Consider the following 144,179-nt stretch of genomic DNA (forward strand, 5'->3'; position numbering starts at 1 on the left):
GTTATACTTCTAGTGTAAATGCCCAAGTTACTTTGGTCCTAAAGTATCTTAGTGTTCTATTAGAGAACACTAACAACATATTCTAGACTACTAATTTATATAAATTTTATTTATAACCTATAGTTGTGTGGCATTTATACGTGCAAAACACTATTATGTTTGTCATTATATCATTGGATTCTCACTCAGATCAATAGAAGTGACTTTATTCCCCATTTAGACATGGAGGAAATTAGAGTCCACATTTTTAATTTGTCTAAGGAATGTGAGCTAGAAACTTCTAAGATGGGGATTTGGAAGCTGATATTCCAATTCCAGTTGTGATCCTTCTTCCCCATCCTCCATTCCTTTCTGCATGCGGTGATACAGTACATTGAAAGAATTAAAAGATGGATTTTTTAGAGTCAAACAGAACTGGGTTCAACTCCTGCTTCTGGCACTGCCTGGCCCTGTGCCCATGGGCAAACTATTTTCTTCTTTGAGACCCATTTGTGAATTAAGCTAAAAATAGTTACACCCTCCCACCCCCCCAACAACACACACCATGGGACTGTGGGAAGGATTAGATGGAATAATGCATGAAAAACGGATAGCAGAATGTTCCATAAATGTTAGCCATAGTTATGTTATTACGTAATCTAGAAAATGTTTGGTTACACTGCGTGAAATACTTTCCATTTTTCAAAAGCACAACTGATACATGTGAAATCAAATCCTGAAAAATATTTTCCTTTTAACAGTAAAGGCATATGCCAGATGCGAAGGATAGTATTTCATGGCAAAGACCCTAGTTTGAAGATTTGGTCTGACTTTTTTTTAAGAGAAATTATCTTTTGCTTTCTGTGGTTTCAAAACATTCTTAATGTTAACACGTTCTTAATAATCTGAGCCATATGAAATTGCCATTTTTTTAAAGTCAGACACAACAGAACAGTGACAATTTCATATGGCTCAGCCCAACAGATCAACCAACTACCCAGCAGATGATTTTTCTAGTTGCAAAGGGATTACTGAGGAAGTTGAACTTGAAAGGAAAATAATCTCATTTTCAACGCATTTTCATTTTAACAGATAATGGAGTGATGCCACACTCCCTAGAATTAAAAATTAAAGCATACAACTTTCCGTCCCCATGCACATACGTGTATACCCCAGCTCCGAATGAAATCCCAAGTGTAAAATTATGTCTCAATGCCTGCAAATTCCCAAGGAGGGCACCAAAAGTACTTGACGGCAAGCGTGCTGAGGAAATCGGCTGCTGTTGAAGTCACCTCCTGTGGTCTTGCCAAATGTTTGAAAGGGAATATGCCGCGTGCCCCCGTGTTGGGGAAGAGGGAGTGGATGTCCGGGATGCAGGGTTGAGGAGTTTGGAGTACCTGGATGGGAAGTCCTTAGCTGTGGAGCACTGCTTGCCTCCAAGTGGGTGTCTGCATGTTGTTTACATACTTCTTTTTGTGTGTGTGCCCATGTCTTTGTGCTTCTGGGTGCTCCTGGTTTGCCCCCGGCCGTGTCTCTGTGTTGGGACAGGGGTGACTTTGTGCCGGTCGGCTTCTGTGCCTGCGCGCGCACTTGTCGGTGCGCTGGACGGGTGTATGAATGTCTGTGGCTCTAGTTCCGTGTAAGTCTGTGCATGACTGTCGGGGTACACTGCCTGTCCGGTGCGTGTCTCGGTGGGCGCTCTCATCTATCTCCGAACGGGAAGGAAGGCCTGCCTACCGCCCTCTGCTCCGAGATCTCAGGCCGCACAGCCGCCCCGCGCAGACAGGTAGCAGCCACGCAAGAACCAGCACCTCCTGGGTTGGCTGGTAAGCACGCCAGCCCCAGCTTCAGCCCTCGGCGCCAGCCAAGGGAGCCGGGAGGGAGCGGTGGCCGGCTCGCCCGCCCGCCGAGAGCGGCGGGGCCGTGGGGGGCGGGGGGGGGGTGCCTCGCCCGGGCCACCCCCAGGAGGAGGCGGGAGAAAGGAGGGAAGGGGCGGAGGGCCTCGCCCCTTCGGGGCTTCCCGCACACGCTATTGGTCAAAAGTTCCAGCACGTCACGGGGAGGGCAGTTCCCCTAAAGCCCTGTGCCCATAACGGGCAGCGCGCACTCCGAGGCTGTTTCTCCAGAGCGCAGGCTGGGACTGACTGGCACCGCGAGCCCAGAGCACCCCCGGAGCTGAGAACACCACGCGCCCCCACCACATCCACCCCACGGCCGCTGAATGAAGCTTCCAGGTGCCCGCTTGCTGCCCGCAGCGCCCCGCCGGAGGTCCGCTCGCTGAGGGGCGGCTGGTGCGCTGGCCGCCCGTGCGCTCACCTGCCAGCTTGCGCGCCATGGGGCAGCCCGGGAACCGCAGCGTCTTTTTGCTGGCGCCCAACGGAAGCCACGCACCGGACCAAGACGTCACACAGGAACGGGACGAGGCGTGGGTGGTAGGCATGGGCATCGTCATGTCGCTTATCGTCCTGGCCATCGTGTTTGGAAACGTGCTGGTCATCACAGCCATCGCCAAGTTCGAGCGTCTGCAGACGGTCACCAACTACTTCATCACCTCCCTGGCCTGTGCTGACCTGCTCATGGGCCTGGCGGTGGTGCCCTTTGGGGCCTGCCACATCCTCATGAAAATGTGGGCTTTTGGCAACTTCTGGTGTGAGTTTTGGACTTCCATTGACGTGTTGTGCGTCACAGCCAGCATTGAGACCCTGTGCGTGATCGCCGTGGATCGCTACCTTGCCATCACATCACCCTTCAAGTATCAGTGCCTGCTGACCAAGAATAAGGCGCGGGTGGTCGTTTTGATGGTGTGGGTCGTGTCCGGCCTTACCTCCTTCTTGCCCATTCAGATGCACTGGTACCGGGCCACCCACCAGGAAGCCATCAACTGCTATGCCAAGGAGACCTGCTGTGACTTCTTCACGAACCAAGCCTATGCCATTGCCTCCTCCATTGTGTCCTTCTACTTGCCCCTGGTGGTCATGGTCTTCGTCTACTCCAAGGTCTTCCAGGTAGCCAAAAGGCAGCTCCAGAAGATCGACAAATCTGAGGGCCGCTTCCATACCCAGAACATCAGCCAAATGGAGCAGGATGGGCGGAGCGGGCCCGGACAACGCAGGGCCTCCAAGTTCTGCTTGAAGGAACACAAAGCCCTCAAGACTTTAGGCATTATCATGGGCACTTTCACCCTGTGCTGGCTGCCCTTCTTCATTGTCAACATTGTGCACGTGATCCAGGATAACCTCATCCCTAAGGAAGTTTACATCCTTCTAAACTGGGTGGGCTATGTCAACTCTGCTTTCAATCCCCTTATCTACTGCCGGAGCCCAGATTTCAGGATTGCCTTCCAGGAGCTCCTGTGCCAGCGCAAGTCTTCCTTGAAGGCCTCTGGGGATGGCTACTCCAGCAACAGCAATGGCAGAACTGACTACCCAGGGGAACAGAGTGGATATCACCTGGGGGAGGAGAAAGACAATGAACTGCTGTGTGAGGATCTCCCAGGCACGGAAGACTTTGTGAACCGGCAAGGTACTGTGCCCAATGATAACACTGATTCGCAAGGGAGGAACTGTAGTACAAATGACTCACTGCTGTAATGCGCTTTTTCTACTTTTTAAGACCCCTTCTCCCCCCACCCAACAAAACACTAAACAGACTATTTAACTTGAGTGTAATAAATTTAGAATAAACTTGTATAGAGATGTGCAGGAGGAAGGATATCCTTCTGCCTTTTTATTTTTTTAAGTTGTAAAAAAGAGAAAACGTATTTGAGTGACTGTTTCTTGTACAGTTCAGTTCCTCTTTCCATGGAACTCGTAAGTTTATGTCTGAAGGGCTTCAGTCTCAGAGGACCTGGGGCTGCTATGTTTTAATGACTTTTCCCGCATATCTACCTCATTGATCAAGTATTAGGGGTAATATATTGCTGCTGGTAATTTGTATCTGAAGGAGACTTTCCTTCCTGCACCCTTGGACTGGACAAACTCGAGTCTCTCGGACCTTTTGCTGTGAACATGGACTCTCCCCGCCCCTCTTATTTGCTCAAACGGGGTGTTGTAGGCAGGGATTTGAGGGGCAGCTTTGGTTGTTTTCCTGAGCAAAGTCTAAAGTTTACAGTAAATAAATTGTTTGACCATGACTTAATTGCACCTGTTTCTCCAAAACCCCTTGACTGGAGTGTGGCTGCCTCCCCCACTGAAAACCGCAGGTAACTATTTGCAATAACTTCCCAGTGACTTAATGTGGAATGACACGCACTGATTGCTTAACCTGTTCATTTGCCTTTGAATCTGCTGTTGTAAACCTGTATCTCTCCTGACGCTGGTGCCCCCACATCAGTTCTGCCCGCCCTGAGCACAGCTCATCTTGCTCTTCCTACGGGTATTATTCTTGTGTTGTAACATCAGAAACACTGACTCATGGAAACAGAGTTAAGGGCATCTGTTGTATCCCTTCATGTGCCCCCACCGCCCACCTTCCAGTTCTACTTGTTTTGTAGCTGCTTATATTTTTATCTTTGCCGTGTCTTACAGTAGAGATCTTTGTACTGCATCAGGGCTTGGCATTTTAAGGATAAGAAAGTTCTTGTGAAAAAGCTACTCAAACATAGCCCGGTAATTCCAAGGGAAATGAAAAGGTCGTGGGTTATAGGGAGAAAAGCTGGGAAACACTTAACTGGTGAATACCTCATGACCTAGAAACACGGTTTGACCCCTCCTCCTCTGAACTGCTGTCCCTTTTTTCCCCTCTCCCTGTGACTCTAGTCACTTCTGTACAAATCGAAATTTCTCAACCTCGCACTATTAACATTTTTAACCAGATAATTCTCCATTGTGAAGGGCTGTCCTACACATTGTCAGATGTTCAGCAGCATCCCTGGTCTCTACCCACTAGATGCCAGTGCATCCCCTGAGTTGTGACAACCAAAAATGTCTCCAGTCATTGCCAAGTACCCTTCCCTTGAGGAATGAAATTACCCCTGGCTGAGAACTACAGTTAGAAACTTCAAAAATCTAAACAGATTTTTAGATTCTGCCTAATGTAACCACTTCATTGTGCAGAGCATCAGAGAGGAATTTCTCACGGTTCACCCAGTTAGTGACAGACCCCGGGCCAATGCTCTTTCTACTCCATCACGCTGCCTGCCAAGCTGATTCTCCAGCTGCCCACATACTGCCTGTGAGACATGAATTGTTTTGGAGGGTTTATCAATGAAGGCGAGGACTGTGAGCCGTTACTGCCTGTTTGTGGAGAGATTATAATAGTGTTAAGAGGCACGTAAAGGAAAAATCACAAAAGTAAACACATTTCTTCTACCACCCCCTTTCTATTTTTGCCTGTGTGTCTGAGCCACAGCTTGGCCCAGGTTTGACCAAGTGGATCATCCTCCTTGGCAACGGCAGCCTGGAGAGGATCAGCCTGCAGGGTTCATTGCCATTTCACTCGCTCATGAAGCTGACTCCACTCCTTTCTTCCCTCTGTCCCAGCCATGGTCCCCAACCAGAAAAGCATTAGTCTCCTCTGCTTCCTGTCAGCTCAGCGATGGGGTGTTTCTGGGTGAGTCCTGAGCTCTCAAGAGAAAGTTAGCTGCCCCTGTTTCTAGAATGTGCCATCGAGCCTTGGAGAGCGTGTGCCCTTTAGCGCTTTGCTTTTTCTCCAAGGGCTTTCATACCTATTATCACATTCTTCTCCTGCTCTGGGCCCTGCACTCAGAGATGCAGGCAGCTTCTCCAGGTAATCTTCACACTCCTCATAGCCTCATGGGATATCAGACTTGCAAGAGAAAGCATAGAAAGCATTTGACATCCAAAGAGACCAAAAGCCTGTGAGGGGGGATGACCTGCCCAAAGTAAGAAGCCAAGGATGTCAGAGATGGGGCTAAAGCCAGCGAACCTGGCTGTCATACCAGGAATTGGTGTATGCTCTCCACCACATTGTCATTGAATTCTTCCCTCACCCTCAATTGCGGAAGCTTTTCCCTGGGGTTGTCACATTAACAAATTCATTTCAGCAGATATTTTTAGTTCTTTCACATCCTTAATACAAAACGCAGGCAATAAACAAATAATCTGCGATAGGGACAAAAGAAAGAATTATTCCTTTTTCTCGGCAAGAGTTCACTAGGATATCCTCAGCATTTAGAGAAATTGGGAGATTCCTTAACTCTTTATGACCTGAAGGGATTTCAAGCCACTCCAGGTAGAAATTCCCCACAGTCTTATTTAAAAGAAAAAAAAGTTGGAAACTTTTCCGTCATCATTTGTTAAGTCCCATGGACAATAAATATTATTAATAAACAATGTATATATACTCTTTTGGTTAGAGATGCATTTTAATGTAATTTCAGTTTAGAACTCTGCTATGAATGTTAGTTCACAGACTCTCAGCTAAAAGGCAGTTTAGCCTAATTCATGTTCATTTGGGAATACTTTAAATATAAGAACATTGACCAGTTTTAAGGGTTTTGACAAGCAAGAGCATTTTAGGCCTATCTCAACTCCTTGCTTTCTCTCTCCTTTTGCTCTGCTTTCTTTCTTTTGGGGGTGGGCATTTGTCAGTGTCTCCCTGTCCCTCTGTTTGCTGACAGGTTGCTTACATAAGGTTTGTGTTGGATTCATCACCATAAAGTTGTCTTTGCCTGGACAGCAAGTTCTCAGAGTCTGTCAAATGAGAACCTTATGCTGAGATGCAAGCTGACAGGTGTGCAAAGTGGCAGGACAGGGTGGGCCTCCCCACTGAGATCATTATTGAGAGAGGGAATCTGGGGAAAAGGGAGCTGGGAAATAGGAACTGTCATTACACGATGCTTAGAATGTTTCCGATGTATCTACTGCCAAAAGAAGACTAGACCAGGATCAATTGGGGTATTTACAACTACTGAGTGCAGCAGGAGAAAAATACAGGTTTCTGTCTCTGAATTCTGGAGCATAATATTAATAATACTACATAGATATCTTTTCTAAAATCTTACTAAATGTTAGGAACTGTGCTAGGCACCTTTTAGGCATTATGTGACCTTGACAGTCTTATGAGGTAGGTAGCAAAACTGTCCTCATCTAACAAATGAGGGAACTGAGTTTCAGAAAGGTTGTCACCTTCCAAAGCCACACTGCCAGCTAGTTGCAGAGTTAGGACTGGAACCCAGGTGCAGTGATTCCTGCACACATGGAAACCAGGGAGCAGCATGGGGCAATTTATAATCCATGCCAGAACAAGTGTAAAAACTGGAAATGCAATACCTTGTTGAGAGAAGAGGGAGACTGCTGTGGATTGGGGCAGGGAGGAATGTTCCCCTGGAAGCATGTGACTGCAGAGTTTGCTGTGGACTGGGAAAGGAAACCAATCACTGAAGTGTCTAGTTTGCTTCTCTGAGTCTTTGCTTTGCCTTTTCATCAGAGAATCAGTCCAGACTGAAAAGAGGATACGAAACTTTAAAACAAGCACAGGGTAAAGCAGAAACACAGCCTGCTTCACGTCCTGGCAAATTCATTTTCTGGTTCCAGAGTTGGGAAGGTCTCCTACATTGAGCAGGTATCTGGACCTTATGGAAAATTTGGCAGGCCTAGGTGGCCCTATACATGTGCTGGCCATTTTGAGCTAGCATTTAGGGCAATGGAGATGAACTTCTGACAGCAGAGAGCAATGAGAGTTAATACACTTTGAAGGATGCTTTCCATTGACAGTATAACCTCCACTAAATTCAGCCCTATGCTAATCCCTATTTCACTAACAGTGCAAATATAATTTTAAGGAGGAATTTTTGAAATACCTAAGAGAACAAACTTCCCAGCCACTTTCAAGAACTTGAGAAATTCTTGCGTCTCACGAATAACGCAAAGCCGGGTGAGGCGAAAAGAGGCCTGCACTGGGATTCATGCAACTAGATTTCAGGTCTCAACTCTGCCTCTCCTCTCTCTCTGTCTCTCTCTCTCTAGTTGGGTAAGGCAGTTTTCCTGTTTTCTCAGTGGACCTCAGTTTGCTCATCTGTAGAATAATGAGGCTAGTGCAGGTGGTCTCTAAGCTCTGCTTAGCTCTGAATTTATATAGCTGTTAATTAAGAGGCTAATTAGAGACAACAGTTTGTTTCTAATTAGAGTTGATGACATTTGTCATATAAATAACGGTTTAAGGTACTGGGGGTGGTCAGCTTGCAGAAGAGAATGCTGTGAAGGACTATTTGGTACATGATAACTGCCTTCAAATATTTAAGGACCATCTGGGAAAAAGGAGCATACCTGTTTTAGATGAATACCAGAAGGCAAGTAGAACACTACAGGAAGATAGATTCCAGCTCAGGGGAAAGAAAAATTTTCTGAGAGTGAAACAGGTTCTCTATCAGAGTAGTGAGTCTCCTTTCATTGGAAGCATTCAAGAGAAGTCCAAATAAAGCTCTGTGTGGGATGAAGCACAAGGGGTTCCTACACTGAGCAGGGCCTGGACTAACCTTCCAAATCTGTGATTCTATGTCCTTGAAAACAACAGACCTAAATGTTCTTAAAAAGTATTCAGACCATTCCCTAACTCCAGCTGGCCTTCTCCCCAATTCCTTGGGATTTCAGAGGTTTCACTACATTCCTAACCAGGAAACCTCTGGGGAAAATCAGGATCTCAACAGTCCTTGCCCATGGGGGGAAATCCAGAAATAGAGCAATACGGTTAAGCAGTTTTCCAAACTATTAAACCTTTTCATCAGCTGCTCTTCCCATGCCTTTTGAAAATGACCTACTAACTCCCAGAGAGAAAATAATGAGAGCGGAAAAGTCCTCTCTGCAAAGTCTATTACATCCTTCTCCACACTCAGAATCACTGCACTTCCTGTGGTCTTTCCGTCACCCTCACAGGACGGAAAGGAAGGGAGGCAGGTCCCTGCTCAGCACAGGGAGCACTTCAAAGCCCTCTGGCCTAAGGTCCTGAAGACTTGGGAACTGTATAGCCTACCCCTAATCACTGGGCAACCTCAGGCAGGTCACTTCCCTTCTCTAGACCTGTTTAATCATCTCTGAGCAGAGATGGTTTGGTTTACATAAGTCCTGCATTTCCTTCTTTCTCCAAAACTCTGTAAGATTTCAGGAAGTCTTCAGTGCTGCACATTTGGCTGGATGGCTCTTATTTTAAAAGCACATTTTTACCTTGTTCAAAAGGTAATAGAGGGCTTCCCTGGTGGCACAGTGGTTGAGAGTCCACCTGCCGATGCAGGGGACACGGGTTTATGCCCCGGTCCAGGAAGATCCCACATGCCGCGGAGCGGCTGGGCCCGTGAGCCGTGGCCGCTGAGCCTGCGCGTCCGGAGCCTGTGCTCCACAACGGGAGAGGCCACAACAGTGAGAGGCCCGCATACCACAGGAAAAAAAAAAAAAAAAGGTAATAGAACTCATTGTAAAACACTTAAAAATATACGAAAGCACAAAATGAGATAAATCACATACAACATTACCACCTAGAGACAGCCATTGTTAAATGTGATGTATATACTTTTAGCCTTTGTCCTAAGCATGGCTATGGGTAGAAATTTTTTTTTAAATAAAAACAGAATTAGATTATTCATACATGATTATTATTCATACACTTCTGTACCCACTGATAACACTTTAACAAATGCCTCCTTGAATATGTTTTATATATAATATGATCCAGATATCATAATTGCTACTAGCCTGGCAGAGTATTTAGCAGTTTTTAGACTTTAGGAGTACAAAAGAATCATCATTTCCAGAGCATCTGGATTGGGAAATCTGAGCTGAGGCCTAAGAATCTGCATTTTAGCATGTTCCCATGGATTTTTTCCAAGGACCACGTTTTGAGGAACAAGGTTACAGAGATAAATTTTGTAAATTAAACAGAATGCTCCCTCTCCTGTTACTGGTGGTTGAAAAAGATGTTTCTATGCTGTACTTGTCTCTTTGAAAGCTCCTTTCACGGGCTCTGATCTGCTTTCAGAGCATGAGAAACTAACCACCAAACTTCCAGGGGAGGGTTCTTTCTGCATTGTTAAGTGCCTCTGACCCAGCCTGTCGACTTGTGTTAAAATAAGTCTAATCAAGTTTTATAGTGACCAATATCTACCATTTGAAAAGTGCAACAGCAGGTTTCCATTCCATAGAGCACTTGCTGTGATCATGATGGCTAATAAACACAGTGTACTTACCATGAACTAGGCCTTGTACTTGGCAATTCTCATGCATGATCTCATTTAGTACTCACAGCAACCCTACAAAATAGGTACTATTATGTTTGTCCCTATCTTAGAAATCAAGAAACTGAGACTCGAAGGGATCAACTAAGTTGCTGAAGATTACAGACCATACTGCAGTAAAACCCATGTATTCTGAGCCAGAGCCCGTGTGCTTTACCATTAAGATAGGCAATATTTCCTCCTGTTGGGGATCAGGTAAGAAAGAAGGAGGGAGACAATGATGAGAGGAGATTTTTAATGGGTGCATTTTATTTTATTCTCCAGGGACTCTTTTCAGAGAGGTCCGATGGATTTCTGAGCCTTGGAGCTAAGGGGCAAGCCTATGCCCTCTAGGTAGGCGGTGGCTAAGTATCAGCTAGGAAACCAGACTGAGAGTTGGGAGAATCTGCATTTAGAATCTGTGCTGAGAGTTGGGAGCACACTCTTTCACCATTATTCAGGCACAGTTTGAGTGATCTCCCCCCACCAAGGCCAGGAAGGAGGCAGAGGGAGGCGCCTGCTAACAGCACATGGGTTTGTGCTGAGTCAAGTCACTGCTTTAGGGTCAGGAAGCTCCTGACAGCTGGAAATGGGGTGCTCTTTCCATTTCTCTGCCCAGGTCTGTGTCTGCATCTGAGTCTCCACAATAGAGAATATCAGGGTAGGAGGGGCATTGAGAGAGTGCATACGCCCTTAGTGTACTAAGAGACCCCAGATTCCAAGAGGCAACGTCAGTGGCAAGGTAACACAGGGACCTGGAGATGACCATCTCTCGTGGCTTGTTTTATTATTATTTTTCTAGTGCTATGAGGGAAAGACTGGAGTGTCTGCATGTATTCATTTCTCCAGGAAGGGAAAACAGTTTTTGAAATCATAACGGCAACACCCATGACAAAGCAGAATTGGAGTCCTAGGTAATCCCTGCTTGCTTTCTTTTCTACCACACCATATTGGCGTTGCAGCCTCAGGCCTTGTGCCCAGAAGCCACAACTGCTGTTGGGGAGATTCCTTCATTTTTAGACAATTCTGTCTCTATGCGACTGCCTAGTGTTTCTCTTTATAAAAATTCTACTAGATGTCTCTAAATACTACAGTCAGCCCTGACAATCTGCTGGGTTTTTATTGTTTTGTTTGAGAGAGATTCACAGTTCTCACAATATGTATTGCAACAATAAGCCTGTCAGACTTCCTTTCTTGTTTTAGTTCCCACAGTGTCTTTCTATAAATCCAGATGCTCACCTAGCCTCCTCAACCTAAGAGAACCAAGCAAGGGTCAATCTCGAGGGCCTGAGGTGGGCAGCCTTAGAAATTTCTTTCTATAAAATTGTGTTGTTGGTTTAGGTAGTGAGTCTTTTGACATTATGTTGTTATTGCAGTGGGTCCCAAACCTTACAGAGGCCAAAAATGATCTGCACTGAGAAAATACACATTCCTGACCCCCTTCCCTGAGATTCTAACAGGACTGTGGTTGGGGGCCAGCAATCTGCATTTTGTCACTACTTCCCCCAGAGGACTGTGATGCAGGTGCTCCTAGGATGGCAATTTGGGTACCTAGGGATCTCACTGTCTTCCCCTGCCCACTCTTCCTGCTCAAGAACACAAAATGTAGGCTTGTAAAAATTGATCCTGTACATCTGCATACATTCACAAAAATAACCATTCTGTCAAATAAACAGAATCCTAATTTCCCTGTGTTATCAAATAAAACAATGTAGATGAATATAATTTATAAATGATAAAAAGTTACTATGAAAGATGAAGGTGATAATAAAGTGCATTGAGCAATTAGGCACTTGATTTAAAATGTGTTTTGTGACAACATGGCATCTACACAGTTGTACCTCCACAACAGCATCATTGTCTCATTGTCCTGAACCCTCTGCATGTAGACCAAGAAATAGCAGCACAGGAAGAAAAAAGGATTCTGCTGCAGGGATGGACTCTTAGTCCAGTGCTCCTTCCTCCTGGACACTCTGCTATGATTAAGTCAAATCATACTAAAGTCTATCTGAATCAATTTACCTAATTTACATAAACCCTCCTACTTAGAAATCTGAAGGAGGACCCACCCAGCTGCAGGATGATTCATACATATACATACACTTCCATATATGCACATACCCAAATAAACACACATAACACACACAGACTTTTACATTGATGCCTACATCTATATCAACACAAGTATATACACATACATTTTCACTTAGATGTACGGACACATCTATGTTCTTTTGTGTATACTCCCATATGAATATGTTCACACGTACAGGACACAGGTGTACTCAACCTAAACATTCTCCCTTAGATAAATACACATGGGTATTCCTAAGCACACTTTCGTGTGCTCCAAATGAGAAAATATGCCATGTCACGTAATCATGGTCCCACCGCTATCTAAGTACACACAGGCACACAAGTTCCTATACTGGCCCTTCTTCCTAGGTAAATGTATACACCCGATTCAATACATGTCTGTTGAGTTCTTATTAAGTGGCAGGAATTGTTACGTGCTGAAGATCAGTGAGTGAACAAAAACAGTTTATCTCTGCCCTTATTGAGTTTGTGTAATGGGAGGGATAAGTTTCTTTTTTAATGAAGACAGATTTTTAACTGTGGCAATTTCTATGTAGAGATTCAGAGTGTTTTGAGGGAATCTGACTAATTCTGAAAGGTTTGTAAAGGTTCCCCCATAGAAGTAAGGCTTCAACTGAGAGCTGAAGGATGACTAGGTAATTTCTAGAAAAGGAGAGAAGGGAAGAACTTACCATTCAGGGAGAAAAGCATGTATAAAGGTCCTGTGGTGAAAGGAAACCTCATGCATAAGAAGGACTAAGCAAAGATCAGTGTAGAGGTGTGCAGAGAGAGGGAGCATAGCAGGGCCACACATAAAGGGCCTTATAAGCTGCATTAGGTTTTGGTTCTTTATCCTAAAAGCATTTAAAAGCCATTGATATGTTTACAGCAGAGATCAGATGTATATTTTGAAAGACTCTCTGAAGATATGCTTGTCCATACAAAAGCATTCTCACATAGGTAAGTGCACACATATGTGTTCCTATGTACACTTGTGTATATTTTCCTAAAATGCACACTTACATATAAGTATTCACTTGCAAACTCTGCCTCTGTGAACATACTCTTATGTGTTTATATTCATGGTACATATAAATCCAGTGGGCATCAGGAGGCAGGGAAACACCTTCCTTGCCAGGTACCATCAGGCCTATCAAAGCCAGTACACGGTGCAGGGACAAGGCAAATGGTGTATCAGATCTGAACCCTCTGACTTTGGAGCTTTGGGCTTTGTGGCTTGGCCTCATGCCTGTGCCTCCAGCTCTGCTCCCCCTTCTCTTGGCTCAAAGCACTCAGTGGCAAGGTGGGGTTTCTTCCAGAACAGGATCGTTCACGATTCTTGGCCCAGGCAAGGAGGTGAGGGTGGGCAGGTCAGGTTGCATAAAGATTGCCTTGTGCCCCCCCAGAACTTTATAAGCAGAGCCTCTGCCCAGCTCCAGGCCTGAAGTAATTTTTGCACAGAGTCAGCTATACCAAGATATTAACATAAGGATCCACAATCAGAGGTCTGTGGGTCCTTATGGGGATTGCAATGGGACTCCAAGTAATGTGCTCCATAACTAACCACTGTGTGAAACGTGACACTGGAGGAAGAAAAAGAGAAAGCCAGGAAAGAAAGCCTTTTCAAGGCAAGATGTCTGACGAGGTGTCCCTTACTGCCCTGGCACAGAAAACACATGTACATACATATCTACACATACAAATTTTCCCCCAGTGGGTGTACCATCTCACAGCAGAGGAAGTAGCAAGTAATTATCAGCCACAATACCCTGCATTATTTTCCCTCAAATGAACTAGAACGATACTTGTAGTTTTGCTCCTGTTTACCAGCAAAGGCCTTGACCAGAGGCAATGACAGGCTCCAGGGAGATCAACAGAAACATTCATGCAGAATTAAAGGCTCACCTAGAGCCTTACATCTTAGGGTCTTAAGGATGTTCCCAAGTGATTTTTTTATGTATATATTCTAAAGACTCCTACCCACTGATATTTTATGTTTTCAAATATGTGCTTGCAAAATGTTTTCCTCCATAATTAAAAGGAATTATATAATGTAATTTGAAGCTCTTTTTATTTTGCTTCAGGCTGTGTAAGGAACATCCTTCTTTTCTTTCAGTTGGGTGGTTCTTTTATGCTGTCACAGCAGCAAAGTACCAGATGCATCAAGGACTGAAGGCCACAGCACTATGCTCATGGGGCTACTGTTGTAGCAAATCCCTCACATTGATCCAGCACTTAGCAGTTTACAAAGGGCTTTTTTATATGCCATCTTCTCTAATCCTCATAACTCTGAGGTCAACATGGTTGTTCACATTTCACAGATAAAAAGACTGACGTTCAAAATCTGCTTAAGGGCATGGCACTAAGACATGGCAGGGCTGGGACTTAAACTTAGGTCTTCATACTCATATGAAATATGAAGGAAAAAAAAGAAGTTTTTTCACACTCTGCTACCCTCCTAGGACCCAGGACTCTTCTCACTATATTTTCCTGCTTTCTGCTGCATTTTAACTTAAAATTTTATGGTTAACACTCCCCAGCACAGAAGCCACAGCTGCCAAGCAGCAGATAAGTGACTGCCAGCTCCAGGGACAGTCCCCAGGATGCTTTCAATACTGACAAGCCCCGAGATTGTGTGAGCTCAAGCTCAGAGTAGGCAGGGCCCAGCTCTATCAACTATGGCTTAGAGCAGAAGCTCCAAGCCTTCTGGGCTCCTCATGACAGTCACCAGATGCACTTTCACCAAGTCAGAGCTATGGAATCACATGTCCAGCTTCCCATACATGCCCTGCTGGCAACTTAGGGCTCCACTGAGGCTGTCCTTGTTCACTCTGCCCAATTCCTCTGGGATCAGGATGTTCCTGTGGGAAGACCCAGTGGGATTTGCTGCCCCAATCCCACACACATTGGGCCACAGCCCAGCCTTCTTTTAAGGGCCAAGTTCCACACCTCGATAAAAATTGCAGGCTCCAGGAAGTATTTCAATTTCTTGAAAATGGCTTGTGTTGGGTTGAAATTATTTTAGTCAGAGCAATTAGGTGTTCTTGTTTTACACACATATCTTCCAATAGAGGTGCCTTCAGCACAGGTTAACTGTATTTAATGGATCTGGGAAAGCTTGGAGTGGATGACAAATCCAACCACAAGGAAAGCTCCTGTTGGCCATCTCTTCTCCTCAGAGTGTAAGCTTATCTGGTTTACTTAGCTTTCTAAGCAATGTGTGACTAATTTGCTCATTCATTCATTCAAAAGATGTTTGAAGACTTCTATATGCCAGAACCTGTACTAACTACCAGGGATACAGCCATGACTGAGGTAGACATGGTTGGTCACTGTTGTTTTAGTTTCTTACGGTCTAATGGAGAAGACAGACCATGAAAAGGGAATTATAAATGGTATTTGGATCGAGTTCCCTAATACTCACACCAGAGAAACTTAAGTATACTTATGAACAGGAGTGAGGGATGGGAAATCGGCTTCTGCATTTTGCCAGTAGATCCAGAAAGATATCTGGATCAGTCTCAGATTGGCCTCTAATCATCTACAAAAAATATTTCTATCATCCCTTTAAAAATGTCTCTGGGAAAATCGGAGTTGATGGTGGCTCACAAAGTTATCAATTGTCTCTGTCTTGGTCCACATCTGAAATAATGTGCCCAGCTCTGAGGGCCACATTTTTCAAGGGAAGAAGGGCATTCAGGGCCCTTCTAGGTTTGCCAGATTCAGCTGATAAAAATACAGGACATCCAGTTTCAGATAAGCAACAAATTCTTTTTCATATAAGTATGTCCCAAATTTTGCATAGAACATGCTCATACCAAAAAATTATTCATTGTTTACCTGAAATTCAAGTTTAACTGGGCATCCTGTATTTTAAACTGACAGCCCTAGTAGAGAACCAGAGGGAAGACTGTGAGGAAACCCAACACTTTGTCTGAAAATGAATAGTTGAAGGAACCTGGCTTTTTAGCTTGGAGAAAAGAGTAAGAACCTAGACTTGTGTAGGGAAGCATTTTCCAAACAGAGTTTCTAAAAGTATATATGGAAAATAGTAAAAGGTATACTGGGGGAAAAAAAGGGTTTTGAGATTAAAAAATCTGCGAGGTTGAAAGTTTGGGAAACACTGCATGCCCAGTATTTCCACTTTGGAATCCATACTCTGCATCAGCGTAGTAAACGTCCTGAGCAGCCTTGCAGGAAACGTATCTGGTTGACCTGATTTAACCTAGCATGCCCACAGAGTGCTATTTATGGGCTTTTGTCTGTTTGTTTTGATATGTTTGTTTTATAGAGGACACCTATTAACACTGTGAAAACTTACTACTCTGCTCAGCGCACTTTGGGGAATGCTGATATAAAAAATAAATGTTGTCTTCAAATATCCAAAGTCTTGCTGAGTAGGAAGGAAGCAGATTTAGTCTTTGTAAACCGAAGAGCAGATCTGGACCCAATGCATGAACACATCTGGGAGACAGATTTTTGATCTAATTTGAAGACTAGAACTTTCTAACAATTACAAGAGTCTGAAAGGTAATGAGCTCCCTGTTCCTGGAGACATTAAAGCAGAAACAAAAATGCCATCAGGGACGTTAGAGGAAATTCTTGTTATGTGTAGGAAATTCTCCGGGTCTGTTATGAAAGTTTTATTTACATAAAACACAGAACAGCAAACCTTTCTTTAAAACTTTGTCCCAAAGGGCTTCTCTGGTAGCACAGTGGTTGAGAATCTGCCTGCTAATGCAGGGGACATGGGTTCGAGCCCTGGTCTGGGAAGATCCCACATGCCGCGGAGCAACTAGGCCCGTGAGCCACAACTACTGAGCCTGCGCGTCTGGAGCTTGGGCTCCGCAACAAGGGAGGCTGCGACAGTGAGAGGCCCACGCACCGCGATGAAGAGTGGCCCCCGCTCGCCGCAACTAGAGAAAGCCTACGTACAGAAACGAAGACCCAACACACCCAAAAATAAATAAATAAATAAAACTTTTTTTTTAAAAAAAACAACTTTGTCCCATGATCTATATGCTTTCTGCCGTCTGAGTCCATCCATCCTGGAGTCACTGTTACTATGTTCCTTTCACATCTATAAGCCAAATCCTTCTAGGAGATTAGTCCTCACAAGTTAATGATCTTTGCTCTGGTCTGGGCCTCTTCATAGCCCAGCCCAGCTACCTTGGGTCCTGGTTGTTGGAAACCCCACTCTGAGCCTCTGGGAGTGGCTTATAAACCTGAGATGTAGCATAGAGCTCACAGCTGAACTTAGCAGCCCAGAAAAACATGGGATCTGGAGAAACCCAGCCTCATACACCTCTAGAACTATGAGACTGCCCCATGCAGTATCCGTGGTGTAGTACAGATCACTTCATATCTAAGGTGCTCAGCATAATAAAAGACAACAGAGGGTCAAATCCCAGCTCTGCGCTTCCTGAGTCTATGACCTGGACAAAATGTTTAAACTTTCCAAACTGTATTCCCCACTGTGGGGGGAAGAAAAAACAAAACAGGAATGATGACACCTGTATCATAGTACTATGAAAATTAAGAAATTAAAAGTACATAAATGACCCAGCAGAGTGACTGGTACATAGTGGACATTCAATAAATGTTTATTTAATGGAAGACTGTGATTGTTATCATCATGGTAAAAACTTCTAAAGAAGTTAAAAGCCTTCTCCTGAAATTCACTAATCAGTGTGCCAAGATTTCAGGCCCCAGTCAAAGTAATACACTGGAAATTGTCTCCAACACCTTCCCTTTGAGAATCCATGCTGAAGAACATAAAGTAATGCATGTGTATTAAAGGTTATAATTTTCCTGCCTGTGGTGCTAGGGCCAGGGCTAGAAAGAGCACTGAACTCAGGGGCAGGGTGCCCTGGTTCTTGGTTTAAGTGACTGCAACTTCATCCATTCTGGATTCCAGTTCTTGTCTATAAAATAAAAAGGCTGGACTAGGATAGCTTCTAGGTCCCATGAGCTGTGCCTCTGATTTGGGGCAGTGAATGCAGATATTTAATTAGTCCATAGTACTTAATTAAAGAAAGATTTCGCCAAACTAAAGCTCTGTGCGTGTGTGTGTGTGCGCATGGCCACACTGAGTATACACAGGGTGCTTTGAAATCACTTTAACTGCCTCCTGCTCTTTTGCCTATCAGTAGGTTTGGCAAATAAAACGTTAGACCCATAATTAGTTTTGAAGGAGTGATGTGAGCTCTGATCTCAGAATGGAGAGAGCTGGGTTCGAGTCCCAGTCCTGGCTCTGCCAGCAAAGTTTGCCTCCTTCTCCAGGGTGTGATGCTAACCTCCCTTCCCTCCTTTGCCTCCCCATCTTTCACGTGATGGGTTTGTTTCCAGGATCTCCAAGTTCTGCGTCTCTTGGGAAAATGTCTCTGATCTATTTTCGCTTGGATTTGCATGCTCACCACAAGGATTATCATCCGGCTGACTCAAGTTTTGCTTATTTCTTTTGTTTGACCTGCTCTGGTTTCGTAACACAAGCTCTACAGCCAATTTTAGCCCTTCTTGGATTATGGGAGTGTCAAAATGAAGGTATTGGAACATTTGTCACCACTTCTGCCCAGGATTCGTGTCTTCCCCCTTCCCTACCCTGCCCCAGCCCCTGATGCTCCCTTCTGTTCTGGCACAAGCAAAAGTCCTCCCGCCCCATGACATGCTAAGTGCAGCCTGGCTTCACATTAGCTGAGTAGAGGCCCTGAAGCCAGAAATCCTTGGCATATGAGCCACTTGTCTCTTTGTGCCTCATTTCCCCCCAACTATAAATAGGCGGAATCTCGCACTTTCTCCCAGTGTGTGAGGGCCCCCTGTCGAGGTGGTTTTGTGCAGGTGAGGTGTCCTTTTCCCACTGGCAGGTCTCAGTATCACAGCCCAGGGGGATTCTCAAGGAAGCAACGTGTCTGTCTCTGTCTCTGTGCTTCTTCTGCTTGTGTACCACTCCAGTCCCCCTTCATCACTGTCAGTGTGAATTTTCTAACACACAGAAGTCAACCTTTGCTGAAAAGCCTTCAGTGGCTCCCTGTTACTTTCAGGATAAAGGCTTCAGCAGGTGAGCCCACAGAAGCACAGTGGAAACTCAGGCTGGGAAGTAATGATGCACCTCAAGTGATACCAGCCCACAGCATGTCCCTTCATTCAGTCCTGTGAGGTGCAAGGCAGCATGCAGGGAATCAAACGAGGAGTAGAGTAAGACTTAGGCCCTGGGTTTAAGAAGCTTACACACTTTTTTAAAAGGTGTGCAAAATAATAATGCTTTTATTTTTTAAGTACTGAAGGGCTCTTAGAAATCACTGACCTTGCCCTACTGCCTTATTTTACAGTAGTGGAAACTGATGTCACAGAATTGGCAAATTATAAGAAAACATGTCTCGTAGTAGGTCTCTTTGCTTTATTCTGCCTCTATCAGCAGGAGCCTCTCTCCACTCTGCAGCCAGAGTCATCTGTCTGAGGGGCGTGCAACCTTGTTACTCCCCATGGGAAAGCTCTCTGTGGCCCCCGCTGCAGCTAAAGTAGGAAGTCAAACTTCTTCCCAAGCCTATGTGTGGACAGGTCCCTGCAACCTTGCTGTTCCCTCTGACTGGAATGCTCTTCTCCCAGATCAGACTTCTTTGTGCTGTTCAGTCTCAAGTTTAAAGACACCACCTCAGGGTTGCCTTCCCTGACCAAGGCTGATGCAGGACCCCACGCATTCTCCTTCCCATCCCCTTGGTTGGAGGCACTGACAGCATGGACCACCATCTGCATCATCTTGCACGTTTACTTATTTTTCTTTATTATCTGTGTCCACTCACTAGAGGGTATGCTGCGGGAGAGCTGAGATTTGCTTCTGTCTTTAGTCTCGACAACACAACTGGCTCATAGTTGATACATAAGAAATATTTGCTGAATATTTCTAAATATTCAGCAAACTAAACAAACAAATAAGTACATACTGAAGGAAATTTGAATATGCAGAATAGTATAAAGAAGCAAATAAAAATCACTCATACTTCCCCCTTCTGGATTTTACTTCTGTTAATATTTTGGATTATTTCTTTTTTCAGGTTTTTTTTTTCTGTGTGTATACATATATATGATATATAGTATATATTTAAAAATTAAGATTATTCTAAGTTATGGTTTATATCCTGCTTTTTAATTTATCTCTATACTGTATTTCCACATGTTATAAAACAATCTTTTTTTAAGATTTTTAGAAATTTCATGTAATGTCTGAAACATTTATGTTAACATATTTCCATAAAAATTAAAACAATCTTTTTAAACACTATTTTCTGTGCTGCATAAAGTTTCATATGGATGTATCAAAAGTAGTTTAAGCAACTCCCTATTGTTGGACAATGACAATTTAATTTTTTTCTAATTGATCTATTTTCTGTGCAAACCATTCTGATAGAACCTGGCTTTTAAGGTACCTGGAGTAACTGTTTCTCACTGCAAGTAGTTGGAAAAAAGACATTACTTCCTCTCCACGAAATATCTATAGACCAACCCTTAGTTTTGTATGTTTTTTGTGACCTCTTTCAGTGCGGATTGACTTAGTTGATGATCTATTTATTAAGATTTGTGGTTAGTAAAGAGTTGTGTTTCTAAAACTTCCTGTTTGAAAGATAAGCCAATGTAAGTGTTCACAACTGAATGGAGTGCACAGGGAAACAGAGGCCATCAGGGTTACCTTCAATGCACACTCTTAACCCAAGGGTGTTTTCCTGTTGAAATTAATGTTCAGGGAAGATTCAAGAATTCCAAATACTCACAGACTTATAAAATCTTCATGAACTGAAAGGAATATTAAACGTAAATAACTTCCTCACTTTAAGAAAAAGGAAACTGAGGTTCAGATCAGGGGCAACCTCTTGCCCAGGGTCCCGTAGCAAATAATGGTGGAGCTTCTTTCCGCTTCTCCCTCCCCCATCCCTGCCTCCCTCTGTCCTTTCCTTCCTCTTTTCAGTACTAGTCTTATATGAACTAGATTTCAGAAAAGATTTCACAGAGCTGGAAGGGATCTTAGAGATGAACTACTCCAGCCCAGCCTCATCATTGCTGAAGATGAGGAAACGGAGGTCTAGACAAGGGCACTGTAGTAGGTCCCCACACCACCAGCTTGTGGCAGGGCTGAGATGAGAACAACTTCCTCGTTCTTCTCATCCATCAGCCCTTCTACTGCCCCAGCTTCGTGGGGCCCTATAAACTGTCACACTTGGCAGCATCTGCCTGTGGGCTCTCTTTCCTTGAGTGCTAAAAATTCTAGTTATTCCACGTAGAGAATTGAGACATTGTAGCCTTCAACAAAAGCCAACTAAGATTTACAGTTATCAGCTGTGAGCACAGCACTGCAGCAACTGTGCTGAGGATAAAACAGTACATTCAACTAAACAGCCCTCTCTTACCATCCCCCACCCCCATCCAGCATCATGCACCCTCAGAGCACAGCAACCTCTCCCTCATTCTTACCACACTACTCATGTGATCTTTTGATTGCCCATCTCTCCCACTAGGCTATAAGTTTCCTGAGAGCAGAAGCTCTTTTTCTTTCCTTGTTTTCTCAGCACTCTATACCCTATTTCACAGATCAATGCCTGGCACGTAATAGATGCTCCATAAATATGTTGAATGAATGAATAAAAACATAGTCTCTGTATTAGTTTTCTAGGGCTGCCATCACAAATACCACAGACTAGGTGCTTTAAACAACAGATATTTTCTCACAGTTTTAGAAACTGGCCATCCATGATCAAGGTGCCGGCAGAGTTGACTTCCTCTAAGGACACCTTCCTGCTTCGCCACATGATATTTCCTCTGTATACCCACATCCCTGGTGTCTATCTGTGTGTCCTAATCTCTTCTTAGAAGGACACCAGTCAGACTGGATTAGGTTCTACCCTAATGGACTAATTTTAACTTAATTACCTCATCAAAGGCTTCACCTCCAAACATAGCCACATTCTGAGATAGTGAGGGTTTAGACTTCAGCATATCAATTTGGGGGGTACACAATGCATATGAATTTGGGGGGTACACAATTCAGTCAATAACAGTCTTGACTAGCTCACAGTTTAATGAAAGGGATGGACGTGCCCAAAAATGGAATGATAATAACTGCTGTAACACAGGAAAGTAAAAACCTTGTGGAGAACAGATAGTGGTTAATATTCATAATAGCTGTATCACCAAGCATCTCTGTGTGCCACATACACTGCCAAGCACAGAATGTATTATCTAATTTAATCCCTGTCAGGATTAAATTCAGCAAACCTTCATTAGTGCCTGCCATGTCAATGACTATGCTTAAGCCCAGAGGTCCAAAAATATATAAGCTTAGATCAGAGTGGAAATACTTGTTCTGCCTAATAAGGAAATGCACACACTCATATATCTAATATACTGTCTTAGTCCATTTTTGCCATGTTTATGGCTCCCATCCTGGTTATTATTCCCCAGCCAGGTAATTTAGTCTGTGCCCAACCAGGAAGATGGGAATCACCTTAGGTCTTTCCACATAAGAAATGAAAGGGATGGACGTGCCCAAAAATGGAATGATAATAAGCATATGAAAACTAACATAATTAGAAAAAACTATTTTCCTGTTTTCCCATGGTTTTCATCCACTTTCTTTTTTGGTGAATTGTATATTTTTCCAAGTTTCAACTCATTAATATCTTCCCATCTGAAATAACTACTATGGTTCAAAGTCAGAAATATCCCATAGAAATTGCAAATGATGCAGTTCCCTGTGTGGCTTTGTAGAGCGTGGCCGAATGGTTCACTGGGGTACACTGTATAGACTGGAAGGACCTGTATTCTTATGTCTAAATAGACACGCAGAGATATAAACTAAACAGCCACTCTGGCTGGGTTTGTTTTACCAAACAAATATATAAAGTCAACAAACATTTACTGTACTGGTGTCTGCTGAGTGCCAGGCGCTGTGCTAGAACCTCAAGACCTAAAGCTGTATAAACTCGGTTCCTGGGTGAAAAGGCTCTCACCATTTAATAATGAAATGCACACACATACACTAGTATGATATGCTATCTCAAGCTATTTCTGCCATGCTTATAGCTCCTCATAGTAGTGACTACCCAGTCAGGGGATTTGGACTGGGTCCAACCAGGAAATGGAAAGCACTCTAGATCTTTCAAAATAAGAAATTTAATATAAGGAATTGGATGCACAGGTGATAGAAGAGCTGCAAAGCCAAACAGGGGATGGTGAAGAACCAGAGATTAGCAACAGCAGGAAGATGCTGCTGCTCCTGGGTCTGGAGGGACAGAGGAGAAGGTGGTGTTACAAGATCCCAGAAGCCAGGGCGCTTATTTGGCAGGAGCCTGAGGCACAGAACACACGAAGCCATTTGCCGAAGATACCACAAGAGACAGAAAGAGAGGAGAAACAGCCACTTCTCCCCTCCTCACCTCCAGTCTTCTATCATAGATTCCCATTAGCCAAACTTTCCCTGAAGCAACAGGGTGGGGAACCTGCAGGGTGGAGGTCCCCATGATGCAGAGCAGAGCAGAGGAAGTATGCAGAAAGGAGAAGAAAACAAACACAGGCTGATGGGCACCCCAGGCGACCTTCGGCAAATCACTTCATCCCTCAGAGTCTTAGTTTCCTCATTGGCAATTTGAGAAGAATAATAACTCTCACATTTGTTTGTTAGACTTACATGAAATAAAATCAGAAAAAGCACTTTATAAGCTTCAAAAGGCATATATACAAATGTAAGGGCTTTTATTATTGGTTTTTTAATCCAAAGTGTTTTGGACTTTAGGCTCTGGTGGAAAAAAAAAATGGGATGGTGTTCAGGTGTCATCGGGAACTTTATATGCAGAGCTAACTGCCTAAGTAAAAAGAAGCAGCTCTGCTTTTTACTGGTTGTTATTTCAGTCTGTCACTCTGGGCCATCAGGCTTCGAAATCCCCAATTGATTTTGAATAAACTGGCACATAACTGAAAGGATGTCAGAGCCCGCTCTCAGCTCTATTTGGGGATCTGTCTGTGGTTTTGAATCAAAAAGCGACAAATAAACAGGACTCTAGAAATTACTTCAAGACCATTTGCTCCACCGTTTTCATTTTACAGAGGACCAGACAGAGGATGGAGTTTGCACGTTGTCACATACCAAATTCTTGGCAGAGAGAGGCATGGAGCCCAAGAGGAAACTCTCTCTTCCTTGGACCTTGGGATTTCAAATTAATCTCAGATAGTAGCTTGTACTTTCAACTTTTCCTTCTTCCTTTTCTGTTAGTCTTTTATCTCTTCTTCCTAATAATCTTTGACAACTCAGTTTCACAGACTTTTTCCTCTATACTCTGCTGATGGACAACGAAAACTGAGCACTAAGCCATATCTATTTTGAGTGGGTGTAAACTTTTCTAAATAACTCAGTTTCCCTTTGCTATCAGGTGTAAGACAGTATCATCAAAAATTCTTTGAGATCAGCCTTTCTGCCAACCTCAAGGCTTCCGGTGAAAATCATAAGGTATGATCCCTTCCCTTCTACTTCTTTTGTACCAGAAAGTACAGGTCATGGCCAGAACATTTGACCAAGCGTCAGGGCACTCACACCAGGCCCACGAGAAAGGCAATATTTTTTACCAGTGGAAAAAGGTGGTTTGACTCTCTCAGCAAGAATGGTCCTGTGTTCTGTAACTTTTAATGTATCTCAGTAGCAAGGGACAGTGGTCAGTGGATGATAAAATTTAAGAGTTTATATCTTACTTGACAAATGAAGAGACTGTGCTTTCATTGTCTGTAAGTTCCTTTCTGGCACTGACATTTAAGAAATCAGTGTCCCTCTACCAAAGAAGGTCTATTATGGTCCCAGAGGCACTAAGACAGTAATAATCCCCTGACTCATGTCATTCCCAGTGGTCCACTGTGAATTGACATTTTAATGGTGCAGAGTCTGTGGCATCTTAAAATGTCAGAGCTGGAAGGGCATCTGTCATCATCATCCACTATGGGTACACTGAGGAGTCTGGGACCTGAAGATTATGGGTATCCATTCGCTGGTTCCTTCAGCAGAAATTTACTGTGCCTGTGCCACGTGCCAAGCACTGTGCTAGGGCCTGGGATACAGACATCAATAAGACAGATGAGATGTCTGCCCTCACGTACGTTAGTGGGGCAAGATACGTAATAACAGGAAACTAAGAAACAAGCAAGATAATTACAGTCTGTAATAACTGCTTGAAAGGTAATAAAAAATATATAATGGATTAATTCACTTTACTGAATGGATATTGACTAACTTGGGATGGGGGAGTGACTCTTTGCAGTAGCAGCACTTAAGGCGAAATCTGAAACTTGAGAAGGAAGCAGCTGTGGACACCAGGATGTAAAGAAGTTACAGGTAGAGGGAATAGTGTGTGCAAAGACCCTTAGGCAGGAAAGCATTTGGTAGATTTAAGGAGTGGAAAGGGGACCAGTATGGCTTGGAATGTAATAAGGGAAAAGTAGCATGAGAAGTGGCTGGAGGAGTAGGATGGGACCAGATTGGCCTCATGGGCCCTAGTAAGGAGTTTGGGTTTTATTTGAAGAATGGGAAGCCACTGAAGGCTCTTAAGCAGGTAAGCAACTAGATCTACAGTTTATATTTCTTAAAGACCCCTCTGACTGCAGGAAGGAGAATGGATTGTAGAAGACAGAATGATGCCATTGAAATAGCCCTGACCAAAAAAAAAAAAAAAAAAAAAAAGATAGACAAAATTAGTAACAATGGAGATGGAAAGAAGTGGAAGGATTTGGGATATGTCTAAACATAGATCCTATTAAGAGTTGTTGATGGTGACTTCCCTGGTGGCACAGTGGTTGAGAATCTGCCTGCCAATGCAGGGGACACGGGTTTGATCCCTGGTCCGGGAAGATCCCACATGCCACAGAGCAACTAAGCCCGTGCACCACAACTACTGAGCCTGCGCTCTAGAGCCCACAAGCCACAACTACTGAAGCACGCATGCCTAGAGCCTGTGCTCCGCAACAAGAGAAGCCACCACAATGAGAAGCCTGTGCACCGCAACGAAGAGTAGCCCCCTCTCGCCACAACTAGAGAAAGCCCGCGCACGGCAACGAAGACCCAACACCGCCAAAAATAAAATAAACAAATTTATTAAAAACAGATTTGCTAAAAAAAACAGATTTGCTGATGGCCTGGTTATGGAAACTGAGAATCAGAGGACTCAAAGAAAACTTTTAGGCTTTTGAGCAGCAGGGTGAATTGATGTGCTATTATTGAAGTGGTAAAGGAACATTAGAGGTGGATGGGACTAGAGAGAACTATTTACTATAAAGGGAAACGTGGTTCTAGGGGGCACGGGCTGGAGAGTGTACAGGTAAGTAGATGGCATAAGAAGTGGAATATTAGCAAATATTACCTACGCCTTAAGAGAAAGTGAGAACTTGAATTACTTTACAGCAGTGGTATTCAATGGATGTGATCTTTGCCCCTAAGGGACATTTAGTAATGTCTGGAGACTCTTTGTTTTCATGACTTGCAGGGGCAGGGGGAGCAGGGGATTGAGGTCCTTCTGGCATCTAGTGGGTAGAGGCCAGGCATACTACTAAACACCCTTCAATGCACAAAGACAGCCCCCATAACAAAGATTTATCTGGCCCAAAATATCAAAATGCTGAGGCTGAGAACCCTGCTTTACAAGTTGCTTTTCTGTGTTTATGCAAATGAAGGCCCAGAGAAGAGGGTCCTGTAGGTGTGAGGCCAGAAGGACTAGTATTAGGAAGGAGCCTGGACTTGCTTCTGTGGTAGAGGCTGACAGGAGCTGGTGAGTTATGAGGCTTGCAGAGTTTCCCTGGATGGGGGGGAGGGGCTGGGGCCTCAAGAAAGGGCACTGAGCCCGGGGGCCTTGGTAAGAACAGAGCAATGACTGGATCCAACTGGAAAGCACTCAACCCAGGGGAGGCCAGGTGGACAATCTGCCAAGTGAGAACCCACTAATCAAGCAAGGAGATTGATGGGCTGAGTCTGGGGCAGATCAAGGGTTTCCAGAGGAAGAGTAGGAAGCTGGGGAGCCTAAGGGGTAGAAAGGTAGGGATCAGGAGCCCTGCCATGAATCTGGACTTCTTGGAGCTGGTTTCCAAACTAGAGATCCTCTAGAGTCTGCTGGCTCTCATGACTGCCTGGACAGTAAAATCACCTCATACCTAGGCCCCTCGCCCAGAGACAGTTATTAAATTAGTTTGGCTTAGGGTCCTAGTACTGGAATTTTAAAAGCTCCTCCAGGTATTCTGGGTTGAGAACCACGGATCTAATCCAAACATTGCACATCAAGCTGCCTCCGAGGCTAGGCAAGTAGAGGAAATGAAGACAGGACAGACTCCACTTCAGCGGGCAGCCTGTGCTCGGCTGTAGCCCACCGTTGCTTGTAGAAATCTGGGCTTAGTGTTGCCAAATCTTCCTGTTTTCTTTTTTGCTTGTTTTTTTTTTTTGAGAAGCCTAAAATCCAGATTTTTTTTCAACATTGATTCCAAATATCTTAAAATCCCATGTCAAACAAAACATGTATGCAGAGCACATTGGACCCTTGGGCTGTCAGTTGGCAACCTCTGATCCAGTTCAGTGGTTTTCACACTTTTTTTTTTAGCCACAGAAGGTTTTCTCCAAACAAGTTATTTTGTGGAACCGCTATAGATTAAATAAATCCAAGCAGAGCTTTGGTCAGATCAGGGCAGAGACACAGCTTTTCCTTCCAGCCCCAGGCAGTTCCTGTAGCTGCTCCTGAGTGAGGCCCCTCTGGTTCTGGGGAGTCTCTCTTGTTCATTTACCAGATGAGGAAACTGAGGCCCTTCAGAACACAGTCCCTGAGCAGAAGCAGCCCCACAGGCCCATTTGAAAATGTGTGAGGATGCTTAAAGTTGTCACTGTTGACAAAACAGACACTACTGGCATTTAGTTCTGGGGGCCAGGAATGCTAAACTCCCTGCAATTTCCGGGACAATAAAGAATCATCCCACACAAAATGCCAACAGCTCCCTTGTGGGAAACACCAAAGGAGGAAGGGAGACCCTGAGAAGGAACACCAGCTGGCACAATCGTAGCAAGTGCACACTAAAATGTTGGCCCTTGCCCCACAGGCTTGGGGACTTGAGCTGTACCCAAGAATAGGAGAGGTCACTGGCTAGGGTCAGGTTGGCTTTACTGCAAAACACAGGGGAGAAAGGGATATATAAAAAATTAAAACTGAGTAGCCTCCTGAGGTGAGGTAGCTACTACATAAAAAGCTAAGTGTCAGATTTTAAAAAGCAACCCTGGGAAAGGAGATGGAGCTGCTGGGTGTCTTCAACCCGGGCTGGAGGCCAGTGATTGGCACTGGGAGGAGGCAGGTCAGCTGCTGCAAGGAGCAGAGGGGCTGGGAAATGCAGGGGCAGGGCAGTCACGCAGGTTTGCTCTCCCCAGTGGTCATTTAATCCCTCGGCCAAAATATGCCAGGTTCAAAAATAGGGTGTGGGAACAGAAGGTGAAAAAGGGTGTTCCCCAGCACTCCAAGGAAAGTAGAGCCAAAGGAGAACTCATCCTCTATTTTTATCATCACAGTGCCACATGTCATACAGAGTTTTCCCACTTATAAAAACATTACTACAGTATTACCTTCTCTATAACCAATGGGCAAGGGCAGAATTATCCACATTTTATAGTCAAGGAGATGGGGCCTCAGTGGCACTTATATGATGCTTTCTTTCCTTTTTAAGTGTTGATTTTGTTTGTTTATACTTCCAGTAATCATTCTTGTGAGGAAGGTCAAGGGAGGGATTCCTATTCACAGTCTGTACTATAGACCAGCAGTTTTCAAACTGTAATGGGTATCAGAATCACGGAGGAATGTGGTAAAAACACAGTAAGCCCTACCCTATTTCAAGGAAACTGGGTCTCTGTTCTCTCTCTTAGCATGCCAGGTAATTCTGATACTCACCGACACCCAACCAGTCTAACCCAGCTCAATGAGACAAGTTCACTTTTCATGTACTTGAATATCACAGCAACACCACATTTACTATCTGGGTTTCTAAATGCTTAGTGTCTCAGGTGTTGATGGAGATAAGACAACATCCAATGGTGTGTTAGTAAGCCAGCTCTTGGTGGGGGCAAGCCCTTGATTTGCAGTGTGCCTGTTTCCATACTCCTCCCATGGCCAGTTTCAAGCCACCAACATGACGTCACTGAATGTGGAGTTGAGAAAGAGATGCGCACAACTGACTCTTTTAAAACAGTGTAAGCCAGCTCCAGCACACACTTCTCTGTCCCATCTCCAAAGCTAGAGATCTTTCCCCTAAAATATCCAGAACTAGGACATGGCACAGGCCCATGAGGGAAACAAGGGATGCATGTTCAATGACGCCATCATTCTCAGGGGCGAGAGTATTGCTCCCGCTATTTTACCGTGGTCTTTGAAGGGCAACAGACATGACTTTGAATCCCAACTTTGTGATTATTGGCTGTGTGACCTTGGATGAGTCTGAAACCTCTGCAGGCCTCAGATTCCTCATATCTAAACTAGGAACAATAACACAGTAACACAGTCCTCAAAGGGAAACCTTAAAGGGTATACTTTAATGTGTGTATGTGTATATATATATATATATAATTTATATATATTATATATATTATTGTTTTATATATTATATATATTGTGTATATATATATATATAAATATAAAATATGTAAGCTAGTACTCCTCAGCAACTAGGGATACTTAATAAATGTCCATGCTTTCCCCTTCTTCTCCCACATGCCTCACATTTTTAGGCCTAGAAAGGACCCCATAACTCTTCCCATCCAGATGTCTTGCTGAGGAATAATAGACTCAAGCAGGGCAGATAGATACTTTGTTCAGCAAACCACAGCCAATTGATGTGGAAGCCCACCTGCATCCTTGCCTCTTGACTCAGAAAGTCAGGAAATGTGTCACTAAACTACAGTCTCCCCATTCCCACTCCATTCCTCAAAGTACACACAAGTTGGTTTCCATGGACCAACCTGGAAGCCAAGCTGTGGAAATTCTGCACATTTATATTGCAGTGATTTTGTCATTGTCACTTTACGTGCAAAACTTTTGACAGAGAAGTCTAAAGGCATTTTGCTTAAGCAGCCTGGGCTTTGGACTGGGGCTGGCCCTGCAGAAAGTCACCTTCACCTTTCTGCCATAGATGATGGAAACACTGAAGGTGTGGATAACGTCTCTGCATCCTCTTCCCTTCACACCAGCTAAGGTGTTTTTCATTTCTCTTGGCGGGCTCAATTTCCCCCATGTTCTCCAAGCTCTTCCTCTCGGCTCCCCAGGGCTTCCCACAACCAACCTGTGTGCTTGGGCGGCGGCAAAGGCTGGGGCTGCTGAAATGTGCAGCAGATATGACTTTGGCTGTGTTTATCAGACCCAGCCTGGCTCCTGTGGCTGAAGCAAAGGACCTGGCTGTTCAGATGACCCTGGCCTGCCTGCAACCTGCCCATCTGGCCTGAAGAGATGGAACCTTCCTCTCAGCTCTGCCTTTCATTTACTGCTCTGGGCCCAGGCAAAGACCTTGCCTGTTATGCTTCAGTTTCCTCATCTCTGGGGAATGGTATCTTTGTTTCACACGGGACACTGTGCATTTTACAGCAGTCCCTTTACCTGTGGTTTCCGGTTTAATACCATCACAACCTGTGATGTAGAGCAGCGGTCCCCAAACGTTTTGGCACCAGGGACCAGTTCTGTGGAAGTTTTTCCAAGGACGCGGGTGTGTGGGGGTGTGGGAGGACAGTTCAGGTGGTAACACGAGCGATGGGGAGCGATGGGGAGAGGCAGATGAAGCTTCACTTGCTCACCCGCCACTCACCTCCTGCCGTGCGGCCTGGGGGTTGGGGACCACTGCCATAGAGGATAACACAACTAGTAAGGTGGGACTTCAGCCCAGGTCTGGGCCCCAAGTCCAGAATTTTTGCCCTTCCCCCAGCTGGCTTTTTTAAAATAAAACTTTATTATATATCTATGTGTACAATATTATATTTCAATTTCTATACACTACAGTGTGCTCACTACCAAAAGTTTATTTTCCTCTCATCACCATACAAGTGACAGCCTTTACCCATTTTTGCCCTCCCCCCAACCCTTCTCCTCTGGTAACCAATACTCTGTTCTCTGTATTTATATGCTTATTCTCATGTGGTTTGGCCTGTTCATTTATTTTTTATTTTTTTATATTCCACATATGAGGGAAATTGATAGGCGCTGAGACACCAAGTCTAGGGTTCTGTTCCACTGTGCAGGACTTGCCTCATTGCCTTGGCCTCACCCTCACTCCTCGCTGCCCCTCTCTTCCGGTGGAAGTTGCTTTGCTACCTGAGAGCAAAGTGTGCTGGCTGGGAATGCACAGCTTGTGTGATGTGAGCCTCACAGAGCAACCAAAGAGTTAAGTGGAAGATAGTCACTCTTTTTTTTGGGGGGCCGGGGGGGTACCCACACTGTGTAGCATGTGGGATCTTAGTTCCCTGACCAGGGATTGAACCCATGCCCCCTGCATTGGGAGCGCAGAGTCTTATCCACTGGGAAGGAAGCCCCAACAGTCACTCTTTACACTCCCCATCTGAGCTCCTGGTTAGAAGAGCCAACACAAATTTTCCTGCTCTTTTTTTCCCTTTGTGCACTTGTGTCCTGCCACCAAATACTCTTTTGGGACACAGAATGTATTTTTTTCCCCTTTCTTCCCAGGTCCTTTTGGCAGAAGGGTCGGGAAGAACATATAATATTTGTGGAACCCATCAGTTCCACAGACACCTGGGCTGAATGTGGACCAAAGAGAGAACTTGTTTGTCCCATGTGACTGCTGCTTAGGAGAGTAAAGATGAGGGTGCTTAGAATCCACAAAACATCTTAGGTGAGGGAATTTCCCAACATATCCTGAAACATTCCCAGCCTCTATCCTGCCTTTTCCACTAAACAAAGATTTCTCTGACCTTTCCAGCTGGGATGAATTTCTTCATCCCAAATGCAAACCCCACTTCGAATCTCAGTGGCCATGCTTCTACTTAGCAATTCATCATTCTCTGTATCACTTATCTGGTTCTCTTGGTAGATTGTAACTTCTTCCAGTAGAAAGACCACTTCTTAATCACACTACCACCAGCACCATCACCCAATACCTAATAATAATATTGATAATGATAATAGCAACTTCTATTTATCAAATGCTTATTGTGTCATAGACTAGTCAAACAATATCTTACTTCATCTTGCATCAGCCTACTGAGGTAAGTAGTAGTATTATTCTCATTTAAGAAAATTTCCAAGGGTTACGTAGAAGTAAGAGAAGGACCTACGATTTTCAACACAGGTTTGTCTGATTCTCTAATTCTCAAGCTGTTGTTCCCAACTTCTATGGTCTCCTGCCTACCAGAGTGGCTGGGAAAATAGGCCTTCAACAAGGGAATTCCAACCTTGCCTCACTAAGAATCAGCACTGTCCGAACAGAAAGAAGACACAGTGTCGTTTTATCCCACACTCTCATCTCACCGATGAGGGAATTAAAGCCAAAGAGGGGAAAATGAGTCAACCAAGGTGGCCCTGCCAGCCGGTAGCACAGCACAACCGCCAGCCCCCGCCATTTCCCCTGCTGCCTGCCACCTCTCTGCCTCTCACCTTCCTAAAGAGTTTCCCAGGGCTTCCCTGGTGGCGCAGTGGTTGAGAGTCCGCCTGCTGATGCAGGGGACACGGGTTCGTGTCCCAGTCCGGGAAGATCCCACATGCCACGGAGCAGCTGGGGCCCGTGAGCCACGGCCGCTGAGCCCGCGTGTCCAGAGCCTGTGCTCCGCAACGGGAGAAGTCACAACAGTGAGAGGCCAGGGACAGGAATTGTTCGGTATTGGGAGAGATTAAGCAGGAAGAGGGTGTGGGCACAAATGTATGTCATGTTCCCTGATCATGCTGCATAGAAAACCAGGGACATCTCAGCCTCCCCGAAGGTTTACTTTCCTGAAAAGTTGTGCATAGATCAAATGCTGACTTTCCCATTCCGGTAAGTCAGCCTCCAGAGTGTCAGTCTGGTGTGTGGCTGGGAGTCTGTGCACTGGCTCTGTATTTGTGCTGGCTGTCAGTTGACGGTATGTGTATGGACTTTAGAACATACAAGATTATATATACGTATACATATAGTATATGGTCCATATACAGATGGCATATACGGAGACATAATGTGTGTATATATATATGTATGTATGCGTATTATATACATATGTATATACACACACATATATAAAACCTCATGAAATTATTTTTCCATTGTAGTCTGTGTCCCTGGGTTATTGTTTAGCCCGCTATTGGCATTTTATACCAGATAACTCTTCGTTGTGGGAGCTGCCCTGTACACTACAGGATGTTTAGCAGCATCCCTGGCCTGTACCCACTAGATGCCAATAGCATCTTCCTGCCCTACATTGTGACAATCAGAAATATTCCCAGACATTGCAAAATGTTCCCTGGAGGAAAAATGTGCCCTGGTTGAGAAGCACTGATTTGGCCTCCTATCTTTCTTAGTCCTTTGGTGGAGAGTGGGATGCTAATTGGTGAAGAGAGCAAATATCCAAAACTTCAGCCAGGATTTATACCGTAAGGATACTCTAACCTGCAATTTGAAAATATTCTTATGGTTTCCATGTGTTGCATGCTTGCTTTGTGCCCAATAGGAGACTAAGGGATTTAGCTCACTTACTCCTCACAAGAACCCTGTGGGGCAGCTATTTTTTCCACATTGCAGAAGAAGAAACGGAGGCTCAGAGTGGCTTGTCTAAAAAGCCACACAGTTAACAAGCAGCAGGGAAAATGTTAAGACCAGGTTTGTGTTCTTTACCTCCGTATGAGTGTTTCTGTCCAATGGGCCCAGTTCATGCTGGGTGTGTACTGTAATCTCTTAGGTGCATGGGGCAGAAATAAAGCTTGAGAACCACTGCTCTGTGCTCTGTCCCTTGTTGGCTGGTAATTCCAGAATCATTGAATATCAGGGTTGGAAGAGACCATCAGGATAATCTATCCAAGGAGATATTAACCTGATAACCATACAAATAAATGAGTAGGAGAACTATAGGGAGTACTCTGATGGAAAGGTGCATGTAACTGGGGAATAGACCTGGCCTGGGGTCAGGAGAAGCTTGCCCAGAGAGTGGATAAGTAGGAATTACTGGGCACAGTGAAAAGGAAGACATTATAAGCAGAAGAGAGATCCCTAAGGTGACAGGACAGGGCAAACTGACCCAGGCTGGATATGCAGAGGGATTTCCTAGGGTTGGCAGAAACCCACTGAAGAAAGGGACACAGGATACAGGGACTTGGAAGTCCTACAGGGGTGGGGATGAGGGTGAGGAGGAGTGACTGTCTTAAAAATCACAGAACCCCATCCAATACCATCTCCCATTTTCAGTGGAAGAAACAGACCCAGAGAAGTCACTTGTTCCAGGACACACAACTAGGGGATCACACAGGTGGTATGAGAACTCAGATATCCTGCCTCTGATTCAATGATATTTCTAGGTACAATGCTACCTCCTTCAGGTTCCCTGGCATTGCCTGTCCCTCCCTTCACCCCAGAAGGAGTACCCCAGCCCTTGGAGCTTCCCACTTTACCCAGAGTGTGGTGAAGATGCTGTTCTAAGACCATGTGTACCCTGAACACTGCTCATAGGACCATGACACAGGAATTGCCACCCAAAAAAGGGGGAGTCCATGCTTGGGCTCAAGTACTGGATCAGGAACCGGGAACACCTAAATAACTCATGAACACAGAGGCTGAAGATACAAAATAGTGGTCCACAGCTGGGATCTGACTCGGGTGTGTTTTGTTTGGCCAAGCAATGTTTTCAAATGTTTTTGAAATGTATTGCCACCATTTAAAAATAAGATTTCATATAAAATTCAGATTTCTAGCCTGCATGACAACCTGGAGCTGCTGTGCACCCCTCCTCTCTTTTCCCAGGTGCCCACTCACCCATTCTGTTCCACCTGCCCACCCCGTTCCACAGACCTGCGCTGCCAACAGGAGCACAGCAGACCTGCAGCACTGTGTGCCTGCCCTGCCCGGTCCCACAGCAGCCCTTTAAAGATCTGCAGTGACCTTGGAATGGCTCCTCGAGTCTTCTGCCTGCAACTGGAACTCTCAACACGGGTTCCTTCAGTCGTCCCTCCTCTGATTTAGGCAGCAGTCTCCTCCCTGTCCTGTTATCCTCTCCTCTCACCACACTCCTTAAAGGGATGCATTCAGAAGCCAGAACAATGCTCCCCAGGGGGGCTGACCCAGGCAGAGGATTTAAAGAAAGTCTTTATATTACATACCATTAGTTTTCAACCTGGCAAGGAGACCAGAGAGCACAATGTCAACCCAAATTGAAAGAAGCCTCACAACAAACAAAGTTGATTCTCTCTTATGACTCCAGCTAAACAGAATAACCCCCAGGGGAGAACATCAAATCATTTCCTGAGACTCTACACAGGCAAACCTGGAACAGTGTGGGAAGAATGACAAGCATCTTGAAACATTTTTTCATTTGTAAGTATAAGCAGTGAGAAGAATCTAAGGAAAATACTTGTAAAAGCCCTTGTAAAATGACAGTGATCTAACTGGCTGTTTGAGGTTACTGCTGGTTCTCTCTGCTCCCAGAGTGAACCTGGGTAGACTCCTTTTGCCCTCTGAGGTTAAAACTGCACGGAAGAAAGCAAGAAAACTAATGGTGCTTATAGGAAAAACACTGGCCTGGGAATGTGCTACTCTGGGGACTTTCCTCCAATCTGCTTCTGACTATTGAGAGCTCTCAGGTAGGTCACTTAACTCTGCGCCTCAGTTGCCTCATTTGTGCAACGAGGTCGTTGAATCAGACTGGAGTTTCCACAAACCAGGGCAGCACATCCATGACACGGGTCATAATGTGTGTAGTGCTTCCCAGCTTTTTCTCCAGACACAGGTTCCATGGAATGGTGATCATTTACTTAATGCTCCCTTTAAAACTGACTTCAATTCTAGTCATAATTTTTTAGCTTATCCTCATCCTAGAACATTTACAATATCACAGGCGTGATGCGTTAACTATGATTCCAAGGCATATTAAAATAAATACTCAGGAGTGAAAACTTAAAACAGTATTTGTCCACATACCACCTAAAATCATCTTATTTGCATACAACACTTTGGGGACACCAAACTTTGGGTTCATGGGTAGACTTCAGGAATCGCTTGAATACCCTAAAACTGTATATACTTGGTTGTATGTGGGAGAGGGGGGGATTTTTGTGGGGAGAGAGTACAAAAATTTGGTGTGATTCTCAAAGTTCTGTCTGTTTTATAAAAAAGCTGAGAACCACTGCCTCCAGCTGGGTCCCTAAGAACCCGTTGGTTCTAGAGAAGGGACTGGGCAAAAGGACAGAAGTTTCTAAATAGCCTGCCTAGAGCTCTTTCCAGCAAGTTTCCTCCTATCCTCCTTTTTAAAGGTCTTCTAATTGACTGAGGAAATACCATTCAGTTACTTGGTGGGGTGGAAGTGGGAGGGCTTCTCTTGGACCTGAGCCTGGGAATTCCACAGGGCACAGCCTAATCCTGGCTCCTTCTAAGTTCTGGGTAGGTTAGTCTTGGAGGTGCTGGAGTGATAGCACCCTGGAGAAAGGAGCAGGGCTTTGCTTAAAGTGACTTCATAAACACTTGGTAAAAGCCCACAAAACCAGAATCACACTGAGCACAGCTTCAGCAGATCATTCCTTTCTCTTCGGAGGACTCGGAAGTTCAGCTCTGCAGGATTGTTGCATGGAAAGGGGCAAGAATTATAATCGCTCGCCCTCCAGCACTGCTTTGCCTCGAGGAACTCCCTGCTAAAAGTAGCCAGTTTGCCTACGATGTCCATCATGTCCAGCATGATCAGCCCACCTGAGCTACTACTCGTGGCTGAAGCTTGCCATCCTGCTCACAGACTTCAGACGGGCACACTGAAGGAAAGATCAATCCCCTCACCCTTCTTTGAAGGCTTCGTTCTGACTGGCTGCATTGCCCTGTGCTGTCCAGCGGCCTGGACCTGCATTCCTCCTCTGATTGTGGGGTGCCTGGCATCAGAACAGAGCCTCCAGGGCCCAGTCATGGGGAGCTCCTACATCTGAAGGCCCTTCTCATGGTTGCATTCCCCTTGGAGAGCACTAAAAAAGGAGGCCCAGCAGCCACAGTGTCAATCAACATCAAAGGAGTCAAGATGCAGGACGAGCCATAGAATTGCCAGAGGCTGGTGCTGAACTTTTGCTCTTGAGCAGGTCCAGCTAGGCCTGCACATCTCTGGAGCAGGTGTCCCTCAGTGCCGTGGATCCTGTTCATTCCTCACTTGTTTATTACCATGCCCTGTGTATCAGACTTAGCTGCTTTCTATTTTCTTCATTGCACTGATATTATATCATGGCAGTAAGTGTTACATCTCTTGTATCAGGATAGTGTTGGCCACATACTAAGCACTCCGTTAGTATTTGCCGAAATTTGAAAGAATGAATGATTGAGTATCCACAGTGCCTGGCACATAGTAGCTGTTCCATAAACAGTTGTCAAATGGTGAGAGTTTGCCTCCTTGGCTGGGGAACAGGAATGAGGGTGGTAGCAGAGGGAGAGAATTTTGTTCAAGGAAGGATTCCTGGAGGTGGCTTTTGAGCTAGACATTAAAAGATGGAATGAAGTCCCACGAGGAAGGCTGAGCAGTGGAGCATTCCAAACAGAAGGTACAAGTATTTAGACAGGACAAGTACTGGGGACCTTTGAGAAATTGGGAATAGTTTGGCTTGGCAGGAGGGCTAGAAAGGTAAAGAGGAAGCTTGGAGAAGCTTCCCCCATATGGTAGAGCGTCTCAAAGGCCACGCTAAAGAAGGGGAGGCTGCCTCATCAGGCAGCAGAGAGCCACTGATGGTCTTTAAGGAGGGGAGTGACGTGATCTGACCACTGCTTTAAAAAGAATAACATGGCAATGCCTTGCAGAGTGGATTTGAGGTGGGAGGGAGGCAGAAAACAAGGATCTGAAGCCAAAAACACAGAGAACATATGAACACGGTTTAATGTACCACAGGGTTTAATGTAATGTTGATTTAAAACAATGAGCAAGGAAGGGAGAGTCTGAGATGAAGTTTAAGTGCCTTCGTGGTGCACTGAAAGGGGAGCAGCCTGAGTAAAGAAAGAAGTCAGGAGGAGCAGCAGAAGGCGTTGGGAGTCTGGATGGTGCTGAGGAGATGAGCACTGGGAGGGTTCAGGGCTGGGTGAGCTGCCAGGGAGGCTGGCGGAGAAGCCCATGGTTACTGACCTACTGTGGGAAAAGACAAGCAGGACAGGTGGTGAGGCTGGCTGGAGAGGAAAGAAGCAGGAGACCTGACCTGACTAGTTAAACCACTTTACTAAGAACCACAGCTGAACCAGAACTATAGCTGAACCGAACCAACTCTGAATCTGAGTCTGTGTGAGTACGTGCGTGTGCGTGTGTGTGTGTGTATATGCACCCAGCTGCCTGAGCTGGAGAGGCACAGGGGAGAATAGGCCTGAGTGTATATCTGCTTCATCTGTTTGCTTTTCTCAAGTTTGTTCCTGTGTGAACAGACCATTCTAATCCCTCGTACTCACAGAGAAGGAAACATCAGCTGTAGCTCTGTTTCCAGAAACCTTCACAGCACCCCTCTACCAGTGACCCCTGCCCCCAGGTTTCTAGGGACAGAATCTGCAGCCAGGTCTCTGGGTTGGAGGGCCCAGAGTGTAGAATCCTACAGGGCAGCCTATATATTATATTAAGACTCTCCAGCAAGCTCAGACCTTTGTCTGAGCAAGGGAAAAGCTGGGCAATCCAGAGCCTGCATTGCAAAGATGGGGCAGATCAATGCATGCCCAGTGGGGACAGAGGTTGCATTGTCACTGTCCCAGCAGATTGAGGTGGGAATGCTGGGAAGGCAGGATCGCCTTTCAGCAAGGTGCTTGGTTAGCCCAAGATGAAGATTTTGTTTCCTCTGCTTTCCTGGGGTGCTTGACTTTGTTCCATGATTACTTTCTACCTCTGAGCAGATGTATCCTATAGCTCTGTGATCCATGGTATTTTAGTAAAAGAGATTGTAATCTTTTTAGTAGCAGAATTCTTTCTTCAAAATGACATCTTAAACTAAATCCCAATATATAAAAGATATTTTTAAATGGGTGATTAACATGTTCCTTAGTCTGTGTGAATTTTTATTTTTTGGTGGCAAAGATGTTGTTATTTTCAAAATCTTGAAGGACGTACAGGAGACCGCAGGGTTCTCTGGAGCATGGCGTGAAAACCACTGATAAGTCCTCCCTTTCTGGGGTATTAGGGTTCTGAGTCATCACAGGTCACTATCTCATCTTTCACAAAGTGAGATTAAAAACACAAGGTCACTGCCATCATGTCTCACAAAGCAAGATAAAGACAACACAAGGGCACTGAAGCATTTCACAGCATTTCACTGGTTAAAATGAAACAAGAGGGAACTAGCATTGTGTGTTGGAAAGAGAAAGGATGGTGCAGAAAAAGGTCTGTGCCCCGTGTTTTACTCTGAGCCCTGGAGTTTTGGCTCTAGTCTTTGGAGAGTTAGCACGAACTGGGTGACATCTGAGAAGTCCCCTCCTGTCTTTGGACTCCAGCGTCCCCATTCACGGAGGTCACTTCCCCTGAGTGTCTAGGCTGTGGCTGCTGCTCAGCATGTTTGGCACAAAGGCTGCACTATAGTTAACCACACAGGTATACTAAGTGTGGCACAGAATGGATGCAGCCCCTCTACACATCCAAATTTACATGATAATGAGTTCTGTAGGGTGATTACACACCGAGCAATGCAAATGAACTCTTGGAAGGCCTCAAGTGGTCCCAGGAGGTACAGAAGGGCAGCAAATGAAGACACAGTTACGCACCCAGCCCTGAAGCCAGACCTAGATGTCAGTCCTGACTGTATCAGTTACTAGCTGTGGGATCCTGGCCAAGATGCTTACCCTCTTGCTTTCTTCATCTGTAAAATGGGAAGAGCATGGTGCCTCCCTGGCAGGGTTGCTGGGCTGGTCAATATGACGCTGCACAGTGGGGAAGGCTCTGATTATACCCAGACCTAGGTTCAGATCCTGTCTCTTCTACTGATACGTAAAGTGATTCTGTAAATCTTAGTTTTCTCATTTGTCAAACAGAGATAAAAATTAAATCAGACATGTTTGTAAAACACTAGCCCTGTACTTGGAATACAGTAAACATCCAGTGGAAAAAAGGATATGGCCAAGTGTAAGGAAAATTTGTAGGAAATAGTACCAGCTATAGATGAAGATGGGGGAAGCTGGATGATGCACTAGAGTGAGGTCCGGACTGGCACCCTGGCCATACTCCACTTCTTGAGGGACCTCCAGTAGAGCTCTCCCTCTTTCTGGGCTACCGTCTCTCCATCTGTACAAGGAGGGTGTTGCACTCTACAACTGAATTCTAATATTCTCTGCGTTTATGGTGGACTTTCAGCTTCTAGTTACAGACCCTCAGAGTGATCTGGGAGTCAATGTCCAGGGTCCCAACTAAATGCCTTTAAGATCAGGTGCACGTCAGGCATGAGTGAAGTTAGCCATATTGAATTCTTTCGTTTTCAATACAGTCACAAAACTGACCTATTAAACATGAAGGAATGTTCTTCATATCCACCAAAAAATGTGCTCACTCCCATTTCTCTTTAACCACTGACAAAGCCTCAAATTTGAAGAGACTAGAGGGAAAGGGGACCAAGTCAGGGCATTCAAGCCCCACCTAAAGGTGGCATCCGTTATTCAGCAAGTTGGTTGTTGCCAAACAGAATGAAGGTTCAATGCCACTAGAGCTTCCAAATTTTCAAAAGTTGGAAGTCGGTATTTTTTGTGTGAAATCTTCTTATCATTAAGGTTGGCAAACAATTCAAAATCTTTTAAGCATAATATTTCTACAATCTGTAGATTGAGCTCATGAGTGGCATTTTGCAATTTCCGGTGTAATCAGTTTCTAAAACATATCAGCATGTATTGGCTGCTGCAGTTCAATGCTCCCCACCTCCAATCCCCCAAAAGAACATGGGAACGTTACTCCAGAGAATGCATGCTGATCACATTTGGTAGAACCCGGGATGAGTATCTGATCCAAAAGCAGCTCTCCATGGCCATTGTTGTCAAACTTTAGGATCCATAAAAATCACTTAGGAATAAAAGCAGCCTAGGAGTTTTGGTACATGAATCCCTCAGGCACCACCCACAGAAATTCTGATTCAGCAAGTCTGAGGTGGGCCTCGGGAATCTTCCCAGATGATCACTAGGTCTCCCTTTGGAAAAATGATCTCAGGTCTAGCCAGGGGCCAGTAAAATGGACAACCGTGGAAGTCCTGCCCGACGTGGGTGCCTGGCACTGGAGGGTGATCAGCTCAACTGATTGCTGTAACTGAAGGGACACAGACCGAGGACGGTTATGTGCCTCTTCCAGGGAGCATGGACAGGGACCCACTCATGTTACTCATTTACCAGGAATTTATTTTAAGAATTCACAGAGAGGAAGATAAGAAACAATCTGAGCCGCAGAGCCAAACCACCCGGAGGCGAGAATATTGTTCAGCCACTGGACTGTTTTCACTCTTAGTGACTAGGTTATCTCATCCCTCCATTAGCAGTGGGCATCTGTCACTTCCTCCTCTGAGTAGGAGCATTGTTCTGTGCCTGACTCCTATCTTACTGCTCTCTAAGAATCAAGGTCTGATTGGTTCAGCCAGTCCCCAGCCAAGGCACAGTGCTCCTATTGGATAGAGCATACACACTATTATGTCTTTGGGTCAAGCTGCCATTCTGTATTGTGTCATCTGTAGTCAGGGTACCAAAGTCAGGTAATGCTAAGCATACCAACCTATGTGTCAAGGGCCTCCCAGCAGAAGGTTAGGGGCAGTAAGCTCCTTGCCTGGACCACCTGCTATGATAATGCAGGTGAGGAAAATATCCAAAATGGCCAAAGAGATAGAGGCTCTATGAGTCTGAAGGTACAGATGCTCCAACACGGGAGCTTTCAGCCCTGGCTGGTGCCAGACGCTACACATAAACAGGAGACTAGCCTAGTGGGTGAGGGTACAAGCTCTGGAGTCACACTGCTTGGGTTCTTATTCCGGCTGCACTATTCTCCAGCTGTGTGACCTTGGGTAAGTTACTCTCTCTGAACTTGAGTTTCCCAGTCTCCCAGTAAGAATGATTATAATACCTCACAAAGGGCTTGTGAGGGTTAAATGAAATCCTGGGTGTAAAGCCTTTAGCACAGAGCCTGGCATAGAGAAAAAGACAATATTTAGTTTAAAAGGGAAAAAAAGAAACCTACAGAGAGTTTCTCTTCTCAGAAAACTTTCTCAGAGAAGAACAGAACAACATTGCAAGAGGAAACCCAAGTTCTGGGGAAATATGAGCTAGCACTGCTATTCTGCAAGTATAGAAAATAGATGTGGATTAGAGGGCATATGTCATGTGGTGCAGCGGGGGTGGAAGGGGAAAAAGCACTGGGACAGGAGGACACCTGGGTGTGTGTCCTCACTCTGCCATTCTGTACCTAACCCTGTGACCAACCAACCATAAGCAAGGCCCTTCCTATGCCTTGGCCTTACCTTCTCCGTCTCTAAAATGAGGGGGTTGGGCCCTCTGACCTCAAAGGGCACTTCCCACTCTAAAACACTGGAATCTTCTGAGGATCAAGAATGAAAGAAGAAACAAAGACTTGGTCAAGTAACTTGAGATTCTGGAATAGATGTTTTTACAGGGAAATTTACTCTGAAAGGTTACTTTAGGCTGAAATAACAGCCAAATTTGCTGGGATAAGATGATTTAATTGGGATCTAGGAATTGTCTTCAAGAATGTAGAGGAGGACGTCACCTGGAAACAGGATTAAGCTGGTCCTGTGCCATCCATGGGTGGATGGCAGACCCTGCCGCATTTCCTGGGGACCATTCTGACAAGTAGGCGACATCCCCCAGGTGGCTTTAGGGCACAGTCTCTCACTTCATTCAGATCTCTACTCAGATATCCCCTCCTCACTCTCTCCTCCTAACCCTGTTCCTGACTCTAAGCCTACCTCTAACTACCCAGTCTAAACTGTCACTTTCAAGGCCCTTAAACTACACTGTGTATCACATTATATATTGTCTGACTCCCTCAAAGGGCCATCAGCTCTACCTCCACCAGGGCAGAGATGTCTGCTTTCATTGTTGAATTCCCAGCTCTTAGAACAGGGCCTTGGACAAAGCAAATTCTCAATAAATATTGGGGACAGAAAAGAAGAAGGAGAAGAAGGAAGAGAGGAAGGAGAGTGGGAGGGGAAGTCATCCTACAATAAAACATTCTCTTTTGTCCTAGTGAACAAAACCTGAAGTTAAAGAATTAATTTCTAATTGCTAAAATTCAGAACTCAGCCTGCTAATGAGGAAAGGAACTGGGGGAACAGCAATCATCCCCCTTATTCCTGCAAAGCTTTCTCTACACAGAGCCCTGTGTAGAGGGCAGTGCAGGCACTGCCCCAGGGCAGGGGGACCGCAGGAGGATGTGCACTTGAGAACAGACATTCCACCTGGAGCAGACCCTGACTCAGGAAGGCTCTCCCCCTTGATTGTGGAGGCTGTTTGCTGGCCCTGCATGGGGCTTTGAAGGCTTGGACATTCAGGAACTGTCCTGAAATTTCCCTTCTTCCACAGCCAGGAGGCCTGTAACTTTCAGGAACTTGATTGTCTAGGGAATATAAACAAAAGAACAAAGGCAAAACCCACACGTTGGAAGGAAAGGAATCTCAGAGCTAATGGAATATGAAACCTGCTTGGAAATGAAATACCACCCAGAGTGGCATGCAGAAAGAATACCAACACAAACCCCCTGGGGAGGGGGTCCAGATAAACCAACAAAATTCTATCCTGGTTCTCAGTCTATGTTTACAAGAATTTCATAGAAGGGGCACGTGTCCCCAGAGCCTGGGCTTCTCCTTGAAAAGCAACCTTGGCTGCCAGTTGTGCCTCCTCTGGTCTCAGAAAGCAGAAGGGAAATCCCAGCAGGCTTCCCTCCCTCCCTCCCTCTCTCTCTTCCTCTCTCTCTCCCTCCCTCCCTTCCTTTTTTCCTTTCTTTCTTAACATCTTTATTGGAGGATAATTGCTTTACAATGTTAAGTTTCTGCTGTATAACAAAGTGAATCAGCTGCACATATACATAGATCCCCATATCTCCTCCCTCTTGCGTCTCAGTCCCACCCTCCCTATCCCACCCCTCTAGGTGGTGGCAAAGCACCGACCTGATCTCCCTGTGCTATGCAGCTGCTTCCCACTAGCTATTTTACATTTGGTAGTGGATATATGTCCATGCCACTCTCTCACTTCATTCCAGCTTACCCTTCCCCCTCCCCGTGTCCTCAAGTCCATTCTCTACATCTGCGATATGGTCTCTTTTCAGGGAGTACTGTGAAGCAAGCATCAGGGACCTGCGGGCCAGCACGCATTTTTACTTTATGGGCTGTATGACTTTTGGCAGATTCCCTCCCCACTGCAGGACTCAGTTCCTCCTTCCATAGAAAGAGATCTGGGCTGCATTGGGGCACCTTTTTCTCTGTTCTTCCAAACTTCCTTGTCAGCAGTCTCCAAGCCTTTGGTGTACTTTTCTGACCTGCTCCCTCCCCCCACCCCTCCTTTTTTGTTGGCAGATAAACTGTTTCCTGCTTGATGGGGAATTTCATCTCCAGAATGGGGAACCGCTTTGAGTCTCAGTCACAGGCACCTGAGGTGAGGAGGGCTCCCATGGCTGCCAGACCTCGGTTGATTTTTCCTCTATGGCACCAGGGCTAATGGGCTTGCCCTTCCTTTCTCTTTCTCTCTCTAGAATCAGTGCCAACACCACCTGCTTTGCCAAGTTCCCCACCATAACATGTGACAGCAGGACACCCCAAGGGGAAAAAGCTACCAAGAAGGGCCTTGAGTGCTTGGCTTTGGGTGAGAAGGTAGAACTCTCCCAGTATATGACTCTGGGCCTTTAAGGGGTTCCTTCTCTACTAAGCAGCATCAACTTCCTGAACTGTAAGAGGGAAATTAGAACTGTGACCAGCCAACTCAGAGAGCTTTTGTGAGAATCAGTTGGAAAAATAGTTTCGGAGGAAACCTTTGAATTGTTACTTAGACCCTTGGGTCCAAGACTCTCAGCCACTGCTCTGACTGCCTGACCCTCTAAAGGGCTATTCCCTCACTGTGCCCATCCTGTTAGCCTCTCTAGCAATAGCAATGCCGTTTGAGCATGGGCTCTGGAATCAGACTGCCTGGATATTCATACTGGCTCTCCTGCCTACCAGCTGTGTGATCTTCAGCAAGTTAATTTAACTCTCTGATCTTCAGTTTCCTCATCTGAAAGCGAGGATAAAACAGAACCTACCTCAATTGTTGCTGTGAGATAGTGTATAAAAAAGTATCTGACGCAGCACCTAAGATATGTTAGTTCCCATTGCTGTTAGTGTTCTCTCTTTAAAGACACCCCCAACCTGTTGGTGACAGCCCAGCTATCACTGATGGGATCAGTGTAAGACTCGACATAACTAATGAAACTACTATACAAGGCATCCTGGAAACAGTGAGTTTGCAAGGTATGGTCCACAGACCTTGGAGAATTCTCAAGACCCTTTCAAGGCATCCCCAAAGCCAAAACTATTTTCAAGAAAATACTACCTTGCCTTTTTCACTGCAGCGATATTTACACCAATGGTGCAAAAGCAATGGCAGGCAAAACTGCTAGTGCCTTAGCATGAATCAAAATAGTGACTCCCAAGTACATTTCACCACTGTATTCTTTACTGCTAGGCACCAGAAAGAAAGAAAAAAGGCTGTTTCACTTAACACTGTGTTTTATTAAGCTATAAATGTTGTTAATTTTATTAAATCCTGGCCCTTGAGTATACTTCTTGTTAATATTCTGTGTGACAAAATAAAGACAGGCATAAAATACTTCTGCTGGACACTGTAATACAATAGTTGTCTCGAAGAAAAGCACTCCTGCAGATGTTTGATTTGCAACATGAATTAGCTGCTTTTGTCATGAAAGAACATTTTTACCTGAAAGGATTGACTGCCTAACAAACTTTATTACTCAGATAACAAAGGCGTTTTGCAGACATTTTCTCAAAAATCAATGAAATGAGTCTGTCATGTCAAGGAAAATCACTACCAATGTTTGTTGCCAATGATAAAATTCAAGATTTCAAGTGAATGTGGGAACTCTCATATTTGCTACCATAAACTCATCAGCTTCCCAATACTTAAAGATTTTTCTAATGAGACTGAAGTAATATTAACGAATGAGATTTTTTTAATATATTATAGAATGAAATGTGTTAACATTTGGAAGGCCAGCATAACTCAGTAATCCAATATTTTCCCACTGAGCAATGCATGATGTTACAAAATCATGCATGGGTAAAAAATCTATTTAATGTAAGTTAGACCAATGTAATAACATATGAAAAGGTCATTGATATGCTTCTCTATTCCACATGTCAGGTTTTAGCATAATATCAAAGAAGAATACCCATAATTATCTAAAAAGACCATTAAAATATTTCTCCATTTTCCAACTATGCCTCTGAGCAAAGCCAGACTTTATTTATACACTTCAACAAAACACTGCAACAGATTTAATCAGAACCAAATATGAGAATCAAGCTGTCTTCTATTAAGTCAGATGTTAAAAAGATATGAAAAGATATAAAATGCCATTTTTCTCAATATTATTTTTTGTTTCTGAAATTTTTTCATAAAGATATGTTAATTATGTTAACATGTAATGGGTTTATTTTTGTTATTTCTGTTATTTTTAAATGAATTAATAAATCTATATATATATATTTTTGTTTGTTTGTTTGTTTTTGCGGTACGTGGGCCTCTCACTGTTGTGGCCTCTCCCGTTGCGGAGCACAGGCTCTGGACGCGCAGGCTCAGAGGCCATGGCTCACGGGCCCAGCCGCTCAGCGACATGTGGGATCTTCCCGGACCGGGGCATGAACCCACGTCCCCTGCATCGGCAGGCGGACTCTCAACCACTGCGCCACCAGGGAAGCCCAATCAATATTTTTTTAACTTATATGTTTTAATTCCTTATACGGTAAATACTAGTAGATATAATCTACATAAACAAAATTCATTTGTGTTCCTCATTTTTTTAAAGACTAAAATGATCTAAAACCAAGACGTTTAGAATCACTTCTATAAATGTTTGAGAAACAGCAAAAAAGTAAACCGAATTCCATGTACCAAGCGCCGGAGATAACTGTCCTGTTGTGTGCTCTGTACATCATCCCACAACAGGAACACTCAAGAATACCCTGTCCAACTCTGAGCACCACACTTTTAATAGGGAAGTTGACAAACTGTATACTACCCAAAGAGGGTAACTGGACTATTGAGGAGTATGAAAACTGTGTCTCCAGAGGAACAGTGGAAATAATTAGGTAAATTTACCCCAGAGAAAAGCAAAAATAAAAGTAAAAATGAATCTTATGGAATCAGAATAGCTTCTTCAAATCTCTGAAATATTGTCAGGTAAAATTTAAATCAAAGGGATGTATAAGAATGGCCCCACAGGTATACTTTGCTACATCAGTATTTTTTTTCCTTTTTTCTCCTCTCTCATTCTCTAATTATTCTTTCTATCCTAAAATGTTGTTTCTGGTCTCTTTTTATTCCATTCTCTTTTTCTTTTTCTAGTTTTACTTCTTTTTCTCACTCTCTCCTTTCTTTCCTTCCCTTCTTTTCATTGTTTTTCTCCCTTAATTACCCATATTATATAACAAATATATTTTTGTTATTTTTTTCAAAGAGTTTTATCTTTCCTTCTTCAAAAAGGTGAGTGTGAGAAGAAGAAGAGGAGGAAGAGGATGGGGGAGGTAAGACAAAGGAGAGCAGTAGGAAGAGGAAGAAGAATAAAAAAAATCTGCTTTTATTCCCTCTCTGTAACCTGATAGATTTAATAAGTCAAAGGTCTAAATGTTGGTAGCTTCCAGTGTAGGAGCAAGAACATCTACCCCTAGCACGGACAGCAGTAAGGTTGAGTAAGGCTCAGCCCTGGGTTTGGGGTACTAGTTAGCCCAAAGCCATTAGAAAGAAAGAAAAATTCACAAAACATTAAGGGTACATGTTTTGTAGGCAATAAAAAAGGAAACAGAGAGTTCTGGGATATTTTCAAAAGAAGACATAACAAAAAGATTCCTCTTCTAGAAAAGTAACTTAAAGAAAGAATCTAAGATATAAGGAGACTTCCCTGGTGTTCCAGTGGTAAAGAATCCACCTTCCAATGCAGGGGATGCAAGTTCGATCCCTGGTCAGGGAACTAAGATCCCACATACCATTGGGCCACTAAGCCCGCGCACAACTACTGAGCTGTGGCGCCTCAACAAGAGAGCCCACGTGCCGCAAACTACAGAGCCCATGCACTCTGGAACCCACACGCCACAACTAGCAAAGAGAAAACCTGCACACTGCAAGAAAGATCCCACATGCCTCGACAAAGATCCTGCATACCGCAACTAAGAGCCCATGTAGCCAAAAATAAATTAAATAAATAATAAATCTTTTAAAAAAAGATATAGACATAAAATTATGCACAAGAATATTTGTCACAGTATTATTTAAAATAATGAAGAACTGAAATACCCTAAATGTCCAATAATAAGTGAAGAGTTACATCATTTCTGGGACATTTATGCAATAGGCTATTAAGCCACCAAGATAATGTTAAAATTTTTTTAAAATCAAAATATCAAGTTATGCTTAATAATTTATTCAATGTCTTTTTGTTGAGCTGCTACCTGCACTATAGTAGATACTGGGCATTCAGTGGTAGGTATAGCCCCTGCCCTTATAGAGCTTAAATTCAAATTAAAAATATAGATTTTAAACAATTAATTATACAAATAATGAATTAAAAGCCATTTAATCCCTATTTCAATAAACATGCAAATCTATAAAAGTTTTTGTTATTAGATCCATTTTACAGATTAAAAAAATGAAGCTCACTGGGTTAAATAGAAGCTAGTAGGTGGTAGAGCTGGAATTCAGATCCCAATGGTCTGATTCCAAAGCCCAAACTCTAAATAAATCACAAGGAAGAGAACAAAGTTACCAGGAGAGGGAGAGGACCTAGCCCAGACTTGAGTATGAGGAAAAACTTTCTGAAAGAAGCAACCTCAAGAATGGGCTATAGGGCTTCCCTGGTGGCGCAGTGGTTGAGAGTCCGCCTGCCAATGCAGGGGACGTGGGTTCGTGCCCCAGTCCGGGAGGATCCCACATGCCGCGGAGCGGCTGGGCCCGTGAGCCATGGCCGCTGAGCCTGCGCGTCCGGAGCCTGTGCTCTGCAACGGGAGAGGCCACAACAGTGAGAGGCCCGCATACCGCAAAAAAAAAAAAAAAGGAATGGGCTATAGTTGTTTAAGAAGCTTCCAGATGAGGACCTGGGGACACGTTCTGAGAACTGAAAGATCAGGAGGACTGCGTGTGTAATGCTGACAGGGGAACTGGTTACCATAGGGCCTTGAAAGCTCCGTTAAGATATTGAAATTTATCCTTAAAACTACTGGAAGTGTTTTAAGCAGAAAAGCATCAAGGTCAGTTTTCCATTTACAAAATACAATTCTGGCAGCTTGGTGGAGAATAATTCAAATGAGTCAAGAAAGAAGGTCCGAACGGCAAAGCCCATTAACAATTCCCAGGGGAAAAAAAGTAGTATCTGGGTAAGAAAATAAAGTCTAACCTTTTTTCCTTTGTGCTTAGTCTAGTTTCACTCGCTCCTAGAGTGCTGCGTGCAGACGTCTCGTGCCCAGCACCTCAAACCAGAGTTCCTAGTGTGAAAATGGCTGCGGACGCCTCGGCTCGGTGGGCGGGTGCAGAAGCGCAGTGCACGGTACCTCAGTTCAAGATGGCCGCGGAAAACCGTCTGCGCGCGGCACTGCGCGCGGCACCACAATTCAACGCGGCGGTGGCGGGCCGTGCGCAGAGACGCTGCACACGGCACTGCGACCACCTGGAGCCAGGAGCAGCACAGCTGCACCCGATCTGTGAGAACTACAAAAACCCTATAAAGCAGCCCCGCCCTGTGGCCTTTGCCGAGAGGAGATCGTGTGCTCTACAGCAGGAGCTCGCGCCTCTCCATTTTTTCATCAAAGAACACAGATTTCCTTTGCTTCCGAAAAAAAAAAAAAAAGAAAAGAAAGAGTGAAAACCCAGAGTACCAATTAAGAGGCTATAGCAATCAATCAGTAGACACATGATGATGATAAGAACCAGCATAAAAGAAACAGAAAAATGTCTGTTCCCAGAAAGTTGACAAATGTAGTGATTAATCGAGTATGAGGAGGGGAGAGAGAGGCAGAAATGGGATGCTAGGATGATTCTCAAGTATAGGCAGGTAAAGTATCCTGCCAATTGAGGTGCGATTTGTTGATAGAGGGAATACAGGAGGTGGGCGGAATGTCCCTTTGTGGGAGGAGATAATGAGTTCACTTCAGGACAAGCTGAGTTTGAAGCACCTTTGTGACATTTAGCTGGCAATGAGGTTGAGTCAGAAGGTCAGGGCTAGAGTTCTGTATATCTGATGACTGAGCCGTGGGAATGGATGAGATTCCCTTGGGAGGAGTAGATAGTGAGAGGACAGGAAGGGCTAGGAGAGAACCTGAAGAACACCAACATGTGAGGGCTGGACAAAAGAATAAGATTGAAAAGGATAAAAATGACTGGAGAATGAGCAGCACCCAGAAAGGTAGTAAGGAAAATGCCTACAGAGGAAAAGTGTGGTATCCTGGAATCCTGCAAGGAGAATAATTTCAGAAGGTAGAAGTAGTCTGCAGACAAAGAAATGTTAACCGGATTTAGAAACTAGAAGGTTGTTGGTCACCTTTGGGAAGCCAGCTTCAGTTGCAAGGTGGGTGAGGAAGCCAGTCTCTGTGGTAGCTGACCAGCAGGTGAGTAGGGGGGAGAAGTAGAGACAGCACATAGAGACATGTGGCTGTAAAGAGAAGGAGAAAGATGGAGTGGTACCTGGTGGAGAGCCCACGCTAAATACTGGCACCTCTCCACTTCATAGTTACCATGATTTGAATAGATGAATTAGACCAATTTCTCCTCACATGTACTAGAATTGATAAGCAATGTTACTACTAGTCAGGAACCACTGAACTTCTAAGTCACTTGATTTCTCTAAGAAGAAAATGCCAGAAATAAAATTGTAGAAAATATAACATTTGATTCGGACACCGAGGAGGCTGCAATTGACCTTTTGATTCTATACTAATAATAAAAATTATTTTTAATAGAACAATATCAGTTAACATTTGCTGATCACTCATTATGTGCTGTGCATTGTTTTAAAGACTTGATACATGTAAATAATTTAATCCTCACAACAACCCCATGAGATAAGTCATTATCCCCATTTTGCAGATGCAGAAACCGAGAGGCAGAGAGCTGAAGTAAATTGTTCACATTCACACAACAAGCAAGTGTTGTAGTCAGGATTCCTTAGGGGTGTTTTTCCCTGACTTGCCCGAAGGACAGAGGAGAAAAAGTAAATTGAAAGAGCCGAGGGCAGGAAAAGTGAAGTAATTCTGAGGTTGCCAGTACACTTCCATTCCAGAAAAGTCCTGGCATGAAAGGAGAACAAACTGGTCTTTAGACACTCTCAGTTCCTTCTTCCTAGTGGCTCAGGAGCAGACAATGGTTTTCCCTGAGCCAACTGCTTTAGCCCCTGCCAGCTCTAACCACATAATTATGTTCTTTGATATTCTAGCTGTATGATGACAGGAGCACGTAGGTGAACTGAAGATCCCAGAGGACTATTAAAGAGAAGAAAGTAAACTGGTTTTCTTAGAAATGGTCCTCCCAGTTTGTTGCCATATCTGCACATCTTTATACAATCAACAAGTGCCTTCATACTCATTATCTCATTTAATTTCCACAATAAGCCTAAGGTAGACAAGGAGCAGTTGTGATCTCTGGATCTTTGCACATCCTGTCCCCTCTTCCTGGAACATGCTTTCTCCTCTCCCCTTTTGTTATGTTACTGCTTAGCCATTTAGTTTATCATTTCCTATGCCTTGGTCTGCTGAGCTAAAGCGGGGGATAATAGTCTTTGTGTGGTGCTAGACTAAATGAGATTATGATCTATGCCTCTCCTTAAAGGGAAGAAATATTAATATCAGCCCATCCTTGGCTGTCTGGGTATGCCAGAAATACTCAAGGACAAGTGAAATCCAAGCTACTAAGAACTTTATGAGGCTTGTATCAGTCAGTGTTCAGTTGGGGGTATATTCATTATGAGCATTATAGAATAAGAGAGTTACTATAAAAATTAGACCTTAGACAACTGTGGGTAATGCTGGGGCAGTGAAAGTCTTGAAGGCATATTTGAAGGATTAGAAAAGGGACCATAGTAAATCTGAAAAATCAAGCATGTCTAGCCACCAAAGTAGGCTCACAAAAAGGTAATACGTGAAGCGGTTTGAAACACCATTACCTCTCAGAGGCTACTGCTTCTGCGGGTACCAAGAGGAGGTGGTGAGCTTGGAGCTGCTGGTTGTCAAGAGGAAGAGCTGGATGACCTGAAACCTACGAGGTACCTCTGCGCCTGTCACTGCATCTGACCACAGTGACCTCCAGAGAGTATTAATGGCTGCTGCTTCACTTCTGCCTTCCAAATCTTATACAAGTTCCTCTTTTGCACAGCTCTGGACTGGGACCATAAAGGGAAACATATGTAGTTCCCAACTGAACTAAGTTGACACAGCCAAATTCAGCACACACTCTTGAAAAGTAAAAGGCAAACTAAGTTAAGGGTTCACCAACATGGGAAGGGTTGTCATATTAGAGTCACCTTGACTCTTCTCTTATATCCCACATACCCAGTTTGTCATCATATTCTATAGATTTTTTTTTTTAATTTATTTATTTATTTATTTTTGGCTGTGTTTGGTCTTCGTTTCTGTGCGAGGGCTTTCTCTAGCTGCGGCGAGCGCGGGCCACTCTTCATCACAGTGCACAGGCCTCTCGCTATCGTGGCCTCTGTTTTTGCGGAGCACAGTCTCCAGACGCGCAGGCTCAGTAGTTGTGGCTCATGGGCCCAGTTGCTCCGCAGCATGTGGGATCCCGCCAGACCAGGGCTCGAACCCATGTCCTCTGCATGGGCAAGCATATTCTCAACCACTGCGCCACCAGGGAAGCCCATATTCTATAGCTTTTATCTCCACAATGACACAGTCATTTATCCCCTCTTCTCTATCACCTTTGTCATCACCATAGTTCTGATTCTCCTTACTTTTGTTTTAAAGACCGAACGTCTTTCAAGTCCCCCACCCACCCTGCTCTCTCTGGCCTATGTATCCTTTGCCCTTGATACTTCTTCGTCTGCCTAGAATGCTCTTTCCCTCCTTAATACTTCAGGTCTCCGTTTAAATATCACTTCCTTCTGGAAGAATTTTTGAATCCCTCTAAAATTCTGAGTCAGGTACTTCTCTATTCTAGAACTTACTACATTTTATGTATTATTTAATTAATTATCTATCTTTCCCTGCATCCTCACTAGTGCCTAGCAGATAGGGGCTCGATAATTGTTAGATGATTGACAGACTGAATGAATAAATAAGTGAGTGAATGAATGATAAGTCTCTCCATTTCGAGTGTGTCTTCTCTTCACGATCTTTTATATCCTACATTGACATTATCTTTTTGAAAGCCTGACCTTGTTCAGTGGCTTGTCATTGCCAGTAGAATAAAATCCAAAGCCTCACCTGTGCATTTAAGAACCACCACATATGATCCCAGCCTATCTTTTTAAAATATGTCCCTGTATTCCTCTACATGTTTCCCTGAATACCAACCAAACTGATCTACATATTATTCCCTAAAGAAGAGTAATTATTTGTAATAACTTTTAAAAACAGCTTTTATTTATTGAGCATATACTATATACCAGGCACTGTGATAAACATTTTATATACTATATCTTATTGAATCATCGCAATAATCACATTACAATAGCAATCACAATAAGAGATAAGAACACTGAAGTTCAAAAAGGATAAGTCACTTGCCCAAGATCACATAGCTAGTGAATGATGAAACCAGTATTTAAGCTCATGTATTATCTTACCCCAAAGTCAAGATTATAACCACTCCACTGCACCACATCCTCCTATAAGTGATTCTCAGTAACTTTGTTTTCCAGCTAACCATTGTTAAAATCAACCATCACTGTAGCTGGAATAGCCCCTAGTTAACTTCTGTGTAAGTGCCCTTGCTTTACAGGTAAGGAGATAATTCCCAGGAAGACTAAGTGACAGCCCCTGATGGTGGTAAACCAGAACTCTGGTTTGCTATGCAATTGTTTTCCATTATAAGAACTGTCTCCTTCTCTGACTAGAAATTGATCCTAGGCTGTGGCATGATGAGAACCAAGTTCTCCCCACCGGAAGGCAGGGAGAACACCCAGCACACTTAGTCTTTGCTCATTCTGTACACTCTGCCTACCTAAATTCAACTTTACTCTGCTGGTCCTCAGGCCATCTGTTTCCTGTTTTCTAAGAATACAGAGAAGAGTGAATCAGAGAGAAATCGTGCCTGCCTTCCAGGATCTTCAAAATAAATAGTGACAATACTGATAAGGAATACTACGAGCAGTAGACAAAAGTTCCATAGAAACAAGCACTCAAGACTTCCATTCATACAAGCAATGGAGTCAGTGAGTTCTGAAAGCTGTGTGTTTATCCTGGGTGGGAAATTATCACCTTCCTGGAGGAGGTGGAATTTTAAGAAAAGTTGAAATGCTACAAGATACAGAGTCCATCCAATCAGAAACTGGACATTGGGTGGAGCAAGGGTGCATCATGGGAAGACATGGAGATGGGAAAAGCATTTCAGACTGAAGGGGCAGTGAATTTTCTCATTCATTCAACTGCTTTGTTTTCACAATGTACTTAAGATGTACCTACTGAGCCAGGAATTCTATGAGAGCTTAAAACAAAGGGGCTTAACCCAGAACAGTAGTGGTTGAGGACGTTTATGCTAAGATCTGAAGCTAGGAGATTGGGTAAAGACAGGGAAAGCATTCCAGGTGGGTGCAAATAGCAAATGCAATAACGCTGAGGTGAAAGAGAACCTCATACATTGGAGGAACTAAAAGAAGGCCATAGTTCACAGAGAGATATTATCATGAAATGAGATAATGGATTGGTTAACAAGCACCAAATCATGGAAAGCTCTTTAGTTTATTTTATGGATTTTTAAAAATTTTATTTCTTTATTTTTGGCTGCACTGAGTCTTCATTGCTGCACTCGGGCTTTCTTTTTAGTTGCGGCGAGCGGGGGCTACTCTTCGTTGCAGTGCACAGGCTTCACACTGCAGTGGCTTCTCTTGCTGCAGAGCATGGGCTCTAGGCACACAGGCTTCAGTAGTTGTGGCGCACGGGTTTAGTTGCTCCGCAGCATGTGGGATCTTCCCAGACCAGGGCTCGAACCCGTGTCCCCTGCATTGGTAGGCAGATTCTCAACCACTGCAGCACCAGGGAAGCCCCTATGTTATGGATTTTTATAGTTAGGCTGTGGCAAGTTAAAACCTGACCCCCAAATTCTTTGATAATCCTCCCAGTGGGCTCTGCAATGCTGTGCCAGATTCTTGCCTCATGTCTTAAGAAATGGCGACTTCTACTTCCTGTCTTTTTGGACACTTTTGAAACCCAGCCACTGTGTTGTAAGGAAGCCCAAGCAGATAATGGAGAGGCCCACATAGAGAGGCCACGAGGACAGGAACGGAGGGTCCTGACCCTTGGCCCTGGTTGAGCTTATAGACAATAGCCAGCACTAACTTGCCAGCCATATGAGTGAGCCGTCTTGGAAGTGGATTCTCCATCCCCTAGTCAAGCCACTTCAGCTGATGCTGCAAGGAAAAGAGATGAGCCTCTCTTGTTGAGCCCTGCCCACACTGTAGATTCTTAATGTAAACAAATGATTGTTATTGTTTTCAAGACAGTAAAGTTTGGAAGTACTTCATTACATAATAATCGATGTCAGGAATGTACAGAAATGGGAAGCCATTGAAGAAATTTGAGTGTAAAGAATTTTGCTTCTAATTAAAGTTTCCCCTTCTATCTGGTGGGGGAATATCACTGTTATTTACTTCGTAGAGTTGCTCTGAGAACTGAATGAGGTAGTGAAAGTAAAGTGCTTTCCACAGAGCTGGGTATTTAATAAACCCTCAACAAGTGTTAGGTTATTATTGTTTTTTTTTTTATAAAGTTATTTATTTATTATTTTTGGCTGCATTGGGTCTTCATTGCTGCACACAGGCTTTCTCTAGCTGTGGCGAGTGGGGGCTATTCTTTGTTGTGGTGCATGGGCTTCTCATTGCAGTGACTTCTCTTGTTGCAGAGCAAAGGCTCTAGGCACGCGGGCTTCAGTAGTTGTGGCATGTGGGCTCAGTAGTTGTGGCTCGCGGGTTCTAGAGCACAGGCTCAGTGGTTGTGGCGCACGGGCTTAGTTGCTCTGTGGCATGTGGGATCTTCCTGGACCAGGGATTGAACCCACATTCCCTTCATTGGCAGGCAGATTCTTAAACGTTGTGCCACCAGGGAAGTCCCTGTTGTTGTTATTTTTTGAGTTTAGAGAAAAGAAAGAGAATGTAAGAAAAACTATTGCACAAGTCAAAAGATGAGTTAATGTTTTCTTGGCCTGGAATGGTGACAGGAAGGATGAAGTGGATAGATTAGAAAGCTATTTAGGATGTAGAATTGATGGGCAGTCATAATTGAGGGAGGTAAAGGGTGAAGAAGAAAAAAAACTCAAGAATAATTCCAAGGTTTCTGGCCTTAGAACTGGGTCCACAAACGTAGTAGACAACTGCTGAATTTGCTTTTTGGAATCTTTTCACTGTCCAGGTAATTTTACCCCAACTTCCTTCTGAGGAATCAACCTGCCTCCACCCTCAATCCTTGCTTTGAGCAGGGCTGATCCACTCCACCTCCTCCAGGTTATACCTATTACCCAGGCCTAAGCTCATCTCCCATGTTCCAGGATTGTCATATGGTCCAAACAGGCCATTAGAGCCAACAAGACTCAATTTTAGGGCTCTTTGTTTCTTTGGCTTTGGAGAACTGAACCTGTAACTGTATAAAATGGAACTACTACAGCCATCTCCCATCTGAACATAGAGCCAACACAGTGGTGGCAGAGCCAGAGATGACAGTATTTGAGTGTTAAATCAAGCTGTACCTGAGATATAAGACAATACCTTCCACTTATGGAACTAAAGAATTTCCTTTTTTTTTTCTTTCACATAAGCCACTTTGCTTTGGGTTTATGGATGCTGGCATCTGAAGGAGCCCAAACTGATACATTAGTGATGCTAGGGAAAACTGAAAGAGGGACAAGTATTGTGCTACAGCTGGGTGGGATGTTGGCAACTTTAGAGACCGCAATATTAGTGGAGAAGTTAGGGTTGGACAAAGTGAAGGGTAATTGGAAGGGGAAGAAATGGAGGTGAAAAACCTAGACTGGTCAAAAAGTATAGTCATCCCCAACTTTACTAGTCATAAGAGAAATGCAAATTAGAACACAATGTGATACCACCACACACACACACCAGAATGACTAAAATGAAGAAATAGACAATTTCAAGTATTGACAAGGATGTGGAACGCTTGGAACACTCATACACTGCTGGTGGGGATATAAATCTATAAATAAATGGAACCACTTTGGAAACTAACAGAAATGCATGCTTATCACACCATAAGACATGTAAAGGAATGGTGATAGCTCTCTATTTGTAACAGCTTCAAACTGGAGACTACTCAATCCCCTTTAACCATAGAAAAACTCATGGTGTATTTTCTCAATAAAATACTATACAACAGGGAAAATACATGAACTACCAAGCTCAAAACAAGGCAGAACAAATTTATGGTGCTATAAATCTGAATATTGATTAGGCTTTGGGAGGGTAGTGACTGGAAGAAGCAAGACGGGCCTTCTGGGATGCTGGCAATTTTCTATTTCTTAATCTGGATGCTGGTTACACAAGCATGTTCACTTTGTGAAAATTCACTTAACAATTTGGGCACTTTTCTGTATATTTGCTATACTCCTCTTAAAAGTTAAAAAAAATAGGGCTTCCCTGGTGGCGCAGTGGTTGAGAGTGCGCCTGCCGATGCAGGGGACATGGGTTCATGCCCCGGTCCAGGAGGATCCCACATGCTGCGGAGCGTCTAGGCCCGTGAGCCATGGCCGCTGAGCCTGCGCGTCTGGAGCCTGTGCTCCGCAATGGGAGAGGCCACAACAGTGAGAGGCCCACGTACTGCAAAAAAAAAAAAAAAGTTAAAAAAAATAAAAGTGTAGGTACAAGGAGTCATAAGCGATGGAATATATTTCCAGTAATGTTGGAGATCTGAAAGTAGGTGAAATAATTGGTTTCATGTCTAGTGTCTCCAAGTCTTAGAATCCCAGAAATGGGAGGGACTAAATTAACTCAGAAAAGGGTAGTTTTCAGTCTTCACTTATTAAGCAGTGCCAGTTCTTGGCATTGGGGAGCTCAATGTTGAGCCTTCCCTGTCTAGGGCAAAGCCAGTCCAATGCAGTGGAGCAGCCCCCTGACCTCTCTAAAGGTCAGACCCAGTGCTCAGGTCTGTAGTTGGGGACTGTAGGAGCTGCAGTGATGTCACTGCAGCCTTGGTGGTCTGATTAGCTAGGATACCTGCTAGGATTGTAGATTGCCTTGTAGGAATTGTTTCAGTGAACTTAAGAGTCTTGCTGGGAAAAAGTCTAAGGCATTGGGGTCTCTAGACCTGAGGCTTAGAAACTTACTACTCAAGTTTCACTGCCTCTCAAGAATGAGAGGCTTCCTTTGATCTCCTAGAATTGATAGACTGAAGGAGCTGAGAAGGCCGTGCCTATACCAAGTCTGAATTCCTAAATTCCAATTTTGTCACACCATCATCAGCCTCACTCTCTCTCCTGTAGAGTTAGTTCAGGCTCCCTTTCCTTCTCTCCTGGAGCCCCAGGAGTCCCCCAGATTCATGCCTCACAACCCTCCATTCACAGGGTCTTCAGAGAGATCCTTCTAACATGCAAATACAACCATGTCACCCCCCTGTCTATAGCCTTTAATGGATCCCCCCCTTCTTGGGTTTCAAACCAAACTTCATCAGAAGGCTCAAGGCCCCATGACCTGTACTTGACCACCTGTCCAGTATCATCTCTGTCCACTTGTCCCCACTTTACAGTCCAATCAGGATACTGAATGTGGGGGCTGTTTCTCCTCTCTGTGCCTTTAACCCAAACACCCTTTCTTCTCTGTCTGTTAAATACTTATTTATCTTTTAAAACCATAGCCAGGCATCACTTCTTCCAGGAAGCTTTCCCTGACAACCCCTACTCCTTCCTCTCATTCTGATTTTGTACTTTCTTTCACTGCATATGTTACATGGTGCTGTGTTGATTCACTGTGTGTGTCTTCCCTATTAAAAGCCCAGATGCTGGGTGGCCAGGATTTTTATTCATCTCCATTCCCAGTTCTTGCAATGGCATTTGGTATGTGGTATGGCATTTTTCAGTGAGGTTTTGATGACTAGACCCTTCAAAGTACAGCTCTATTGCTATCATTGAAGCGTAACTTTCAGGAGACTTTATCATTATTATTGTTTATGTGCATACATGGGTTAATGATAAGCAAACTAAAATCCTATAACTGCTTAATGAAGGAGGCTATTTCATTTGATCCTTGCAGCAGGTGCTTGATAGAATGGCCTCTCTCAAGCCCCCAATCCCACCCACAGACCGGCACAAAAAACTCAAATATGGGAGGAAATATTAGAGTTTCCCTTGATATTTATTTTTATCTCGGTTTTAAACTTTTTTATTTTATATGTTTTATAATGTATTTGATAATATAGTGGTATACAAGCAAATATGCACATATCATGGAAGAGTACTTAAAATTATTTTACTGATAGAGGGCGTGATCAAAAAAGTTTGAGACACTGTGTTAGGTACCACAGGCTTCATGTTAGAGCACCTGAGAAAGGAAGGTGATGTGATCTGCCAGCCAAGTTGCAGGGTATGTATTTCATAGTTTGGTGACAAATTTCTGGCTGGGTTACATGTCTGAGCTCAGTTCCCGTCTCCCCATTTTTCCTATTCCTGTTTCCCAATTACTAATAGTGGCAGCAGTATCAATTAATATGCAATAAGTGCTGGTTCTTTGCCAGACGCTGCATTAAACATTTTTACACATTACTTCATTTAAAACTCATAACAGCTCTGAGGTGGGCACTATCATCCCTGATTTACAAATGAGGAAACTAAAGTATAAGAACTTGCCCAAGATCTCAGAGCTACCAGTGGCAGAGCCAAGATTCAGTCCTAAGCCATGTAGGAGCTCCTTGAAAAAGTAGGTGGAGTTGAAGGGTAGTTCTGGATTCAAACAGAGATTTTGTCGTTTATTAGGAGGGCTGTACAACAGTATTGTCTCTACTCAGAGGTACGTGACACATTGTTTTAACGTCTAGTCCAAACCCTGTAATGGCCCTCTCAGGCAGAGGCAAATAAAACATGATGCACACGGGATCCTGCACTTCTGAAGGGTGTTGGATGCCTCACAGTACCAAAGGGAAACTGCTCTTATAAACAGCGTAATTCTTCACCACCACTGCCCCACCACTAGCCTCATCATGGCAAGATGCCCAAAGTCCTAAGCAGTAAGTACATCAGTGTTTAAAGTGAGTGTCAAGTGAAAAGCACAGCAAATCAGTGCGCCTTGTCTTCTGATGGCACAACCTCACCAAACTGTTTACTTGAAGCCGGCAACTGAGAGAGGGTAAAGAGGGTGAAAAATCTTCCAAGGCAGGTAGCAAAACAAACACTAGAGCAGCTGACAATGGCTCTAACTACCTGCTTCTCCAGCAGCCCCTGGGCACAGATCCTGGATCGCTCTCCATGTTCTAGTGTGCTCCCTTCATGCCTTGAGACTACTCTGTAGATCCCAGTCCCTCAAGGGTAACACCAAACAAAGCTCACCTTCCCCCCTAACATCTGTATCTGTATCATGCGTTTTTTTGCCAGTTTTCCCATCCCCCACTACCTGTTGGCATATGACACCACTTCACTCCACCCGGGAAATTCTTAGCAAGGAGAGAGGAGGTTTATGTATCCCTGTGATGATGAAACAACGACTTGGCCAAGGTCACCTTGTGATGGACTTAAAAATGAAACTGAAGCTTGGTGTCTGTCTACTGCCATCTATGGAGGACCACATTGGGTTCAGAACCTGACCTGGACGCCTTAGGAGTCTCAGGTTCATAATGTACTTTAGGAGCTTAGCTGAGACAGAGTATTCTCTTCTCCCTCCCTCTTCTTGAAGAATGGGGTCTGGCTAGGAATGTGGTACCCGTTTCCCAGACATTCAAGCTTGGCTTGGTTTATTTCTGAAGCCCAGGCTGGAACAGGCCAGGAGACGAAATTAGGAGGATGCCCCGTCCTACTGCTAGGAATAGAATTAGGAAGGGTTCTGTCTCCTGCTGAGCCCAGACTATGATTGCAACAAAGCATAGAAGGAACATAGATCATCAGAGCAGAAAGAGCCCTCTGCAAAAAATGATGAAGTTGATAATGATGATGACAAGGAAAGTGATTACAGTAACAGCAGCTAGCATTAACTGAAGCTTGTCTACGTCAGGCACTGTGATAATCATTTTACATGAATTAGCTCATATAATCTAACCTAGTGATATTACTGCCGGGCCTCAGTTCCCTTATCTATGAAACGGGGGTGTTCTCAATTGCCCTCTGGCTCTAACATTCTGATTTTATGACAACTTTGAAGGTGGTCTCTGCTTACCTTCAAAACAAAGCCCAAAGGAACATGACAAAAGTAATACTTCCTTCTTCACCTTGCTTTATAGTTATTTTACGGTGTTCTTTCTCCACTGAGTTGAGCCCCCAAATAGTCCTATGGAATCAATTAATGGATACATAGAATAAACTGATTTGTGTTTCTTATAAAACATTTGGCTCCCAAGCTTGTAAGACAGCATCAGAGAACATAAAACTTTATTTAATAAGTACAACGTACTAAAAATATCCTTTACTGAGACACTGGGGAAAATTGAAAGGGCACCAGCTTAAGAATTGGGCGTTCCAGATGCTAATCCCTGCTCAGTCACAGCCTCAATCGTATGGCCTTGGGCGGACACTTCAACTTGACCTCAGTTTTGCCGTGCGTACAATGCTTTCTCTAAGTTCCTGACTGCTATTCTGGAATTCTGTTATGTAGAATAAGTATTCTCAAAGCTGTGTGGGGCTTTCCCTGGTAAATGTGGGTGGTCTTTCATTTGTTTGTTCAGTTTGTGGTTTGTTGCTGTTATTGGTTTGCTCATCTTGCTACCGCAAGTGTAGTCAATACCTCATGCATATAGTAAGCCAGGAAACATTTCTCAACAGTTCAGATCAGACACTCACATCTCAGCAGGGGTGTCAGACACTCACTTCTATTAAAGTGTCCAATGCTGAGGAAGGCTCCCAGAGCTGTCTGAGATCCTGTTGCTCTACCCTAAGGTTGGAGCAGGTTCACACCCTGCTCACAGCTCCTGATTGAACACTAGTTCCATCTTCCAAACTGGAGATGGACCCCACAGATGGTCTGAGATATAAAAGGCACACCCCAAACACTTATCAGGAAAGCATCCTTTATCGTCCCATTTTCTAAATCCTCTGAGTGGAAAATAAGACCCAGAGATATGTGGGTCTTTGTAGGGCTGAGCAATTACATCTGTGCTCTGCACACCACTAATGAGGGTTCAGGGTCAAGGCTACTTGCAAGGAGTTTTAACAAGAAGGGAGGCTGACTGGAGAAAAAGCAGAGAAGGAAGTAAGGAGGCAGAAAGAGGAACAGGAAAAACTAGAGGAAAAGGAGGTGTGTACCATTAAATGCTTAGGGCACATAAGATGAGTCTCTGAATAAAGGACATGGAGGGTTCAATGTACAAATAATGAGGCTGACTATTTTATCTTCACTCTTGGAGATTTATAGCATGCCTTAGCGTGTTAAAATCCTTGTAAAATTCTGCAATTTAAAAAAAGTTTTTAAAGTTTATCCTAGTCCCAACCAAACTTTTTGGCCACAGAATCCAGTTTCCTTGTAGTGCTTATTAATATTCCTGGAATAGATAGAAAAATTTATCTAAGGGAGCCCAGGATGCTGGGGTGAAGAGGTATAAAGAGGGAACTGGTTCTTGTTTCCAAGGAGCTTACAAAATTGTGGGACAATACTTGCCTAAATGCGGAATTTTGCAAGATTGAAAACCAGTTTAAGGTAATGGGAGAGAATCATTATTCCCTGGGGAAGTGGAACAGACAGAACAGGTTGGGAATTCATCCATTAATCCTCAAGTATCTGGGGCACCTAGTAGATAGCAGACACCATGCTGGGCCCAAGGGATACACAGGTGAACAAGGCAGACATAACTTTCCTCTCCTAGAGCTTAACTTCCAGTGAGGAGAGACAAAAAATAAGTGCACAAGTAAGTAAATGTAGAATTATAAGTCAGGAGGAGTGCCCTGAAGGAAATGAGCAGGGTGCTCTAATAAAGCAATGGGGACCTGCTTGAGCTGGGTTCAGTAGCGATGGCCTTTCCAAGGTAGAGGCATTTAAGTTTCAACTTAAAAGTTGAGAAGAAGTCAGGCATAAGGCAAATGGGAGGGGAAAGGATCAAAACACACTTCTTGGGGCAAGTGGAGGGTGTAGGCTGGGCTTTAGAGCATGAGTAGATTTAGGGAGAGAGAAAAAGGTGTCCAGTTACTTGTTAATTTAAGCAATGTAGTATTGAGCCTCTAAGGTGCTTCACTGAGCTAGGGATGCAGCAGGGGGCAGCCGACAAGCCCTTGGATTTCCTAGAGCATTCCAGTGGGGAAGACACAGAAAAGCTATAAACAAGTAAAGGAATGAGGTCATTTCAGGTAGTGAAGAAAATTCTATGAAGAAAATAAAGTAGGGTGATGAGGTGGGGTGAGGAAGAGGTAGTATTAGAAGGCTTACTCAGAGAAGGACTTTCTGAGCATTTGATATTTGAAATGAGATCTGAATGACAGAAAGGAGAGGGCTGTTTGAAAAGCTTTCTGGAGGAAAACATCCCAGAGTGAGGTGATGCAAGAATGCTGAGGTGGGGAATGAGCCCAGGACATTCAAGGAACCTGAGGAAGGTTCTAAGTGAAGGAAACAACATGAGCGATGAGAGAGAAGGAGAAAGATCTGTTTAAGACCCTTTTTGGCTAAAATAGAGCTCTCAATATGGAACCAAAGGGTGAAATTTTTGGATAAGTAATCTGTGGCCACTTGAATATCAGGGTAAGGAACCTGTTTTCCAACACCACCTATAAGACATTGTTCCCAGGCACAAAGCACTCCTACAGACATGCCCACACTTTTATTACCCACCAAAATGCTGTAGGGCATAAGAAACTTCAACAGTTTCAAAATAACTATTAATAATATTTCAATAATGGCCAAATGGCAGAAATTGCTTCTTGTCCCTCAGTATTACTTCTTCCCTTCTTTCTCAGTAATACAGCAACCCAGTTTTAGGTAGGAGCATTACTACACTTCCCAGGATTCCTTGTAGTGAGGCTTGGCCATGTGACTAAATTATGGCCCATGGGATGTAAGTAAAAATAGCAAAGTCAAGCTCTGGAATGTGTCCCTAGGGGAGGGAGTATGTCCTCCCCCTCCCCCACACCTCTGTCTGGATTGTAGATATGACAGTTTTATTTCAATCCTGGATCATGAGGACAGGGGCCACCCCTAGGGATGGTGAACTGGAAGAAGCCTGGGTCCCGAATGACTATAGAGGTTCCCTACCAGCCACAGGCTGCCCCATCAGTGTTTTACATGACTGAGAAATAGACTTCTCTCTCGTTTCATTTAGCTGCTGTTTTTGTGGGTCTTTGTTATACACAACTTAGGCTGGACGCTAATGCAGCCACTTACTACAAGTTGTAGCAATGGATAAGATAAGCCTATTAGAATGCAAGTGAATGAAAATGTGTGTATTCCAAAGATAACCTTGAACCCTACATATATTCTACATATACATAGATTCTATATATCATTATATTTCTTAGGCAAATCTTTCAAAAACATTGGTACTTTAAAATATGTTTTTATCACAGGTTAGTATTTGCAACACAACTCACAGCAGATCATAACAGCATTAGTGTCAGGACACTAAGACAGAGCACTCCATGTGAAATTTGATTTGGTGAGTCCCTGGAGCAGGGCACAACTGACATCTTCCAGAGCAGCTGGAGCTGGGGTCTCATTAGAAATCATATGATTTCCATCAAAAGAGACATGGACTCTGGATTAATGTTGATTTCTCTCAAAGTTAAACATAGTCTTTACCATATGACCAGCAATCTCACTACTAGGTATTTGCCCAAGGGAAATGAAAACAATCGTCCCAACAAAGACTTGCACATGAATGTTCAGAGAACTTACGCATGTAGCCAAAAACTGGAAGTATCCCAGAAAAATAGATAAACGAATTGTGGTACATACAATGGAATGCTTCTCAGCAAGTAAAAGGCTTGAACTATGATGCATACAACATCATAGGTGAATCTCAAAATCATTATGGTGAGTGAAAGTAGCCAGACATCAAAGAGCACATTCTGGATGATCCCATTTTATGTGATATTCTAGAAGAAGCCAAACCAATCTATAGAAGAAGTAACAGAAAGCAGAGCAGTTATTGCCTCTCACTGCAGGTGGAAGTGGGGATTGGCTGCAAAGGAATACAAGGGAACTTTCTAAGGTGATGAAATTGTTTTATATCTTAACTGGGGTGGTGATCTAATAAGTATCACCACTGGTCAAAATTCATCAAACTGTACACTGAAAATAAGTGCACTTTACGGTATGGAACTTAATTTTCAGTAAAGTTGATTTTAAAGTGTTTTTTTTTTTTTGTTTTTTTTTTTTTAGTTACCATGCTAAACAGGAAAAAAGAAATGCTTTGGAGAAAGAAGGCAAATAGTGATTTGAAATGGAAATCCCAGGGGCTTCCCTGGTGGTCCAGTGGTTAAGACTCCATGCTCCCAATTCAGGGGACCCAGGTTCAATCCCTGGTCAGGGAACTAGAGGCCGCATGACGCAACTAAAAGATCCCGCATGCTGCAACTAAACATCCCACGTGCCACAGCTAAGACCCAGCGTAGCCAAATAAATAAATAAACAAATAAATGAAATGGAAATCCCAAATTTAATGTTAAAAGGGCAGATGTTCTGAATTGCTGGTTTTTTGTTTTTTTTTTTTTTTTGAAGAAAGCTGCTTCTTGCATGAAGACTCTTGACAGCCGTGCTCCAAGAAAAGAAGCAGTAAGGACTGTTTTCCAGAAAAAGCAACTCTGGGTCTGCCAGTGGGTAACAGGGAGCAAATGAGGGAATGCACAGAGGGGCCAGACTTACTTGTGTATGAGAATCCCCTAGGGCAGTGCTTCTCAAATCATCTATGGCAAAGGACCAGGTGTTTTTGTTGGGGCAGTGTCTTGTTTGTTTTGTAAAATAAAAAATCACATATACTAGAGGTCACAGCATGTAAGTCTCCAAACACTCCTCGGTGTATGTCTGGCCTGTGTGCAGATTGTTAGCAAACATGCACAGACTGGCCTGGATGCTCAGAGCACTACCCCGGGGCTTCCCAGAACTGCTTGGGGTACAATTTGGAAGAGACAGGCCCAGTGTCAGCAGAGAGGCAGGAGCCAAAGACAACTGGGTTGTGAATATGAAAGTGGCCTTGTTTGAACACAGTGGACGGTGAGGTCTGAGGAAATGTGCTTACAAAGATTTCAAAACAGGTGCATGAGGTCAACAAAACACTGTTTTGGAAAGATTCATCTGGCAGCACACACAGGACAGTAAGGAACAAAGAGGCTTGAATCACGGGATTGATGTAGACGTTGTTGCAACCAACCAGGTGGGACATGACTAGGATTTGAACCTTGCTGGCAGCTGTGGAACTGGACAGGAGGGAGTGTAGGCCAGAGGGCTAGGATCGACAGCGACTGGCAACAGAGTGGAGAGGGGCCTGGGGGGTGAAGGCAGGGTCAGAGCTGGTCCTTCGATACAGGAGGACGCAGGTATTCCAAGGAACGAAAAGGAAAGGGAGGAAATTCACCTCTGCAGCTTCCATTTGCTCTGGGGAATAGGAAGAAGTCTCCTGGATGTGCCAGGGCTCCCTGGGCCTGGCAGTCGCCTGAGAGCTGACTCTGCTTGCCTTGGCCTCTGGCCCAGCAATCCCTGACCCACTGCCGCCCACAGTGCCACCCACAGTGAGTGACAAAGGGAGATGGTCAGAGGGGGTGGGAGAGAGCTCGTGCCTTTGTGTGTGCCATTTTCCATGCCTGGCATGCCTGCTTTCTCCCACCCGTAGCTCCTCCTCACCTTCTAGGCCCGGCCCAGATGTCACCCCGGGGGCAGAATGACTCACCCTCAGTTATGCTGGGATGGCTCTCCAATTTGTTAGAGCAAAAAAGCCACATCCCAGGACAGCTGCTCACGTCGGGCTGCCCTGCCACATTGCAGCGTCACCGTAGGGGTCATATCCAACTTCAGCTTCACCAACCTGTAGCACAATGCCTAATGCAAGTGACCGCACGCAAGACACAACACAAACGGATGAGGGAGACACCGAAGGAAGGACCAAAACAGGCAGGGAGGTCATGGGAAATGGGCTCAACAAGCATGGAGGTGAGCGAGAGCCAGAGGTCACATGAGTTTTCTTTCCTCTGCCCTTGATACATGTATGGCAACCATTATTTCAGACTTTAAACTCCCTCAACCCCAAATAATTTAGGGGCTCCTCTCTGAATGAAAAAACAACTGGCAGCCCAGTTAGTTTCAGGGTAGAAACTATACTCTGGATTTAGTCATCAGTACCCAGAGCGGTCTTAACTTTAAAGGCTGTAAGAAGCTGGGCTGAACTATGGAGAACAGTACGGAGGTTCCTTAAAAAACTAAAAATAGAACTACCATACGACCCAGCAATCCCACTACTGGATATACCCTGAGAAAACCATAATTCAAAAAGACTCATGTACCACAGTGTTCATTGCAGCTCTCTTTACAATAGCCAGGACATGGAAGCAACCTAAGTGTCCATCGACAGATGAATGGATAAAGAAGATGTGGCACATGTATACAATGGAATATTACTCAGCCATAAAAAGAAACGGAACTGAGTTATTTGTAGTGAGGTGGATGGACCTAGAGACTGTCATACAGAGTGAAGTAAGTCAGAAAGAGGAAAACAAATACTGTATGCTAACACATATATATATGGAATATAAAAAAAATGGTTCTGAAGAACGTAGGGGCAGGACAGGAATAAAAATGTAGAGAATGGACTTGAGGACATGGGGAGGGGGCAAGGTAAGCTGGAACGAAGTGAGAGCGTGGCATGGACATATATACACTACCAAATGTAAAATAGATAGCTACTGGGAAACAGCTGCATCGCACAGGGAGATCAGCTCACTGCTTTGTGACCACCTAGAGGGGTGAGATAGGGAGGGTGGAAGGGAGACGCAAGAGGGAGGAGATACGGGGATATATGTATATGTATAGCTGATTCACTTTGTTGTAAAGCAGAAACTAACACACCATTGTAAAGCAATTATACTCCAATAAAGATTAAAAAAAAAAAAAAAGCTGGGCTGAGGGTGATCTGACCAGTAAACTGGGGAGTCACCACCTTCAGTCTGAGAACAAGGATCAAAAGAGAAGCTGGGTCACCCTTCAGCTCTACCGGCCCTGAAGTCACTAGTGTGACTACAAAAAGAGGTGGGATTATCACAGATCTGAAGATGGAAGCCCACTTTCAGTGTAGGGTTGCTCATGTCTCAGGGCGGGGAGTAGCCTGGGGTTTATGGTCTGGTCCTTTCTGATGGGTTGGTGCCCTGGTCATAGAGGATGTTACATGCTTTGAATATCACCCCTGACACACCCCTTAGCAGAAGCAATCGTCCCAGGGATTTTCTGATCCAAAGAATCCAGGCTTCTACAGCACAGAGGAAAGGGATTGAGACCCCGGAGGGAAGATACTAGAACAATCAAGTAGGGGAATTTTCAGTTGGAAGCAGGGATTCCTGGATGGGAAACTTTCAGTAGTAAAGCCAGGGCAGTCATGGGCAAACTGAGACGGTTGGTCAGCCTAGTTAGAAGGCATCTAAGAGATCACTGCCTTACTCTCTTTCATAAAATGTAGTCCCAGAGAGGGCAAGTGACTCAGCCAAGTTCACGCAGAGGCCAATGGCAGGGCTGAGACAGGAGCCCAGGTCTCCAACTAGCTCTGCAGGCTTTTCCCTCAACGGTGTTTGCTTTCAGCATCCTTTTTCACTTAGATGACTACAGCCCCTTCCTTGGTACCACCCCAAGCAGAGGATTTTCCAACAGCTGATTACCTGCTAATTGTTAGACAGGAGGGATGTTGATGTGCCCCAGGAGCTCTTTGGCTTGTTCTCTGGCAGCCTGTCTCCTTTGTCTAATTAAAGAAATGCTCTCATCCAAGCCTGGACCAGTGGATCTGCTTCTCTCTCTCCCCCTTGGGCCCCAAACTAGACACAAAGTCTCAAAAGGGATAAAATCCTCTTCCCGTGTCACCCTTAGGACAGCCATGGCAGAGGGCAGAGAGTAAATGCACACACGGGAAAACTCAGCAAACAACGGTGCAGGGCGTCTCCAACCACCTGCAGATGGCACCTTTGGTTTTCATCTCCTCTCATTCCTTGGAGGGCTGAGTGGTTAACTCAGCAAGTGATCCCCCTACCCAACCCTCCTGGAATCAGTGGTCCGAGAGTGTGAGGCCCTGGCTGAGGCAGTCTGCAGGTGTGTGGCAGTGCGTGCTTCCCAAGGACATAAAATCCAGTGATGGGCAGATAGCTGTACCACCACAGGCTTTCAAAACAAGCGTACAGAAAATGAGCTCCAGGCTGTCTGTTTACAAATGCTGTGGTTTCTTCTTCTCTCTTTTCATGCCTGAATCTGTTCAGGAATGTCACATCCCAGCCTTTCTGGGCTGACCACATGTCACAGTGGCAGCCATGGTAATGCTGCACAGTCTAGAATGTGGTACTTCTGAATGAGTCAGGCAGAAATGCCAAGTGTAAACCTGCCTCATACTACTTCTTCATGTGACTCCAGGGCTTGGATCATTGGGTGGTGTATTTCAAGATTCTTGAAGACAACATGCAATTTGCTGTCCAGTTTGGTGAGTGACAAAAACAGAGAAGTATGACCACAAGAATAATGAGTCAATTTTCATCACTGTTTAGTTTGTAAAATCCTTTCATAGCCATGGTCTGGATTGATTCTTACAATATCTTTGTGAGGAAAGCAAGGCTGATAAAGTTCAGAGAGTGGAAATGCCTCAGATCAGATGACTAGTAAGGGCCAGGCAGGCCTGAGCTATTGGAGGCGTACATGCTTCAGAGCTTTTCCCACTGCATCGTCCAATGTCTGCCTACTCAATCCTCCTCCAGAAGTGGATCTGCTCATTAATCCATTATGTGGACTGGCACACTCACAGGGGCTTTTCTGAAGCACTGAGGTGGAAGTTTGACAATAAAGCAAATGAGGATTTAAATAAGAATTAAATAAAATAAGGTTTGGGAAACGGCAGAGGGTCATGGCTGACAGCCATCACTCTGGAGCTACTGGACCTGGATTCAAGACCAAGTTTTGCCACTTACTAGCTGTATGACCTTGGATATGTCACGTCACCTCTCTGAGTTTCAGTTTCCTCATCTGAAGTATGGATAAAATCAGTACCTGCCACACAGGGCTGTGAGGATTAAATGTGATAATGTATGCAAAATAGCTTAGCACAAAATTGGCACTTGATAAATATTTGCTGACTAATGAACTGAAATGATTGGCAAGGCTGGGATATGAAAAAAGAGCTGGCTGACTTTGAAGCCAGGGCTCTTAACTCTTACGAAATGCTGATGCCCAAACTTGCCAAACACCTCCCACCAGACAATGAGGGTAGCAGGCATTCTTTTTTTTTTTTTTTTTTTTGCGGTACATGGGCCTCTCACTGTCGTGGCCTATCCCGTTGCGGAGCACAGGCTCCGGACGCGCAGGCTCAGCGGCCATGGCCCACAGGCCCAGCCGCTCCACGGCATGTGGGATCTTCCCGGACCAGGGCACGAACCCGTGTCCCCTGCATCGGCAGGCGGACTCCCAACCGCTGTGCCACCAGGGAAGCCCTAGGAGGCATTCTTGAAACAGCTGGATGATTCTCCTTAAAGCCCCTTCCAAGGCTCAAACATCCATGCCTCTCTCCTACTTCCTTGGATACGTTACAAAGAACTTCAAAAAGGAGGAGCTTGGGAAGGGAGTGTAACCTCCATACCAGAGATATGTCTTCACACGAGGGAAGAAGTAGACTAGCAAAAATAGTTGGGTAGATCTGGCCTCATTCTACACCCAAGACTGTACGTTTCTGCCTTTGGGACTTAGCATCGTGGTGTGCCAGGGCAGGAAAGGACCACAGATAGATGTTGTTTGGTGAGAACACGGAGGCCCAGAGAGATCAAGCAGCTTGCTCAAGACTGCACAACCATGCTGTGGCAAAGCCAAGACTGGAACCCAAGCTTCCATCCCTAGACTCCCTGCCACCACCTCCCTAAATACACAGGCTTTCAAAATCATTAGGGCACAGAATAGTCCAGCATTAAGCTTTAGAAATCCCAATTGGCCCTCCCGCATTTCTTCTTGAGGACAAAATCACACAGGGGTAAACTGTATTAAAAAGTCTTTTGAGATGACAGAGGAGGTGTTCCCTCAGACAGGAGCTCCGAAGAGAAACAGAGTTGAAATATTGATTTGATCCACAGATCACCTGGGTTCCATGTCGTGTGCAATTTTTATCTTTTTCGGTATTTCAGATGGTGAAGTGTCAGGTTCATGAGCCCAATGTGCTCTAATAAGTGCATTCCAAATGTCTCTGCAACAGTGCCAAAGGAGGGACATGCCTCGTTCAGCCCTCACTGGAGGATTGGAGAAACAGGTTGCTCCAATCCCCACTCAAGTTTATTAGGAGGTACCCTACCCACCCCACCCATGAATTCCAAACAACGGCTTCATTCTCACTGTCCTTCACAACTAGGTCACTGGCCTGGCTGGGGAAGGGTTTCTGGAACCCCAGAATATCAGAGCTCAGAAACACTCAAATGAAACTCCTTGCCTCTCAGCTGAGGGAACTGAGGCTCTGAGAGAAGGGTCATGCTTTGGGCTCAAGGTGAGAGTTTTAGTCATTTGGCCCACAATTTCCTTCCTGCGTGGTGGCCTGAGCAGTTCAGAAACAGAGCATCTAACCAAGAAGCCAGGACTCCAGGGAAGCAAGGAGCAAGAAGAAGCACCCAGCCCTAGGAGCTTCTAGGAGCACTTGGCAGTCCAGAAGGGCTGTCCCCTGACAGCACAGGTATCCCAGTGCAAGCAGCCAGGTGCTTGCATAATGTAAAGCCACGCCTGCTTCCGACACTCACCAAAGAAAAGTAAGCCTTTCCCTTTTCATGTCTCCCTGCATCCCTAAAGCTGGGTTTCCTGAACAGATATCACCTGGAAAAGAGACCCCTTCGTTTGTAATAAGAGATGTGTATGTTACATGCAAGGAAAGACAATCCCAAGTTTCAAAGCCAAGTCGCATTACTAAGGAAATCCCTCCTTTTCAGGTAATTTAATTAAAATAGTAGGCATGGTTCTCTGGGAACATACAGTTCTGGAATTGAATAATCTATCGATTAGGTCTAGAAAGTTTGCTTGTACTGAGTCATTCGCTTTTGTTGGGATTTGAGCTTGGGGTTGGGGGTTTTCTTTTACATTTGTTTTGGTTTTGGTTGCTGGGGGTGGGGTCTTTCTCAAATGTAATCCTTGGAAAAAACTGATTAAGCCCAAACAAAATAACAACAACCCCTCTAAAAAATAAATACTTGGTAATGGGTAAGAACCACAGAACAAATGTTGATTCCTAAAGTCATCTTTGAGACCTGCTGATATAAGAAAACTCTCCTAGTCAAAGCTTTGGAGTGTGGTAAAAGAAATGAATGCTTAATCTATTTCACTTTGAGCAAAGACTGAGGGGGTTAATACTGGTCCTCACGACAATAGCACAACTAACATATATTGAGTGCCTTCTGTATGCCAGGCACTATGCTAAGTGTTTCCTATCACCTTCTTCATTTAATCCTCATGATAACCCAGTTAGCTCTAAGTTAACTGTCATTAGCGCCAGCTCCATTTTACTAGTTGGGTAACTGAGGATTTTGGAAATTGAACAACTTGCCTATACATGGCAGAGCTGGGATCAGAACAGAGGTCAGCTCATTTCAGAGCCTGTTTCTTAAATTATTATGTTCTACTGCCTGCCAATCTAAAGAGCTTCTTCTACTTTAGTTAATTAGGGCCCTGGGAGTAGGGTATTTTATTTTCATTAACTGGCAGGAAATAAACTTCAAGTTCAGCATGTGTTATTGAGTGCTGAAGTGTGACTCTTGACCTGGTTCAGGGAGTGTTAGAATTCTTCATCAGCAAACACAGGTTCTTTCATTCAAATCCATATCAGCACCTAAGATAAAACAGGTTCTGTACTCAATATGGGAAATGCAGAAAGAAAAGACACAGGGTCTGCCCTTGGGGAGTTCCCAGTCTAGTGAAGGGAAACAAACTTGTGAGTAAGTTATCACCATTCGGTTTGGTAGGTGCTGCAGTCAGTGCTTGTGTGAGGTCCTGTGAGTAGCAGAGCAGAAGATGAAGTGTAATGTGGTGCTTATGTAAATTCACGGATTGTACAGCAGGAGAAGCCTGAGATTGAATCCTGGCTCCTCCATTTAATGAGTCGAATGACCTGGACAAGTTCCTTAACTTTCTGAGCTTCAGTTTTTAATCACATTTAAATGCTGACAGCACTATAGTCTGTGCCTCATCCCACTGTTACAGGATGGAATGATATAACGTCTGCTCCAGCACACAACCTAGCACATAGTAAGTGCTACATAAATGGAAGCCATTAGGGAGGATTAGTCTAGGGAATCAGGGATGATTCTACACAAGACTGGGGCAAGAAGAATGAGTTGGAAGGGGTCATTTCAGGAGAAGAGATGGGACAGAAGCCAGAAGGGGTGAACATGCATTGTGCGCTCAGGGAAAGGAGTGGTTTACAAGGGCAGAAGAGAAGCAAGACAGAAGCTGGAGATGCAACAAGTGTCAAAAAAGAAAGTGATTAGCAGTGTCCAGTACTCTGAACACAAGTGTGCAAAGACATAAGGTACAAGGGATTCACCGCAGCATTGCTTGTAATGGGGGTCATGCATGAATGAATACATAAATATATAAGTAAACAAACAAATAAATGGAAACAACTTCAGTAGCCATCAAAGGAAGACTGGCGAATGAACAAATGCATGAAGGAATAAATAAATAAATAAATAAATAAATGGTATTTCTAAACCTCAGTATTTATCAAAAGAAGATTGGCTAAATAAATTGTGATATAGTCATAAAATGGAACACTGGCTGGACATTTTTTAAATGATATGTATCCATACACACTTACATGGAAAGACATCTGCAGCACAGTATTAAATGAAAATGCCAATTGTAGAAGCATATGTTAAAATGATCCCAAATTTGTAAATTCATAAGCAACAGCATAGAGGAATTTTTACCAAACTATTTTATAGTGGTTACTTCTGGGGTATGGCATAGAGTTGGGAGTGGGGGAGTGTTGGCTTGCATGATCTCAGTTCCCGTACCAGGTATGGAACCAAGGCCTCTAGCAGTGAGAGTGCACAGTCCTAACCACTGGACTGTCGGGGAATTCCCAAGGTGATGTTTCATTTTCTACTCTACATATCTCTTCAATATTTGAATTCTTTATAAAAAACAAGTATTATTTTTTGGTATTTTTATAATAATTTTTTTAATTTAAATTTTAATACCCTGTAAGAGTTGAATAGGATAAAAAAAGAAAAAGAGCTATTGAGAGGTCATTGGTTACCCATAAAAAAGCAGGCTCAGTGGCAGAGTGGTGGTGCAGAGATGAACAAAGGAGTGGGGTGAACGGTGGAGTCAGCAGTGGCCGCTCTTCTCTGCACACATGTCAGATGGAGGACAGGAGCCAGAGAAGAGAAGAAAGTGGGGTGCTGCAGAAGCCTTGAGGGGAGCTCCAGGGAGGGACCAGGGAAGAATAAGATGAAACAGGTGAGGGGAATACATTTAGTGGGGAAGGAAGGAATGAAGGGAGGGAGGGAGGGAAGGGAAGGGAAGGGAAGGAGGGAGGGAAGGGAAGGGAAGGGAAGGGAAGGGAAGGGAAGGGAAGGGAAGGGAAGGAGGGAGGGAGGGAGGGAAGGGAGGAAAGGAGGGAGGGAGATGGTGGTTGACAATCCTAAGAGTTCTGAGAAAATGGTGGGTGGTCTCAGGCTTATCAGTAAGGTGGGTGGGAGGTGGTCTCCTGATTAGGCAGGTAGAGAGGGGAGGTGGTGACCTCAGGTTGAAGGCTTGAGGAGATTAGCGCACCTGATTTCTAACTACTCAGAAGGGATTGGAGGGAGTTCCTCCTCATTACCCCCAGCTAAGGCCCTCCCATTCCTGGACTCCCCATTCCAAGTTTCCAGGCTTCCTTGTGCCAGCCCACCTTTGGTTCTCTCCAGACACAACTCTTTGTTTGCTGCAGCGTCCCTGGGGATATGAAGGTGAGGAAGGGCAGAGGGTGGGTGGCCTGTGGCTACAACTACTAACAATGCTGCTTCCGGGTATTTTGTCCCTGATGGAATAAAACTTTCTGTTGTTGTTGTTAAGGAAGGGAGAATGGTCCAAGCTCTCTAGAGTACACCAGAAGTGCCTGAAGGTGCTCAGAGCCAAAGTCTTTCCTCACAGCCTGGGTCAGCTGGGGATTATCAGACCATGTGTCCTGATTTTTCTATTTGAAACTATAACCAGCATCTCATTAGCATTGACGATTTCATTATTGCTGAAATCATCCTCGGAAAATGGTATTTGGAAATGTGGAAGGAGAGAAGAAGGAAGAAAAATAGTAGGAGGAAAGAAATGAGAACAGGAAAGAAGGTGAGTCTCCAGGTCTCAGAAGGATGTACAGAGGATTAGATGAGAAATGGGTGCCCTGCAGCCGAACTGAGAGGGTTTGTGGTCCTGGGTGAAGAATTTTAGTTGTTTTCTTTAGGCCGTGAGAGGTGCTTAGAACCTGAGGTTTCCACGTGGAAACCCATCCTCTCACTCTCAAACTAGGAGGCTGGTCCAGGGGATGAATAAGACAGCACACAGCTCCTGCTCCAGCCCAAACGTCTAAGGTAGATGGTGCTCGGGATGAGCATGCACCCCTACTTGGGGGAGTGGGAGGATGGCCCTGCTGGCCTGGGCTGAGTCGAGGTCTATGCCAGGTGAAATTTAGTCAAGAGGACATCAGCTGACAGTTGTCTAGCACCCAGTGACAGAGATCCTCAACCTTCTCTGCTGTGTTGAGGATCAGAAGGCTCTGGGCCGACTGCAACGAGAAGAAAATCCCCTGGAGGTATGGTATCTAAGAATACCATAAGAGCTGGAAGGAACCTTAAAGATCATCCAGACAGAAGTGATCACTTCTTCCTCTGTCTCTACAGCACTTTTTGCAGATAGCATGCTGTATTTTAATTTATTGTCATGCATCTATGCAAAAAACCCTATTTTATTCACTGTGCATTGCCAAAGCATGGCATCTAGCTTGAGGTAGATTCAGCAAATGTTTGTGAGTGCTTGTTGCATTTATTGATGAGAAAAAAAGGAGTCCAAAAAAACTGTAAAGACATTCCAAGCTATTAACTTAATCAGGCTAATGACATGCTGGCCAAAGGATCAGCTCCAGCCTGTAACATTCAGGCCAAAACATGAAGGCTTTCCACAGTGTACAGTAAGATGGAGAGAAATCAGTTCCAACACACAGTGTGTCCTGTGCAGGGGCAGCCTGGCAGCTACATCTTGGAAGCAGCCTTGTAAGCAAAAGGGATTTACAAGAATATCTGACTAAGGAGGTCAGAGCCCCCAAAGATGCTCTAACCCTAAGGTAGAGTGTATGAGTTACCATCTTCCCTTTTTGCAGTTAGAACTGGTCCCATCTCTCCCCAGGGAGAGTGAGTAGCTCTTCAAACCTCCTGAGATGTGTTCAAAAAGTACCTGAAATAGAGTTAGGTGTCCAAGTGAGTGGCTGAGTTGTGTGTCGGGGACTACCAAGGGTCAATCTTTGAATTAACCCCTCCTATAAAAGCCTTCAGACTTCACTCAGACAAAAAGAAAGAAGGTGAAATCCTTCTGAAACAGTATCTGCCAAAGTGTTTCCTCAGGATACTAGCCCCCACATATGTTTTTGGAAAGAAAAACATGACTCTGTGATCAGAAAAGATGGATAAATGCTGCATTCTACACCTGCTCTGGGGGAGTCACCACATACATTAGCACATTAAAGGCACTGAGAAATCCTGCAGTGAGGAATCAGGTTGAATTTTGTTCAAACCAGTATTGCACAAAATTATGTCACCAGGGGACACTCTGTTCCATATCACCCTTAGGACAATGGCTCTCGGATTTTTTGTTCATAGTACATTTTCAAATTCTGGAATTGGGGCAGCACACTTGAAATCAGGAATGTGGGCAATGGGAGCAGGCGGGTCTAGTGTTAAACAAGGTCTCTCCATGGGACAGCCAGAGCTGCATGATTCACTCAGTGCTGAGTTGAAGGTTGACTTGAATTTGGCTCTGTCCTGATCATAAACTTTCTTATAAACTCCCAAAACCAAGTTGCCACCTATTCCACTAAAGTCTTCCTTGGAATGCCTCAGCTTCACACCACGCCTCTTTACAGCCTGTTGACCCAGCTCTGCAGGACATCACAGCATCCACTTAGCTCAGAGTTCTCCCCAGCAGGCATCCTTGCAACAGTGTGATGCGCAGCTGAAGCAAAAATAAATTTTACACACATTGAAGAAAGTTTGGCAGCATATCTGTAAATAGTTTAAACCACACAGGCTGAGAGCACCGGCCCTGGAACTGGTATTCCAAGAGGTAAACTAGGAGGGCTGTTGAGAAAAGGCATTCATGCGAGGTTATCTCAGGGATAACCCTTGCTTCTTAAAAGGCATGGAAGCATGCCTGGGTGGGGTAGGGATGCAGGGCTGCTGGATCCCTGGGAGCCAACGTCCAAAGTCCTCCCAAATACAGAGATAGAAAGTAGTATATAAATCCCATTTTCCTGTTTCCAATTCTTTAAACAATAAATTTCCTTGGAAGCGTTTCAGTATTTATTTAGTTAGTTACATGCTTGTGATTTGTTATTTTCTTAAAGCAACCTACCAGAAAAATTCGGTAACCCTTAATTAATTCTCATTAGGGAATCGTGATGTGTGAAAAGGTGTCAGACAAGAACAAAGACCCCTGCACCCTCCTCCTGCCTCTGCCTCTAGATGAGCAAGTAGCTTCACTCCTCTGAGGCTCAATTTCTTAAGCAGTAAAAAGATGGGTTGAAATTTGTAACTTCTGGAACGCTTTCAAAGCTGATATATTCTGACTTCTAAAATGTGCAAGAAATAGTTCTAAAATTAATACGTAAATAGCAGATGAAGTGTAGTGAATGACATTATTATTGAATGATTATTTATTTACCATTAGCATTTACTGAAAACAATGTGCCAGCATTGTTCTAAGTTCTTTGCATGTTATTATCTATTTAGTCTTACAGCATCTCTATGACCTAGATGTCATTATTACCTTGTCTTACAGGTATTAAGATATTAATATCTTACAGAGATTAAAAGGCTTGGCCAGGACAACACCGATAGTAAGTAGTAGAGCTAGGATTTGAATTCAGCAACTTTAAAACTACTATGATGTTGATTTTCCAAAATATCAAACTTAAAAGTATAGTAACAGATGCTGGCATGTCTTTTTATATGAAATGTGTGTGAAATATAAATCTGGGAAAGAAAACCCACATACCTAAAGGGGGAAGATTTCTAAAAGGGGCTGATGTGATAACGAAACTAAATTTTTCAGCCAGAACACAGAGTGAAATCTATTTCACACATGCCCCGGTGGCCTGACATGTTGGACCCGGGTTGGTAAGTTGCCATGGCAAGGCTCTGGAGCCAGGTTCAGGAAGGAGTGAGGTAAGCTGCAGGGTGAGCCCCAGAGGGAGGAAGCTGGCACGCAGACAATGGAAACTTAGAATCCTTGCATCGAAGAGCTACTAGGAAGCCTAGAGGTCATCCCATCAAAGCCCCCACCCAAATCAGGCATTCCCTTTACAACACCCTGATGGGTATTTATCCAGCCCTGCCTGAGCATTCCCAGAGATGGAGTTTGCTTTGCTTACCAGAGAGACTTTCCTAATTGCTGGACACCTGAAGATCTTAGAAAGCTCCATTCCTTTTAATGAGACAAAATATGCCTTATGGTGATTTCTGCCATGGGCCCTGGTTCTGCCTCCGGGGGACCCCAAAATAATAGGTGACCCCTTTTCCTATGATAGGCTTCAGAAATTAGAAGGTTCACTGAGTCTTTCACCATCAAGCTAAAGAGACTGGCCCCTGCAGACATGCCTCATGGGGCAGGTCTTGTCCCATGACCATCTTAGTTGCCATCCTATGGTCACTATCAGACTGACAAAGGCCCACAACTTACTCACCTTGGAGTCCTTTGTAGGACCTAGCCCAGGGCCTGCCACATGGTAGTAAGCATGATGTGATTTTTAATTTGAACAAAACTGAACAAGGAAACTGCAAGGGGAAAATATGGCGAAAAGTGAGAGCCTAAGTCCTTGACAGCATCATTTAAATAGCACCTACATCCATTTCTAGATCTGGGGCGATTTTCCAGATCCTCCCTTGGCGGGGGTGGGGGGCGGAGCCATTTCCTTCACATGCAACAATTGGGCTTTGGAAACACTGATCCCTGCCCAAGACTTGAAAGAGGTATTTGGGGGATCAACATTATGACTCCAGTACCTAGCCCAGGGCCTGGCCCACAGTAGCTACCACATAAACACTGAACAAATGATCAGCAATAGTAGCTTATTATGCACCTACTATGTGCCACTTTCTTATGTATATTATGCATATTACCTGATTCAAACCTTGCAACTCTATGATTAAAATATTAACATACCCATTTTACTGATGAGGAAATTGAGAATCCAAGAGGTTAGGAAATGTGCCCCAAGCAACTCACCTAGAGAGTGGAAAAGCCACAGGTCAAACCCAGACTTGCCTATCTCTAAAGCCAATTGCTTTTAACTGCATCATACTGCCTCCTAAGGGGAAAAATGAAAGAGAGATGGGGAAGCAGATAGAACAACAGAGAGACAGGAAAAGGAAAGAGCATTTAAAATAGCTTTTTGAACTGTAAAACTCTGTAAAAGGAAGCACTGAGACCTGTATGAGAGAGGGGCCCTCTCTAGATCAGTCATATAACAGGTTTTCTAAACTGGAAATCAGGGGTGGAAAATTCCAGATTCTGATGTCCCTGCTTGGTGTGCAGAGACTGCTGTGGGGCTGGGTTGTCAGAGCTCTGGAGCTCCCTGCATTCACAGGCACTTGAAGATATGCATCGCTTTCTCTAACTGCAGGTTGGCAAGCACAGCTTTGTTCCCATCCAAGTCAAGAGACCTAGACCAGGCCAGCCATCAAAGTCCACCAGATTGCACCCTGCCCCTTGTCATCACATCCTCCACCCCAGGCATTTCCTTCAGGCCCTACAAACTTCCACTGTGTCCCTCAAACACCAGCAAAGACACCATTGTCTGGCTTTTGCCCCAAATCGGGCCACGAGGGTTTTACAGAGCATGTGTCCTGTGCCCACTTTTGTGCTTGACACCTGCCCTAAAAGAAACCACAACTGGAATCCACTATCCTAGTGGTGCATAGGCTAATGGGGGACTCTCAGGCATGAAGGCCACTTTGCAGAGGGGAAGGAGCCAGTCTCTATATCAATGTTCCCCAGCCCATTTCTTTCAGAGCAGCTGGAGGGGTGTGACTTAAAAATCAAACCAAACCTCATCACTTTCCTGTTCTTCTGCTTGAAACTCTCATGGCTCTCCACTCTGTCTAGAGTACAGACTAAATTCCCATGAGGCCCGCCGGATCCCCTGCCCCTCTCCCTAACCTTGCCTTGTGGCGCCTGGCTCCTGCCCTGGCCAACTTTCAGAGCCTCAGACTCATGCTTCCACCTGCCTTGGGTGCGTGCTGGTCCCTCTTCCCAGAACGAGGTCTCTCCTGCTGCTCCGTGGACCAACTCTTCCTCCTCCTTCTGAAACTCATGCCCTAAAGGCAGCCATCACTCAACCCTAGGCCAGGTTATACCCCCTTGTTATGAGCCCTCAAAGCACCTCTACTCCTTCCCTGCAACACTTTTAATTATCTTGGTTTTCTTTGTTTGTCTGTTTGTTTGTTTTGCGGTACGTGGGCCTCTCACTGTTGTGGCCTCTCCCATTGCGGAGCACAGGCTCCAGACGCGCAGGCTCAGCGGCCATGGCTCACGGGCCCAGCCGCTCCGTGGCATGTGGGATCTTCCCGGACCGGGGCACGAACCCGTGTCCCCTGCATCGGCAGGCGGACTCTCAACCACTGCGCCACCAGGGAAGCCCTATCTTGTTTTTTTAATTGTAGTATAATTGACTTAAAATATTATATCAGTTCCAGGTGTACAGTATAGAGATTCAATATCTTTATACATTATGAAATGATCACCACAGTAAGTCTAGTTACCATCTGTCACCATACAAAGTTATTACAATATTATTGACTATATTCCCTATATTACATCCCTGTGACTTTATTTTATAACTAGAAGTTTGTACCTCTTAACTCCCTTCACCACCTATTTCACCCATCCCCCTACCTTCCTCTCATCTGGCAACCACCAGTTTGTTCTCTGTATCTGGAAGTCTGTTTCTGTTTTGTTATGTTTGTTCATTTGTTTTTGTTTTTAAAATTCCACATATAAGGGAAATCGTATGGTATTTGTCTTTCTGCGACTTATTTCACTTAGCATAATACTCTCTAGGTCCTTCCATGTTGTCACAAATGGCAGGATTTCATTCTTCTTTATGGCTGAGTAATATTCCATTGTACATATGTACCACATCTTCTTTATCCAGTCGTCTATTGACGGACACTTAAGTTGCTTCCATATCTTGTCTATTGTAGATAATGCTGCAATGAACACTGAGTGCGTATATCTTTTCGAGTTATTGTTTTATTTTCTTCAGATAATACCCAGAAATAAAATTTCTAGGTCATATGGTACTTCCGTTTTTAATTTTTTGAGGAACCTGCATACTGTTTTCCATAGTGGTTGCACCAATTTACATTCCCACCAACAGTGCACAAGGGTTCCCTTTTCTCCCCACCCGCTCCAACATTTATTTCTTGTGTTTTTGATAATAGCCATTCTGACAGGTGTGAAGTGATATCTCAAAGTGGTTTTTAATTACCTGTTAGGTCTATCTCCCCTAATAAATTCTGAGCTCCATGAAGCAGTAGACTGTATCTGCTGGGCTTGCTTTTCTCCTCCCAGAGATATAATAATCATGGAAGAAACATCTGAGGGTATATAGATGTTCTAGCCCAGCCGTTGGCTGTAGCTGGCCGTGTGCTTCAGGCAAGTCCTTCCCCATATCTAGGCCTCAGTTTCACCAGCTATAAAATGAGACAGATGGGCTGGGCAACCTCTGAGGCCTTTCACCATCTTAAAGTTCTAGGTTCAACAACTTGAGAACGCTTAACAGTATAGTATCAGCCCAAAGCAAAATAATTTTAGAGCAATATCACTGGTGAAGGAAGACGGTGGGAATGTAACTCCCTCCTGTGGTATGGACTGTGTTTACAAAACAAACCCAAGAAATCATCATAAATCATTCCAAGTGGAGCTGTCTGAGCTGAAACAACAGGACAAAAATACCTCCAGGCACAGTTCCTCTGGGCCCCCACCCAGCTGAAGAGAGGCAGGGCCAGCCAATGCTGTACCCTCTGAAGAGTCACTTACCCGGTTTTTTTCCATACTGGGCCCGTCAGCAGAGCTTCTCTCCTGCCCTTCACACTTCTAATCCCTTCTAGGACCTTCACCGTTCTAGTGCCTGGCAAAGAGGAAATGACCTGAAAAGATGAGGGATTGAGTTCTTGGTCAACCACTTCCGAGATGTGTGTAACTCTCCATAAATTTTTCCTTCATTCTGATCTGATCCGTCAAGTAGGAGTTGTAACATCTGTCCTAATGACCTTGAAAAAACACAGAGGGGAAATACTTTGAAAATCTTAAAAGGCTATAAAAGTGCAGGGATTGCTTTTGGCCATCGTTTCCAACTTGCTCATTGACTAAAACGCAGCCACCAAGAATCTCAGTATTTTATCTCTAACTGGGGAATGGAAGCCTTGGTCCCCAGGTCAAAGAATCTCAGGCATCCAAGTAGCAGGTGGTTGAATCACCCTAGACTGGCTCAGCTTGCTGTAAAGGTAGATCTAATTCAAGCTTCTCATAGGGTCCCTGAGTCGGGGCCAGGGGCCTTAGCTCTGAGGTAGACCTAGTCCCAAGAGCTGCTGCTGGGTACAAAAATGCCTAAGTCCCAGTGATTCTGGGGGCTTTGAAGTCACAGTGTAGCTGAGGGATTCAGAGCATGCACTTTGATGCCAGACAGACATTGGTTTTCTCTCTGCCACTTACCAGCTCTATAAGCATCCATTTCCTCTTCAAGGAAACAAGGAGAGCTGGTTGGCCTCAATATTAAAAGTGATGGTGCATGTAAAGCATTGAGCTTTATGAACATGTCACATGTTAGGCATTCAAAAAAAATGTTATTGTTATTGTTATTGCTGTTGTCATTTTTTCCAGGGTCAGAAGCCTGCCTATTTTGTCATACACAGTACCCCACCTCCACACACACACCCTGGTCTTCTCCAAATGCCTTGAGTACTCTTACTACTTCCTGCCTTGTCTAGCTTTGCCTTGTCCTTCCTGTTTTCCTCTAACAATTCTGCAAGACAAATACTTCTAAATTTACCTTGTAATTAACCTTATTTTACTCAGTATTGCTCAGAACATACCTCTGGAAACAAAAGTTTGGACAAAGAAGTCATGGTCAATGAGTTATACCAAATTTAAGTGCCATTATGGATATACCGGGCACCCGAGTAACACGGCATAGGAAATAGATTCCTGGACTATTTGGAGTTGAGATTTTTAGACCTGGCTTAGCCATGATGACAATTGCCAAGTGTTTTAACATCCTGAAATCTTTGTATCTTATCTGTAAAACTAAAATATCTGTCTTTCTTTCTAGCTAGATAAAACCCTGTTCCCCTAAGAAATATTTTTGCAGGAGCCTGATACGTAAAACATTTAACAGAATAGCAGCTCTCGATATAGGAGAGGAGGGCAGGCTCTTGCCTGATAGCCTTCCTTGCCTTCACATGGTCTTGCACTTTCCCCTCATCCCCAGAGCAGCCTAGAAGCTCCCCCACACACCCATAAGTCTTCAGAGAGTCCTGTTTATGTAGCTCTTTGTGCCTCAGTTTCCTCAGCTGTTGAATGGGAATAATACACAGTCCTATCTCATAGGTTGGTTGTAAGAATTTAATGAATTAATACAAACAAAACCCTTGGCACAGAGCCTGGACTAATGTACTTGATAACTGTTAAACTTCACTATTACCACTACTGCCACTTGATTGCTAAGGTCTCTGTCAACCAGAAGCATTAGGAATCTGTGATCATGCAAACGCACCATAAAAATGCACCCACTTATAGAGACTGTTAAGTTACCTCCACCACCCAACATCTCATCTCCACTCTCTTCAGGACAGAGGAGAGATATGATGTTATTTCACAAGATGGATAAATTCTGTTTCTATTGAAAGCATGTTTTATAAAACAATATTTCAGTATTTCTTTCCTTCCTTGATTCACCTGACAAACAGAGCTCCCATTCTGTGTGCCAGGGTTGTTGTTAGGAGTATAAATAGAAGAGACAAATAAAGAAGGAGAGAACTCGAATTAACAGTGCCAGCCAGGCTGTGTTTAGTAGCGGGTGACCCATGCATTCATTCATCCAACAAATATTTATTGTTCAACTACTATGAGCCAGGCAGCACGCTGAGGTCACAGTGACAGTGAAGAAAAACCAGGCCCCAGCCCCAGGGGGTTTGCTTTCTAAGAGGTATGGATAGGAAGGGCTAAGAAATTACATGGAAAGAAAGATCCATAGGAGCTGAGGGTGTAGGGGGTGGAGTGGAGGGAAGGAAAGGCAACCAGAGTGCAGAGAATAAGAAGACTTCAGCAGAGTTGATTCAAGAGAGGTGTAGCCGCAGGTAAGGCAGGGCTAAAGGGAACAGCGCGTACAAAATTATTTATCCAAGGGATTTCCAAGAACACTACTGTTTGCTTCTATTAATTTGTCCCTAGGAGGACACATGTTACTTTTGGGGGAACAAAATTTTTGTATTTTAAATAAGCCCTTTTATAAATAGTTATCAAAAGGACATTTGACAGGACTTGTCTGGTGGCGCAGTGGTTAAGAATCCGCCTGCCAATGCATGGGACGCGGGTTCAAGCCTTGGTCTGGGAAGATCTCACATGCCGCGGAGCAACTAAGCCCGTGCACCACAACCACCGAAGCCTGCGCACCTAGAGCCCGTGCTCTGATATGATACAAGAAGCCGCTGCAATGAGAAACCCACACACCACAACGAAGGGTAGCCCCCGCTCGCCGCAACTAGAGAAAGCCCGCGTAGCAACGAAGACCCAACACAACGAAAAATATTAATTAATTAATTAAAAGGACATTTGACATAAGCAATATGATTTTAAACAGATCCTATCATTAATCTTCTCTTCATGAAAAATTGGCCAGGGTCTTGTTTCAACAGAACTTTTCATTCTGGGAAGTTAGTTTGAAAAAAATAATAATAATAATAATTGCATTTAAGAGACACTGAGCATGACTTTCAATACGGTGCCCAAGATTTGTATTTAGGAAGAAGCTAAAGATTTGGAGAAGACCCAAATTTGGATCCTAGATTCTTACTAATTGAAGTTCCTCTCTCTGAACCTATTTCCTCTTTGGTGCAATATGGAGCCTGACACCTAGTACAAAGCGAAAATATCACACGAGATAACAGATGTGAAAATGACCGATGGACCTTTCTTTGTTTGTTTTCCTTGCCCCCAGGCATAATAAGATTGGATTATTTTTGTGACTCATGTTTGTGTTACGAAGGAAGAATCAATATCTAACGATGGCATTGCAATTATCTTGGGCTCACATGTCACCAAGGACTCTCCAATATAATCTGTCATTGAAGCCCATTCAAGCAAAGAACTTTCTTAGGCTGCTCCTAAGATACTAGATGAGTAGGACAGTCAAAGACAGACATTCATTAAGACTCTGAGCCAGAGTTCAGTTTCCAGGACTCTGCTGTCTGCCCCCGACACACTATGGAACTTTGAGTTTATTCTCCACTCATCTACCATACCAGCTCTTTCCTTCCCTCTTTCCCATCTGAATCCACCAACAACAACCCATGTGTCCTTAGATTGGTTAAGGTCTCTGTGACTTGTGGGGCTTTTTGTTGTTTTTATTCATAAAAAGGACACAATAAAAAGAATCTAGGGGCTTCCCTGGTGGCGCAGTGGTTGGGGGTCCGCCTGCCGACGCAGGGGACACGGGTTCGTGTCCCGGTCCAGGAGGATTCCACATGCCACGGAGCGGCTGGGCCTGTGAGCCATGGCCGCTGAGCCCGCGCGTCCAGAGCCTGTGCTCCACGACAGGAGAGGCCACGGCAGTGGGAGGCCCGCGTACTGCAAAAAAAAAAAAAAAGAAGAACCTACACCATAGAATTATTTTCAGGATTAAAGGTGATTATGCACTGTAAGGACTTCACACCATTTGAGGCAATTGTCAATACTCCAAGTATTTGCTATCGTTACTATTACTCATAGTATTGCTCTCCTTCCCTCCTTCTCTCCCTCTCTTGCTTGCTTCTTCCCTGTTTGGTCACTAACCTGGCTCCCGCCTTCCACTCCACTCCCCTTCCTTTTGCCTTTCACTCTCTCGCTGCCCTTGCCCTCGTGTGCCCTTGTCTCCCCTCACCCTGACAGCTTCCCCAGCCATGAGTCATGGGAGTTTGCTCTCCCACTGGCTCTTGAAAGGCTGTCGCTGGCAGGCTGGCGGGCTGCAGAGGAGACACAAGCCCGGGGCAGGAGACAACTGCTGCCAGGCCCTCATTCACCTGATGAAGCCGGCCTGGAATTTGACTTTCGGGCGCTTCTAGGACTTGAACATGCCTCTGTGGTGCCCCCAGCCATGATTTTGGGGGAATTAAAAGAGGCCCAGAGTCCCTGAGGACTGGGAGAAGATAAATGTATTGCCCATCTTTGCTAAGAAACGATTGATTCTGGTCATTCTAAGCCATTCTTTTAATACCTGGGAAACTCTCCACTAAGTCTTCTCTCCACTTGTAAGTGCCAGGGCCCTTGTGAGCCCTGAGCCTCTTCCCATCTCCTTCCTTCCCTCATTTCTCTCCCAGTTTGAATTTGGCATCAGACCCTGGCACGCACAGACTTTTTCTCTCTCCTCTGCGGGACTCGGAGCTCCTAGAGGACAATCCTCTGTCCCATGACACTAAATTGTCTTAGTCCTGTGCGTGTGGGTCAGGAGCACATTTGGAATCAGACAGACCTAGGATTCAACACTATGTTTGCCAGTTTGTTCTTGTGACTTTGTACGGAGTGTTTAATTTCTCTGTTTATTTGCTCATTTACTCATTCAACAAATAGTTACAGAGCACCGACTATGTCCCAGGCAGTGTGCCAGGTGTTGGAGATACAGGACTGAAGGAGGAAGGCAGTCTTTGCCCTCAGGCAGCTTAGAGTGAGTGAGACAGATAACAAACGAAACCACGAACAAAAATAATACACTGTGATGAGCACCATAAATGAAACATTGAGGAACTAAGCTAAACATAATGAGGGGCTGGTGGAGACCTGTTTTGATGAAGTGGGCAGAGATGGCCTAGAGCAGCAGTTCTCAACCTGAGCACCATCGACATTTTGGGCCCATAGACAATATGTCCTTGTTTGGGTGGGGTGGGGCTGACCTGAGCACCACAGGATGTCTGACAGCTCTGGTCGTCTCTACCCACTAGATGCTAATGGCCATCTCCCACATTGTGACAAGCAAAAATGCCTCCAAGACCTTGCCAATGTCCCCTGGGGAGTGGTGGGGAGGGACCAAAATCACTCCCCGTTGAGAAACTGTGGCTTAGAGTATGAGTCACAAAGACTTGGGTTTGAGTCTTTCTTCTACCATCTGAATAGGTAACTAAGCTCTTTGAGCCTGTTTCCTCGTGGGTGTAATGGAGAGTTGCTGTGAGTAATAACGTCTCTTGGTGCCGTTATGAGGAATAAATGGGATCACAACAGTCCACAGAAAGCCCTCAATAACGTAGCGGTTACTGCTACCATCATTAATGTTGCACGTCTGTCTCTCCTACTGGCCTCTGGTCCCTTGGGGGCAACACACACACACACACACACACACACACACACACACACACACACACACACACACACACTGCAGAGAGATAATCAATGCCAACCCAGTGACTGGCTTTGATTGGACCCCAAGTAGTTCCAGTTCTCACAGATTTGATATCTGGTCAGAATCAGGCTTTTTTAGTGAAGAAAGAGGCGGCTCCTCCCTGCCCTGCTAAGAGGAGGCTGTACTCTTTGGAAAGCTCATTGCCCCACAGGGAGTGGCTGATGAAAGATAATATTGCCTTTGGTCTTCCTCTTCTCCCTCAAACAATTGAAGGGGCCTTTCCTTTTCCCGTTTGGCTGGTTTGAAGCCCCTGATATGCTTCTGCCTGTCAGATCTTGCCTCTGCTCAGGATTTGTGGCTCAGCCAGCAGACCAAAAAGCATTTGTTTTCACATTTCCATGCCAATCTTGGGGGAGCGGGTTTGCATCTTGTGGCCTCTCCGGCTCTTGAGCATTTCGGGAGACTAGTTTCCATCCCCAGAGAACTGGACTTGAGGGGAGAGACAATGTCAAATTTTCTCCAGCTTCCTGATTCTTCCTCTTTCTTGGGGAATGTGTGGTTGCGTGCACTCTGTGCAAACTCCATGCCCATCTCCACCTCATCACCCTGAAACTCTTTACAGATCTAATCATCTAGGATTCATTTATCTCCATAGAGCTCTGAGTAATTCCTCTTTGGCGCAGATAAAAGCAAATCAAGAAGGGCAATTTACCTTAGCGGCTTCCTCCCCTAAGAAATTATTTCAAAGATTCTCCAATGCCTTGCTTGTCCCTGTGCCTGGCAATATTTGCTCAAGTGCTTCACAGCTTCCAGATGCTGCGTTGAAGCAATTTTGGCAAGAGAAGATAGGGCCCGATTAAAAAAACAGTATTTCCCGAAAAATGATAACGTAAAAGATTCTACTCTGGGCACTGTCATGGCTACAGTAATGAAGGCGGCCCACTGCTCTGTGACGCCCTGTCATAGCTGCACAAAAGTGCTCAACGAATGTTCATTGGACAAGGACGTGGCTCTCATAAGGGGCAGGGGGTGGAATAAGAGGACAGATGTCTGTTGAACACCTACCGTGTAACAGGACCTTATTGGGAACTCCAGGTCCAAAGGTGAACAAGAGACAATCTGTAGACAAATGTAGACCTGGCAGAGATAAGTCTGTCCACAGAAAATGTAATATCATCTGGTAAGTGCTAGGAGAATGCTATGAATACCGGTGGAGTGGTACTCAGCCCAGCCTGGGGGTCGGGGAAATCTTCCTAGAGGAAATGATACCCAAGTGGAGTCACAGACACGAGAATGAGAGAACAGAAAGGATGATCTATCTAGAGGACAACCAGAGGCATGAGGGCTTGCGGGAAGTAAAGCAATTGGGCTTCACTTAAGTGTCAAGAAAAAGGTAGGCAATAGCAAAGAATGAGACAGCAGGCACAGTCAGGGACCTGGAAATGAAAGGCCTTCGTGGCAGACATGCACACAAGCTGCCCAGATCCCGCTGCCCAGCCGTCAGCTCCACAGGGTCTGCCTCAGCTACAGAGAACCATCGGGCCTGAGTCCCCACCAGCAACAGAGGGAGGCGGGGTATTTTGGCTCACTGTGGGGTGATGCTGAAGGGGAACATTTACTCCCAAGCTCCCCACCCGGTTACCTGAAGCTTTGTTGGGCCTGCTTTGACTTCTTCCTCTGCCCACTCCTGTGTCCTCCCCTTTCTTTTCACAGGTGTTGATCCTATATCAACATCTAACACCCCAAAGTCCATCCCTGTGTCTGCTTCCAGTGAACACAGCCTGCTCTAGCCTGGGATACCAAACTAGAGACTGGACTCTGTTCCATCACCAGCAGAGTTCAATCATTTTTCCTTTGAAACACAGACAATCCAGATGCAAGTTTACCCAGATTCTAACATTCTTCAGTGTAGACAGGCTACCTAGTCTATAACTTGTGAAGAATTCCCAGAGAACTGGCTGGCACTAATAAATTCCTCCACTCCTTTCTCACTGTTACGAGGGAAGTCTTCCTCACCACCCATATTTCCACATAAAAGAACTTCATCTTGAAGACATTCCTGCCTTCTTTCTTCCCACAGTGCTCCTCATAGGAGGAAGAGGGGGTTTCCTGACTGGTCAGTGTGGAAGAGATTCGAGGTTCTGGGTGCACCCTCACTTCCCCTGGGATGGGCTCCAGCAGAAAGGAGACCGCTGTAGACCTGTGCTCGAGGCCATGCAGGAAGCTTGGGGACAGTTCTGTACCTGCTGGGAAGCCTTTGGTGGCCCCGCCCTGCCAGGCACTGGTGAGAAGCATGAGCACACCCATTCGGCTCCACAGTCAGGCAGCAGCCCCCCAACCCAGCTTCAGTCAGTAATAATGCTGACATCTTAATCTTCATTTTCCTGATGCTCAGTTAGTTCTCAACTTGGGCAGGGAAGAGGGATGTTATTTTCCAAGCCCTCTAAAATACCCCAACACTCATAATCCAACAGCTCAAAATATCTTGATGTATCAGTTTCTCAGCACTCAAAGCATATCAGTAACTGTTGTGGAATATAAACAAATGGTCAAATAAATGCGTGTTACTCCACCAAAAAGGTATAATCCCACCAAGAGGAATTATGACTGTGTAATTCAGTGGAGGGCTCCACCCGCACACACTGGGGTTGATGGACAGAAGCTTCAATTGAATTGCTGCTTCAGACGGCATAATATTGCCTTAGTGGTGAGCCACAGCATGTTTACACAAGGGAGAAGCCGGTGAAAACCTCAGAGTATGTTCATTAGGAATTCAGCCGAATATTTTGAGTGTGAGGCCCACAGGACTTTCTAAAAAGGTTAAAGGGTCTTTTCCTCTAATGTACGTGAAAAAACAAAACAAAAAAAAACCCAGACAAGCATCTTTCTTTGATCATTGACTAGAAGGTAAGCAGAATGGTAGGGTATCAGCTTAAAGAGCATAGGATGGGAAGTCCATAGACCTTGTTCCTGACCCTAGTCACAGATTTGCTGAAGAACCTCACTCTAGTCATTTTAACTCTCTCAGCTTCAGTTTCCATGTCTGTAAAACAGCTGTGAGAGTACCTGATATGCTCTGCTCACAAGGGTCTTATGAGGATCAAGTGTGATGTTTTATTATAAATCATGCTAAGGGATAACATTTATTGGGTGCTGTATGCTAAAAACGGTGCTTCAGTCCTCACACCTTTAGTCCCTGCAAAGCTGCCTCGTTTGTGCTGCTTGACATCAGTCCAAAGTGACCACTTATTTTAAAATATGAAAAATGAGAAGAAATATGAAGAATTGAGAGTGAGAAGCAAGGATTTTCTCACCACCACGACCCCACCTTTCCCACCCCCTACCCTCCCACCTTCCACTTTCTCTCTCTCCCCTCCCCTTGTAGCTGTTCCACATTCTAGCTGCATTCCCAAACTTCTTGAAACAGAACGCTGCCAAAACAACACACGATCCTCCTCAAAGCATGGTCCCGTATGGTATTTTCAGGAGCCGTAGGAGATTTATGTGGGAAGGAGTCAGCACGTGTTGGGGGGATGCTGGTGACTAGCAAGAGGCCATTACCTGGGGCCAAGATCTCCAGGCATTTTAGGGAGGGGCTCTGGGTCTTAAGCTGGATAACTGTAGGAGGACTGCAGCGAGCAGGTTGGGTTACTGAAGTTTCTGAGCAGAGAGGGAAAGGGACATGAGGTCAGCATCTTTCCAGGCTGGACATCCTGGAAAGCTTGGGTGGGGGCACCTGGCAGCAGCAGTGGGCTTGAAGAGCTCTGCAGGATGATGCCTGTAGCCTGTGTCACTAAATCTGACAGTTCCACAGGAGCACAGGATGACACACCTTCCAGGCTGCAAAGTCCACTCTCATACCACCTTCTCTATTTTTGCTGTAAGTCTATGCCTATAGACTGCTATACCATTCTTTAATTTTTTTTTTAATGACTTCAATTTTTCCTTCAGGAAATTTATTTTTCAAAGGACATTTTAAACATCACTGTCTGTGGTAGAACCCTCTAGTACTCACCCTTTTCAGTCCTCTTCTTTCCAGGCACAGGGGAAGATAATAATCCCGGCACGTCCCACCACCTCTGCGCACACTGCCTTGAGCTGGGCGGAGCCTCCTGTTGGGTCTGACCAATGGACTGTGGAGGCATGAGTCAATCATCCAGTGAGACCAATTCAATAACTTGTTCTATTTATTAAAAACACAAAACTATTCTATATATTTTCTACATGTTGACGTACTCGCTAGATGTAACCATAAATCTATAGATTTTAGAAATGTCTGAAAGGACTCACAGCAAACTGCATGCAGTAACACCTCTGGGGAGGCCACCTGAGCTAAAGATAGGGAAGGGGAGACAGTGGTAAAAGGAACTTGAAATTTACCTGTATCATTTTAAATTTTCACAAGGAAAGTGTGTTTACTTATGCAAGTAGAAAGGGCAAGGTGAACAGCAAAATGAAAAAAGGAAATAAAACTGGAAAGTTATGTTGGGGCTATTTTTTTTTGTTTTTTTGTTTTTTTTGTTTTTTTTGTTTTACATCTTTATTGGAGTATAATCGCTTTACAATGGTGTGTTAGTTTCTGCTTTATAACAAAGTGAATCAGTTATACATATACATATGTTCCCATATCTCTTCCCTTTTGCGTCTCCCTCCCTCCAACCCTCCCTATCCCACCCCTCCAGGCAGTCACAGAGCACCGAGCTGATCTCCCTGTTCTATGCGGCTGCTTCCCACTAGCTATCTACCTTACATTTAGTAGTGTATATATGTCCATGCCTCTCTCTTTCTTTGTCACAGCTTACCCTTCCCCCTCCCCATATCCTCAAGTCCATTCTCTAGTAGTAAGTCTGTGTCTTTATTCCTGTCTTACCCCTAGGTTCTTCATGACATTTTTTTGTCTTAAATTCCATATATATGTGTTAGCATACAGTATTTGTCTTTCTCTTTCTGACTTACTTCACACTGTATGACAGACTCTAGGTCCATCCACCTCATTACAAATAGCTCAATTTCGTTTCTTTTTATGGCTGAGTAATATTCCCTTGTATATATGTTTTGAAGCATCTGAAATGCCAAACTAAGAGTTTGTGCTTAATGCTGCAGGCACCAAAAGCCAAGGAGAATGTGTGGACTGTCACGAGCAGGTCCTGATCCGGGCTGTGACAGCACCTCCTCCTCCTCAGGTGGGCACGGGGGCTAGATGGCTAAACATACGTGAAGTGCCCCAGAGCGTCTGTCATAGAGCGAGTGCTCTGTCAGCATTCGCTGCCGCTCTTTTCTCTTCTTTTCCTCTGGCCACGCTGACCTTTCCCTTTCTCATGAACACGCCAAATTCTTTCTGCCTCGAGGCTTTCATACGTGCTCTTCCTTATTCCTACTGTTCCTTTCTTCCCTCTCCTTCTCATCCTTCGAGTTCAGCCTAACTAGTAGCAGCTCAGGGACACCTTCCACTACCTGCCTCTCTAAGTTGTTTCCCCCAGCCCACTCTGTGTCTGTCAAAGCATCCTGTTGGTTTTCTTTAGGACACTTATCACAATTTGTAATCACATCTGGTGGGGGGGGGGTTGTTTGTTTGACCTGTTTATTCTTTTTCTCCCCTACTCACAAGTATATAAACTTCACAAAGGTAGGGACAGAATGTGTTGTGTTCACTGCTGTTCCCACGACACCCAGTAGAGTTGTTGGCACCAAGTAGAGTTAGAAGTAGCAGTAGTAATAATAATAATAGTAATAGCTACTATTTGTTGAGCACTTACTATGTATCAGGCATGTATTTACATGTCTTACATACTTATTTAAATGTCCTAATGACCTTTCTGAGTAGGCATTCACCTTGTCCTCATTTTACAGATGAAGAAACTGAGACCTAAGAGAGATTAAGAAATTTTACTAAGATCACACAGCTGGTAAATAGCAGAGCTGGGATTCCAGTCTTCAGTGCACTACGATATTTTATTGAATGATGAATGCATTAGTTAACACAATGCTGGTCTGTGGTATTCCTGATGTCCTTATACTCCAAGTGCAAATAGTGCAATTTGCCTTAGAATAAATGAGAACGATTAGCCTAATCGATAGAGTGAGTGTCTGCAGGGAGGTCATGGCCGTTAGGAGGAGAAGGCAGCTATTTTCCATTGAGAGGCAGTAAATTGAGCTTTGTGTGACAGGGCTGATGGCGGGGCTGCAAACAAGGAGCAGGGTGTGCTGGCAGAGATGTGGGAAGCTCATCCGGCTCCAGACCACATCACCTGGAGAACACTCCCTGCCAAACCCAGTCACAGCCAGAGCTCCGAGAAAGGAATTCTGGGAGCAGCGGAGAACTGACCGCCCCAAGGACTATGCCAAGTAAGAGAAACCAGCCTCTGAGTCAGATGAGGGAGATTTCTGTTCTGTTCTGGCCTGGTGTTTAGCGGCAAGACCTTCCTGGACCCACAACTTACAAGTCCTGTTAGGTGGATCCCAACAGCTGCCAGCCATGACTCTGTGTATGCAGAAGTCAAGAGGAAAAATAATCACATGTGTTCTCACCATGTGCCAGGTACTACGTGAGGAGCTTTAGATAAATTATCTCCTTTAATTCTCATAATAACCCTGGAGGTTATTTCAACCTTCATTTTGTCGATAACTGTTTATCAAGTCCCTGCTACATTGATGAAGTAAGTACTATTTTTTTTTTAAATAAATTTATTTATTTATTTATTTTTGGCTGTGGGCAGGCTTTTCTCTAGTTGTGGCGAGCGGGGGCTACTCTTCGTTACGGTGCGCGGGCTTCTCATTGCGGTGGCTTCTCTTGTTGCGGAGCATGGACTCTAGGCACACGGGCTTCAGTAGTTGTGGCACACGGGCTCAGAAGTTGTGGTGCACGGGCTTAGTTGCTCCGCGGCATGTGGGATCTTCCTGGACCAGGGCTCGAACGTGTCGCCTGCATTGGCAGGCAGATTCTTAACCACTGCACCACCAGGGAGGTCCCAAGTAAGTACTATTTTTAATTCTCTTTTACAGATGAGGAAAAAGAGACTTGGAAAGATTAAGTAATTGGCCCAAGTTAGATGCTGGCAGAATTAGAACTTGAACTCAGGTCTGCCCGGTGCCAAAACCCTCCTTCTTAACCTCTACTCTGAATTGCCTTCTGATTTTTAAAACCACCATTTGTTTCTATCTATGTGTAAGGTACTGTACTATAGTCATTAGGAGGAATTATTCAATGAGATAATGTTGCCTGGCTCATAATAAATGGTTAGTAAATATTAGCTTATGTTATCCCACATATTATATGTTTATATACTGTGATGGTTAATTTTATGTGTCAACTTGGCTAAGCCACAGCGCCCAGATATTTGGCCAGACACAGCTGGATACTGACATGAAGTTAATTTTTAGATTAAATTAACATTTTAATCAGTTGACTTTGAATAAAGCAAGTTACGCCCCATAATGTGGTGGGCCTCATCCAATCACTTGAAGAACTTAATAGAAAAAGACTGTCCTCCCCCAGGGAAGAGAGAATTCTACCTCCAGACAGCCTTGGGATTCAAGCTGCAACTCTTCCCTGGGTCTTCATCCTACTGAACTGTCCTGCAGATTTTGGACTTGGCAACCTCCACAATCACATGAGCTAATTCCTTAAAATCAATCAACCAATCAATCAATCAATCTATACATATACACATTCTCTCTATACATATATATACCCATTATATATATATTACACACACACATCCTACTGCTTCTATGTCTCTGGAGAAGCTTGACTACTAGAGATATATATAATAATGACAATAATCGGATGAGCAGATAAAAGCTGGAAAGGTCTATATTAGAGGCAAAGAATTCAAACTGCCCAAATTCTTCTAGAAATCTAGCTCCTAATGAAGAATACAGCCTACAACTGTCACAATCATCTCCACTTATGGGAAAAGCTGATTTTCCTAATTTGGTTAGAAATCAATTAGAGATTAATGGTAGTTCTTCTCATTCTCTCTTCCCTCTAGGCCTGTTTCCCATCCATAAAATGAGAACCGTGTGACACTTCATGACAACTGCAGAAACAAATGGGCAAGTCCGCTGAAGGTCAGGTCCTGCCTTTGCCACCCTCCTGGCTCAGTGCAGAATGCGTGGTGGCAGTGAAGGTACTGAGGAAAGAGCCCCTGTCTGGCAGCCAGAAATTCCGTGGGCGGGTCCCAAGGTCACCACTCACCAGCCTGGTCACCCTGGGACAGATCTGTTTCACAGGTCCCGGCTTTAGTGTCCTCCTTACCAAAACAGTCATGATAATGATTACTCTGAGGGTGACTGTAAAAATCAACACGAGATCTTGTTTGTGACATTATTTTATGAGTGGCAGGTTTTCCCTCTCAGAAGACAGTCTGACTGTTGAGTAAATGCATGCACATCAGAGCAGGGTCAGCCCTTGGTCAGCCCGTGCTCTGGAATCAGCTGGCCAGGATGGTTGATGGTCCTGTTCACGTGCCTCATTGCTTCTGCTGACAGGGAGTGCACGAATGGTCATGACAGCCCCTTCAGTGGCAGGTATTTCACCTCCAAATACTTGGTCTCATGTTCTCTTCCCAACAGCCCCATGAGGTAGGCAGCCCAGGGAGGAAGAGGTTAAACTCAAGGCCACATCCCAAGGTAGAGGTCTAGCTTGGCTGCAGCCCCATCCAGACTTGAAATCCTGGGTCTGTCCCTCCCCATCTCCAGGCAAGGTCAGCTGAGAGTCAGAACTTAACCTAATGATTCAGGGGCCAGAAAAGAAAATTGATTCGATCACAAATCCTCCTTCGAAAGCCAAGGCCCACCCATCACTGCGGAGGATCCAGGAGACAAGGACTGGGAAAAGAATTTAATTTGAAAAACAACAACAACAACAATAGGAAAGCATCCGCAAGACTCTAATCAGAGAATCGGCTGCCTGGAGAACTGAGAATCATTTGTCAAATGTCTCCTGGTGACAAAGCGAGAGAGAGGCATGGACATATATACACTACCAAACGTAAGGTAGATAGCTAGTGTGAAGCAGCCGCATAGCACAGGGAGATCAGCTCGGTGCTTTGTGACCACCTGGAGGGGTGGGATAGGGAGGGTAGGAGGGAGACGCAAGAGGAAGGGGATATGGGGATATATGTATATGTATAGCTGATTCACTTTGTTTTACAGCAGAAACTAACACACCATTGTAAAGCAATTATACTCTAATAAAGATGTAAAAATAAATAAAATAAAATAAAACCACACACACACAAAAAAATGTCTCCTGAATCTCAAACTTGATCTATCACTTTTCCTATTATTTTAGGATTTGGGAGAAACGAAACACATTTTCATATGACTAAGCTCAGTCACCAACTCACTCTGTGACATTAAGCAAGTCGTTTAGTATCTCCGAGTCTCAGTTTTTCTCTTCTAAAAACAACAATGTGGTACAAAATTAGTTTCCCAAACTTCAGACATTAGACTATTGGGATCATGATTTTTGCCATATATGTGCACCACATCTAATGTTTACCTAGTATTGTTCCTTACACATATTTATGTATTTCAAAAGGAAATCCGCTATCACTTCATAAGTGTAAAAACAGAGGCTCGCATCAATAATTTACAGTGAATACATAATTATTACAATTTTTTAAATTCTCACATTCCAGATCCCTGAAAGCATTCCTCATACTACCTCTGGGAATCGCTGGCCTCCAGCTCTGGCATTCCGCCAGTGAAAAACCTTGATCCCTTGCAGCACTGCTAACTCCCAGGGAAGCCCTTCCTGATGCCCTGCATTAGGCTAGTTCCCTCTGCACATCCCTGTCGAGGCACTGATTGTGCTTCTCTGTCATTCATAGGAAAGTCCATCTTCCCTGCTAAGAGGCAATGGCTGAGGGTATTGGTAGTGCGCACTGCTACATGTATCAGCTTGGTCACCTTACTTAACAGTGTTACCTTATGTCTCCAAGACTCAGTTTCTTCATCCACAGAATGAGGTTAATTTTTTCTTCAGTGAATGTAATCTGAAAAAAAAAAAGTTAAAAATAATTCAGGTGAGAAAGGCAGAAGAGACTTAAGAAGGTAGCCCAGAAGGGTTGACATCAAGGGAAGAATCTATCAACTGGAGGAGATAGAAGCATGTTTACGTTATTCAATATAATCTACATTATTCAACATAATTCACTCCATTCACATTATTCATTACAACTATTATGACCACAACTGACATTTATTTAGTGGTTACTATTGTGATAAGTGCTTCTTAAGCATGATTTCATCTAATCTCCACATCCATTATTATTCCCACTTTACAAATGAAGAAATTAAGGGTCAGAGAGATTATGTGTGTGGTCCGAGGACACAACTAGAAAGTGGCAGAGCAGGGATTGAACTTGAGTCTGTCTGACTCCAGGGCCTATGCTCTCTTCCCCGTGGCAAGGTTCTTGAACTAGGCACCATGGTCACTCCTCCTTCAGGCCCTAAGCTGACCACCTACTCCCCTCCACAGACTCTGCTGCTCATCCCATGACCAACTGAATGTGAATTCCCGATAAGACACTGCAGCACGTGTCTTATCTCTTTTGTAACTGTCAGTTTACTTCTGAGCCATCCCTCTTCCTATCTTTCCCTTTTCTGATCCTTCCTTTGGGCATCACCAGATTAAAGTACGTGGCCTTCATTGTGTAACGGGACGCCAGTGCCCCTCCCCCACCAAGGCGCGCCAGTGGCTCTGGGTGACCTATGCCACTGAGCACCAGCGAACCTGGTGGCTTCTAAACAGAGTTCCATGGTGGGAACTCAAGGAGAGAGCATCTGAGAGAGTGGGTCAGCTTCATCCTTATTACAAAATTGCTCCCTGCATTGTATCATTTGATCAAGGCTAAACTTGGGAAACTACTAACAGAATGGCATTCGGCAAAGAGTGCAAAGACCCAGGCTTTCTTCTGGCCAGGCCACTAAGTAGCTGTCTCCAGGTCTCAGTGTCCTCGTTAGTAATATGGAAATGACCAGCCTGTCTTACAGCACTAGTGGGGGAGCCAAGGAGAGATAGTGGACAATATTCATGTACACAGGAAGTATGCATGAAGTGGAGAGGTCAACAAACCCATGTGAAGAATTATGATTAAAAGCAGTGCCTCTCTCTAGCATTTGAAACAACCTCTTTTCCCTTCTTCCCTTCCATGGGTCCTGGCTTCCATTAATCTACTCCCATTCATGCTGTTTGCATTTCGTCTTCCCAGGCCCTCCAGATGCCATCTCCTCCCTCTGCATAAATGCAAATTATAGGAGGTCTTTGGGCCCTAAATCCAATTGATTGTTGTCTCTGATCCAACAGCCTGGGCTGCTGATTCAGTGTGACCTAGAGTAGCCACCAGCCTAAATAGACCTGCTCCCTTTGTGCTCATTTACATTATCTTGGCCCTCATCACCTCCCTATCTCTTCCTTAGAGATCTCTGGCCATCGTGGGACAGGCAAAACTGACTGGGTCACCATCTCCATTATTAATCCTCTATGCTCACAAGCTCTCAGATGAGGCAGCCACATGAGAGTGGCCCCATCTCTGAGAAGCACTGCCCTCAACTCTGCTCAGGGCCAGCCTAGCCACCTGCTGCAACGGCCCCACAAATTCCAGAAATTTGATGGACAAGCCAGGAACTGAAGCAACAAGTCAAAGAGATAAAGATTCTGATTAAAAGATTCCTTATCAAGAGCCAAGACATTTGCATGATGCAAGACTTCTCTGCATGGGCCCTTCTTCAGCCCAGAGCGAGAGGATCAGAGCATTCCCTAATCCCACAGATGGTTGCTCTAGGCAGGAGCCATGGGACTGTAGCCTCCTCAGCAATAGCAAATTCAAGGGCATCGGGTCCTTAGCTGTATTCAGAGGACCCTGCGCCAGGGCCCACCTGTCCCAGGTGGGCAGTGATTATAAATTTGACAATAAATAAGTGCTTTAACCTGGAGGAGCTTAACTCTAGGCTTTGAAATTTAATTATTTTTGCCTCCTGCTATAAATCTTCCCCACCTCCCCACCTTTTGGAAATTAAGACTGCAAATCTTCTACAAAGCTTGGTGTTTTTAATTAGTCTGTGAAGCATACATAGGTGTGATCTTCACAGAAATTAACACACATGAAAGACTCCATTGGAGTGAAAATTCACGTAACAAATGGTTGACTCTTTAAAGTGAGATGCCTATTGAGGATATAATCTGAACAACAAAAATTCAGTTTAGCCATAACTTTTCTGGAATACCCATAATAGAACATAAATCAAAGCCAATTGGAAGATTGAGTGTCATAAACCCTTTCTACAGAAAGATCCAGGGTAATGATTCCCAGCCAGAATCACCTGGAGAGTTCCTTAACATGCAGATTCTGGGGCCTTCCTCCACACCTGCCTTATCACCGTCTGTGGGGGTGAGGCCCAAGAATCTGTATATGTAGCCAGCTCCTCGGGTGATTGGAAGCAGGCAGTCTGAGCCACAGTGGGAGACCCTGTGCTAGGTCTTAAGGCAGCAGTCTTTCTATGCCTGAACAAAGCTTCCCCAGAGCTTGTAGAGATTGGCTGTTCAGCCCCTGGCCCACTGCTCAATGGGAGGCCACCATGCAGGCACCCCTTTTCACCCAAGAGTTGGACCCCAGGCTCCTGGACTGAGAACCGTGCACATGAGCACCCCAAATATCTAAGGTACAAGCCCCTCCTAATCAAAAGCTTAGGCTTGGGCTTCCCTGGTGGCGCAGTGGTTGGGAGTCTGCCTGCCGATGCAGGGGATACGGGTTCGTGCCCCGGTCCGGGAGGATCCCACATGCCGCGGAGTGGCTGGGCCCGTGAGCCATGGCCGCTGGGTCTGCGCGTCCCGAGCCTGTGCTCCGCAAGGGGAGAGGCCACAACAGTGAGAGGCCCATGTACCACAAAAAAAAAAAAAAAAAAAAAAAGCTTAGGCTTGAAACGTTTCTGTAATTATACAGGTGGGAGAACAGAAGACAGAGAGGGGAAAGGACTTGCCCAACAGCACCTGGCAGCCTGGATGGGCCTGTGGGCAAAAGCCTGGTCTTCTGATCCCTCTGCCAGTGGCCGCTCAACCTCTGGGTTTCTGCTAAATGGCCCTTCCTCCAAGAATGAGCTCAAGAAACAATCAGGTGTCCCTAACAGGCTCCGACTTTCTCCTTCACACTAATCACAGTTTGTAACAATATATGATTTCTCAGTGTTGCTCTTCCCAACTTGACAGTGGATTGATTCCATGAGACAGGGACTTGTTTTGTACACCAGAATTTCTAGCACCTAACACAGTGCCCAGCACATAGTGGAAAGTCAGTAAATATTTATTGGATGGTTGGACAGACAGGAGTTACAATGGTCTCTCCTACATAATAGAAAATAGGAATATTGCAAAAGAGAGGGGTTTTCCCACAGCCAGGAACAAGTCTGTGCCATAGGACCAGTGAAGGCAGGGGGACCTCAATGTCCCTCAGGCCTTAGTGTCCAGGATTGGACCAAACAGGATCTGGCAAGCCTCCCGACTCATAATGGTCGATATATATTTTGAATTTTATTTAATGAGTCCAGGGTATGGATAGAACACAAAGTGACTGAATGTTATACCAACTTATAAAGGGGCCGGGGTCCCTGAGGCGCCCCCCTCCCATACCCCAGCTTTATGGTTTCACATCGCCCTCTAGTGGGTAGAACATGTCACTACACTTGGTGATTTCTGAAAAACTGAGTTTAAATAAGTTTGTACTCCTGGCTTGAGTATAATTAATAACTTACATATGTATGAAGTGTATTAAATCCATTAAGATATTCATTTATCCACTCAACAACTCATCACCCAGGGCCTAATATACACCCAGGACAGGTGTCAGATATATCCCCTGCCCCTCCTTATATCTTAGAAGGGGAGTGGGGTATTCAGCAATCACACACAACTGAGTGAAGTACCACTATGACGAGTGTTAAGAAGGAAGTATACAGAGTGTTGATATGGAATACAGCAAGCGATGGAACCCCTTGAGGAAGGCTGCTCTGAAGGTATCAAGCTTAAGCTTGGATTTGAAAGAGGAGGAAGACTTAGCATGAAAAGTGAGGAGGGGAAGGAGGGGAGGAAGAGGCAAAGAATTCTAGGCAAGAAATAGCTCTGTGAGCTGGAGAGAGAAGGCCAGGTGGCCTGTGCCTGAAGGGCACAAGATGAGGAGGAAAAATAGGTGGTATTATCACCCCCATCACTTCCCCATCAGTGTGGAAACTGAGGCCCAGAGATGTGACATGAGTTGCTGGTATGACACAGCGTCCGAGCAGTGATAGAGGAAATGAGGTCCAGGTGGCCAGGGTGGACACTGAAGGACAGAAAGAGCTGTGGGGATGGGAGGTGAGGCAGAGAGTGGCTACGGGAGGGGGGGCAGCACACAGCTCATCCAGCCTGACGAAAGCTTAGGTAGCAGCTTCTGGAAGGTACCTGAAGGTCACCTAGGTCTCCCTGTCCACTTGACAGGTGAAAAACAGGCCCAGAGGACGGAGGGTCATGTAGCCAGTGAATGGCAAAGCTCCTTCTTCCACATTCCGCATCCTCAGGTCTGCCGGAGCTCACTGCTCCCAGATGCTCCAGCCTCCTTTGATGGACTCCACTTCTCCCCAGAGCAGTCCTCTCCCAGCCTACGAGTACCTCAGTCCTAGGATCCATCTGCCACCACCCTGGGGCAGGGACTTCAGAATCCACATGGACAAACTATGCATTCCATGGGACCCTGCCCCCAGGCCCCCCCGCCAGGACCCACTGGCTACTGCCACACTGAATTCCTGCCCTGTCTCTTGGCGTACTGTGCCCTCTCTCCCTTTAGGGCCTGCCCACAAACACTTCTCTCCACTCACACCACTCTTTCCCCTTCTCCTAGCCTAGTCAACTGTACTGATTCTCTAAGTCTCAGCTCAGAGATCTTCCTCTCAGAAGCCATCCCCATCCTCCCTGGAGCCCCTTTTCTGACTTCTCCAGTGGAGCACCGATCACACTGCATTTTGATTACCTGTTTCCTTGTGCATCTCACCAGCAGACGTGAGTACCCAGAGGTCAAAAGCCACATACATCTCATTTTCTCCTGTATCTCCAGCAGCTAGCACAGTGCCTGGCACTTAGAAGGTGCCCAGAACTATTGCTTTAATCAAAAAAGAAAGGAAAATAAATTACTCTAACCTCCCAGCACTGCATTTCTCATTTCCATCAGTCCATCGTCCTCTGCCCTCTTTATGTATAAAGGGGCCTGCTTACTGCTATCATCGGGCCTGAGAAAAAGAAAACAGCTCTGTCCCAGCCCCGGCAGTGATTGATCAATGTTATTACTTGTGGCAACTGCTGGAGTCCCCTCACCTCCCAGAGGAAAACGGAGAGAGAAGCAACAAGGAGCCAACTGCCTTTCAGATTTCTTAACAGTCCATCCACCACTGACACTTGTTTTCCTAGGAATGCATTTGAAAGTTGAGTTTTCGTTCTTACCAGCTTCCACAGCATTCTGAGGCTTGGATCTCTCTGGGTGAGTCTACACACCATCATAGACCCAAGGCAAAAAATCCATACAAGGTGGCCCACGATGAATCAGCTATTCCCCAGACTGCATGCAAAAGGGACTCTGGTGGTTCTGTTCAATCAATGGCATGTATCTGTCGAAAGCCTACCATGTGCCAGGCTGTATTAGGAGCTTCCATCAGTGGAGAACAGTCAGACTTTGTCCCTGCCCTCTGCAGAGCTAACTTCTAGCAGGAAATCCAGAATTAAGCAACTTATTACACAATTGTTCAATGACAATTAAGATGCAAACTGAAGAGGAAAAATGCATGGTACCCAGAGAGCACAGCCTGAGAGGCCCGGCCTCACCTGGGAGGTCAGGGCAGTTGCCCCAAGGCTGTGACTTTTGGGTTGAGAGCTAAAGGAGTAGGAGGGATTGTGTGTACGTGTGATGTGTGTGTATGTACACGTGTGTGGGTACATGCAAACATGTGTGAACATGTACAGCCATAGATGTAGTGTGTGGGTATGTGTGCGCATGTGTGTATGAGCATATACATGTCATGTATATTGTGTGTGATGTGTGCATATGCATACGTACACAGGTGTGTCCACATATATGCCACAAGGGTATGTGTGTCCAGACGTGCAGGTATGCAGGTGCATATGTGTGTGTGTGTCCCAACCGCATGTGTATCTCTTATAGAGTCAGACACTCTTCAGCTTCTGGGCCTCCTTCCCACCATAATGTCATCATTGTGAAGCAGATTTCAGGGCTTCTCCATGTGGAACAGCAGTTCTCAAACCTCTTTCAGCTTGTGGATCATTTCAGTGACAATAACGACAGCTACTCCACGTTACCTGTGTGGTGGTCATTGTGCCAGATACTCTAGGTGCCTTCTCTCATTTATTCCTCTAGCAACCCCAGAAGGCAGGCCTGGTTATTGTTCCATTTTGCAGAAGAGGAAGCAGAAGCTCAGAGAGAGAAAGGGTCTTTCCCAAGGTCACCCAGCAAGATAGTTTGGGAGCTGTGATTTGAACATAGGTCTGTTTCACTCCAAAGCATATGATCTAATCCACTGAGCTCTCTTTCCTGTCATTAGGGCAAGGGACACGGTGGATCGGCCATATGGCAGGTCCCCTCCCACTGTTACTGCAACAACACCTCCCAGCAGTGAATGGAAAGTCTTCAATGAAACCCTGTCCCAGTTCAACCACTGACTCATGGTGTGACTTTAGTAAAGTCTCTCCCCCAGAGTTTTCTGAACTCTGCCATTGTATAGGGATAGCTTGGCTCCGCCACACACAGATTACAGGCAGGTTACATAATCTCTCAAAAGTTCTGCTTCCTCATCTCTAAAATGGAGCTAATACTGGTACACTGCAGACAGCACTACTGTAGGGATTAATGGAGCATATGCGTGCAAAATGCTCGGCCCTGTGACTGCCCCATAACATATGCTCATTAAATGTACTGTCATGATGCTGAGGAATCCAGTGGACCTGGGTTCAAATGTCCACCATGCCTTCTAATAGCCATACGACCTTGGCAAAAGTTACTTAGCTGTTGAACTTTCCTCACTTGTAAAAGAAGAATAAAAATAGTACCTACTTTATAGGTTTGTTTGAGGACTAAATGAGATAATGCACTTAGCACAGATTGCCCTGCCACTGCTAGCTAACATTATTAGTATTTGAATATATTGTGCAATAATATAAACAAGGATTCTCTGGCATCTAATTTTGTTCCAGTTTAGGGGTTTAGAAGAAAATGCAAGGAAGCACCTGGTTTGATAGGATTTGCCAAATATTGGATTGTTTGTAAAATTTTTTTTTGCAAAATCAGACCTGGCTCATGGGTCAATGGAAAGTCATTTTCCCTTTGGCTCTGAGGCCAGCAGTTGAATGCAGTTTATTCTGGTGCTGGCTCACAGTTTGGTTCAGTTCAAGGCCATGACCATGAGTAAGTGATTAACCGTTGCCAAAAACCATAATAATGGTCATATTCTAAATATTTATATTACAAGAAACCAAATGGCCCAACCTTCAGGGGCCACAGGTGCCACTCACTCACTCAATGGAGTTCATTCATTCATCCAACTCAGAATTGTTGACCATGTACCTCGTGCCAGCCACTGGGCACTGGTCATGCTAGTGGCTGATGGGTTGGAAACCCATAGGGAACTTTGGCTGATTTTCAAGAAAAGTGAATCAGGACTCTCAGGGACGGTAACTGCTCCTGAGCTGTGCAGAGTCCTGGAGAGAATGCAGGCCCTTGTGTTTTGTGCATCTCACAGTGTGCCCTGTCTGAGCTGGGAAAGGCCCTGTCAATACACGCATTTGACAGGTGGGGAAGCATAAACCCAGAGACAGAAAGGGAGTCCCTGAGATCACAATACTGGGCTAGCATCCTGCTCTCCTGACTTCTACGTCATCACCACAGTGAGCCCCCTCCCTTACTCCCAGGATTTCAGGCCCAACTCATACAGACACGTCGGCCCACAAATGGCCTCAAACATAATGACAATAAGAATAAAAAAGCAACCTTACTAATAATAGTATCTACCATTAACTGGCTAATTACTTGGTGCCAGGTATTTTGTTACACACTTTTTAAAAAAATTTATTTATTTTTGGCTGTGCTGGGTCTTCGTTGCTGCACACGGGCTTTCTCTAGTTGCATCGAGCTGGGGCTACTCTTCGTTGCTGTGCGCTGGCTTCTCACTGCGGTGGCTTCTCTTGTTGCGGAGCCCAGGCTCTAGGCGTGAGGACTTCAGTAGTTGTGGCACACGGGCTTAGTTGCTCCACAGCATGTGGGATCTTCCCAGACCAGGGCTCAAACCCGTGTCCCCTGCATTGGCATGTGGATTCTTAACAACTGTGCCACCAGGGAAGCCGCTGTTAAACATTTTATACCCCTATCATTTTAATACTCAAAACAACCTCATTGGATAGGTCATTGTTACTCCATTTTACAGAAAGGACACTGAGGCTCAGAGAGGGGAAGGGACTTTCCTATGGTAACACAGCTAGAAGTTGCAGAGCCATAACTGAACTTAACTCTGCCTGACTTCAAATCCAGTATCCATGGCCACCATGTAATGTCCCTCATTATGATATAAGGCACAGGGTACCCTCCTGCACTTATCTGGGCTGGCAATGGTTTGATGCCTGCAGCTGAGAGGAGGGAAGAAAGAGCAGCAGGTGATCAGCAAAGAGGCTTGAAATCCAGTCCTAGGATTGAGTACCCACTAAGATTCAGGCTGTGACAAGCCCATGGGTGATGAAGTTGGAGAGTAGTAAGGATAGACGGGTATAAGGTCTGTTCCAGTGCCTGTCCCAAGCTAAGGGTTGCACCAGATGCTGTGAGATAACTTGTCACGTGACACGGAACAAACCATCTCCTTTCCTCTAGAGAGAGAGCACAGAATAGTGATTAAGCCCATGGCCTCCAGAGCCAGACTGGGTTAATTCCCAGCTCTGCCTCTTACCAGGTATGTGGCCTCATGCAGTATTTGCATTTATTGAGGGTCATTTTTTCCTTCTATAAAATTGGGATAATAATACCTATTTTCTAGTGTCATTATAAGGATTAAATGAGCCACGATTTAGAACTCAAAACAGTACATAACACATAGTAATAACTACATACATTTTTGCTGGTTTTTAAAAATTATGTAAACTGGAGGTAATAGTTGATCATTCAAATTAAGATACTTTGGGCTGTATAATAACAGAAATCTGACCCAAAGTGGCTTTAACAAGAAAGTTTTATTACTGTCTCTCATAATGAGAACCATCTGGAAGACAATGATTCCAGGCTCGAGGATGTCCCAGGAACTCAGGATCTTCTCATTCTTGCTCCCAACACCCTCCACATATCACTCACTGATGCTACCCCTCATGTCCCAAGATGGCTACAGCAGCTCCAAGCATAACATCTTCACAAAGCCACACCCAGAAACAGAAAGGAAGGGACATGGAAATCTCTCTTGCACATATCACTTTCTTATGAGGAAGGAAAATGTTCCCTAGATGCCTCCAGGAAGACTTCCCTTATCTGTCATTAGCCAGAATAGGATCGTGTGATCATCCCAGCCACTGTAGAAGACTAGAAAATCAAGATTCTGGCATTTCCAGTCAGTACCTAGGGCTGGGCTCCATAGCAAGGAGGATGAGAGCAAGAAGAGCTGCTGAGTGAGCAACTGACCTGCCTTGCAGGTTAGTCTTGAGAAGTAAATGTGAGAAAAAGTGCAGGAATACTGTGGAAGAGTTAATCCCTTCCACTACACACGTGTAAGCTATCATTCTCATAAATAATAATGGCAACAGCAACGCTATTTAGAGTCTACGGAAAAGCAGTATGCCAGTAACTCTAGGTAGTCCTGTTCTTTTTCCATGGCCATGGCAGATGAGGGGAAAATGAAAGGAAGCCAAATGCCTCATGGCCCAGCCACTAAAACTGACATTGCATGACCTCCTAATAGAACAGACCCAGGGAACAGTTGGTCATCAATTTCCCCTCTCAGTTTGGTAGGTTATAAATAAAGTCTGGAAAGAAAGAAAATGAAGTTAGTTCAGAACCCTGGTAGAATTCCTCTGAGGGGTGAAAACTTCTGTTTAGAAAACACTTGATGGGCCATTTTGTAATGAAAAGTCAACCTTCCAACCATGGTCTAGATCAGGGTTCAGCTAGGTTTTCTCTAGCAACTGCTGTACTCTGAGTACTGTGTCTAATATGTCCCAATAAAACTTTATTTATAAAAACATGTGGAGGGCCAGATTTGGCTCACAGGCCATAGTCTGCCAACCCCTGCTCTACATTGCAAGTTACATAAGACAAAAACCTAGGCCAAGGGTCTCAAACTCGAATGTGCATGGGGCTACATGGGGCACATAAAGAAGCAAGCAGGCTGGGTGGGGTCTCTGGAAGTGTGGAGAACTGTTGCCATGGAGAGAGGGCAGTTGTAAAAACAAATTTAGTCAGATCCTCCAGTTTTTCAAGAAAACCAGAACTGCCGATATTTATATCTTCTAATTTTTTAGTGTTGGCAACCAATTCAAAAATTTAAATCTGATGCAGACCAAACAAAACCCAACTGGGGGCCAAACACAGATTAGGGAGAGTCAGTGTGTGATCTTTGGCTTAGAAGGTCATCCTTCTTGAACAACATGCTATGACAACCAAGTACACATGACACACTTGAGTGACACGATCTAGGAAACTTAGCCCAAAGCCATTCTGACCTGTTGGGAATGGAATGTATAACCACTACCATCCTGCCCATTGGCCAAGCATATGTGGAAGGTTGCACACAGGAAAGACGGCAATTAGCCTGTCTGTACTGTATGCCTCTTCCTAGCTCATTAATGCTCTGCTTTCTCATGGTGGTGGCATCTGCAGTGTTCTGTGACATCAGGTGCTGTGTAGCATTCCTCATACAGACCTTCCCTACATACCTCAGAGGAACAACGAGGTCATGTATAGAAAGGTACTTTGCAAACCATAAAATCATAGATACGTCAGCTTGGCCAGTTTCTGACTTTCACTGCCCCGAACACTAACTCAGAGGCTCCAATAATGAGTATATTCTTTAGAGAGAGGACAAAAACCCCTAACAGCATGGCGAGCAGGACAGACGCAAAGCAAAAGAAACCAGCCACATTTCCTGCTGGTACAAAGGCCCTTATGCTGTGTCTGACCCTGCTCTGAGGAAGCCTGGGCATCACCTAAATACTCCAGGCTGCAGACAGCTCAGCGTGTGACACCCTGTCCTCGGCTGTCTTTTAGCTGCCACCCTCACCTATTCTTAACATCTTTGTCTTTCTCACCAGTTTCTGTAAACCTGCGGCATCCTATTTGCCGGAAGCTTCCTCTTGCCCAGCTCGGTACTCCATCTTCCCGCCTTCTGCCTGGAGCCTCAGCTTTAAAGGATACACTGGCCTGCCTTTCTAGTCTCCCTAAACCACTCTCTTGATTCCCTCAGCCTTATTGGGACGAGGAAAGGAAGACAGGGAGGACAAGACAGAGACAGAGAGACACAGAGAGAAAGAACAATGCAAACTTTCTAGCCCAGATCTTGTTCAGCCACGTGCCCACTTCAGTTCAAATTAGGTGCTGGGCCAGTAGTTTTCCAATGCTTCCTCAACACCTGTGATTCTTCAGAGCTGCCTTAGGGACCCAGGTAGGAAAAGTAAAGGGGATGCCAACAGGTCAGGGGTCACTTCAAGAGAGAAGCTCCATCTTATCTGTTTCATATATTACAATCCTGCATAAAACTATGACTGAAAAAAAAATATTCCATTCCAAAAAAAAGTCTGAAAACTCCCATGCTAGCCACTGTACTAGATCAGATGGAGGAAGGCATGCTCCTATACTGAAGAAGCCTGTAGGACACCCTATGGTAAGCGATAGTTTTTGGCAAAGGGCAACTCAGGAAAAATTGGGTTAAATTTTTGTCCAAAATTAAAATAGATTTATTGAGTCTCATATGGGAAAAATGTATTTGTTCACACAATGCAAATTGTCTACTTCGTTGAATGAAGAATACATTGAGGAAATGAGTAGCCACTTAAATATGAATACCTGTTTATATCTACTTAGTGGTGATTCAGGAGAACATTTCTGATCTTTCATTCCGCAAATAGATTGTGAAGTCTTTCTCGAAGCTGCCGTGAGGCCCTGCTCAACACTGCTTAGTTGATAGACCACCCCTGGGGACACCCAGGGGATTGCCAACAGGGCAAAAACTTTTTTAATATTTGAATTTTATTTTATTTTATTTTTCTTATATATCAGGTTCTTGTTAGTTATCAATTTTATACATATTGGTGTATATATGTCAATCCCAATCTCCCAATTCATCCCACCAGGGCAAAAACTCTTAAAGAAGTATCCTAGTTGCTGTTTTCTTCCCCTTCCTGCTCAAGTTTGGATTTTTCCTGTGTGGTCTGCAGACTTATCCTAAGGGATCGTAAACCCCTGGTCTGTGGACAAGCGAGCAGACCGGGCAGGCAGGGCCGAGTACAGAGAGCCTGCAGGGAGAGGCCGGCATGAGTAAAGGAATGTGTTCTATCAGCTGAGCTAGAGCCTAAAAGTCCTCACACACCCACCCTGCTGCTGACTCAGCAGACAGCTCAGACCGACAGCTGATTTGGGAGGAGGACCTACAGGTATGAACACTGATCAGCTCTGAAAGCACAGAAAAGGCATTAACCATATCATTTTAGAATCGTACACCCTCAGACTTGCAGAATCAGAGCCCCTTAGAACTTCTGGCCTGAAAGGAAACAGAGAGGTTCCATCCAATATTGTATAATGGTTCAGTTCCTGGGCTCTGGAGGTAAACAGACCTGGACTCAAGACAACTCAAATTCACTGGAGGGTGTGGGGCAGCTCACAAGAGGGAAGAGAAGAGAAGGCTTAGGAAAAACTCAGAACAGGAGCAGAAGTTACCTGGAAATCTGGCCCAGGAACTGGAGCTGTAATCCAGTCCTGAGGATTTCTTCTGCTCTCAAATGATAAGCCCAGGATTCCAAGTTCTGGAAGAGAGAAATTCCAGCTGGACTCTCCCCTGCCTTCACAGTGTGATCTGAAGAAACCTCAGGCACCATAGTGAGAGAGGGAGACAGCTGATGTACCATTCCAACAAGACCAGAAACACTGAGACTAACTCCCAAAGGGAAATCAGGGCTCTTGGGCAGTAGGCGTGCTGCCTGGACCACAAACAATGAGCATCCACCATCACATACCTGCTTCAGAGCCGCTGAGAGGATTGACAGGGACAATCCACTTAAAGGGCTGAGCACGCTGCCTGGCACACAGTAAGCTGTCCATTAACCGTCTGCGTCTTTCATGATAACTTATGCTTCTTGTGGAGCTAGAGGCCCTCCACAACATGCCCGTCGAACAACTGCCTCTAACTGAGACCGTTTTCCCTTTAGAATCATGGCTCCTGGGCAGCCTTTTAAATGTGGAGACCATTTGGCTTGGGAACTTTAAAAGATTTTACTGACCACAAGGACAGCCCATACCATTGGGAGTCCAACAATATCTAGTATGGGACCGACTGTGGCTCAGAAAGAAACTTTCACATGGATTTTATTCTGTTTGTTATTTCAGTAATGCCCTGTACGCCATCCCCCTCAAATCCAGTCAACCAGAGTCAAGTGTTGAGTTCTGGTAGTTTAGTTTCATCACACTGTTAGGACAGAAAAAGAGAAACAGAAACTCCTACCAGAAGACGTGACTCTGAGACCTTATCTCCTCCTTAATATTCCACTAAGTCAGGAGCAGGCTCCCTGGATCTTCACACCAAACCTCGAAAACTCTAAAAGCACATGCCAGAAAGGGGATGCCTGCTTGCTTCACTGCCCCCAACTACTGCCCTTTTCAAGGGCTGCTGCAAAACTCTGGTGTCTGAAGACATATTGGCTTAATTTGAGGCACATGCTAACTTTAACATCAGTTACACGGAAAGGGGAGAGTACATGGAAAGTCATCCTGCAGTTGTCTGGCCAGTCAAAGCCACTTTGCCTTGAAGGACATCAACTGGGCTGATGGGTGACAGATCTAAAGCACTGGAGCTCACTTCCATTTCTATTTTGATATTTGATGGAAGTATCAATACCATAACTCGGTAATATATATCTTCAGCTTGGACACCTCTAGTTTCCTCCCTCTAAGGCAGCCAGTTCCATCATTTGTTGATTCAACAAACATCTACTGAGACCCACTAGCAGCCAGTTACTGTGGAAGAAGTTAAATTAATAATCACAACTGTTATTTATGGAGTGTATCCAATGGGCGGGACACAGCTGCCATCCTTTATTCACATCGTTTCAATTCATCACAACAGCCCTGTGGAGTATATCACTTTGTTCTTTTTGTAATAACTATTTGTGCTGCTTAAGTAACTAGAAAGTTTTTCATTACATTTCAATAATTCTGCTTCCATTTACCTCACCCTTTATGTTCCTTTGCCCTCAGAAGAGGCTAAAAAATGAAACCAGATGGCTGAAGCTGGGCCGAGAGAGCAGGGATGGCCCTACCTGAAAGATGATCTCAGACCCCCTTACCTTCCCCTGTGTAGGGACAAGTTTTCACCTGAAACATGAGGTGGGGCTGATGAGAAAGTCCAATCTCTGCTCTCTGTTCCACTAACTCTGGTTCCAGAGGCAGTAGTTCCCAACAACTACTGAAAGTCAGAACCACCTACAGCTCTGAGGGGAGAAGGAAAGAGAAAAAAGAGATGGATGAGGGTCAGTGATGGCTCCCCTGAATCCAGTGGTCTCCCTTGGACCACTCAGATGCCCCTGCAGGGGAAGGGATGGATATCCATGCCAACGCGTCTTTCTGTGGAATCTTCTCACCATTGACTCTCCTGGCAGGACCAGCTGTTTGGTTGTGTTTAAACTGTCATCCAGCCAAAGCAGCCTGGTGGCACGCCCAAACGCTAACCCAGCAAACACACCAGGTCTATAGCCCCCTCCAAAACTTTTTTAAAGCATAATTTGTACCAGCCAGTCAATTTAAAAATACTCCAAGCAGAGAGCCAATGAGATTTGAAAACAAGGAAAACCAACAATAAAAGGTAAATATATATATTTACTTATTCACTCACTCATTATTTGAACCTTGCCTTTTTTGAGAGAGGATCTAAGATGTCAAGAGCCAACTTATTTAAAAAACAAAAATAGTATTACATATGTTCTGCAAATGTCAACGATATCACAAAAATTCAACTTAGGTTAACATTCAAAGCATAAAGCATGTTTGTGGGTGTGCCCACCTGTGACTGTTCACTACTCCACAGGGTCTGAAATGCAGAGGGTTCCTTCTCTTTGGCTCCTAAACATGAAAAGATATCACAGTGTGGTATTTTCCACCTGAGACATGCATTCATTCCTTCAGAATCATTTAGTGAAGTCCAACCATGTGCCACCCACTGAATGCATACAGTGGTTATAGATGTTTTGGATACAGTGGCCAAAATGCCACATACCACACAAAGCTTACATTTAAGACAGTTGGAGGCCAGCAAAGTATGCTCTGTGGTGAAACTGGGGCATTCACATCCACTGGCCCAAAGAGCTGGAAAGGCACTTAGAGGTCACCTAGATGGGTTTTCCCTCATGCAACCATTCAAGAGCCAACCTCACGGTTTTTGCCATATGTCAACATCACCTTCATAGATTTCTTTAGATGTTCTCATCTACGTAAATACTTTTATTTTAGGAGAAAACTATATATCATTGCTGTAAATGGAAAACCAGGATCACTTGTCTTAAAAACAAAGGTAACCATAAAAATAAATGAAACAAAAATAAAGCAATGTGATTAGATTCTCATCTAGACACATACGTGCAGTCTTAGGAAGACTCTGAGCCTGAAGTCAGCTCTCACTTTGTAAAAGTAAGATCAGGAAGTATTCAAAAGGTGTTAAAGCTATATTAACACTACTCTGGGATGTTCTCCCTTCCTTAATCAGGAGGATTAAAGGAGAATTAAATTCTGCACAATTGTCTACTATGTGATTTGTTTTTAATATTATAATAATAGGTCACAGGATTTAGGAAATCATGTCTAATCCAGCCTCTTATTTTGCAGAGGGAGCTGGGGCCCAGAGACAGGTGGTGACTAGACCAAGGGTGAACAGCACTTTAATGGCAGAGCTGATACCAAACCCCAGCTCCCTATGTTTCTGCGCAGACCGGTATGTTCTGCTACAGTGGGCTGCAGATCACCAAACAACTAAATAAATTCTTACATTTGCTCTTCATCACGACTGAAGACCAGTCTTGATCCACCTTACTTTTGGAGGGAAGAAACCAAAATCCATCTCAAACTGGCAGACATGGTGATCTCTCTCGTTAGCAAAAATCAAGTTTTTCTTTTCTTTTTTCTTCATGCACTTATTTTCCACGTGTTATAGAAGTTCTTTAAGTAGAAATATCTACCAAGATCCCAAATAAAACCTAGAAAGTTTGTAGGAACTTCTGAACATTCTACATCCTTAGATAACCTGCTATGATAAGGTATTCAGTGGGGAAAAAAATACCCAGCCCCACCCCTTAAGGTCACTTTGTCCTATAAAACTCTCAGTGTGCGCTTCCTGTACTCAGTAGCCCTCACCACATATCGACCGTAACACTTTAAATCAGGTCTAGGAGATAGAGGAGGGGGAAATCTTCTCTCGCCCACTGAGAAGGTCCCTTGCAATTTGCCTGCCCCCAACCCACTTCAAAGAGCAGCTCTCGGCAATGGTCCCAGGGAAAATCATCAATGTCAGAGACACAGTAGCCATCTGCTTGTCAGGGAGGGTGCATTCCAGCATCCCTACTCTCTTCTGGGAAGATGAGGCCAGGGTTTCAAAGCACCTCTCACAGGACAGGAGAGAGGGAAAGGGGGATATGACAGTTCTCTTTCCTTGGAAGCTGGCACGGGAATATTTTAAGGCTCCTCAGAGGGACTGAAATCCATGCTTTATGGTGACAACTCTGAAATTCAGCTTTTCCTTGACTGCCTAACCTCCCAGGGCCAACTGTACCTATCTATTTTATGTGAGCAGCACAATAGCCTTGTGTCCGCTAGGACCAGTGTTGTGTGAGCATCCAAAAGCAAAGAGAAGTGACTCTTGTTCCTAATGTGGAAAGAGCAGGACTTCCTATGATACAGCTGATGTTTCCTGAAATAGAACAGGATTTGAGCAAATGGTTTTCACTAGGCAGGCAGGAAAAGCAGAGTGTGGCTTAATGTTTCATTAGTGGTGACTCAGACCCTCACTCCTGGGCGCCTGCTCATCCTGGCTGGGTCTGACTTTTTTCCAGTTACCAGGCTCAGCTGCCAGATTCCCTCTTTGCTAATGCTTGCTGTCCTGCCAGCCTATCTGATTTCCTGGGGAGGTCATGCCCCTGTCCTTCTTCTCATGTCATTTACACTCAGTTCCAGTTTCTATTTTGAAATTGATTAGGTCTTGACCAACCACTTATGTCAGTCTGCAGAACACCTCCTGTCCAGCTCTGCCTCCATTTATGTTTATCTCAACCAGAGCCAGGGCTTTTTCTGGAGCTGTTTTCAAATTTGGGGCATATGCCCAGTTGTTACCAGAATTAGTTGGAATAAAGGGTATTGAGGGTGCTGCTTCGGCAAAGATTGCATTGGACATGCTGCATCAGCTAGACTCAGTTTCTCAGACTTTCCATCCTATCTCAAATCAGCCCTCATTCAATCTACGTTTAGTGCGTACTGACTACGAACTAGACACTGTGCTGGGGCTACAGACATGAAAAAAACCAGGTCCCTGATGACAGGATTATGCTCCAACATGGAAAGGACTTCACAGAGTTACTATCAAAACACTGTGGGAGGGGCTTCCCTGGTGGCGCAGTGGTTGAGAGTCCGCCTGCCGATGCAGGGGACACGGGTTCGTGCCCCGGTCCGGAAGATCCCACATGCCGCGGAGCGGCTGGGCCCGTGAGCCATGGCCGCTGAGCCTGCGCGTCTGGAGCCTGTGCTCCACAACGGGAGAGGCCACGACAGTGAGAAGCCCGCGTGCCGCAAAAAAAAAAAATTTTTTTTCGTTTAAAAAAACACTGTGGGAGATGTAGAGAGAGGCAGCATGATCTACCCGCTGTCTGCCTCTCCAGCTTGGCTCACAGCACTCTTACCCTCCTCACCCGGCTTTGGCCTCCCTGCCCTTCATTCAGTTCATGCGAAGCTCTGTGCTCCTTAGAACAACAGCATCAACATCACCTTAAAGCTTGAGAGACACACAGGATGTGGGGTCCCATTCCAAAACTACTGAATCAGAATCTGCATTTTAACAAGATTCCCAGGTGATGGGCATGCACTTTTAAAGTTCTGACATGCACTGATGTAAGAGTTTAGTAGCTATGAATTGTTAAGCTGGCATCTGACTCATTACCATCCTCTCAGCTCTATTCTGAGTAAGCACAAATCGATGGGGGATACACCTTCTGAGTCAGTGGGTCTAGGTGGGCCCCTGGAGTCTGTATTTCTAACATACTCCTGGGTAATGGCAGCAGGGGCTCATGTACCATACTCTCAATAACAAGAACAAGAGGAACCTGACAGATCAAGTATCTGAATCAGCAAAGCAGAAAATCAAAAACCAGACCCTGAGTTTAGGATGACTTTACTCAGGGGAGGCCCCTCTGTTCCACCTGCACAACTAGAGGGCAGGCAGCATCTCTGGTCCCTGTGTTCTCAGCACCTCCTTCTGTGTCATCACAAGGGAGGCATGTATCATCACTGAATGAATGAATGGACATCAGTCAGTTCTCACCTCTCCCCTGCTTACCATTGTCCAGTGGTTTCTTATATTTAACAACAACATGAGGCCCAAGCTGACCCAGGTCCTGCCCTGACGCCTCCTTACTTCTCTCATCCCACTCATTGCCACCACACTAGGCTTTTTTCTGTTTTTCAAACCCACCAAGCTTTTGCCTGCCTCAGGGTCTTGGCACATGCTCTCCCCTCGACCTGGAATGCCCTTCCTCCAGCTCTTTCCATAGCTGGCTGCTTCTTGTCATTCATAGCTCAGCTCAAATTTCACCTCCTCAGCAAGGCTGTCCCTGACTGACCTGTCTAACTCAGTATACACATACCCCACCACCAACTCTCTGTCCTGCATTTTTTTCTTAGCCCTTATCAACCTGAAAATATTTCATTTGTTTATTCACTTTTTTGTCCTGATTCTCCTATAAGAAAGCAAACTTTATGAAAGCAGGGACCTTGTCTACAACCCCCCCGTCCATAGTAGATGCTCAGTAAACATTTGTGGAATAAATGGATAAATGATCTAATACACACCATAATTTGCTTCTGTCACTGCAACAAGAGAGAGAGACTGGGCACTATGTGAGGCCAGAAGAGGGAGTGATCACTTCCTCCTGGGTAAGGAAGTGGGGGTGGTAATCAGGACAGGCTCCCCGAAGGAGGTGGTATTTCAACTTCACCTTGAAGTGTGGAAAGGATTTTCATGGGCAATGAGGGGTAGAAACAGCCACCCCAGGCAGAAAAAACAGCTTGGGAAGATGGTGTGGGAGGGCTTAGGGAACAGAGCATACAGCTGATGGGTGGAGACTCAGTATCTGCCCAGCTCAGAGCTCTAGGCAGAGACAGCCCTCACTGTAGTTGTGACAGAGTTTGGCAGGGCTCTTGCAGCTGAGCAGCTGAGGTCACTGCCTTCCCTTAGGCAGGCCTCAGCTATACCCTTAGACAAGATGATGAAGGCCAGATCTCTGAGGCAAAACAAGGCATGAGAAAGAGACAGGTGGGCCTGGGGGTCAGGACCCACCTTCACCCCGCTTCCCCACTTCACTCCAGTGGGCCATTCTGAGGTCTGCCTGGCTTCTGTCCTCTTGCCTGTAAAGGCCAGACAGTTGCAATTCTTTCATTAACCCCTTGTGATCATCGGTTTCAGGTTCAAGTCCCTGTTTAACTCTGAGCTCCATAAGAGAAGGAACCATGCTGGTCAGCCTTATTCACAGCTCTATTCTGAGAGCTAAGGGCTGGGAGCACATAAGAGCTCCTTGGTAAGACTCATTCATTCCTTCACCACTATTGATGAAGTACCCAAGTCAAGCCAGGCATTGCACTTATACACCGAGGACGCAGGAGTAACACAGGGAAGCAAACATCTCTACTCTCTCAACTGTAGAATTCACATTCTGTTTGGGGGCAACACATTCTAGAAGCTGGATTTGGTGGGTCTCACTGTGTGACCCGAGCAAGCCACTGAATTTTGTAGGCTGCCTACAAACTAGAAGGGGATAGACGAGATCACCTAGTTCAGAATTTTGAGCTAAATTTTGAGGGATTCTAGGGTCCTTTGGTGCTTGCTGGGTTCAGCAAACTGATGTGTTTCTCTTAAGAAAATTTAATTAGCCTAAGCAAGTTTTTGTTTTGTTTTGTTTTCTGTTTGGGGGTTCCACTTAAAAGTTGATGTGTAAAGTAAGTTCTACTGCTAATGAAAAAGTTGGGTGGAAGCCACTACTTTAGTCCAACCTCTCACTCTGGCCATGGTATGAGCCAGAGGGGAAGAAGGTAGAAACCAGACATGCTTTCAGGTTGAGGGCAGCTGAAGGTGGTGGGGAAACACTCTGGGAAGGCGGTGTGTGACAAAATGCAGAGATGGAGGCTAGCCAGGGAAAGAGCAACCTGACAGAGGTCCAGCAAGATGAGGTGGAGACAGGCACTCCCGAGCTCTCAGGGACATGGAACTACATGCCTGGTAGCTGGTAATGGCCAGAGAATTTTCTGAGAGGTCTAAGAGCAGGTCACAGGGCCAGGGCCTCGGGGAGAGAGAAGTGGGGGCTAAACAAGGTCCCGGCCTGGGAGAAGCTGGGACTTAAATACAGACAAGACTTATGCCAGACTGAAGTCCAAGGTGGGGATCTGGCTGGTTTCTGAAGGGGGAACCATGACTCACGGCAAAGGTCAGAGTCAGAACTGCAGCAAGCGACTCTGCTTCGAATCAAGCTACCTGCCCAGAAGTCTTCAAGTCTCCCGCTAAGGCTTGCACATCCAGCAAGGGGTAGGAATCAGTAACACAGCTCCCTGCACCTGATCCTCTGAGCAGGGCTCTTTCCACACTACCTAATCCATGTGATGAACGCTGGGCTAGACTCCAAATCCAAATGGGATTTTCTAAACCTGCAGTAGACAATGAGTTGTTTATTACTCGGTGAAAGGGAAGAGATCATTTTCTTTTAACTGAGTTCTGGCTCATGTCCTTGGGAATTAGACTGACCTTTGTGTTTTTAGCACCAGCCCATTAGGGGAACTGGAAAGGCTTTTTCTGTCTCTAGCTCAGCACCTCCGGAGCAGTCTTAATGCTGATCTAAAAGTTCTGTCTACATAATACAAAAGTAACAGGTCAGTTCAGGCCAAAACTAATAAACAAGACATCACTACTATCAGTAATATGTTTGTGAGAGCATTTCGCTCCTCCAGTAGCTGTTTTCTTATTTGTTCTTAAAGATATTAGGGGCAGAGGGTGGGTCAGGCTGTGTCCCCACGTTAGCCCCTCTACCAAGTCACCCTGTGTATTCTTCAGGGCACTTAACATTCTCTTAATAGTCTATTTGTTTATCCATTTTCACATGTCTTCCCAACCAAAATACAAGCCCCACATGACAGGGAATGTATTTGTCTTGTTTAAGGCTTTATCTAAAGGGCCTAAAACCTGATAAATGCTCAGGAAATAACTGCTGTATGAATGAATGATGCAGATCTGTACGTTTTGAATAATGCTAATGATGTATTTTGAGTAAAAAAAAAAAAAAGTGACCTAATGAGATCCTATCATCAAAGTGATCAGAGAAAGTATCCTGGGAAAGGGATTCAGAAGAAATGAGAAAGGGAGATTCAGTTATTAATGTTTATATTTCTATAGCTTGACTTTTAAAATGTTGAGATACCATCTTACTACTATCAAATATGCAAAGATACAAATTTTGGTAACAGGGTGTGTTGGAGAGGACCTGGAGAAAGAGGCACTCTCAAAAATTATAGGACTCTACATTATAGGATCCTATTATTGGGGGCCATTTGGCAACACCTATCAAAACAACAAATGCACATACCCTTAAGATTCTACTATTTCATTTTTGTGGAATTTATCTTACATATATAACGACAACCACATGAAATGACATGTGTAAAAGTTATTTGTTGCAGTGCTGTTTATAATAGTCAAATGGTGAACACCATCAAAATTGACACCATTAGAGAACAAGCTATATAAACTAGGATCCCCATTGTGCAATGCAAAACTTTGTAGCTGTAAAGATGAATGAGGATGCTCTCTATATACTCATACGGAAAGTTTTCCAAGATAAAAACTTGAGTGTAAAAAGCAAAATCAAAGCAGAGTATATAGCATGCTATAATTTGTGTTTAAAAAATGGAGAGTTGGAAAAAAAAAAATGAAGAATTGGGCTTCCCTGGCAGCGCAGTGGATAAGTATCTGCCTGCCAATGCAGGGGACACAGGTTCGATCCCTGGTCCTGGAAGATCCCACATGCCACAGAACAACTAAGCCCATACACCACAACTACTGAGCCTGCGCTCTAGAGCCCACGTGTCACAACTACTGAAGCCCGCGTGCCTAGAGCCCGTGCTCTGCAACAAGAGAAGCCACTGCAGTGAGAAGCCCGCACACTGCAACGAAGAGTATCCCCTGCTTGCCACACCTAGAGAAAGCCCACATGCAGCCACGAAGACCCAGCACAGCCAAAAACAAAAAAAACAAAAAAAGCAGAGTATGTCACTATATTGCTTATATATGCACAAAATATTCCTGGAAGAATACACAAAGAACTAATAAAAACCATTGCCTATAGATAGGGGGAAACAGGGGCAGGGGAAAGGGAGAGGCTTTTTATGCCATTCCCTGTTAATTTCTTATTTGGGAACCGTGAGAACATATTATATGTTCATATAAATTGCTTTAAAATATTTGCTAGCATAGAGATTGCTAAAAAAAAAATGAGCTGTTTCAACATATCTGGGCTTTATGAAAAATCATTTTAGGAGGTTGGAGCAGCAGAAGCATCATGTCTGCAAAAAGAACTGGACCAGAAAAAGATGTTGGGTCCTGGGCCAGCTCTGACATTGACATTGGCATTGATGCTGATGTTAACTTTGGGGAAGTTGTTCCCTCCCAAGGCTTCAGTACCCCCATCTATAAGATAATGAGGGTGAACTGGAAACTTTTTTTAAAAAATAAATTTCTTTATTTCTTTCTTTATTTTTTGGCTGCGTTGGGTTTTCGTTGCTAGGCGCGGGCTTTCTCTGGTTATGGTGAGCGGGCGCTACTCTTCGTTGAGATGCGTGGGCTTCTCACTCCAGTGGCTTCTCTTGTTGCAGAGCACGGTCTCTAGGCGTGCGGGCTTCAGTAGTTGTGGCACATGGGCTCAATGGTTGTGGCTCGCAGGCTCTATAGCACAGGTTCAGTAGTTGTGGCGCACGGGCTTAGGTGCTCCACAGCATGTGGGATCTTCCTGGCCCAGGGCTTGAACCCGTGTCCCCTGCATTGGCAGGCGGATTCATAACCACTGCACCACCAGGAAGTCCCAAACTGGAAACTCTTTAAGGTCCTTTACTGCTCTGACATTCTGGGATCTATACGATGGCAAGGCTTTACTTGATTTGAATTAAACTACATGCTCTATATAATAAGTCCTATTAAGGCATTTTGAATACTGTACTTTCTTTCACTTTGCTTCACTGGTTTCCTTTTTTTTTAATTGCCTTTTTAAAGTGATTTTGAGAAACTCTCATCTTGTCTCTGCCGAAGGTTACCTGGCCATGAAGATGACTATGGCCTGAGATGTGGCAGTAGACAGAACAGGCCAGGTCCTGAGTAGAAGATGACCCAGAAGGAGGCAGAGAGCAAGGAGCACCAAGAAACCAAAAATTCAGTGGGGTGGGAGCAGCCCCACAAATGCATACTGAACCGTGGGACTCAGTTTACCCAGATGGATGTTCTAGGAAACCAAATGCAGCCCCCTTCTTCTTGCTTCTGCATACCTGGGAGCCGAAGTGCTCTGAGTAATCAGATTTTAAATGAGGTAAGACACAGTGGTTTCATCTCACCAAACTGAACATTCCCCTTCCAGTAACAATACTCTACTTTCCTACTTGGGGGGTTTCTGCCCCTTCCCATGTGCTTCATCTGTAGGTCCAGGTGTCCCCAGATGGCCAAACAGTGGAATTCTACCCTGCCACAGTGATCATCAGACCCAGGGTTTTTGTCCAAAGCGTCGTGAAATAAGATGCTTTACTTTGCTGTTACTATCAAAACTTGGGAAGGAGGGATATAAGATGTGGAGCTGCTGGTCATCATGATGAAATTGCATGATGCTTGGGAATAGAGGAAAGCAGAAATAAGAGATGGCGACAGCTTTGAGGTCCTGTCAACCTGCTCCCGGAACCTGGCTGGTTTTTAAGTCTCATGGACAAATACATTTCTTTTTTTTTTTTTTTTAATAATTTAAGACAGTTTACTTCTCCTTCTGTTTTTTGCAGTCAAAGGACCTGCATATAAACACCAGCTCCAGCAGATTGATAGTGACTGCCTGAAGAACTATATTGAGAAGAACCTTGAGGGCCCTACTCATGACTCACGAGGAAGGTATGGCAGAAGAGAGAGAAGAAAGAGATGTGTAAAACAGTGTATCCTTTTGACTAAGATGAAACCCCTGACTCGGTCCTCTGCCTCACCCTAGACTGGGCAGTGTTTCATTTTTTTTCCCAAGCCTTGGTCTTTCAGGTTGGGATATGGGCAGGGATTGGTCAGCATGTGTTCCCAGAAGGATAAATGTCCGTATCTGCCTAGAGGTTTAGTGGGTGTTCCTGCCCTCAAAGAACTGTACTTGGTGCCATAAGTAAATCTCTTCCTAGTACCTGTCTTCAAAACACACTCTGAAGAGAAAACCTTCTTCCTGCGTGACCTGGCGTGCCTTGTGCTCCACTCACTTCTCTGACCTCAAACAGTTTGCAATCTATATCTGGTCAAAATGAGCAATGATGCTAAAAGCACAATGGATTACAGAGGTAGCATTTGAAAAGTCTGCAAAACAGAGGATAAGAAGTGAGTCTGGAGATTGAAGCAATGAAAGGTTATTCATTGATCATTTCTAAACTGGCTTTCATGGTTCCCCCAACTTGGGGAAGCTGATATGTTTAACTGAGATTCTTCCTGATGGAACTTTTATTAATTCTGACCCCATCTGACATCCTCAAAAAATAGACACTGCATAAGAATGGGGTGCTTTTCTGACAGAAAGCTATTCACTCAAAACATTTTAAAATCAAAACACACAAAATACATATTGCTACTTTTTTGAGGCATTCAGCTTTTGAAGGCATAATTTACATACAATCAAATTCATCCTTTTTAGTTACGTAGTTCTATGAGTTTGGACAAATGCATTCAGTTGTGTTACCACTACCCCAATCAAGATACAAAACTGTCCCATCACTTCAAACAATTCCCTTGTGTCCCTTGATAATCAATCCCTGCCCCCATTCCCAGCTCCTACAACCATAGATCTGTTTTCTGAACTGACATATAGTTTCCCAAAATGTCCTATCAATGCAGTCATACACTAAGTAGTCTTTGGAATCTGACTCCCTTCAATTAGCATAATGCTTTTGAGATTCATCCAAGTTGTTGAATCTATCAGGAATCTGCTCCTTTTTATTATTGAGTAGTACTCCATTGTGTCTATGTACCACAGTCTGTTTATCCATTCACCAGTGGAAGGACATTTGGGTGTTCCTGTTTCGGCAACTATGAATAAAGCCACTATAAACATTTTTTTTCACACGTTTTTGTCCGCACAAGTTTTCATTTCTCTAGTACAAATACCTTGGAGTAGAAATGTGGGTTAAGTGTATGTTTAACTTATAAGAAACTGTCAAAGCATTTTCCAAAGTGGCTGTTCCATTTTGCATTCCCAGCAGCAATGTAGCCACCTTCCTTTTTAAGTGGAATGTCATTTTATTTAGGTTCAGCTACGTTGTCATATCTCCATCAAGGCTTAAGGGACTTCATGTCCTTGGTAAGAGCAGAGTAACCTAAAGATATCAATCATTTTTGTGGCATGAGACTCAGAGTCCTAGCTCTAGTGTGGTTTTAGAAAAACACACAAATGCAGAACCTTGATGTGGGAAAGGAAATTAAAGGTCACTGCTTCAACGTCTTTGAGTAGGGCTGAGTTCTTTTGTTCCTTTATTTTTAGCTTTCTTGTGGTATGATTGACAAATAAAAACTGTATGTACAATTCTGTGCAACGTGATTATCATATGTGTGTATATATATATACACACACACACATTGTGAACTATTTACAATCAAGCTAATTAACATATCAGTCACCTCACATAGTTTTCTTTGTATATGTGTATGTGGGGAGGGCGACAATTATGATCTATTCTCTTAGCAAATTTCAAGTATACAATACAGCATTGTTAATTATAGTCACCATGCTGTACATTAGATTTCCAGAACTTACCCATCCTGCATATATGAAACTGTGACCAACATTACCCCATTTTCCATGCTTCCATCCCCTAGTAACCACTGTCCTCTCTGCCCCTAAGAGTTTGACTTTTTAAAATTGCATACATGAGTGACATCGTGCAGTATTTGTCTTTCTGTGTCTGGCTTATCTTACTTAACACCCTCCAGGTTCACCCACATTGTGACAATGGCAGGATTTTCTTTATGTCGTTGCAGCATTAGTCACAAGAGCCAAGGTATGGAAACAACCTAAGTGTCTGTCACCAACTGAGTAGATAGAGAAAATGTGAGATTATACATGTATAAACACACAATGGAATATTATCCAGCCTTATAAAAGAAGGAAATCTTGTCATTTGAGTAGGGCTGTTTTGAGCCAATCATAACCAACTGTCTCTCATTTAGGCCCTGTTTAAAAGACCCCATGTTTACTGCCCATGTGAAATAGCATAGTTAGCTACTTTAAACTCATTTCTTCATCTCTAAAGGATTTTTGTGAGGATCAAGAGAAAAATTTATGGGAAAGAGCTCTGGAATCATAAAGCAGTTAAACACTAAGCATTAATAAGAAAACAGACATTGCTAGTAAGTTTAGCTTTCTATGGGCAATCTTACCAAGCCCAGGTATTCTTAAAACTTACTAGCATGGATCACATGATTATCAAATGTTAGCACAGATAATGTGATTTGTAAAGGTTAGAATTAAAAGAACCTTCGAGATCTTCCACCAAGTCCTAACTCAACGATAGTCAGTGAAGAAACGGAGGCCCTAAAAAGCTGAGATCACACAAAGTTACTAAGTGCAAAGCTAGTTAGAGAATTCAGAACTTCTGACCCTGTGTCCAGTGCCCTCATTATCCTGCACAACCTCTTCTAAAGGCTGGTTTGAACAGCAATTAGACACAACCAATCTTTAGGCTAGTTCCCACCGCAATGGAATAACCACCCAACTTATGCTAACCCCCAATCATTCCCTATCACATGTCTTACTTTCCCCTGGTACTAATTCCCAGCTTCACCCATTTGTTGTACTCTCTTTCTACCCCAGTGGAAGTTAAATTCTGCCACGGTAGGAACCTCCGTTAGCTACATTGCCCGGCACATAGTAGATCCTGAATAAGTTTGTTGAATGATGATTAGAAAAAAGGACATTAATCAAATCATTCACGCTCACAACAGGTTTGACGAAATGACAGATATCTTCTCCGACAATTTTTAAGCCATTTGTTTGGGTGACCTGTAGGCATCGCAAGCCAAATGGGAGAATGAGAGTTGCTCAGGCAACCAGACTCAAGGGGCCTAAATCCCATTCCCATGCCGTCATTGCCCAGTCCTGCTCCGTCTTGCTCCTGTAAGGGATGCATTGTCTAAACAGCATCAAGTGTTAACTTGTTAAATCAGTTACACCCAAAAGGGTTGAGATTATTTAACAATGCAACAAGATGAGGTCATATCAAGAATTCTGAGGAGAGGCAGAGTTTTCAAAGACTCCAGTTCCATGCCAGGGAGCTATTGTTTATGAAATGATTTTGGAAAATGAAGAATTAACTCAGTAACTAATCTCTTTCATGGGAATTCTTTGTGCTTAATTCTCAGATTTGAAATTCATTATTTTATATCCATTCCACAATCATCTTACTAGTCTAACTTTTTAAAAGAAATAACTCATCTGTGTGGAGGAAAAAAATACATAATTGCCAACAATATTTGTTCTGAACAAAGATTGGTTCCATTTGCCACCACTGGGAATGTTTAGGAATACGCTCCCTGGAGGTCAGGGACTTTGTGAATTTTGCTCACTGGTCTATTTCTAGAGCCTGGGAAGGTGCTAAGCTCATAGAAGAAATCTAATAACTACTTGCTGAGTGCATGAATAAACCTGGAGTTATTTACCCGAGTTGAAACCCTCCCATAGCTTGCAGGAGAGATAAGACTGGGCCTCCAGCTCCCAGCACCACCCCAGAGGAAACCTGTGTGGTCTTTACATCCATGGTCTCAGGCATATTTCATATGAACCCCATGTATTTGGCTGGGTTTCCCACTCAAGCTAACTTCTGGTACTTTTCTGAGAGCCTCACTACATACAAACTCTGAAAAAAACTAGGTCCCAGGAACCACTTACAGAAACAAAGGAAAACCTTCCAAGGAAGGTGGTGGAGTGATTCAGTGAGGATCATCAGATTAAAACTTAGAACAAAGTCCTGGTCCCTCCCACACCACCTAACTAGTATATAAGAGTCACCAAGTCACATCCTCATTCTACACCTCATCCCAAAACCGAGGGGGTACTTTAGAACATGGTTTTTCTCACCTAAAAATCACTCTGTGGCCCAAGTTTTTATACTGAGTGCACTTAAAGGTGAACCCATCTCCACTTTCACCACTCCTCCAGATGCCCACAAGAAAAGCCTGAGGTTGCTTTTGAACCTGCCTCTGGCCAGGGGCAGAGTCTTGCCTGCCCAATATGGGGGCAGAGAAGGTGACTTGTCTATTATCATTCCTGCGTCTCTTAGAGATAAGGTTGATTTCTTCCAGCCTCATTAGATAATAAAAACCTGTGCATGTGTGCTAGGAGCTCCATGGTGGAAGATTCAAGGAAATCGGCTGGATTTTATGAAAAGCAGGCAACAAAGCATCTTCCTCTTTTTTCCATGGAAATGAAAGTAATTTTCAAAAATCCTCCCCTACATGGGAATGCCATCTGGTCTCATAAAGCCCCTTTAGTATCTCATCTTCAAAGATGTCCGCCAATGAGCCACACACCCCAGTATTCATGCCAGCGAGTAGTACCTCCCCATACCAAATCTAAGCCAGACCTGTAGAACCAACAGAATGCAGCAGAAGTGACACTGTGTAACTTATAAAGCTAAGTCATAAGAGGTCTTGTGGCTTCCACTTTAGTCTACTGGAATGCTGGTTCCTGGAATGCTCTCTTTTGGATCCCAGCCACCATGCTGTAAGAAGCCCAAGCCCCGTGGAAAGGCCACGTCTCAGCCCTCCAGTTGACCACAGCTACAGCTGTCCCAGCTAACAACTGGCATCCACCACCAGCTTGCGAGGCAGCCGTCGTGGATGCCCAGCCCAGTCGGGTCTTTGGATTCCTCCAGCCACAGCCACCATCTGACGTCAACCACGTGACAGACCTCAAGAGAGAACTTCCCAGGTGAACCCAGTAAACCCACTGGGCCAAGAGAAATAATAAGGTGTTGTTTGAAGTCACAACGTTTTGGTGTGGTTGTGGTTATACAACAATAAGTAACTGAAACACTGCCTTAAATTCCTTTACCAGTTTCTATGACCGTGAGTTGCTCTCACAAGTCATTTATGATCATTTATGCAAGACTCTGCCCCTTCCTAGCAGTTTACAAATAGCTGGGTTCATTTTAAATACTTCAAAATTAAATTTTGAAGTTAGGATTTTTTTTTCCTATTGAATTTGAAAAGGTTTGCACTGGATGTGAAATGAAGTTGAGTTTTAAAAATATATTACAAAACTAGTTTTATAAACTTGGCTCCAAATACATGTCTGCGATTATGGGTCTATAGCTCTTATAATTATGTTTTTCAAAATCATCCCAATTTCAAATCATCTTTCCATTAAATCACAGGAATTTGGGGGAAGTTACAATACTGTATCAAATCTGCATTTTGCAAGCTGCCTCTCACACCAAAGAAGAGCATAAAAACCCTAGGTCAGGTCACGTCTTCACTCTTACGGTTCAAAAAACATAATCCCTGTAACTCATTTTCAAGGGTAGTAACTTTGCTTTCTTCTTTGGATTTGGGATGCTGATTTATCTGGTCTAGTTGTGCCCTACTGAACCCAAACATGATGGAAATATAAACAACCTTAACCACACATTCATAGAAATACACACAACACACAGAAAACAAATGTCTTGGGTCATGGAAGAACTTGCTGTTGTCATTGTTTTGTAACTTATTTTCTTTAAATCTCACTGGGTTCCTTTTGGAGTCATTGAATTCCATTTATGAGTCTTAATTTAAGTTATAGGCTTAAACATACCCATAATGTAGTTTCTCCTATATTCCAGGCACTGTGCTAAGTGCTTTAGACACATTAACTCATTAATTTCAGAACCTTGTGATATAGGTTATTATCCCCACTTTACAGTTGAAAGAACCATGGCTCAGAAAAGTTTAGTGATTTGCTAAAGCTTCACAGATACTAAGTACCCTGAGCTGAGATCTGAACTTAGGTCCACCTCTCAAGCAAGAGAAACATAGCTGGGAACCTCTCTGAACTCTCACACATCCAGAAATTGCATCTCAGTTTTTGAACCATTGAACAGGAACCACAGCTTGGCCAAAAGAATTATGTATTCTTCGGGATCACCCTGAGGGAAGGACTTGAATCTGAGTTTGGGAGATTGCAAAGTGTTGCTTATTTATATTAGTACAGTTGTTGGCAGAATTCTATATTGTCCAGGTTGTACTGGTAGTTTCCTTGTCTGATAAGATTTTGTCCCGTCCTTCAAGTGCATGGATGCTGGGGATTATCCATTCAGGGGACTTTGGGCAGGGACACAACAGGCAGTCACAGAGACCCAAGAGATTCAACAATCTGAAACTCAGAGGCATCTGGCACGCACCAAGTAGCAACCAGGATATTTAGGAACCGTCCCTATGGATCAATCCATGTGCACTGGGGAGAGAATGGGATACAAAACAGAAAAGAATGTGTTTTTGGAGGGGAGGAGAGTGGTATACATGTGTGCACACGCTTGTGCATGTGTGTGTGTGTGTGCGCATGCATGTTGAATGGGGTGGGGGCTGCTTTTCCTCCATGAGTCATTTCCAAACAACCTTTCCTCCCATTCCATCTGTGTCCCCTTAAAACCAGTTTTCTCTGTATTCTCTCATAGGCAAATCATCCTGGGGAAACCGAGATAGCCTCAAATGAGATTTCATGGTGGAATGTGCAGGGGTGGAGTGGGTTGCTCTGTTTGATCTTTTTCTCTAGCTTATTCCTATTTCTAGTCACACTTGCAGTCCCTCTTTCCCTCTAGGACATTTTCCATTTAAAATATATTAAAAAAATAAGTAGGGCTTCCCTGGTGGCGCAGTGGTTGAGAGTCCGCCTGCCGATGCAGGGGACACGGGTTCGTGCCCCGGTCCGGGAAAATCCCACATGCCGCAGAGCGGCTGGGCCCGTGAGCCATGGCCGCTGAGCCTGCGCGTCCGGAGCCTGTGCTCCACAATGGGAGAGGCCACAACAGTGAGAGGCCCGCGTACCGCAAAAAAAAAAAAAAAAAAAAAAAAAAAAGTAAATAAAATATATTCATATTAAGATGATCAACAGTTCCTTTTTGGAAATGCAAACATGTGTGACTGAGCCTCAGTTTCCTCATGAGTAAATGTTCATACTTCTCCTCGCAGGTGAGTTGGTCTTTGTCAAAACACACACACACACACACACACACACACACACACACACTATGGCATACTGTCAATTAGTTGATAAGATACGTGAGTGGATAACTAGGTTTACCTGTAGACAAGGCTGCAAAGGAGCCAAGTCAGGAGCAAAAGCGATCAGGACAGCCTGGTGGCAAAGCGCATGGGCTCTGGGGTCAGACCAGCCGAGTCGAAACCCCACCCCTGTGACTCATGAAGTGTGAGATCTTAGGCAAATGATTGAAATTCTCCAAGCCCTGGCTTCGCATCAGTAAAATGGAGATGTTAGTAATACCTACCCTCGAGGCTGTTTTGAGCATGAAATGAGACAATGCATGCCAAATGCTTAACCCAATTCCTGATACACAGCAAGTGCTCGGTAAATATTAGTTGCTGTTATTTATTATACAGTACCCAGGGTAAAATTTATAATAGCTATTATTTATTGAATATTTTCTATGTACAAGGCTGTGGGCAATTTTAAATACACTATCTCTTTCAATCTTCAGAGCAACCCTGTAAGGCACGTTCTAGAATACCCCCTTTTCCAAATAAGAAAACTGAGATACAAATAAGTTAAGTCATGTTTGCAAGGTCCCAAAGTTACCAAGTATCAGAGCACAGTTGGTCTGACTCCAAGCCTGAGTTCCTACCCAAGTCTCACACAAAATTAACTTTCTAAAACCCAGATTAGAGTTACTTGGTGAATATCTGTCAACAGTTTCCATAGGCCTTTCAGGACCTCTATCCTTCTAACCTCCTTTTATGGCCCTTTAAAACACCAGGGACATTCACTGTGAAAGCCAGATAACTTCACGTGGGATAAAAATGAGCACGTATAGAGGACTCTTTCTCCTCTGTGAGCTTTCACACTCACATACCATGTTTGGTGTGAGGATAAATGTATTTATTATAAGTGCCTTTAAGATGCTGCAAGGCTTGACACAGAGTGAACATGGCAGAGAACATGTGAGGCAGTGAGAAAGCATGATGGACACATGCTCAGAGCTGGGAGTCAGACTACCCTGAGTTCAAGCACCCTGTCTGTCCCTCATCAGCTGTGGGCAACTCATTTAACCTCTGTGAGGCTGTTTCCTCATCTCTAGAGGTGACAGGCCACACCTCTCCCCAGAGCAGGTTCTGAAGATTAAATGAGGTCATCCCTGTGAAGCACATGACACAGTGCAAGACACATGGGAAGCCCTTGGTAAATACTCTTAACAATACTACGGTTATTAAGTGTTCAAAATGTTACCTATAATTATTATTAATATTCAATTCTCAAAACAGTTATACCATAGAGGAGATGAGGATACCAAGGCTTGGAGAGGCCAGGTGCCCTGACCCCACAGGGCTGGCGGTGGGCCCAGTGTTCTTACAACCGCCTACCAGCTGCTGAAACCAGCAGGGCAGTGAAGTACTTATGTCTGGGTAATGTACACCCCTTGCTGGGCTCTGAGGAAGGAGTCCACTTCTTTTGAGAGAGTAGCAACACAATCTATTACCAGTTCTATAAGCCACAGTTCCTTCAATACCAAAGCTAACGCTGGTCTTCATGGGATCATCCTGTATTGTCCAGTGCCCAGCAGAACTAAGAAGTGTCTTGGGTGGGCTTCCACCTTAGTTTTTGGCTTGAGTTCGATACTAAGGTGATTAGGTGAGAAAAGTTTCCCCCAGAACCTCCAGTTCTTTGAGTGGTGGTGACATTAAGCAACCCCCAGATGTTGCATATGGGTGGTTGAAATGCCTGCACTAGGAGGGGCGGCCAGTCACAGAAGCCGGGGGTCATAAAAGTCTTGTAATTAGAATTGGGGTGACTAATTTCCAGGTAGAATCAGAGGCTCTTACAAATCGCTTTTGTAGAAATCATACCCAGGCTGGAGCTTCAAGTTGGCAGGGGAGTAAGACGTGGAGATCACCTTCCTCCACACAGATACATCAAAAATACATCTACATGAGGAACAGCTCCTACAGAACACCTACTGAACACTGGCAGACGACCTCAGACCTCCCAAAAGGCAAGAAACTCCCCACGTACCTGGGTAGGGCAAAAAAAAAAGAAAAAACAGAGACGAAAGAATAGAGATGGGACCTGCACCCCTGGGTGGGAGCTGTGAAGGAGGAAAAGTTTCCACACACTAGGAAGTCCCTTCACTGGCGGAGATGGGGGGGGGGGAGCGTCGGAGCCACAGAGAAGAGCACAGCAACAGGGGTGCGGAGGGCAAAACAGAGAGATTCCCGCACAGAGGATCGGTGCCGAGCAGCACTCACCAGCCCGAGAGGCTTGTCTGCTCACCCGCCGGGGCGGAAGGGGGCTGGGAGCTGAGGTTCGGGCTTCTGAGGTCGGATCCCAGGGAGAGGACTGGAGTTGGCTGCGTGAACACAGCCTGAAGGGACTAGTGATCCACAGCTAGCCGGGAGGAAGTCTGGGAAAAATTCTGGAAGTGCCTAAGAGGCAAGAGACCATTGCCTTGGGGTGCGCGAGGAAAGGGGATTCAGAGCACCGCGTAAACGAGCTCCAGAGAACAGCACAAGCCGCGGCTATCAGTGTGGACACCAGAAACGGGCATGAAATGCTAAGGCTGCTGCTGCAGCCACCAAGAAGCCTGTGTGCAAGCACAGGTAACTATCTGCACCTCCCCTCCCGGAAGCCTGTGCAGCCCGCCACTGCCAGGGTCCTGTGATCCAGGGACAACTTCCCTGGGAGAACATGGTGCGCGTCAGGCTGTTGCAATGTCACACTGGCCTCCGCTACCACAGGCTCGCTCCGCATTCCGTACCCCTCCCTCACCCTGGCCTGAGTGAGCCAGCGCCCCCGAATCAGCTGCTAGTTTAACCCCATCCTGTCTGCGGGGGGGAACAGACGCCCTCAGGCGACCTACACACAGAGGGGGGGCCTAATCCAAACCTGAACCTCAGGAGCTGTGTGAACAAAGAAGAGAAAGGGAAATCTCCCCCAGCAGCCTCAGGAGCAGCGGATTAAATCTCCACAATCAACTTGATATACCCTGCATCTGTGGAACACCTGAAGCGACAACAAATCATCCCAAAACTGAAGCGGTGGACTTCTGGAGCAACTGTAGTATTGAGGTTTCCTTTCTGCATCTAATTTGTTTCTGGTTTTATGTTTATCTTAGTTTAGTATTTAGAGCTTATTATCATTGGTAGATTGTTTATTGATTTGGTTGCTCTCTTACGTGTTGTTTTATATATATATATATATATATATATATATATATAATTTTTTTTTTTTTTTTTTTTGCAGTACGCGGGCCTCTCACTGCTGTGGCCTCTCCCACTGTGGAGCACAGGCTCCGGACGCGCAGGCTTAGCGGTCATGGCCCACAGGCCCAGCCACTCCGCAGCACGTGGGATCCTCCCGGACCGGGGCACAAACCCACGTCCCCTGCATCGGCAGGCGGACTTCCAACCACTGCGCCACCAGGGAAGCCCTATATATATATATTTTTTCATTTTCCTCCTTTGGTGAGTGTGCATGTGTGTGCTTCTTTGTGTGATTTTGTCTGTATAACTTTGCTTTTACCATTTGTCCTAGGGTTCTGTCTCTCCATTATTTTTATTTTTTTAGTATAGTTTTTAGCACTTCTTATCATTGGTTGATTTGTTTTTTGGTTTGGCTGCTCTCTTCTTTCTTTCTTTTCTTTATTGCTTTTTTTTCACTCTTAACAATATATTTTTTATTTTAATAACTATATTTTATTTTATTTTTCTTTCTTTCTATCTTTCTTTTCTCCTTTTTCTTCTGAGCCACGTGGCTGACAGGATCTTGGTGCTCCAGCCAGGTATCAGGTCTGAGCCTCTGAGGTGAGAGAGCTGAGGTCAGGACTTTGGTCCACCAGAGACCTCCCGGCCCCATGTAACATCAAACGGCAAAAGCTCTCTCAGAGATCTCCATCTCAACGCAAAGACCCAGCTCTACTCAATGACTAGCAAGCTACAGTGCTAGACACCCTAGGCCAAACAACTAGCAAGACAGGAACACAACCCCATCCATTAGCAGAGAGGCTGCCTAAAATCATAAGGTCACAACACCCCAAAACACACCACCAGATGTGGTCCTGTCCATCAGAAAGACAAGATCCAGCTTCATCCACCAGAACACAGGCACCAGTCCCCTCCACCAGGAAGCCTACACAACCCACTGAACCAACTTTAGTCACTGCAGGCAGACACCAAAAACAATAGGAAGCATGAACGGAATGTGAAGCCTGTGAAAAGGAGACCCCAAACACAGTAAGTTAAGCAAAATGAGAAGACACAGAAATACACAGCAGATGAAGGAGCATGGTAAAAACCCACCAGACCAAACAAGTGAAGAGGAAATAGGCAGTCTACCTGGAAAACAATTCAGAGTAATGATAGTAAAGATGATCCAAAATCTTGGAAATAGAATGGAGAAAATACAAGAAATGTTTAACAAGGACCTAGAAGAACTAATGAGCGAACAAACAATGATGAACAACAATAAGTGAAATTAAAAATTCTCTAGAAGGAATCAATAGCAGAATAAGTGAGGCAGAAGAACAGATAAGTGACCTGGAAGATAAATAGTGGAAATAACTACCACAGAGCAGAATTTAAAAAAAAGAATGAAAAGAATTGAGGACAGTCTCAGAGACCTCTGGAACAACATTAAACACACTAACATTTGAATTATAGGGGTCCCAGAAGAAAAAGAGGGAAAAAAAGGGACTGAGAAAATATTTGAAGACATTACAGTTGAAAACTTCCCTAATTAGGGAACGGAAATAGTCAATCAAGTCCAGGAAGCACAGAGTGTTCCATACAGGATAAATCCAAGGAGAAACACGCCAAGACACATATTAACCAAACCATCAAAAATTAAATACAAAGAACAAAATATTAAAAGCAGCAAGGGAAAAGCAACAAGTAACATACAAGGGAATCCCCAAAAGGTTAACAGCTGATCTTTCAGCAGAAAATCTGCAAGCCAGAAGGGAATGGCAGGACATATTTAAAGTGAGGAAACAGAAAAACCTACAACAAAGATTACTCTACCCAGCAAGGATCTCATTCAGACTCGACAGAGAAATTAAAACCTGTACAGACAAGCAAAAGCTAAGAAAATTCAGCACCACCAAACCAGCTTTACAACAAATGCTAAAGGAACTTCTCTAGGCAGGAAACACAAGAGAAGGAAAAGACCTACAACAACAAACCCAAAACAATTAAGAAAATGGTAATAGGAACACACATATCAATAACTACCTTAAATGTAAATGGATTAAATCCTCCCACCAAAAGACACAGACTGGCTGAATGGATACAAAAACAAGACCCATATATATGCTATCTACAAGAGACCTGCCTCAGACCTAGGGACGCATACAGACTGAAAGTGAGGGGATGGATAAAGATATTCCATGCAAATGGAAATCAAAAGAAACCTGGAGTAGCAATTCTCATATCAGACAGAATAGACTTTAAAATAAAGACTATTACAAGAGACAAAGAAGGACACTACATAATGATCAAGGGATCGGTCAAATAAGAAGATATAACAATTGTAAATATTTATACACCCAACATAGGAGCACCTCAGTACATAAGGCAAATGCTAACAGCCATAAAAGGGGAAATCGACAGTAACACAATCATAGTAGGGGACTTTAACATCCCACTTTCACCAATGGACAGATCATCCAAAATGAAAATAAATAAGGAAACACAAGCTTTAAATGACACATTAAACAAGATGGACTTAATTGATATTTATAGGACATTCCATCCAAAAACAACAGAATACACTTTCTTCTCAAGTGCTCATGGAACATTCTCCAGGACAGATGATATCTTGGGTCACAAATAAAGTCTTGGTAAATTTAAGAAAATTGAAATCGTATCAAGTATCTTTTCTGACCAGAATGCTATGAGACTAGATATCATTTACAGGAAAAATCTGTGTAAAATAAAAACACGTGGCAGCTAGACAATACACCACTAAATAACCAAGAGATCACTGATGAAATCAAGGAGGAAATCAAAAAATACCTAGAAACAAATGACAATGAAAACACAATGACCCAAAACCTATGGGATGTAGCAAAAGCAGTTCTAAGAGGGAAGTTTATAGGAATAAAATCCTACCTCAAGAAACAAGAAACATCCCAAATAAACAACCTAACGTTACACCTAAAGCAATTAGAGAAAGAAGAACAAAAAAACCCCAAAGTTAGCAGAAGGAAAGAAATCATAAAGATCAGATCAGAAATAAATGAAAAAGAAATGAAGGAAACAATAGCTAAGATCAATAAAACTAAAAGCTGGTTCTTTGAGAAGATAAACAAAATTGATAAACCACTAGCCAGACTCATCAAGAAAAAAAGGGAGAATACGCAAATCCACAGAATTAGAAATGAAAAAGAAGTAACAGCTAACATTGCAGAGATACAAAAGTTCATGAGAGATTACTACAAGCTACTATATGCCAATAAAATGGACAACCTGGAAGAAATGGACAAATTCTTAGAAAAGCACAACCTTCTGAGACTGAACCAGGAAGAAACAGAAAATATAAACAGACCAATCACAAGCACTGATAGAAACTATGACTAAAAATCTTCCAACAAACAAAAGCCCAGGACCAGACGGATTCACAGGTGAATTCTATCAAACATTTAGAGAAGAGCTAACACCTATCCTTCTCAAACTCTTCCAAAATATAGCAGAGGGAGGAACACTCCCAAACTCATTCTACGAGGCCACCATCACCCTGATACCAAAACCAGACAAAGATGTCACAAAAAAAGAAAACTACAGACCAATATCACTGATGAACATAGATGCAAAAAGGTCAACAAAATACTAACAAACACATTCCAACAGCACATTAAAAGGATCATACACCGTGATCAAGTGGGGTTTATCCCAGGAATGCAAGGATTCTTCAATATACACAAATCAATCAATGTGATAAACCATATTAACAAATCGAAGGAGAAAAACCATATGATCATCTCAATAGGTGCAGAAAAAGCTTTTGACAAAATTCAATACCCATTTATGATAGAAACTCTCCAGAAAGTAGGCATAGAGGGAACGTACCTCAACATAATAAAGGCCATATATGACAAACCCACAGCCAACATTGTTCTCAGTGGTGAAAAACTGAAACCATTTCCACTAAGATCAGGAACAAGACAACGTTGGCCACTCTCACAACGGTCATTCAACATAGTTTTGGAAGTTTTAGCCATAGCAGTTAGAGAAGAAAAAGAAATAAAAGGAATCGAAATCGGAAAAGAAGAAGTAAAGCTGTCACTGTTTGCAGATGACATGATAATACATATAAAGAATCCCAAAGATGCTACCAGAAAACTACTAGAGCTAGTCAATGAATTTGGTAAAGTAGGAGGATACAAAATTAATGCACAGAAATCTCTTGCTTTCCTATACATTAATGATGAAAAATCTGAAAGAGAACTTAAGGAAACACTTCCGTTTACCACTGCAACAAAAAGAATAAAATACCTAGGAATAAACCTACCTAAGGAGACAAAAGACCTGTATGCAGAAAACTACAAGACACTGATGAAAGAAATTAAAGATGACACAAACAGATGGAGAGATATACGATGTACTTGGATTGGAAGAATCAACATTGTGAAAATGACTATACTACCCAAAGCAATCTACTGATTCAATGCAATCCCTATCAAACTACCAATGGCAGTTTTCACAGAACGAGAGCAAAAAATTGCACAACTTGTATGGAAACACAAAAGACCCCGAATAGACAAAGCAATCTTGAGAAAGAAAAACGGAGCTGGAGGACTCAGGCTCCCTGACTTCAGACTATACTACAAAGCTACAGTAATCAAGACAGTATAGTACTGGCACAAAAACAGAAATATAGATCAATGAAACAGGATAGAAAGCCCAGAGATAAACCCACACACATATGGCCACCTAACCTTTGATAAAGGAGGCAAGAATATACAATGGAGAAAAGACAGCCTCTTCAATAAGTGGTGCTGGAAAACTGGACAGTTACATGAAAAAGAATGAAATTAGAACACTCCATAACACTATACACAAAAATAAACTCAAAATGGATTAAAGACCTAAATGTAAGGCCAGACACTATCAAACTCTTAGAGGACAACATAGGCAGAACACTCTATGACATAAATCACAGCAAGTTCCTTTTGACCCACCTCCTAGAGAAATGGAAATAAAAACAAAAATAAACAAGTGGGACCTAATGAAACTTAAAAGCTTTTGCACAGCAAAGGAAACCATAAACAAGACGGAAAGACAACCCTCATAATGGGAGAAAATATTTGCAAATGAAGCATCTGACAAAGGATTAATCTCCAAAATATACAAACAGCTCATGCAGCTCAGTATCAAAATAACAAACAACCAATCCAAAAATGGGCAGAAGACCTAAAGAGACATTTCTCCAAAGAAAATACACAGATTGCTAAAAAACACATGAAAGGGTGCACAACATCACTAATCATTAGAGAAATGCAAATCAGAACTACAAGGAGGTATCATCATACCTCACACCAGTCAGAATGGCCATCATCAAAGAATCTACAAACAATAAATGCTGGAGAGGGTGTGGAGAAAAGGGAACCCTCTTGCACTGTTGGTGGGAATATAAATTGGTACAGCCACTATGGAGAACAGTATGGAGGTTCCTTAAAAAACTGAAAATAGAACTACCATACGACCCAGCAATCCCACTACTGGGCATATACCCTGAGAAAAGCATAATTCAAAAAGAGTCATGTACCACAATGTTCATTGCAGCTCTATTTACAATAGCCAGGACATGGAAGCAACCTAAGTGTCCATCAACAGATGAATGGATAAAGAAGATGTGGCACATATATACAATGGAATATTACTCAGCCATAAAAAGAAGTGAAATTGAGTGTTTTGTAGTGAGGTGGATGGATCTAGAGACTGTCATACAGAGTGAAGTAAGTCAGAAAGAGAAAAACAAATATTGTATGCTAACACATATATATGGAATCCGAAAAAAAAAATGGTTCTGAAGAACCTAGGGGCAGGACAGGAATAAAGATGCAGACATAGAGAATGGACTTGAGGACACAGGGAAGGGTAAGGGTAAGCTGGGACGAAGTGAGAGAGTGGCATGGACGTATATACACTACCAAATGTAAAACAGATTGCTAGTGGGAAGCAGCCGCATAGCACAGGGAGATCAGCTCGGTGCTTTGTGACCACCTAGACGGGGAGCATATGGAAGGTGGGAGGGAGACGCAAGAGGGAAGAGATATGGGGATATATGTATAAGTATAGCTGATTCACTTTGTTATACAGCAGAAACTAACACACCATTGTAAAGCAATTATACTGCAATAAAGACGCTAAAAAAAATCATACCCACTGATGTCCAAACTGTCTGAATCACTCTACACTCACAAGCAGAAACAGCTGGCATCAGAGAACTCTACAAATACAGCACAGAATCACATGGGACCCGGTCCAAGGAGACGTGCCTCCTCTTGCCTTGAAAAGTGGCAGGCCGATGATCATCATGTTAGTTTACATTTTTCCCAGTGTCCAAGAATAGTTTCAGGGAGCAACACTGACTACAGTGAGTTGGGTGACCTTGGGAAAGGCTCTTCCCTTTTCTGATCCTCCCTTAGTAAAATGAAAGAGTTGAACTAGATGGTCTCTGAAGCCCACAGACTGTAACAATTACCACTTGTTATGATATAAAATTCTCTGAGCATTGGTTCATTGAAGACGTAGTAAGAAGTAACAATTTAATATCTAGCTGTTTCATACACAACAGCCCTATGAAGTTATTAATATTCCCATATTACAGATGCAGAAATTGAGGCCCAGCCTAGTTAAGTGTTTTGCCTAAGAACTTGCACAGAGCTGAGATTTTAACCCAAGCAGCTCAACCCACAGGTCTATGCTCTTACACTTTAATAATATTAATGAAAATACTAATGAACCAGTCATGTATAGTAAGGGTTCCAGATCCTTCTTTTCAGGATTTCTCCATTTTTATTCCATCAACAGTGTGTGTGTCAGCTCTCAGGCATCACCTGGCAGATGTATACATACATCACCTACCTAAGTACTGGCATGTCAACCGCAGACAGGTCCTGACAGATCATCTGGGCTGGGTTTTCTTAACTCATTATCCTTGGGCAGCCATTAAAGGGTACATGAACTCTCTGAAGTTATGTGCAAAATGAGGGTGTGTGTAATTCTGAAGGCAGATGTCATAGATTTCCTCAGATTTTCAAGAAGGTCCATGAACTTTTAGAGATCAGCCCATGTTTTGATAGTTGATAAAATTGACACCTAGGGATGAAAATGGACTTGCCCAAGTACACACAGCAAGGAGTGACAGAGCTGGGTTCAGACCCCAGATCACCTGGCCCAGAGCCCAGGCTCTTCAGTTACATCATACCGATTCAACTCGATACCCTCCAACATGCACCAAGGGCCTGCCACGGTCGAGATGCCTTAGTGGGGATTATACGCACGGCTCACAAGCTTTGGGTAGTTTTAGAAAATCGTCGTGCTTCATGTTTAATGCAAAATGGCATTGCGCCATTTCTCTAAAGTTCTTGTCATTGGTAACTACCACTGATCTGCCTGTCTGCTTGTCTGCTATGGATGAAAACTTAGCTCATGGCATTTCATTCATATCTAGTCCAGTCTGCCTATACTGGCCCCACTCCTGGCCTCCACAGATACTTAAAGTGGTCGGGCATTTGTATCTCATTACTTTGTTTAAAATAATCAGTTCAAAATAAAACTGACAACAGCTAAACTACACAAAGAAAAATGTGTTAATGACTGAACACTGACAGGGCAATCACATTGTCCTGACAAAGTTCAGATCAACCAAATGTGTACCCGGAAAACTGGACTTAGTAGAAATAAAGCCACAATAGAAAATTCACTCTGGCAGAAACTAAAATTTGATATGATTACATTTGATACAGATAAATCACAATTGATAAATAAAGCCTGCCTTGTAAAAATTCACATAAAGGAATGAATCCCTATAAAATTGATTTTGATAAAATAAGAAATGACAAAAAGTAGAAATGGTTTCACTGATTGAACACTGATATTGAAATTAAAATGGCTTAATGAGACAATTAAGAAAAATACTTTCTTGACAAAAATTCAACCATGTTGGTGCTTTAAATGCTTGCAGTTATAAGCATGGAATCAAAGCATCCTCAGTGCCAAAGGACACAGGTCAAAATGTCTGCCACGTTAAACACAGGTCAAAAGGAAAGTGCCAATACAGTGAGGACAAAAATTCCTACAGCTGTGTTTTGTAAGTGACGATGCAATCATTTGCAGGCAATGCTCTGATGAGGCAGACAAACTGACATGACCACTGCCTTTGCAAAGCTCACTTGAAAAGCCAAGCAACTATCACAGACTATATTATTCTAGGCATGCTTTAACCCTAGGAGGTCCATGAAGATGCGAAACACCAAGGAGTAGATGTTATGAGTAGGGTGAGTGAAGAATTTCTCAAACATGCAAGGGGGTTCCAGGAGAATTTACTTTTCTTCCTGAACAAGAGGGGGTCTCTTTCCTCTTGGTCATCCTTTTCTGGTGGTCCCAGGAGTTACGTGTCCCAGGTCATCTCCAATGCTAGGCACACCTGTGGGCCTCATGCCCGCCCACTCCGTTAACCTTGTCTTCTTTGACAAGGCTGGGGTCAGTGCCATGCTAGAGCTGGCTCAACCCACTCCTGAGAGCCAATTATTAAATTTCAGGAATTTGGTGAGCTGGTTGTTAGACACAGCCTTTATTAAAAGTTAAATTATATAAAGAATATAAACTTATGATCAAATATATCACCTTAAAAAGGGTAATAAATACTCAAAACTCATCACTTCCTAATTAGTTCAGTAGAATTTGCTACTAAGGCTGTTCACACCTATCGTATGTGTATGGTGGATACTATATGGTGGTGTGCACATCTTCCCCAGCCCCATATTCAGCAACATCACATTAGCAGCTTGAAATCAGCCAAGGTAGGAGTATTTATATCACAGAAATTTGAAAATGCTACAAATCAAGACTTAATTTATGGATCTGTTGATTGTCTAGATTTAAGAAAGCAATGCTGGGGCTTCCCTGGTGGTGCAGTGGTTGAGAGTCCGCCTGCCGATGCAGGGGACACGGGTTCGTGCCCCGGTCTGGGAAGATTCCACATGCCGCGGAGCAGCTGGGCCTGTGAGCCATGGCCGCTGAGCCTGCGCGTCCGGAACCTGTGCTCCGCAACGGGAGAGGCCACAACAGTGAGAGGCCCGTGTACCGCAAAAAAGAAAAAGAAGAAAAAAAAGAAAGAAAGCTATGCTAATAATGCAGATTATACTTAAAGCTGTCAAGTCTATATCTGTTCCATGGTGATGAGCACAAAAAACTGAGGCAATATTCTTTCGAATTCAGGAAAAAAGTCATTCACACTATTGACAAATGAGTGATTTCCAACCTCTTTGTTGTTTCACTTCCGTCTTAACTTGTTAATGAAAATCTCAATGAACATTCATGTCAAAACTGTTCTTGTTATCCAATTGCAACCATGGTTGACTCTAGATACAAGAGTTCTGAATAAATCAACGAATGCATTTTCTGAGAATCAACTGGCTATGTGAAATTTACAATAAAAGCATTTATATTTTATTATTTGTAAATTGGGTACTGTACATCCTTTATAAAAGTAAAATGTATCATAACCTTGAGTATGCATATACACACATTTTCAGAGTTGTCACTTACCTCTGACTTCCCTCAGAAGCCCCTCATTCTCTTACCACAAGACCACCAGGACCTGCTGCAGCCACCAGGCCGTTAGGCCAAGTGAGGTCATGATGGGCCCAGGGAAGTACCTGGAAGCTTCAGGCTAGAGGAAGGGAAGGCCAATGTTTACAGTGAGGGCTGTCTGCAGAATGGCCTTCGTCTATTCAGGGCCTTTACTTATTTTTACACCAGCCTAAGGCCTTTGACCCCAGTTTGAAGTCAAAGGACAGGAAGAAAGATCCTTTACTTCCATGAGGATTGGCAACATAGTTTGGCTGGCAGAGAACTCCAGGGCAAGCCCTGCCCTAGGACATCTCAGGGCCCTGGAATGACAGCTCATGTAAGAACTGGAAAGAGAATGACCCTACTTCTTCCTGGAGGCCATACATCATTTGGAGTCTCTGCAGGAAGCCCACACTCACTCACATACCTCTCTATCTCATATCTGCTGGTGTCCTTCATGCCGGGGGACAGAGGGGGTACTTATTTATTTCATTATTTTATCCATG

General features: G+C 44.2%; 1 protein-coding gene across 5 annotated transcripts; it reads left to right on the forward strand.

The window, feature by feature from the left end:
- Positions 1-2,115: 2,115 nt before the first annotated feature.
- Positions 2,116-100,390, forward strand: ADRB2 (adrenoceptor beta 2). Of its 5 annotated transcripts, none has more exons than XR_014296522.1 (3): positions 2,116-3,501; positions 96,891-97,028; positions 97,600-98,036. XR_014296522.1 is itself a non-coding variant. In XM_082651352.1 (3 exons), exons 1-2 carry the CDS (start codon positions 2,313-2,315, stop codon positions 96,923-96,925), a joined length of 1,224 nt encoding a protein of 407 aa, XP_082507478.1. In that variant the 5' UTR covers positions 2,116-2,312; the 3' UTR covers positions 96,926-96,969; positions 100,327-100,390. The 5 variants fall into 5 exon arrangements, 2 of the variants coding, with proteins under 2 accessions (XP_082507478.1, XP_082507477.1); XM_082651352.1 differs by lacking the exon at positions 97,600-98,036 and adding an exon at positions 100,327-100,390 and having other exon boundaries at positions 96,891-96,969; XR_014296523.1 differs by lacking the exon at positions 2,116-3,501 and adding an exon at positions 95,275-95,555.
- The last annotated feature ends 43,789 nt before the right edge of the window (positions 100,391-144,179 follow it).

The sequence above is a fragment of the Grampus griseus genome (assembly GCF_964374135.1).
Source record: "Grampus griseus genome assembly, chromosome: 3".
NCBI lineage: Eukaryota > Metazoa > Chordata > Mammalia > Artiodactyla > Delphinidae > Grampus > Grampus griseus.

Coding starts and splice junctions, on each gene's coding strand:
- ADRB2 (XM_082651351.1), top strand. CDS start 2,313: ATGGGGCAGCCCGGGAACCGCAGCGTCTTTTTGCTGGCGCCCAACGGA.